The sequence below is a fragment of the Asterias amurensis genome, chromosome 9 (assembly GCF_032118995.1).
Source record: "Asterias amurensis chromosome 9, ASM3211899v1".
Taxonomy (NCBI): domain Eukaryota; kingdom Metazoa; phylum Echinodermata; class Asteroidea; order Forcipulatida; family Asteriidae; genus Asterias; species Asterias amurensis.
Window position 1 is genome coordinate 9,533,808 of NC_092656.1, and position 121,896 is coordinate 9,655,703.

A 121,896-nucleotide genomic window follows, 5' to 3' on the forward strand; every position below is an offset into this window, starting at 1 on the left:
CTTGGTTTCTACAAAGGTCGGTAAATAAAATGTTGGCTGTCAAATTTAAAGTAACTTCATTAACTCGACGAAGTGCACTGAGTCAGATGAATATAATTACTCCAATCTCTGTTCCTACCCGTGGCAACGAAACTTTGTTTCTCAAAGGTTCTGTTAATACAAATGGCAGCTCTTAAATTAACGTAACTTCATTAACTCGACGAAGTGCAGAGTCAAGATGAATAGAATAAACTCATGGTTGAACTACAAGAACACCTTTCCAATTCAATTCAATTATACACACCTAAATATTGCTATGATTTCATCACAGCTTACGGCTTTAAATTTAAATCAGTTGTCCCAATATTATACGCTTAGTATTTAAATTAAATTAAATGACACACTAAAAAGGGGGAATATAAATTATATTTATGTATGTATGAAAGATAAAAAGCATAAACAGAACACCAGCTTACGAAAGGGCAGTACACTTAACAATTATTGTTTTGTCCTTCAGGATTTGACGTTCAGCCGTAGGTCTCGTGTGGTGTGTAAAGCCACGTGAAACAACCCGGTCTACTTATCACTACCTAAAAAGGAAAATGGTTTCCCTACTGTCAGTGATAATAACATATTTTTGATCTTGAAAAGCAGAAAAAGCAAACACACGCTACACGCAACTCGTGAACCATTCCTCAACAATGCAGCACATTGTGAATCATTATAAACTCTCATACCATACCATATAATTTGTCTGTCATGTTTAAAATAACAGTTCAAAATAATACAATTTTCACAGAACTTACTTTTTAACTGCAGACAGGTCATAGAAATGACTTTTTTTGAAATCAGTGAAAAGGTAATAATATGAACAACTGTGTGAGGTTCCTTTTTTGTTCTGACTTTGTTTTTATGATTGGTAATGAGTTAAATCAAACTTGTTTTAGCATGCCTTTTGAACGACAAGCCTTATTAAGGCTTGTCGTTCACACACTGGACACTATAATTGGTTCAAAGACTATATATAGTATTCACAGTTGGTGTATCTCAACTATGCATGAATTAACAAACCTGTGAAAATTTGAGCTCAATCGGACGTCGTTGCGAGCTAATTTATTTTTATTTATTTTATTTTAAATCTTAAGACATAGACAATGGTTACAAGTTTTACAGGGGCTGTCAAGGTTAAAACAAAAGTATACAACTGTCGTCAAAAGATGTGTAAAACCAAACCCCTGCCAACGATACAAATATAATTATACAATATAAAAAGGTGATTGCACTGAAACATTTTAAAATCACACAAAAGAAATCATTAAAACACAAGCAAAACCAGACTATTGAAAACAAAAAAACTACACCCACAACAAAAGACCGCAGCGATAAGAGGAAGGGACAACAATTAAAAATTAACAAAAACATAAATGGACTAAAAACCCTAAAAAAAAATAAAAAAAATAAAAAATAAATAAACACAGATTCATGCCAAACCCACTGGGCCCAAGGACAATGATAGCAGAAAGCCTCCCAAAACACCACCCAAAACAGCACAAAGACCCCTGAGACAAATATTAAAGAAAACAACAATTAAAACCACTAGCACTATTAACATACTAAAAATTCCATACTAATAATGAACAAAAAAAAAACACCCTTCTCGCACGAAACTGTCTGCTTTCAGATGCATGATTTGAAAGCTCAAATTCTAAATCTGAGGTCACGAAATCAAATTCGTTGAAAATTACTTCTTTCACGAAAAGCACTTTTTTTTCAGAGGGAGCCGTTTCTCACACAATGTTTTATACTGTCAACCTCTCCCCATTACTCGTTACCAAGTACGGTGTTATGCTAATAATTATTTTGAGTAACTACCAATAGTGTCCACTGCCTTTAGAGAACACAAACAAAACAAAAACTTCTTTAAGAATTAATTTTGGCAGTAACTGCCTTCTCGCGAGCAATATTTAACCACATTCAAATCAATGTACTGCAGACTTTTAGACGCTTTGCATTTTTGAAAATGGAGTAATAAGAAGCCAAGACAGTCCGTTAAAGTGTACGACAAGCAGACCATAATTACATTATGATTTGATTTGTCTTTTAACCTAATTGGTTGTTAACATTTAAAATGGGTTAAAAGTGAAATTCATTTCTTCGTTCTCACACAATCAACGGAACTATGTTTTTAGTTTGATCAATAATTGTCCTGCAAAGCGAATGAAATCAGGTCAACTCAAAATAAATCAAAAATCATTAACCACTGTTAAAGATCGATAAAGGCGAGGAGTCACTGACTGGTTGGTGGAAAACATTTCTATTTTTGAAACTATTGAAGTTAACACGTAACTGTTGTATGCGCTTTTATCAAATCTTCAAGTTACAAACTCCTGGGTCGGAACCTGACCCGGATTAAGGGTCCTAAGGAACCTGATCCATGTTGGGGTCAGCCTAACAGATCGACTGGTATTAATGGTTGATGCAAACATGTCAACGTTTGAAACTATTCCAACGGCGCTTATTGTTGTTATGCGCTTGTATCAAATCTTTACTTTACAAACTATTATGTCGGAACTGACCTTGATTAAAGATCCCAAGGGACTTGATCAATTTTGGGGTCAGCCTGTGGGGTCAGTTCGATGGGAATCCCTGGTTGATGGAAAAATGTCTTCTTTTAAAAACTATTTCACTTTGTTTATTTTGGGCTTTTATCAAATCTTCACGCTAACAACACCTGACCTGGAACTGACCTGGATTAAAGGTCACTGGGGCTTGACCCATTTCCGGGTCAATTGAACCCTGATGATTCCTTTTTTTGTTGTGATTTAAACACGGATTGTACGTCATACTGACCCCAAAACGAGTCAACCTCCTGGTAATTTTTGAGTTTTTAGAGTGTGATGGTGCCTGCTTTGCTTTGTTAAAACCGGTGAAGGTTTTTTTTTCAATAAAGGTCGTGTCGTATATTATCTAACATCGAAAAAAATTATTTATTAACGTTCCGTCCTTGATATGGTGTACAATGGACTAAAATTTTTCTGGATAACTGCAGAAACTAAAAAACGTTCCTCCAATAAATGATGTGGATAGGTTGCTATGGGAACCTATATATATTTATTAAACAAAGCAATCGCAACCTCGTCAACATTGATCTTCTTCTTTTTCTTCACTGCTGGGCATTTTAGGTTACAGACATGATAGTGTGGCCTTGGCAAAAGAAATTGAACGTTTTCTTGAATACAAATTTAAGACTGACCTGTACTTGTGCTCATGTAGTAGAGTTTTCAGGCCTTAACTATTAATAACAATTTTTCAGATTAAATCCAATGGCAGACAACAGAACTATAGTACGACCAATATCATTCTCGAGCTTTGCAATATTATAGCAGTCCAGACTACGAGAAACAACACAATATGAACACCAAATTATAGGGATGTACATTATAGTGTTTCTTCAGACGCATAGCTCCAGGCGTAAAGTATTTTATTATTTGAGTGAGAAAATTACCTCACTCTCAAAAACTACGTTACCCCAGAGGGAGTCGTTTCTCGCAATGTTATATTTTATTGTCAACAGCTGTCGATTGCTTTTTGGCAAGTAAGTTTCTGTGCTTACAAATATTTTGAGTAATTACCAATAGTGTCCAGTGCTTTTAACAGTTTTTTTTTCAAAACGGGCAAATTAATTGTGTAATTAATTGTGTACGTCTTTAAAGGGAAGGTACACTATTGGTAATTGTCACAGACCAGTGTTCTTACTTGGTGTATCTCAACATATGTATAAAATAACAAACCTGTGAAAATTTGAGCTCAATTGGTCATACGAGTTGGGAGAAAAGGATGAAATAAACAACACCCTTGTTACACAAACTTGTGTGCTTTCAGATAGGAATAAGATAGACTTCTAGCTGTAAGTTTTTCATTATTTTAGTGAGAAATTACCTCTGTTTCAAAATCTATGCTTCTTCAGAGGGAGTCGTTTCTCACAATGTTTTATACTATCAACAGCTCTCCAATGCTCGCTACCAGGTCAGTTTTTAAGTTAATATTTGTTTTGAGTAATTACCAAACATGTACCTTCCCTTTAAACCCAAATAGCTCGTTTATCATTAATCTCCCTGGGCATCTCCTATGAAGTACCATCCCTCCGAAATATTTTCATTTGACAAGGAAATCCTCATTCTCTAGACCGTAACGACGTGATTGGTTGTAGGCATAACATAACATTAAAGAAAGAATGTATATAATGATAACATCGAGCTACCCTGGTGATGTTATCGTACGAGGTTAGCTGAGTCACAAACTAAATACGACGAGCTTTTGAGACCTAAAACAAAACAAAAAGATAAATAGTTGATCGGCTGTTGGTTGGGCGGGGTTTAATACACCATGCGTTTATATTGTTTATAACATCTTATTATCATTTATAGATTTTTGTTTGCGTGTTTGACACATTCAAACCAACCGTTTTTGATGCTCCTCTCTCAACAAAAAACACACAAAAACACAACAACAACATCAACAATATATACACCAAAAAATTATAATAAAAAATAAGTAAACAAACCAGTGTGTACAGGTCTCGAGGCTTTGTTCGTGTTTTGTGCACGTTATTAAGCGATCCCGTCAAAGCGATTTGTTTTCTTCATAAAAATATTGCCCTCCCGGCAGGAACTGTCCTAATAACGTAAAGAAAAACATGCTTAAATATCATGATAGTATGTAACCAGAGAAAATGTTTATCAATGCAGCTGTGGAATGCACTAAATAAAAAGCTTGCAATTTTCCTGAATCTGCGAAAGATATATATTACAACTTTCACTTAATGTTTTAGGGATCTAATCTGCCAAAAACACCAGATCTAACCGTCTTGAAGAACGAGTCAGCTGCTGTTGTTTCATGGACTTCTTAAATACGTCCGAAACCTCTTCCCTGGATTATCACTTAATTAACTTCACTGTCAGATCCACTTTTTGTCAACCTCGTACTTCGGGGGGGAAAGGTTTTCGTCAAAAGATGTTACACGGACACGTTCGTGCTGTTTGGACGTCGGCCTGGCACGGACCGCCGAAATGGCCGAAGAGGTGGATAACTGGCTTTTTTGTTCAACGTGTTGCCTGGTTATATTCAACTTCAACAAGGCGCCAATGTCGTGCGCTATCGTACCCTGCGGCTAATAAGGTATCTCGAGTCTATACGGCTCACCCGTCAAACCTGTTCCGGGGAAGGGAGAAGACGAACAAAATATCTTAACTCGAAGATCGAATTGCAAAATACGGTTAATCCAATATTGAAATTATGTCTACTGGTTAATTAGTTTACCATTTGGGTTTGTGCCCTCGAACCAAGTCAAGCTTGTCTGTAGATGGGTGTTATTTTTCGGCATTTAAAACCGTGGGCCTCTCTTTCCGGTAAAACAAACAGTGTAGCGTTACTGTTAAGGATACTTTTCAATTGCATATCTGGTTTGGACTGCCCTTTTATTCGATCGTCAAAACAATGGGGTAAACGGGTTAATTGTCTGTTCTCATGAGACGTACCTTAGCCACAATTTTTTATTTTTTTATTTTTTTTCAAAATAATATTTTCTCTGGCCTTCGTTCGTCATTAAAAATATATTGAATAACAAAATGTTTGTACCCGGTTCTTTATGTCGACTCGATTACACATTGTTTGAAAAGATATTGACATATTTACTAAACCATTGAAGGTTAAAATTATTTAAATGTATATAAATATTGTCAAACTTCATAAACAAAATCAGTAGCCGGTTTGAAGTCAAGTTGCACAGAGTGATGAAAAGTCTTCGTCTGGAAAGATACGATGAGGAAAGGTGCCGTCAAGGCAGAACGTCGAACAAAATAGTTTCTTTCTTGGTCACTACAACTCGGTAAGTGTTTACCTAGCAAGGCATAACCATTTTCGAGGTAGTTCACTATGTAATTTATTTAGCTCACTACACATCCGAAAGCACACAACATCAGGATGTTAAAGGCACTGGACACTATTGGTAATTACTCCAAATAGTTATTTCGAGACCTCAGAGTTTGATTTTGAGGTCTCGAAATCAAGCATCTGAAAGCACACATTTTCGTGTCACAATGATTGTTTTACCTCCATTATTATCTCACAACTTCGACGACCAATTTAGTTCAAATTTTGACAGGTTTGTTATTTTGTGCACATGTGGAGATACACAAAGTGACAAGACTGGTCTTTGACATTATTATCAAACGTGTCCAGTATCTTTAAATTTGAAAGAACAAGGTCCGGTTGTTAGATTTCGGAGGGAAAACCCGAATGAAAACCGAATCCGCACAATCTGTACCATGTTTTTTACGCTGAATGAAATTTCATTACACTTAACAGCGTTGTGTCCAAATGAATGAGTGTTTCGAATGAGTTAAAACCTGTCTGCATGTTTTCACTCGAGAGAGCAGCTATTGAGGGGTACGTGCTGAACTTGCATGGCCATGAAGTACATTAAAGTCACCTGGAAGTGGTATTTTGTCAATAAAAAGAAGCTTTTGTTACTAAAATAGGTTTTTTGATGAGTGGAATATGAATAAACAATTAACTAAGGTTTAAAAAAAATTGTTTCCGCGTTATTTACAAATTTGGAAATAAGCCCGACCCGAGGGGGCGCTTAGTTCGTGACGTCAACCGAGGCGCGATGAATCGCATGCAGTGCCAACACAAGATAGTGACGCTTGGCGCAAGCTAAAAACATGCCCTCAAAGTTGAAAAAATACCTGGTTTTGTTCACGTTAGGCAAATGCTCCTTTAGGTTCGTTACGTCTTTCAGGTACTTCTTCGACTTCCCCACTAGCTGGACAAATTGTTGGGATGGCGTCATGTTTTAGAAAAGAACTTTTCTCTTCATGTCAAAATGTGTAGTGTATTCCGGACACGACGGCTCGAAGTGTTAGCTGCACAGCGCTGTATAAGACTTGCAAACGGACCCCATCTTTAGTTGTTTTGCTGCATCCATCAGCAATACACCTGGTCGACATTGCCGGGAAAATGCAAGAAAAAAACTTGTTTGAAACGTACAAACTCACGACTAGGAATGGAATGTACTTGCACGTACGTGTGTTCGATGTTCGAACAACCCTTTTTTTTTTTTTTTTTTACATATAAATCGTTAAGAACAATTACTTAAAAAATCAGTTTATTGTTCAGAAACATTTATTCTAATGTTTGTAGAAAAGAAAAAAAAAATCTATTTCCAGGTGACTTTAAGCTGAAAACATGTTTGTGGAGCATACCTCCTTTGCGGTGAAGCAAATACTTATTACACTCTTTAAAAATCTACTTCTGAGTCGAAGACCCATCTCTGGATGAAAGTGACCCCTCAAGTGGTTACAGAAATGTGTATTTTGAACTCGTATTCCCGGTCATAATAACCCACAAATGGGTCAAGCGCCTTGACCCGGGCCTTTAAGAGTGCGTACGAGGCGTTCGTGCATTTGACACAACAAGCGTTAAGTTAATTATTGTGACTTATTTTCGATCCTATAATCACGTACTTGTTTAAGTAAACATTTGAGTTTGACCAGTGCGGGCATTTGGCAAGCCATTTTAGTTTACCGCTAAATGTCCGGTCTCGTACGAGACCATAACGATATTCGAAACCACGTGTTGCTTCGAGACCGATGTCAAGACTTATCCCGCCATCGGAGTGAGACCAAGATTAAGAACATGACCGGTTGAAAATGGTAACCCACAAAACTGCCATTCAATTTATTACCGAATCGTCTGAAAGGGGAAACAATTTAAATAATTATTTGTTGTAGGTTTCATTAGCGCAAACCTCGATATGTGTTTGATTAATATATTGAAAAATGACTTATTAGCTGTGTTTTCAGCATTGTACTTAAACTCATTATCAAATCTACACTCATAGACGCAAATTACATAACAACTTTTGCAGGCAAGTTTTGAAAAGTCTATGCAAATCCAGAGGTGCGAATCCCGTACAATTGACGATTATTGTTTTCTTCCCTTGAGCTGCATACAGATCGTGCATGCAGAAGTTCATGCTCCGTGGCTCTTCTGAACGCATGCTGGGCTTAATTGAACTAAACATTGAAGCCCGATTAGTTTTAACATTTTGCTCATAAAATAAGGTAAAAGCCACCGTGACGGTATATTATGGTTTTTTTTTTAAGGTGTGATGTCCTTAATTCACGATGGTTCCCCAAACCTCTCTGTCCCCCATTACCGACTTCAAATCTGCTGATTCCACCCGTGTCCATTTTAAAAATGTCAGTGTCCATTAATAGTTCAGGTCTTCCATGTTTCCTCCTCCCATGCTTAGGGGTCCACAGAACAGTATATTAATATATTTGTTGTTAAATTGGAATGCATAATCTTATGGACCTAATTTTGTTTATTTGTTTCTGGCCTGTGCAGAGTGCACACCAATGTTTTTCCCTTTTTAGTTCTGTTTTCCTCTTCATCATCTTCTTCTCAATCGTCTCGACGTCAATCTTCACCGAGCGAAATTTACAGAACAGTATATTAATATATTTGTTGTTAAATTGGAATGTATAATCTTATGGACCTAATTTTGTTTATTTGTTTCTGGCCTGTGCAGAGTGCACACCAATGTTTTTCCCTTTTTAGTTCTGTTTTCCTCTTCATCATCTTCTTCTCAATCGTCTCGACGTCAATCTTCACCGAGCGAAATTTACACTTTTAGACTCCGGGACTGAATTGATATTGTAATAATCACGACAATTCAATCACACAAGACGTAAAATAGAAATGGCAATCCCAGTTTTCAAACTGCCCGTAAGGCACGCGCAATATTTGTAGGTTAAATCAGTCAAACATTTTAAAGTGTAGGTTGTCAAAAAAATTGGGACGGTTTATCGCCCAAGGCTATTGTGCGAAATATGGAATTGGAACCGGTGTAATTAATTTTAAGATAAATCATTGTGTAAAGACGCAAAACTCACACAACTTAAATGTCACTTTTGAAATTTTTGAATTTTAATTGATAACAAAATTATATCAACAGCTCCCCCGGGCTCAATACGAATTAATCTTTTATCGTTCTTAAATTGTGGATTACTTACCAAAGGACCTTTTTAAATAATTCCAACTAAACTTATTCAAAAGATCTCTTTCCACGCACATTACACAATTTTCTCTCTTGCAGACGATACAAAAATGGGTTCACAGAGCTGTTTCAATGCCACTAAACCCCTTTTCACACTGCTATACACCCCGGGGTTACCCCTGGGAACAACGGTCAGCCTTTTCACACTATCGCTTAACCCCGGTCTGCCCTAGCAATTGGGCATACCCCTGGACAAAGCCTTCCCTGCTGTGGAGTGAGGGATAACGGTCAAACCCTGGGGGTAGTCTAAACATACAGCCGGTGTCGCATTCAATTATGTCCTCTATGCAATACTATCCGGAGGACAATATTGCATATGCAATCGTGTCCGCCCGGACACTGATGCATAATGCAGTTGTGTCCGCCCGGACACATTTGCATATGCAGTTGTGTCCGCCCCGTGCAAAACCGTCCTTGCAGTATATTAAACGCCCTCGGTCGACGGAATACGTTCGCCATTTTTTTTACAAGCTAAGTGCATGTCATGAACGACATGGGTATTCGCTGCAATTATAAATACGTGAATATTCATGCTGCATACGTATGTAGGTTCAGTGCACGCACGCTCGCTTACGCACGCACATACATGTACTGCCATGCACATGTCCGCCGGACGGTATTAGCATAGCCCCGGACGCGATTGCATGTGCGGAAGTGTCCGGAGCGGACAGTATTGCATGGCGGACACAATTGTATTTGAAACCGGAACCCCGTGGAAAAGGGATACAGTGTGAAAGTGCGCCGGGGTAAGCGGTAACAGTCCCGGGGCCTCCTCGGGGCACGGGGATAAGATATACAGTGCGAACAGTGCTTAAGAGTTGCCCATCACAAATTGACGACTCCTTTAATAAATACTAGGATGACGGACCTTTCCCAGTAGACAAAGGCAACCGCTCGGCCCAACACTGCTACAGGTGCTAACACACAAACGTTATGAGCGCTAAGAATTGATTTAGAGGTAATTCCAGAGTCAGTGAGGGATACAACTTAGACCCGTCAATACAATACGAGGAATAGTTATACAAGGCAAGCGTGCCTGGGTCTTTCCTTCACTTCAACTCCGTCACTCCCGTCCTATCTTTAGGTCGATTGGAGCTATTTTAGACACACGGAGGGGGTATTCGAATATGGAAGAAAAAAAGAGCGTTCTAGTTTAAATTGTGCATTCTGATGCACAGACACAGACGTATTCGTGCGTCTACCCCCTGACGACCGAGAGATACAACTATCCAGGGGTTGATACACTGATAAGTTCCCCCCGGGGATAAACACAATGTTGCCCCGTCCCGTCACGCATGAAACTAGAACAATTATAGATGCACGGGGGCGGCTGATATTATATTAGGCATGGTAGAAGTCGCAGACACTAACTCAGATTTCTATAGAAATATTGTATTGTTATTTCATTTCAAAGAGTTATGCTTGGTGCTATTTAAGGTTGGCTATATAGGGGTTACCCTTACTAGTGGTTGTTTAAAATGCAGACGCAGGGAATAATATACAGAAACATTATTGCATCTTTTTGTTTGGGAAAATTGGCATTGTATTTGGGACTTTGATACACGTTTTAACAACAGAGAAATCTCCGAATCAATAGCTGGCTTTGGTCCCTTTTTTTTTTTTTTTTTTTTTCTTTTTTTTTTTTTCTTCTTCTTCTTTTTAACGAATATATAGGCCTATTTTTAATAGTGAATTGTTTCTATGTACCGATCACATCAGTGCAGTTTCGTGTTTGTGATTTTCTGCAATTCAAACTCAGTGGTTCAAGTTCGTTTTAAAGCCATTATACACTTTCGGTAAACAGTATTGTCCAAGTCCCACACTTCGTGTATCACAACTTATAAAATAACAATCCTGAGGAAATTTAGGCTCAATCGGACATCGGAGCCGGGAGAAAATAACGGGAAAACCCACTCCTGTTTTCGCGCGTTTCGCCGTGTCATGACATGTGTTTATAACAAATCCGTAATTCTCGTTAACGAGAATTTATATTGTTTTACCGTTTTCTCAAAAAGTAAAGCATTTCATGGACTAATATTTCAAGAGAAGTCTTTCACCATTACCTTCTGTAAACCCTGTAAATTATTTGTAAATCTGTGAACCTTTTTTTTTTTTTCTGTACCGAAAGGGTCCAATGGCTTTAAGCTTTATGACGTCAAGTCTCGATTTCATAATCATGATTGATCTGCAAAGCAAAGGTTAAAATGACAACTCATTTATGTGAATTATTCAATGGAGTGTTACGGCGGTGGATTTTCCGCTTGTCACGGAAAATTACAATTTCAAGCTGTTACTGATGTCACCGCTGTGACTGCTGTCAACGGCTACAGGCGTTGCAGAAGTCGCTGACATTGGACTCCCGACACGGCTCCAGTTTCTGCGGTTGCTGGTAGTAAAAGCCTTTAGGTGTTAAAACAATGTCCATTAATTACAAACACCAAGCAACAAACCCCGATGTATAGCGTACATTGACCCCTAGCCTTAGCTGGGAGTGACGATTAGTTCAGAAGGTCGCTATAATGAAATCGTCGCCATTCAGTGAGGAGCCGCGGAGAGATGACGTCAGAGTGTTTTGAAGTCTACAACCACGCAAACTTAAAAGGTACTGGACACATTTGATAATAATATTGTCAAAGACCAGTATTATCACTTGGTGTATCCAAATATAATGCTTAAAGTATCAAATCTGTGAAAATGATGGCTACATTTGTCAATCGAGTTTGCGAGAGGATGATGACGGAAAAAACTTGTTACAACTGATTTGTGTGCTTTCAGATGCATTAAAAGGCTCCAGCTGAAGTATTTTGTTATTTGAGTGGGACATTTCTTCTCAAACACTATACGTTACTTCAGAGGGAGCCGTTTCTCACAATGTTTTATACCATCAACAGTTCTCCATTAATCGTTACCAGTGAGTTTTTATTGTAACAGTTGTTTGAGTCCAGTGCCTTTAAGGGCTGGCGTGTTTAAAACACCACGATGGTCGTTGATGGCGTTAGTTCGCAGACCTTCCCCAGCGTCGCTCCATACTGACACGAGCCGTGGCAAACCCAGCACCCGATGCGTGACGCAGCTAAAAGCGCTAGTAGCGGTAGTAGTGAGAGTTTTAACCTTGGACGGATCACTCGCGAAGATGCACTATCCTGCAGCAGAAGTAGCAGCAGCTCGAGAATTATTACTGGCAGCTTAACCAGGACCCTATAGCATCATAGAGCAAGGCTAGCATTAAATGTTATCTAGCCAATTCTGATTCCTATCGCAGGCATCCTTGACGGGGGAAGGGAAGGTTCCGAGGAGCTTGGAGATTATCAGGTAGGGTTCTTGTTTATATGTTTACCACAACAACAACAACAACAAATTAATCAATGAAATACACACTATGAAAGGCGCGTTTAAACAAAAGCATTGATGACACTGTAAGTTAAAAGACCAAAAGTAGAAAATCACAACAAAAGTTTGCTTTAATAGATTAAAGTTTGCGTCGGGGATAAATAAAATCATTTTTGTTTGTTTACTCATACACCGATGTGTTTTAGCACTGTATACTCAGAGCCTTCCCGAGCTCTGTAAAAAAAAAATCACAGGCATGTTACTCAGTTGAGATTCGAACCCACGACATTTGCTATTCTAGTGCAGTGTCATGCAAACTAGACACCATGTTTATCAGGGGAACAAAATCACCACCCAAATGCCGTTACAGATGTACCATCTGTGACCTGTGCCCTACTTTTTTGTTTCGAAAAGCAGAAAGCAAATGAGCAATATTTGCAGCTCCATCAAAGCAATCCTGTTTTGATAGGACTGTGTATGTAAAACTAATTAATGAGCGGCATTGCAGCACAGAGGGTGGTTTGCTTATAACCAAACATGCAAGTATAAGATGTGTCAACTTTGAGTCGTAGGCCGTGTCCGAAACGGCGACTTCGGCTACAGTTACGGCTAGATCGCCCGCGTCTGCCTATTCTTTAACACTGGTAGACGCGCTGATCTAGACGTAGCTGTAGCCGAAGTCGTCGTTTCGGACACGGCCTTAGTTTACCTGTAGTTGAACTAAGTGTACGTCCAGTTCAATACAAATACATGGGTAGCCGTTTACCGCGTCATTACGTACGATGGGGTAGTTTGCCTTTTGAAGTTTAATTTTCGTTGCTCTCTGCTTTTCGCGTCATCTCGATCTCGAAATTAGAAATGGAGTAGTCTTGACCGTTATGCGTGTATGATAGAAACTAAAACAGGCTTTAAGTAAAGTATTAAGTATACCAGCTTACCAAGGTTCCCGTTAAAAGCACTGGACTCCTTTGGTAATAATTGTCATATTCTCTCTTGGTTTATCCCAACATATGAAATCATACGTGAACAGTTTGACTCAGTTGGTCATCGAAGTTGCCAGTATTGACAGATGAATTAGAAAATACCCTGGTTGTTCAAATTTGTTTTGTTTCAGCTGCGTAATAAAATGCTTCAGCTAGGCCTTAAATATTGTATTTTTTGAGTGAAAAATTATCCCTTTCTGAAAAACTAAGTTACTTTAGAGGGAGTCGTTCCTCACTATGTTTTTATCAACAGCTATCCATTGATCGAAAACAATTTATATGCTTATTTTCAGTAATAACCAATAGCGTCCAGTGTCTGAAATGATAACATGGTTTAACTTGGGTGTTAATCACAAAAAACCAAGGTCTCTCTTAAACTAGTAATTTGTGTATACCAGCACAATTCCAATTCAAGTAGTTTGTATATGTTATTCAATCTGTAAAGTGTAATCCACCATATCAATTGAATTGGTGGTGTGTCTGTACTATTGTTTGTGCATATTTAATATTCCAGAACCCCCCCCCCCCCTAAAAAAAAAAAAAAAAAAAACAAGGGTTCAATTAAAAAAAAAATTGCTCAACTGAACACCAAAAAGAGCATGTTCGTACAGTTACAAACGAAGAGCTCAAAATAATTTCTTTAAGCACAATAAATACAAAACGTATACTATTATTATCTTTTTTTATAACAGAAACATGGTTACTAATGAACTAAATAATATTAGTGGTGTATAGTAGTGATTTAACTGGGCTGTTAAACTTGAAGCACAACTATGGCACAACGAAACCCAAGAAGGGTCCCACACAACCTTCAGAATAATTATTAGCATAAAACCTTACTTGGTAACGAGTAAAACTAATGAGGAGAAGTTGATAGTATAAAACATTATGTGAAACGGTTCCCTGTGAAGTAAAGTAGTTATTGAAAAGGGGTAATATTAACTGAAATCTGGGAACGACTTCAAGCCGAAGCTATTCTAAGGCACACAGTGTAATTTTATGCAACATGATTTTTTTCATTTTTTTTATAGCAATTTCAAAGAAAAATTTAGACCAAATTTTGTTAGTGTTTTGTATACGCTGAGACACACTATTAGGGATTACTGGTCTTTGACAGTTGCCGAACGTATCCAATGCATTTAAGTGGTAATAATATGACCAATATTTAGTGGAGCTACACCTATTATAGCAGCGAAGAAAATAGGATTGTCAAAAAATGTCCTCAGGGTAATTAATTTGGTTGATATTTTGTAATTCATTCCGGCAACATATGATTCAGCATTTAATACCAGTTTTGTTACGGGTTATTGCTATTAATGAGAAACATAATTATACGTCCATCAGCCAGCTGTATAAATCGCTTAATGATATACCTCTCAAAAAGAAGTTTACATTTTCATAAATTAAAACAAGCAGCTGGGCTGAAATGCCCTTGGTAAAATATGTTTATGTTTAAGTGAATATTTACAATTAATATTCAATTTTTATAGATATCGGAAGCTGTAGCAATTTTTAATATGCGTCATTTCTGTAAATAAAAATGCCCCAAAACATCCAATAAGTAGTTATTATTTTTTGTTCCGTGCTGAGCTCTTGGTGTCCATACTGCGTACCAAAAAACCATTGACAACTAAAACAGGAAGAAGTTCGTTGTCGACATTACCATTACAGATTCAAGTCTGATGATTCCTTGTCGACATAATAATGACGAAGTCAGTGGACATGTCCCCTACCAAAAGGTCTCAATGGAAATGTGTCACAGGAAAGAAAAACAACACGCGTAAAAGAAAACTGGACATCTCACGAAGGGTCACTACCTGTTCCTTACGAGCTGACAAAGAATTATATATTCTGATGGAACATAAATTACCTGTACTCTGAAAAGTCCAGGTTCAGAATAATTGATCCGGATCGTGTCTCCCCGGGCTTGACCCACTTCTGGGTCAATTTTCGGTCTGACCCGCATAAAAGTTTCAGGAGCAGCCTGACCCGTCAACGGGTCGTGCCCTCCTATACGACCCTGCCCTATCTGACACTGCACCCGGGTCTATTCTGACCCTGCACCCGGGTCAAATATGACCATTCACCCGGGTCAAATCTGACCCGGATTGTTGGTTTTGTTTATGTTTTTTGCGTAGGTTCGCTTCGGTGATGAGATTGCTGTGACAACGATCGATGATTAGCGACGGCCTTTGAGTTATTATACGAATCATGTGAGACAGCTGTAGTGTTTACACAAAAAACCTTGATGTGATGTACATTCTATACTCTGACTATCGCAGAGGAAATTAGCTTTGTCGTTGTTGTCCAACTGATGATTACGAGTGAAGTTGTTTGTACTTGGATGCGATCACGATAAGCCGGGGGCTGGCTGGAACCGTGGTAAAGTACGGGCACTGCAGTGCACTTCCCTCCGTTGGGGCTACGTTTCAATAATTATTGTAGAGCGAACAATTTGAAACAGTTTTTCCCTATTCCTTGTGTCTTTTCTCTCAAAGTGAAAGCCCACTCCTTTGTCCGCCAAACCAATCTTGCAAAGAGCCATATGGCGGATTTTCTGTCTAAAGTGAAAAGTGGGTACTTTCAAATCGATTTAAAGTGAAGCTCGTTCCAATTTCACTCAGAAAAGTGAAACAAATTGACTTTCACTCGAAAATGACACCACTAAGACAAGAGAGTGAATGTTTAATGTTACCCAAGTCAGTGTAGTTGCACATGCTCTGCGATACAAACATTAATGTACTCAAGATGTAAGATGTAGGTTACACTGATGAAGGGCCATCTTTGAATCCTTCAACACTTTTGCGAAGGGGTCCAGACCAAGCTATATATATTTATTTTCAGTGATGATACCTTGGATTTGTCAGAAAATAAAATCAAGATGGTGGTTTACCAGCAGTGCAAACGGCTGAGTTAATTTACAGTTATACAGTTAGCCATGACTGCAGTCAATAATGAATGATTCACAGTTGGTGAAATCTTTTCGGAGAATCCGACGTATCCTTGTGCCGTGTTTCTGCAATCAATCACCGGTGGGGTCTTCTCCCTCAGAGAGCCTGGTGAAATGGCCTTCTCTCCGGTAAACTATTCAGTCCACACGGTTGATAAATGGCATCAGATAAAATATAGGCCTTTAGTCCGGTGCTGAAAGACTTCATGGATGTAGATACTAAGGCATCCGTGGATTAGTTATGGGTCTGGTATACATGATCTGTAATCGGCCTGATACACTAGTCCACTACCGGTGAAAAGAAAGTGTAGTTGATTGAAAAGGAATGGCGGAAATTGCGTTCAATCTGTTCAAGAAGCAACTATGGTAACATTAAAGGGAGGGAGAGGGGCACAAATGGTGCAATTTCTATTCTTGGGTGCTCTGCTGGGCCATGTTTCCGTTTGCCTTTTTTTATTTGAAAATCTCCTTTCCAGCGCCTGTTTATGTAATTGTGATATTTTTCCCCGCTATCTAGCGATAGGGTAACATTTTCATTGTCTGCGTTTAAATGGAAAAGAAGGTTAGTTCAATGTCGTAAAAATAACATTAAGGTCCTGGAAAGTGTCAATCCAAAAATGGAAATACGTCTAATGGTGGGGGGGGGGGGGGGGGGGGGTATAAAGGGGCACGGACACTAAAATGGGGGGGGGGGGGCTTATGTAACGCCACTGGTTCCAGAGTTAGTAGTGTCACTCTCACTCTATTGATAAAGACAGTTAGTGTTATGTATTCTTTGTGAAATGAGAACGTGGAAGCAGGACAAATTGTTAAAATTAATATGACATGCCTGCATTGTAAAAGATGTAGAAAGTCAAAGCAGGAATACAACACAATCCATGAAATGGACTCCGTATTGTGTACCAGCGTACATGTCGGTTTACGAAAAGCAGTCTACTACGTCACTACAGAATAAATCATTGTTGCAGTTTTGTTTATTTATGTCTGTAATGTCCGAATCACCTCCCCTTCGAGGTTAACGACATATAAAATTGATTAAATAATAAATACACTGACAGAATTGTTACAGGCAAAGGGAAGCGTAAATTTCCTCTGAAGCACGGATACATAATATAGAGATTGAATGGCCCAATGAAAACAAATATAGGTTTGTGTTGTCTTGTTGTGTACTCGTCCGACAGTTCTTGCTTCAACTATTTTTTTTTTTTTGTTTTTTTTTTCATCTAACAATGGTTGTTCTGTACATTCCAATGTATTTTTCTAGGTTAATGTATTCTTATTTATTTGCCCGATATTGATAACGTTTTAGAATTTTGTTTCATTTGTTAATGCCGATTTTGCCCACAAGTAATTTTTTGAAGATGTTTGTCCTGGCCCCTTCTAACCAAGTCATTGACCCCTCTGGGACGTGTGGTATGGTCCATGTTAGGATATCGCTGGCATTGTGTGGACCTTGAGACAATGGGAGACTTTTTGGACGCTTGGTGGCAGCAGACGTACAAGGTAAAATCCATTGTTCTCGGTAATGTGCGCATGCTCAGAACTACGTAAACAATAGACATTTACCTGATAAGTCTGCTTCCACCTAGCGTCCTCCCGTTGAACAAGATCCAAGGAGCAAAGGGATTCTTGAAAATCAAATGGTTGAACAACTCTGCGTATACGGTGTGGTTTAAGCTTTTGAAATTATAGTATGTTCAGCATGTGCTGACAGATGTCCACACGAGTTTTAAGATTGAAGTGCGATCATGCACAATAATTATCAGGTTTCGGACTCCCACGTTCAACTTTACGTCGTATAGCTTGTTTGGTAACAAAATGTTGAAATATCGTGGCCGAGCGGTTAAGAACACCGAATGCAAGCTATTGAGTTTCTGATCAGGTGGGTTCGAGTCACAGTCTTAACACACGTGTCCTGAGCAAGATACTTAACCAACGATCTGTCCTTCGGATGGGACGTAAAGCCGTTGGTCCCGTGTCATGGGTCAAAAGAACCCAGTGCACTTATCGTAAAGAGAAGGGGTTCGCCCCGGTGTTCCTCGTTTCAATGGCCAGAATACCTTACAAACCATTACACGGTGATTTATAGGATCAGGTCCCATACTTATTACGAAGCTCCACGTACCTTGAAGGATATGATACTGAGCGCTTTGATACGCCCATAGGGATGGGTTAAAGACTCTGGACACTATTGGTAATTGTCGAAGACCAGTAACAAACCAGTAAATAAACAAATCTGTGAAAAATTGAGCTCAATCGGTCATCGAAGTTGCGAGATAAAAATGAAAGAAAAAACACTCTTGTCACACGAAGTTGTGTGCTTTTAGATAATTGATTTCGAGACCTCAAATTCTAAATCCGAGGTCTCGAAATCAAAATAATTTGTGGAAAATTACTTCTTTCGCGGAAACTACGTTACTTCAGGCGGAGCCGTTTCTCATACTATTTTTTACTATCGCGCATTTAGTTAAAGGTACTGGACACTATTGGTAACTATTCAAAATATTAGCATAATAACCCACTTGCAAACGGAGAGCTGATAGTATAAAACATTGTGAGAAACGGCTCAATCTGAAGTAATTTGAGAAAGAAGTAATTTCTCACTATTTTGAATCTAAGGAAGCCTTTTTAGGCATCTGAAAGCACACACACTACGTACAACAAGGGTGTTTTTCTGTCATTATTTTCTTGATGACCAATTGAGCCGGATTTTTCACAGGTTCGTTATTTTATTCATATGTTGGGATACACCTGCATATTACGCACGTTCACCCGGACAGCATGGCAGACCATGGGGCAGATGGCTGTGTGACGTAAGAACAAGAGCGAGAGCGGTAGAGACCCATACAATTTGACAGATTGATGATTATGGAGATGACCTTACAGACAATAATTACATATTGTGCAACGGTGCAAAGATGATTTATGTTGTTATTAAAGTTGGGTGTTTATCAAGCGTGTTGAACAATCATGTACATGTGAACACATTCGCAAACATAACATCAGTTGTTAGGACTAGTACCTAAGCCCCCACCCCCCTTATAAAACAACTAAAAGTTAATTTAGGAATACAGTGCAAAAAGTTCACAAACATGACATCAGTTGTTAGGAGCCATGCGTCAAAATATTACACTGTAAGTTACCTTACCCCCTTCCCCCATCCCCCACCCCCACCCACCTGCAACACAACTGGAAGTTAATTAGAAAGACAATGCACACAGTTTTGTGTTGAAAGAATCAAATCGGACGGGCGATGTTTTTTTTTAGACAGAACATCAGTTGTAAATTATTACACAGTAATTATCTCAGCCCCCCCTTTCCTCCCACACACCTGCAACACAACTGAGAGTTAATTAGGAAGACAATGCACACAGTTTTGTGTTGAAAAAATCTGAAATATTACACAGTAAAATATCTCAGCCCCTCCCCCCATCCCCACCCACCTGCAACCCAACTACAAAACATGAGAGAGGACTCGTGCGTTCAAATAATTATCACACAGTAAATCAACTTTAACTCAGCCTTCCCCCTCCCCCCCCCCCGCCCCATACACGCAACCCACACGGCTGCACCCTTTAACTATCTCCGAAAGATGAGTTTGAAAACAATATCTGGAGGTGTTACAGTTAATTTGTGAGTAGATAGAGTAGAGTGGACTCAGAAATGCCAATATTCACATCTGCGTTTTTCCTTGTTCTTTCAATCCCCACCTAAAGGTAGTAGTAGTAGTAGAAGTACACGCCAGTAGGCACCAGCACCCGCTGAGAGAGGAAGGAAGAGGTTCAACGACTGTGCGATCAGGTTGATCTGACATCGTCATCTCTCTCTCTCTCTAGTGTTTCACTTGAAAACGGGCGTCAGCTTGCAGTAACGTTCGCCTGTATGAGCTGAATGGGTTTTAAAGCAGAGAGCAGACGTCATTAGCTTTAGTATATACCCCGCCCGTAGCCTGAATCCCACGAGCTTAAAGCAAGCAGCACTCGTCGAACCAGTCCGGAGCAAGATTGGGGACACTTTACGGGTAAGTGCGATTAGTCAGGATTTCCTTTATGCCAGATGTTTGGACTATTTGTAATTCACAGATGTACAATTTGTAGATGTATTTATAATACGTGCCGGATGCAAGCGGAGGAAGGCCGACTTTACACATCTCCCTCTGGGTTATGTATAATATCTGACGTCATTTCCCTGTAAATCTGATACCATGGCAACGTACAACCTTCTCTCTTTTGTTAAGTTTCTTGGGTTTTGATAACATAATATTAATTTGATAGTTAGTTTCGCATCGAGGAAAAAACAAACATTATTTTGTATTTACCCTTACATTGGTGTGTTTTAAGGTACTGTATATACTTTGTACTTTACCGGGTTGTAAACATCCACAGGCAAAAAGCTCGGGTGGGATTGGAACCCACAACCTTTGTGTTGCTAGAGTGGATATCTTACCACCAAACCAACACCATAGCCCTGTGGTTCGAACCCACAACCTTTGCATTGCTAGAGCAGATATCTAACCAACAAATCAACACCATATCCCTGTGGTTCGAGCCAAAAACCTTTGCATTGCTAGAGTGGACAACGTACCACCAAATCAACACCATAGCCCTGTGGTTCGAACCCAGAACATTTGCATTGCTAGAGTGGATATCTTACCACCAAATCAACACCATAGCCCTGTGGTTCGAACCCACAACCTTTGCATTGCTAGAGCAGATATCTAACCACCAAATCAACACCATATCCCTGTGGTTCGAGCCAAAAACCTTTGCATTGCTAGAGTGGACAACGTACCACCAAATCAACACCATACCCCTGTGATTCGAACCCACAACCTTTGCATTGCTAGAGTGGATATCGTACCACCAAATCAACACCAAAGCCCTGTGGTTCGAACCCATAACCTTTGCATTGCTAGAGTGGATATCTTACCACCAAATCAACACCATATCCCTGTGGTTCGACCCCATAACCTTTGCATTGCTAGAGTGGATATCTTACCACCAAATCAACACCATATCCCTGTGGTTCGAACCCATAACCTTTGCATTGCTAGAGTGGATATCTTACCACCAAATCAACACCATACCCCTGTGGTTCGAACCCATAACCTTTGCATTGCTAGAGTGGATATCTTACCACCAACCAACACCATAGCCCTGTGGTTCGAACCCACAACCTTTGCATTGCTAGAGTGGATATCTTACCACCAAATCAACACCATAGCCCTGTGGTTCGAACCCACAACATTTACATTGCTAGAGCAGTATCGTACCACCAAATCAAGACCATAGCCTTGTGGTTCGAAACCACAACCTTTGCATCACCAAACCAACACCATAGCCCTGCGGGTACCGCAACGATTTGACATATGTTAGTTTTGCATCGGGGATATGGAGTCATAACGTTTTACACACATCCTCATATACAGGCCTAGTAGTCAAGACATTGTAACCTAAGAATAGTAAAACTCTTTACTGTCCCACTTTCGGTTAAAAGGCAGTGGACACTATTGGTAATTACGCAAAATGATTATTAGCATAAAACCTTACTTGGTAGCGAGTAATGGAGAGCTGCTGATAGTATAAAATAATATTGTGAGAAACGGTTCCCTTTGAAGTACCGTAGTTTACAAAAAAGAAGTAATTTTTCACGAATTCAATTTCGAGACTTCAGAATTAGATACTGAGGTCTCGAAATCAAGCATCTGAAAGCACACAACTTCGTGTGAAAAGGGTGTTGTTTTTTCTGTCATAATTATCTCGCAACTTTGTTATTTTATGCATGTCTTGCTTGAGATACACCAAGTGAGAAGACAGGTCTTTGACAATCACCGACAGTGTCCAGGGTCTTTAAATTGTGTTTTCTTAGTACCATGTTTAGCTTTAAAACAGAGTAAACTGCAACCTTTAAAATGTTTCAGAAAAACAAAGAAAGGCTGACTAAACTACGCACACTTCTTTCTTCGCGTTGAATCAACAAAATATTTAATATAAACTTCACTTTAGGGCATCCAGAGTGTCCAGCGTCAACAATAAGCGCAAATGGTCTCTAACCCATTACAACGCAAATATGATATTGTCACTTAGCTGGTATCACATCAAGATCAACACTGCGTAATAGTTTCTGACAGAAGTATGGACGCTGTAGAATTTTACGGGTATAGTCATGGTAACATCTCGGGGGGATTGGCGTTTCGTTCCATTCAATTTCGCTTCCAGCAAAACTCAACTTTGAAAAACGGCCGGGTGTGTTTTGTATCGTTATCAATCGCACAATGCATTTTGAACGGCTACTTTGTCCATTTCGGATAGATGCGAGAATTTCCCTGGCAAGAATCACTATTTAAGAGTCGTTGTATGAATTTTTCTTTAAGAATGGTTGTAAGTCGTTGTATGAACTTCTCTTTAAGATTGGTTCTGAGTTGTTGTATGAACTTCTCTTTAAGAATGGTTCTCAGACGTTACAGAACTTTTCTTTAAGATTGGTTCTGAGACGTTGTATGAACGTCTCTTTAATGATAATTTTCGGGGCTAGCCATCCTTACTCGCAGCTAAGAGCTGAATTGCGAAGGCCGCGGCTACAACGTGTTCGAGAAGCAGGCATGCAAGGGCGCCTCTGGCTGCCAGCCACATCAACCCATTATGACCACGGAGCACAGCCAAGATCGAAAGTGTTTGATTTTTCCTGAGGGAGGAAAACCAGATGGTCTGGAAAACCCTCGTGGCACAGCAGAGAACCAATGCACAACTCAACTCACATATATGGCCCCGGCCGGGAATCGAACCGGGTCACCTTGGTGAGAGGCGAGCGCTTTACGCACGCGCCAACCATGCTACCCTTAAGATTGGTTCTGAGACGTTGCGTGAACTTCTATTTAAGAATGGTTCTCAGACGTTGTTTGAACTTCTCTTTAAACTTGGTTCTGAGTCGTTGCACGAACTTCTTTTTAAGAATGGTTCTCAGACGTTACAGAACTTTTTTTTAAGATTGGTTCTAAGACGTTGTATGAACGTCTCTTTAAGATTTGTTCTGGGACGTTGTATGAATTTCTCTTTAAGATTGGTTCTGAGAGGTTATATGAACTTCTCTTTAAGATTTGGTCTGAGATGTTCTATGAGCTTCTCTTTAAGATTGGTGATGCGAAGTTGTATGAGCTTCTCTTCAAGATTGCTTTTGAGACGTTGTATGAACTTCGCTTTAAAATGGATTTAAGACGTGAACTTCTTTTTAAGGTTAATTCCTATAACTCAAAGCCTGTATAATTTGTCAGTACAACCAGAATCCGAAAACTTGAAACGTACAGTAAGGGTGGAGTATAGAAAAGTATCAGTGTTCCGAATGGCCTGAAGGTTGTGTATAGATAACGCCGTACCAATTTGCAGCCATGATAACGAAAGGGGAGAGAGCCGCACAAAAGGGAACCTCACAATTGTCAATCTGATTCGTTATTTTGATTAAAGTGTACGGCTTTCAAAAGGGGTCTAGCGATTACAAAGAAATGTTCTGATTGAAAAAAGGCTTTCCTTGAAATCGAGCATTTCAGTCTGGCTGCTGCGTGTGTTTATTATCTTTTAATTTGTAGACCGAATGTGTGTAAACATAACTTATATGGAGGTAATATACGTGTGTTAACTAATTGCTTCGTAATCTGATAATGGACGGCTCTCTGTGTGTGTTTTTCTTTCGTGGCATTTAGTCGATATTAGTGATGAAATTGGATTGGTAGTGATTTATTGGGGCGGGAATGTATAAACGGATCTGTGGGTACGTGGAAAGGTAACTTGATAATGCCGTCAGTGACCGTCAATTAAAGACTGAGTGTGGCTCTGTACTCTCTGGTGGCTCTGTACAAGTAGCCGACCTGCAAGGCAGTGACGTCACAGGTCCTATGTCGTTGTTGTTTCTGGTAATTGTTCAGTACATTTAGGTTCGACGTATGTTTGTTCGTGTTTGGGGTACGATGCTGCATTGCAATGAGTTTTGCTATGTGGATGCTGCTTTTGTCAGCTACTTATCGGCTGTGTTTTTGAGAGGTTGATGTACAAGTAGCCAACGTGTAGGGCATACCGTCACATGTCCCCCGCCGTGGTTGTAGTGTTCTGCTGACGATGGTTCTGTAGATGCTACATTGCAATGATTAATTGTACCGTTGCTTTATTGAAGCAAATTTTTTTTCAGCTTTTGTATCTTTGCTGGTTTTGATATTTGTGTGAGGTTGCTGTATCAAAATTCAATATGCATGTTACTTGTTATGATTATATTCAGACATTACACAATGATTACAATTTAAACAGGGGCTGTCAAGTAAATACAAAAGTTTAAAACTATCGTCTGAAGATGTGTAGCCTACAACCAGACCACTGTCAACGACAAAAATTTAACTATTTAATTAGAAAAAAGGAGAGATTGAACTCAAACGCTAACCGAGACCTTTGTGTGTACCTTTTGCAAAAACATAACGAGACAAACAAAAACAAAAAACTAGTACGGGCTTTGTAGCCTGTGATATGTTTACACAAGAGCCTGGACTTCATGTAGGCACGATTTGTTCAGAGCTCAGAAGATGATTGCATATAATCTTATTTTATGAAGGATTGTCTTATTTTATCAACCGTTGAAGTCAAGACAGGGGGCACATCTTTTAAACATGTTCGAGCTGTTAATTTCATATCTCTTGAATGGGTGCTGAAATTATGACACAATTTTAAGACTACACATAATTATGTTCGCAGTGCAATATTTTACATGTCGAGTGGCACTGGAATGCTCAAGGACACTCTGTTTGTAAACAAGACTACGAGCAGAGTGTCTTTTCGAAACGTGGAGACCACACCGCGGCTTTGTTCAAGCCAACACTCTTTCCAAAGTATATAACAATGTGCCTGCAAGTTATGTTTACTTCTTAAATTTTAAGAGAGGCACGTATTGCGGTGGTCTCAGCAGACCCTAGCTCCCTCAAAAAAATGAATTATTTACTCCGTCCTTCCAGATAATAAGCTCAATTAGAAGGAATGAAGTTTATAGGAGGGGGGGGGGGACTCCGGGTATGTATTAATATTTTAAAAACACGCAGTCAGGTAGGACTCAAACCAAATCCAAAGAGTGCCCTCGGCGTGTTTCGAACCAGGGACCTGGAAGTTGAAGGCGGAGAAAGATACCACTATGTGAAGTTATCACTTTAAAGGTCTGCACTCAAGAACCCATTATGTCTACTCCATTTACAACGAGGAGGAAGTATCCTATGCTGTCTGCCAAACTCATGTACCTGCCGAGCCAGTTAAGACACCCCTGTACGATTTACCCTTTTCTTCGCTTCACTTAACGTATTCAGAGATCTTTATATGATCATCACATTTGACGTTTCAGTGGGTTTATCAGCAGTTGGACGAACAAAAAACAAGGCATTGAGAGCCACATTGCCAAGCCATCGGGTTGAACTGACAGCTTGCTTTATATTGCGGGGACACAGAAATCAGTGCGTCTGTTTTGTCCCTCGGGCGTAGATGGGTATCATTGCTGATGATCTTTTTTGGTGCGGGAAGAAACGACCTTCGTTGGGGCTTAGCATATCTCTCACTGTCTCCACACGCACTGTCATATGAAGAGTACTTGACTGTTTTAAAGGCATGGACACTATTGGTAATTACTCAAAATAACTGTGAGCATAAAAACTTACTTTTGGTAACGAGCATTTGAGAGCTGTTGGTAGTATAAAACATAGTGGGGAATTGCTTCCTCTGAAGTAACGTAGTTATTGAGAAAGGAGTAATTTGCCACTAAACATATTTGAATATACGAGACCTCAGCTGCAGGTTTCGAAATCAGACATCTGAAAGCACACAACTTTTGTGTGACAAGGGTGTTTTTTTCTTTCGTTAGTCTCTTGCAACTTCAACGGCCACATGAGTCCAACTGTTCACACAGATTTGTTATTTTGTGCATAGAGATACACCGAGTGAAAATAGTCTTTGACGGTTACCAATTGCCCAGCGCCTTTAATCGGATAGTAGGGTTCTTTCTCTATATGCTTTAATACACTTTGTAACATGTACACGTCTTTTGATCTCCCTTTTCCCCCGATCTGTCAGATGATAACATTGAAGATTTGTATCGCCAATGCGATACACAACGAGGATTAGTAAAAGTCTTGGGGTCGTATATTATTAACCGATTCTTTACACAACATCGGAGGAAAACTTCTTGTTGTGTTGTGTCGTCAAGGACTAGAATCTGTTCGCGAAAGAGAACTTTTTCAATGGAGTTTTGACTTTTCTTTCACTTTTACGTGTTGACCAGGATGGCTACATTATGAGACAGTGGTCTGTGTAGTATTATTTGTTAGTGCCATTCCACTATTTTGATATGTTGTTTTGGTTGTGTTTATTAATGTATTATTCATTAACATCTATCATTTATTTGTAAGTTAAGTTTTTTTTCAAGTTTTTTTTAACAACTACATGGTTGGCACGAGGTCACTCACCCCCTGCCTAAAACAAACCTTGTTTAAAATTAAACATTCATTATTAGTTGAAAATAGCCAAACGATTTTCGGTTTTCCGTGCCATTTCGGCAATAAAGGGTTAGACTGTTCGACGTGTTGTATATGCATTCGGTTTGAATCAGGTCTACTTCTTCGATCAGTTGACACCGAGATTGTCCCCTCGGGACATATAAATTAAAAGGTTTTAGCATAACATACAAATCAACTTATAATGATAGGTTCAAATAAAACCTAACTACCCTTAAAGGGAAGGTACAAGTTTGGTAATTACTCAAAACAAATATTAACTTAAAAACTGACTTGGTAATGAGCATTTGAGAGCTGTTGAAATAATATAAAACATTGTGGGAAACGACTCCCTCTGAAGTAACGTAGTTTTTGAGAAAGACATAATTTCTCACTAAAATAATCGAGACTTTCTAGCTAGAAGTATTTTATTCTTATCTGAAAGCACACAAATTCGTCCAACAAGGGTATTTATTCTTTCATCATTTTCTCTCAACTTTGATGACCGATTGAGCACAAATTTTCACAGGCTTGTGATTTTTTGGTTATGATGGGATACAACAAGTGAGAAGACTGGTCTTTGACAATTACCAAACGTGTACCCTCCCTTTATTAAAGAACGACTCATTGTTTCGTCCTCGTGATACTTCAAAACTGCGTTAGAAAAGTTCAAAGTAGGGGCCTATGCAATAAATTCAACGAAATACGAGTTTATAACTTCATTTAAAGTTCACCTTTGACATTTTCTGCCAAGTTATGACCTCATAAGGAGATTTAATTGCCTTATTTGGGGTCTTATGGGGGATCTGTTGCAGCCCACAATCTAATATCAGACTAGCAAAATAGACTTGGCCAACTCGGCAATTGAATTGCCCGCCGGCGCACATTGCAATTGTGTACGAGACACGAGCATGATCTGGTTTATTGGCGGGAAATATATAGGGAGTCACTGTTTCACGTTCGCGCCCTTAATGCTCCAGGAGCATAGTCGCAACGTCTGCTTTCTTTATAAATGGAGATGTATTCCACTTCGTGTTTGGTTGCTTCGTTGTCTTATTTTCTCCTTTCTTTTTGTTTTCGCTTACTTCGCCGCGATCTCACAACCCTTTTGGCTTTTTAGAAGCACAAAAAGGACAACGAATTTTTCAGCGAGGATGGGTAAAGTCTAAATCCGTTTGAGCACAAAACAACAACCACTGTGAAAGGGGGATACCATTCTTGGTAATTTGCGGCGTCTTCTGTCCGCTCGTATCAAACTAGAAGACGTAGATGGTTTCACATTTGACAGCTAACAACTGCGAGTTCATGTCTGTTCGGGAATGGAATAAATAAAGATAATAAAACACAGAGGTGATTGAATACGGTTGACCAGAGCAGACGTTAAATTAGCAGCCGATTGGCGCTCGTGAAACATACCAAAATAAATAATCGGTTTAACAAATAAAATACAAAACAATTAAGAGCCAGCAAACTAAATCTTAAAAGATCAATCATTAATTTTTAATTTTTTTTAATCCTCGGGTTTCATATAGTCAGCAGAACTAATGTATTATAATAATAATACATGTTATAACTTTCTATAAGTGAGGATACCCTGTGTTGTCTTTCTAAACAGTGTGGTCATTACTCTTTTAAAGATCTCCAGTAACACAATGTTTCTATGTTCTTAACCAACGGCTCCGTATTAACTTTAATTCAGTTTTTGTGTAGTACTTAAAAGTAGAAAAATTTGTTTTTGAAGTTTGTGAAGATTGTTTTCTTTGGAAACTTTGCTATCTGCGACACCAATTGCATCTATTTTGATCATTGGCTCGATTCAATTATTATTTCATTTGCTTAATCAGATGTGTGTCTCGGTAAAAACATATTTTTTCGGATAAACGTTGCCCCTTACTTTCCAGTAATTTGCACTATTGATTGTTTCAATTAAGCTATAAAGAAAAACTAAGCTCAGGAATTCTTAAAACGCATTGGCTCTGCGGGGAATTAACAACACGGCTAACGCCATCTGTGCCGAGACGTAAACTAAACGCGACACTAAAGGGGGTGCGGAAAACCGTTAAATAATTAGGGCAAAAGTTAATCTTTGTTTTGCATTCACGCAAAATCTTTCAACATTTTGCGTCTTGCAACCAGGGAATTACTGGGAAGACTTCAAATGTTTGTTCATCAAAACTGTGGAAATATTGGTTTATTTACAGGGAATATTCTGCAGGGGGGGGGGAGGTCAATAGTTTTACGACACTATTGGAAGAAATACACATGAATGAAGGTGTGGACAATCTAATTAACTGATGTAATGTTTTTAATTACTTACTCTTACAAGGAACATTACAGGAGAGAAGATTTTGTTTTTGTTTTTCGTGAGCGTCTTTTCTAACCGTTTTATGCACCGTACTGTGCTGACAATGCATCACATACAAACAAAAATGATGTATACCACACCTTTAAGATATTTAAACTTATAAGATGAACTACACAGCGGCGTTGAGGGAGGAATGGAAGATATGTCAATGACATTTCAGATGTAACAGTTCTGTAAATAGATCTCCTTGTAACAAATGTATACAAAACATGTTGAGAATGTTCTTCCAGTCTGATTGAGATATGCAGTATGCAGATTTATGTTAATTATAGAGAGAGGAAATATAGAGTGACCATGCTTATGCAAATATGAAATATGGATGTGTGTATACATGAAGAAGGAAGCGGGGGGGGGGGGGGTAGGGCGTAAATGACAAAAAATGTGAATCCAGACGGATAAATAGAATGAAGCGGTCGTGGGGAAATTATTATATTTAGGCACTGTAATTGTCGAAGACCAGTCTTCTCACTCTGTGTATCCCAACATATTCATAAGACAACACATCTATGGAAATGTGGACTCAGTTGGTCACCGACGTTGCCTAATAAAAGGCTTTATACCAGAAGTCTTTGAATATTTGAGGGGGAACTACCTTTTTCTTAAACAAACAAAAAAACTACGTAACTTCAGAGGGAGCCATTTCTCACAATGTTTTATTCTATCAACAGCTCTTCCAACGAGGCCTTGCTTGTATTATATAGGGGTGGTATATTGTACGGCTAAAGTTCTCATTAAACTTTCATCAAGATTATGTCTAAAGACACAATCAAATATTTAAGTCATTTTAAAACATGTTCGGAGTCGTAGAGTCTAGCGACTGCTATATATGTTTCCGTAACGTGCATTACAATGGCCATGCTTCTTCAGGGCACTGTATACAGAGTTGGTAGACTGGTTAAGTGCTTCATATTCCTCTAATCAAGAGATCGCTATCTCAATAATTGCGCTTTGTCAGGGGCTCTTTGGGGCAAAGCCTGAGCCGTCACATCCACCCTCCGCACAGCCTAAGCTTCTCGCACGTTCGTCCCCCCTCGTTCAACCCCCGCAGTTTAAATGTTGATCGTTAACTACAGATCGGAATCTCCTATCATTAATGATTCAAATCCTAAGAAACAAAACAAAACATAATTATAGTAATCCAGAGGTTTTAGAATACAATGAATATTAAATGTACATCTTATTCTTATTTGTGTTATATATACAAACTTGTTTTATTATTATAATTTTTTTGTTCTGCTGTTGTCCGAAGTTGTTTTGAGGTATTGGGTACTACTTGTCTTGTTCATACATTTAAGTGAGGTCAATTAATAATTCGTAATCTGCTTTGGGCTGACCGTCAATGTAATGGTACCGCCAAATTATGATCACTGGTGGGTGCACCCGATACTCCACGTTTATGTTAGTAGTTATCCACAAAAAAAGCGTCACCGAGTGACAGTTCTTACCAACACCAATTACTACCATTTCTCCGAGGTACCATGAGTGTCAGTAACTAGTAGCAGTATTTAAACATCTGAAATGTCTATGCGAGCAATGTGGAGTATCGGGTGACTCATTAACCCTAATTGATTTTTTCGGTACATTCCAACGCACATCAACCGAAAGGCGTAGTCTATAACTAATAACATATTTAAAAACGACTGATAATGAAGCTACAACAGACAAAACTATACGAATTTGTGAAGGTGAAACGTCAGATCTTACGTAAAAAAGTTTTTTCCCTAAGGTCATTTACCCTAAAATAGGAGAGATGGGGTCGATTTCACAAAGAGTTAGGACCCGTCTTAGCATGAGTTAGGACGAGTAACTCGTCTTAACTTAGGATAGGCCCGCATGCTACAGTGCAGGGTTGGGACTCGTCCTAAGTCCTAAGATTAGTCTTAAGTTAGGAAGAGTTTTGTGAAATCGGCGGCTGGCCATATATTTCCTAAACCGAACCTTCGTTAAAGGCACACAAAAACGCATTGTCCATATATAGCAAAAGGAAGGCAAAGAATATTGGAAGGAATCCAGAAAAAAACGTGAAAGATATAGCCAATCAAAATGATGATTTCAGACTAATAGGGGAGATGGCCTTAAAGGGACAAAAGTTATCATAATGTCACGTAATACGCGAAAAATGATTAAAAACGGTAAAAAGGCCACCGTATACGAGGGGCCATATAACAAGATTGTTCACCATTGTTTACATTTTGTAGCGATAATTTGAATGCATGATCTTTTTCGTCAATTACTCGTTAATGATTTTTTATTTTATTTGGTTTGGTAAGTTACTTTTAGACGGCTGGAAGTAACTTCTCTAGCCCGGAAGGTCATGTGATTGTTTGTACCACTTTTTGGTTAGACCAATCACGCGACCTTCATTTTTGTTTTGAAATGCTCAAAAACGACTACATTTGATGATTTTTTGTTAAGGACTGTTCTTCTGTATTCCTGAAAGACCACTAAAGTCATATCCTAGTCTATTGTGTAGCCTAAATAGCCCAATTCGGCCGGTGTGTCCCTTTGGGATCCAAACAGGGCATTCACCATTCACTATAATTAAAAACAACATTGTTTTATTTTATTTTATTTTATTTATTTATTTATTTATTTATTTTTTATTTTTTTTATTTTATTTTTTTTTTTTGGGGGGGGGTTGTTATCGGAACCATTATGAAAGATAATTCTGAAATAATTGCAATGGAGGTGCTCATTATTTGAGGCCACATGTGGCCAATAAGAAGCTGTCTCCGTTTATTTCTCCATGGTTTAACACAAGCTCATTATACGAGGCCATTTGTGTAATTAGGACTAATGAATAGTGGAAGTTACACAACGTCATACATCCTGTGAATACCGCTAATTAAAAAGAAAGTGCAAGAAAAAAAAAACTTTGCAAGTTATAGAAAAAAAAAAACACGTTTAGGCTACTGACCGTGAAAACACAGTTTGCACTGTTTATGCTGCGCCTAGTCATACCTAACATTTCTAGAATGTAAACACCGTAGTACGTATGAGCATGGAGGAATAATTTTCTTCCTCCATGGTATGAGCCTAAAAGGAGCTCCAGGCCTAAACTCTTTTTGAATTTAGCGAGAATTTACCTGTTTCCCAGTATACGTAATATCAAACGGGAGCCGTTTCTCTCAATGTTTTACTATCAATAGTTCTCCGTTACTCGTTACCAAGTAGGTTAATACACTAACAATTATTTTGACTAACTTAAGTGTCCGGTGCCTTTACAGACATCATGATACTTCAACCCCCAAATCACGCATCTTTTTAATGATATAATATTCCAAGAATCAGACACACGTCTGCTACTAACATACGTGAAGTGACTTTTAGGGGTTGTTTTTTTTTTTTTGTATGAAGAGGGAGTGTTTCTCCGCATCTTGATGATCTGATCTTCGCGCGAGATCCCGCGATGTTTTGCCCCCGGGACACGTTTCATATACTCCCCTCCCCCCCCCTCTCTCATTCTTCAGTCGACTCTCGACGACTGAAATCCCCCGCCTGTTTGTCTTATGATGTCTCCATTATTGTGAGAATCCATGTCAGCCTGTTTCGTTTGAAAATGCCCCCAACCCTTTGAAAAGATAATCAGGTTTACAGCGATAGTGAGTCTGAAATTAAAGTGAGGTTACAGATAGTTGTTTTTTATTAAAAAAAAAATATTCAGTGTTGTTGAAATAGTAGTTAACCTGTAGTTAACCTGGTGAAAATGTCATAGAGGTGCTTAAAGCACAAACAGTAGCTAAACAGCAAAACTTGCTAACCGGAACAAGGGTCAGCCAAAATACCACTTCACGTGTACAATTTGTAGCTGATATCCGGCATAGTTTTCGTGTATCTTTCGATTGAACTTATAATAAGTAGATTTATAAAGTTCGTGCGCACTATCTTTCATGATGTGATCATTCAATCGTGTTGCCATCTCAACAAATATTCCTTCACATCAGGAATATATCTCAATAAATGGCGACCTCAAACAAAAACACGGTATTCTATACACTCGATTTTTCGATCGGTAAGCCTACCCGGGGGCACAGTTTCACAGCACTGCTTACCAGAGCATTGACCACGACTGACGGCGATGAAGTTGAGATGGAGGGGTCGTACTAGGGAAGGATTCTGCAGTATAAAGCAGACCCATCAAATTTGGATGCCTGGTCGTCCTCACTACAAAGCTGCTTTGCAGAGCAGACTGATCTTTTAACGTCAACTTTTGATAAAGGACCGCCGGCTATTTCCAGAAACACGTTTCAAGTCGTGCACCGCGAACCTGCCCAGGATATGTTTGTCAGGGGGTAGGCTAGACTATCAGATTCAGTGATCAAATTAGTCTTACAAATCATGCTCGATATAAGAGCCCACCCCCTCCCCTTAATTGTTGTCCTCTTGAACCATAGTTACCCCCTCCCCCAAACAGAAAACAAAACAAAAACAATAACAACAATACCTGCAAATAATTATTGGTATTCCGAAAGATGACCACCACGCCCCGCCCCTTATGAATCTCAAATTAATGATCAGTGTGTCGCTCAGATTGTTGTCTGGGTGGATTTCACAAAGGTAGTCCTAACTTAGGACTAGTCCTAGGCAATGCTAAGAGATAGGACCAGTCCTAAGTTAGAATGAGTTACTGGTCCTAACTTAGGACCAGTCCTATCTCTTAGCATTGCCTAGGACTAGTCCTAAGTTAGGACTACCTTTGTGAAATCCACCCCTGATTCCCCATAACGGTTAACGGTCACACCAAAGCAGCACACCTATACTATTTCAACCCAGCCACATTTTCGCAACGTTTACTTATTGTCTGACATTCACTGTATTTTCCAAGCATTTGGGGAAGCAAGTTTTACATCAAACTTTTAACCGGAGTTATGGTCAAGTTCACTAATTAGTCATTTATTATGAAACATGATTTTGACTATTCTCAAATCATGGCTTATTGTGACTAATTAGTGTTGTTTTGACTAATATAATTTAAGAGGGAACCATCATTAATTCGAAAGGAGTTTCCAATGCTTCGTACCAATGGAATTTCCATTGTCATTATTTTCTGGAGTATTTACAAATAGTTTAGAATTCTAATAGGCAAAGACGGGGACGGGGCTTTTGGCGGGACGACGTGGTTCTGTATTCCCCATCAGTCGAGGGACGCAGTCTTGAAGTATGCGTGCCGTTTGACAAATTCACAATTTCGTGTGCGAGATGCTTTATCCTTACTTATTAAAGGCACTGGCCACTATTGGTAATTACCCAAACTAATTAATGAAATAAACCTTACTTTGTAACGAGTAATAGAGAGAGCTGTTGATAGTGTAAAACATTGTGAGGAACGGCTCCCTCTGAAGTAATGTAGTTTTCGAGAAAGAAGTAATTGTCCACGAATTTTATTTCGATATCTCATAATTAGATTTTGAGGTCTCGAAATCAAGCAACCGAGAGAACACAACTTCGTGTGAGAAGTGTTTTTTTTTTCTTTCTTCATTATAATCTCGCAACCTCGACAAACAATTGAGCTCAAATGTTCACAGGTTTGTTGAGATACACTAAACGAGAAGACTGGTCTTTGACAATATTATCAATAGTGTCCAGTGTCTTTAAGCAAGCGTGCCGTTTGACAGATTCAACATCAATCTAGGGTGTAAGATGCTTATCAATCCTCACTTATTAATGGCATCAGTTTTATGACAGGATACTCGTATGCGCCTCGGGTGCGAAACATTATCAATTAAATAATACCATTGACCGTATCATGCACAGTGGTATGGCATTCATTAAAACAGTGTGCCAGTCAATTTTTGTAATGGTAGTCCTATAATGGATATACAGTATGGGAAAATGCCGAGTGCGTAGATTTGTCAATCTTTTGATTTGATTTTAGTGTGAACACTTTACCTAAATGACAGTGTATTCTAAAAACATTTATTGATTTGCTTTGATTTACCATAAATAGGGAGAGACATTAATGTGATTATGTATGGACAACAAAGGTTCCCACGTTGTCTTCTCTTTATTGGGTTTTTGGCTTGTGCAGCAATACAATTCGAGTTTCTTGGAACCCTTGGATGTGCAACCATAAGTATTGCAATGGAATGAAATGAAAGGAAACACGCAGCTTGATTTCATGTGGTTTTGAGGCATTGCATAAAGTGTAGTATAAAAATAAAAATAAAATGGCTCAAATGAAAGGTGAGAGTGACCCTCTGACATCTTGCGGCCAATGATGGCGCGCTAACCGGTGTATTTGAAAAGGTGAGTATGAATAAATTATGAGTATCCCGGATATGAATTATTCTTTTTGTCAAAGGCACCAGGGATTATCACAAGTCAAAACTAGCAAAAAAGGGAGAATAGTCCGCAATAACTTCAGTTTAGGTGTTATCCCATAGAAACAGCTTTCTCCAAAACTGTCATATACTTCTGACCCCTCTGTTTTTGTTTCCTGTGCATTAATGATAGCTGACATATTGCAGCAACATCATTACAGTATACCTTGACTGCCACTCAGTTCAACTTGTAAAGGGAACAAACTACCTGTTTGGTTTCTAATCAGATCGATACTTATAAATCCCTGATCCCAATCTGTGTCAATAAAATGAAGCTGGACGTGTTAAGGACAACATTTCCATATTACGCTAATCCGCTATAGGGTACGATGCTAGGCCACAAGTTTGTTTGTTTGTTGACGAAGGCCGATCAGAGGATTCATTTAAAGGCACTGTCGTAGATTTCACCGAGCTTTTCCAAACTTAGGGTTCATCTTAGGACTTATGTCGAGTTAAGTTAATAGTGAAAATAATAAGACGTTTAGTGTGCACGTTCCGTATCCATAGACGTTAGAACGCATTGAACCCATCCTAACTCGTCCTAACTCGAGGTGTGATTAATTCTATCGTTTCGTGACATCGGCTGCTGGACACTTTTGGTATTAAAGACCAGTCTTCTCACGTGGTATATCCCAACATATTATGCATGCACTAGCAAACTTGTGAAAACTTGGGCTCATTTGGTCACCAAAGTTGCAAGAGCATAATAAAAGAAAACAACATCCTTGTTGCACCAATTTGTGTGCCTTCGGAAGCCTGGCCTCTGGCTTCTGGCCTGAAGTCGTATAATGTTTAAGTTACGTGTAAAAACATAAATAAATACGTTATTCAGAGGGAGACGTTTCTTTAACAATGGTTTAAGCTTTATCAACAGCTCTCCTTTGCTCGCCATACCAAAGTTAGTGTTTATGCCATCAATTATTTTGAGTAATTACCAATAATGTCAATGCCTTTAAGCTGTCCACCAAGACAGGACTTCATTCCTGAGTTTTTGAAGGGTTTCTATTATTAGCTCTTCACTTCAGACCAGTGTCTGTATGTGTAATGTGAGGATTTGTTTGGGTGTCTGTGACTTGGTTTGTTTGTTTGTTTGTTTCCAGCTTTATTTAAAGTAGCAAAGAAACTGTTGATTACTTTATATGGCGTGTTTGCGTGCGAAGGCCGAGCGAAACATTGTGAGGGACGCTGTCACTATAAACGGGGTCGTTATGGTGTATCTGTCTCCTTAACTGAGGTGTTAAAATTGACACCAGTTGTCACATAAAGACAACAAAAGAAAGTTCGAAATTAACATCACGGTGTTAAAGAAACACCACATGTAATTGAGTGTTATACACATTCAAACCGGAGACCTTTAAACAGAGAGGGGCAGTAGGGCCGATGAAAGTGTGTTCTATCGTTTCACCCACCAAACTGCGTTCGGCACCAAACTGCGTTCGGCACCATGTCTAGCACCACAGCGTCCCAACCAGTACTCCAAGTGCGAGCCTGCAGCTGACTGTGCCGTGGTCGGGCACTGAAACTTGCTGAGTGTTAAGGTGTTTGTTGAGATCGCCGCTGAACAAAAAGCGTTTACAGGTGCAGCAGCTGCGCAGATGCTCATGGTCTTTAATTTCATCAACATGTTTAGTTCATGTTGAAGCATACAAATTGCTTATAACATGATTACGGGAAAAAACAAGTCGCGTGTCAGCTTAATTGATTTAAACTAAGCTGCATATTTTCCACTTTAGTCAAATCATTGAGTTGAGTAATAGCATTATTGCCGGAGGACGCAACAGGTCCGCACAGCATTACGAATATTGAAAACAATAACAGTTTGGTAAATTTGCGCATAAGTTGGCCTTGTACATGCAATGTGATACCTGATATGTTAAAAAAGTTGACTATTTTGTATAAACCTCGCAAGACCCAAAATCAATGTTCTAAAGACAATAACAACATGAGTTGTGTTTAAAAAGGAACCATTTTAAGACACCTCTGAAAGTTGTGCATAAAATAAAATAAAGAGAATGTGGACCCAATTGGTCATCAACGTAGAAAGGCAGAAAACAAAACTTGTTGCAAAAAAATTGCTTCAGGCATGAAGTATTTGAATTTTGAAGTGGGAAGTAACCTCTTTCTCAAAAACTACCTCAGTTCAGAGCATCGGTTCCTCACAATGTGTTATAGGCCTATCAACAACTTTACATTGCTCTTTACCAATTAAGTTTTTATGCTAACAACTATTTTGAGATTTTACCAATAATATCCAGTGCCTTTAAAAGAAATGAAAAGAAAAAATTCAAAGAGACAGCAACAAATCCCAGAAGATCAACAAAATCAACCTCATATTAAAAAGATAGGAAGTGGTGTTAAGCTCGAACTCTTATGGCAGTAGTTACTTCCTGTAGTAGCAGGTGCACAGGTGTTTTTTATTTTATTTCGTGCAAAGGTCATTACTAAGAATACCTTAATTGCTCATTAAAAGATTTACATAACAAAATTGTATCCGCCCCCTGCTTTTTGTATTCCCTTGGCGAATAGAGAGAACTATTGATACTTAATCAGTTATAAACAGACGTGGTACCACTTAATACATGTCCTCAAATCAGTAACCAATGCCATTGCAAAAAAAAAAAGTTAAAATTGGGAGGGGATTAGAAAGCAAGTGAATCCGGATTAAAGAAGACCATCAACGCTTGAGGGCTTTTGAGCATCGAAGCCCTCCAACTTCAAAACTAAACCGACACCAGACACAACACTTTAAGGGATCACGGCTTCCTTAATGTTTGCAGTCTGCCCACTCCAGTACCAAAGGAAATAATGAACACTCTCCTCCAACCAATCACAGAAACAAATCAGGCGTGTACTTCTCGAAGTATCTTCGCCACGCCGTCTTTTACCGCGAACAATGATATTTATGCCGTGTGATTTACTCAGGCTTCCGGGTGTCACTAAGACGAATCTTCAGGCATGCGCTAAGTGCACTCCAAGGACAAATCCAAAAAACTGTACCATATTTTTTTACTCTAGTTAAGTTGTTATGTAGATGATTTTCCCCCTTGGGTTCGATTTCTTAAAGATAGTCTAATAACTTATCACCTAGTCCCGTAACACTGTTTGGGATTAGTTCTTGTAAAGGTTAGGAAAAAAGTAAACGGTCCCCTTGCTCTATCTTCGTTCTAACTCAAGATAAGAATGGTCTCAGCTCTTTTTCAAAGATGGTCTTAAGAAGTCTTAAAAGACTCGTTAGGATTCAATCAAAACTGTAAGGCTAGTCATAAATAAGGACGAATAACTCGTGATAACTCGAGACGAGACTACTTTAAACTCTTTGTGAAATCCATTTTCTAAGCATCATTTTAAGTGAAATCTACTGGCTTTGGAGGTGGATTTAATGCATGTAAATGACACATGATCTAAAACTACCCATGGAAAGTAAGAATTGTCTTTGGGCATGTCGGTAGTACAAAACATTGTGATAAACAGCTCCGTCTTAAGTTACATATCTTTTTGAGAAAGAGGTAATTTCTCATTGAAGTAATAAACACTTCAGACCCGAAGCTTTTTGTATAGGCATCTGTTGAAAACACACACGTTGGTGCAACATGTTTTTCTTTCATTATTCTCTTGCTGTATCGATGACCAATAAGTCAAAATGTTCACAGATTTGTTATCATGCATGTCAGGATACACCGAGTGAGACTACTTGTCTTTGACAAACACTAAGGGTGTCCAGTGCCTTTAAAGATACTGGACACTATTTTTAATTGTCAAAATAATACCAGTCTTCTAACTTGGTGTATCTCAACATTTATGCACAAAATAACAAACTTGTGAATAATGTTTGAGCTCAATTGGTCGTCGTAGTTGCGAGATAATAATAAGAGAAAAAAAAACCATTGTCACACGAAGTTGTGTGCCTTACAGATGCCCGATTTCGACACCTCAAATTCTTAATCTGATGTTTCAAAATCCAATTCGTGGAAAATAACTTATTTCACGAAAACAACGTCACTTCAGAGGGAGCCGTTGTTCACAATGGCTCCTTCTGAATTAGAATTTTATTGAGAATTTGAATTTGAGGTCTCGAAATCAATCATCTGAAAGCACACAACTTCAAATTTTAACAGGTTTGTTATTTGATGCACATGTTGAGATACACCAAGTTAGAAGACTAGACTTTGACAATAACCAAAGGTGTCCATGTCTTTAAGACAAATGTGAGTCTTTATGACTTGGCGAAAAGCAGATAGAGTAACAGGTTGACCAATGGCAGTAGGTAGAATGCTCCGTTGTCATAAAATGCAGATAGAGTAACATATTATTCCCTAATGACAGTAAAGGGATAATGCTCCAATGAATCAGATCAGTATTCAACACAGTCAAATGGAGAAAGTTGATTTCGCCGATTTAGCATTCACGGGTCAAATAAGCGTCATTCAATTTCATCAAGTCTTCAAGATCATTCAATTTCGCAAAAGCCAAAAGCAAGAGACTGGCTTAAATGACCAACAATGACTGGAACGAATCTGGTTAATAACAAAAACATTAAGTCATGTACCTAGGAAAATGAAATAAATTAATTTTACAACAATAAGAGTGGAAATGCTTTAAAGGAACACGTTGCTTTCGAGTTGGTCTTCGAAAGGCGTTCAGTAACCGTTTGTTATAACACGCATACGGTTAGAAAGATGTTGTAAAAGTATAATACAATGATCTACACAATTATGCCTTTAAATTGCGTGGTTTTCTTTTTACCTCGTCGACTAACACGGTCGCCCATTTATGGGAGTCAGATTTTTTACTCTCATAAAATAATGGCCGACCGTGTTAGTTCGCGACATAAAAGGAAACCGTGCAATTTTGAATGATACTTGTGTAAATCATTATACTCTACTTTTAAAACATCTTTCTAACCATATGCATTTCATAACAAACGGTTTCAAACGCTTTTTATGGACCAACTCGTCCGATCCAAGACAACGTGTTCCTTTAAAGTTCAATGCGGGAAACCATAAAGGGGTGTTGAAAGTCTTATACTAAGGATTACCGTTTCATTTGGTTTCTCGCGGGTGAAAGCGTTGAACAGTTGTTTTCATTTTCTTGTTGTCATTCAACACGTGTTGTATTAACAAATGTTTATTTACATAATATGCCAGACACACCAATGCACGCAATGTTTGCACGCAATGTTGTCCCTGAAACAATTGTGATAATGTCATCTCAACAAACAATGTGGTTGTTGTGGTTATTTTTCTAATGATGGCGTTGTTGTTGCTGCCGTTGTTGTGTAAGTATCGGGTTTTTGGGTTTGTTTTGCTGTTGTTTTTGTGTCTGTGTTGTTGTTAATGTTATTGTGGTTGCCTGTGCTGACATCGTCGTCGTCATTGTCGCCTTTGCCGTTGTTGTTATTGTTGTTGTAGTTATTTGTGTTGTCGTCGTCGTCGTAGCCATCGTTGTTGTTGTTATCGTTATTATTTTCATCATTGTCGTTGGTGTTGTCGCTGTCGCTGCCGGTGTCGCTGCCTCTGTCGCTGTCGCTGTCGCTGTTGCTGTCGCTGTCGCTGTCGCTGTCGCTGTCGCTTTTGCTGTCGCTGTCGCTAGCTGGCGCTTGCGCTGTCGCTGTAGCTGTCGTTGTCGTTGTCGTTGTCGTTGTCGTTGTCGTCGTCAATGGCGTCTTATTCGTCGTCGTCGTCGTCGTCGTCGCTGTTGTTGATGTAAATCGTTAAAACGAACCTACTTCTAACTGTTAAACAGTTGTACAATTTGATCGTACTTGATACTACTCATTACAACATAATGGGCGCGGTAGAGTATACACAAACCCTCGTCTATGTTCCCATGGTAACACTAAGTGTATTAGGCCAGCTTAATAACTCCGCTCTTCGTTATACTCCGTCTGACCTACCAACTTCCCGTCCCGAAATTGACAACAAAAGAAATAGACGTGACAACCCGTCGAAGATGAAGACAATCCAAAATCCCCAGGCGAGGCCAGGGCATTATTCTGCCGTGAGCTACGGCGAGAAGAAACATCGGCTCTCGCTACAAATCTTTTGTACCGCGCCAATGGCCCACTTGTGTGTGGAACACGTCTTGCTACTTAATAGTGCCGTCCGGGAAATCCAAACTTAAGACTCAGGAATTTGAGGGAGTGAACCTTTGTAAGTCTCCGTTTCTCTTGTATATTTTTTGTTCTTTCGATATTTTGGGTTGATAGTATCAAACGTCACTTCAGGTATAGCATCACCAATGGGATATTTGAGTTTATCAATGCACAATTTCATTTGTCAAGTATTTACCAAATAATGTGCCTTCAAAGACACTGGACACTGTTGGTAATTGTCAAAGACTAGTCTTCACAGTTGGTGTATCACAACATATGCATAAAATAACAAACCTGTGAAAATTTGAGCTCAATCGGAGAGAGAGAGAGAGAGAGAGAGAGAGAGAGAGAGAGAGAGAGAGAGAGAGAGAGAGAGAGAGAGATGTTTCTCACAATGTTTTATACTTTCAACCTCTCCCCATTACTTGTTATCAATTATGTTTTATGATAATAATTATTTTGAGTAATTACCAATGGTGTCCACTGCCTTTAACGATGGTTATAACATGGTTATGAGAGCCAGTAACATGAAATCATGTTGGATGGGCCAAAGGTTGTATGTATACCCATCATGCTATATACGAGGATCTAGTCTCGCGAAACAACTGCTTGCTTATCTCATACCATTATTCCTTTATCATTCTGCCTCCAGTCGATGTTTCTCGTTTCGAATAAAAATTAATGCATGCTAATAGTAACAACCATTTTGCAAATAGGAACCAGACTATTTTGTCCTCCAGCCTCGGTTTGGTAAAATTGATATCAAGATAGCTGCACCATAATACAGGTCTAGACTGTTTGGTGCATTGCCTCAATTTGATAGACTCACCGTACTTAACCGAGTTACAACGCCACAGTCAAGTATGTGAGCAGAAAACAAGTTTCCCAAACCAACCTTCAGTGCCTGAACTATACAGACTCACCCCAAGACAACAACATGGAGCTTCTTCAATAATTTGTAAACTGTTTTGGCCTCAATCCCCTTTCGGACAAACAACATACTTATTTATTTTTTTCAAAGGCTATTGGTAATTACTCAAAATAATTATTAACATAAAACCCTTTCTTGGTGACGAGTAATGGGGAGAGGTTGATGGTATAAAACATTGTGAGAAACGGCACCCTCTGAAGCGCCATAGTTTTCTTTCGAGAAAGAAGTAATTTTCCACGAATTTGATTTCGAGGCATCAGAATTAGAACTTGAGGTCTCGAAATCAACCATCTAAACGAACACAACTTCGTGTGATAAGGGTGTTTTTTCTGTCATTATTATCTCGCAAGTTCGGTGACCGATTGAGCTCGAATTTTCACAGGTTTGTTATTTTATGCATATGTTGAGGCACACCAACTGTGAAGGCTAGTCTTTGACAATTACCAGTAGTGTCCAGGGTCTTTAACATCAAAAACGCTTAGCAACAATCACATGATATGTGTATACAAAAAAATTACGACAACATTAAAGACAAACCTAAATACAAAGGACAAACAGAAACCTAGGGATTGCCTAAAAGCGAACCAAATCACTACCCAAATAAGTAATCCTTTTAGGTTTAAAAATATAAAATTTAAACGAGCAATCAAAAGAGGGATTTTTTTTTTTGTAAATAAAAATGAACCATTATACGCTTTGCAAAGTCGTGACGTCACACTTTTTTTTTGGTGCAAATAAGAGTCTTAATTTGAGATTTTATAGTAAAAGCCCACGCATTGTGTGGAGCTCTCCTGTGGTTGGCTGCACAGGCGTTTTGAACATGTCAGTGTTAATGGGGTAGATAGATATGTAATTGAATCAGCCAGAACTTGATATAGCTTTCCTCTTTTAAATCCGGATCATGCTCGTCTATTGTATGTTAGTGTGGAGTAGGAATTTTAATCAATTCACCCAGGCTGAATGTTGAAATGGAGTAACCGAAGAAAAACAAATAGCGGGTAATGTCGAGTATTCGGTTTTGGAGGAAAGGTGATCTGGGATTGGTAAATAACTTCCGGGTCTTTTTGCACAATGTATGGTGAACCTGCCAATGGTTTCTTTTGGTATTTGTATTTGTTTACACTTTAGCCACTGGCTAAATTGCTAGAATTACAGCAATGATGTAAACAACATTACATTTTAGAAATTGTATAACAGAAGTAACATGCAAAACCATAAACTACGCAACAACTACCAATAAGATGGGGTATCAATTTTGTGATTCAGCCATAACTATTACAAAACCGATGGGGACGTTCATCCAAATTCATAAAACAATAAAACAACACTGCTTGAATTACATAACATTATGCACACGTGCCGCATGCAGACGGTCAAAAGAGTGCAAGCTAACACTACACCACCTCGATTCAATCATAACGCAGTCACAGAAGGCTTACGTCACAGCAAGTTTATCCAATGAATTCAAAGGACCCGTAAGACCAGTGCCTGTCATTCGGGGACCAGACTACGCCCCACACACATCAACGCTTCACACACCGATACCAACCATTTTAACTAATTATTACAACACGCAGCAACACGTCACTAAAAACAGACTAGACCAAACACTTAGGAGAAACAAAGAGAAGGGGGCGATGGGTACACATTCAAGCGTAGGGACCTATTACACAAAATAACAATCAACGGTTGGGCAAAGATCCCAAGTTGGAAAGTTTGTTCCAAACCAACAATTTGAAGCACTTACAAAAGAAGGGATTAATAGGAGGTCAACTCCTTTATATGAGGACCATCATTTTATCTCCGATAATTCAATACGGGTTCATTGTACTACTGTGAATCCTATAAACAATACACAGATGTCATCTTTCATTAAATTGTAACGACCTGATTAGTGTCATAATCTGTTTGCATAATTAAAACCAATAATATTGATATCCAGATACCAGCTAATAACTGCTGTTTTCAAAGATGTATATAACCCGGTCCGGCGACCATTGTCTGGCCAGACTACCAGGGCAATTACACGTTAGATGATCTTCGCTAATTAAACCCATTCATCGCTCATTATACTACTCTTTTTAACCTTCGTTTCAATATCTGTATAATGAACAAAAGGGAGACAGTATAACAGGGATATAGCACGGTTGGAAAATGACACTTTTCATTCGCAGTGAAAATACAACGACTGTAGAGTAGAAATAATGACAATATGTGGTCGATTATATGCGCCATGTCTGTCTTAAAGGCAGTGGACACTATTGGTAATTACTCAAAATAATTACTACCATAACACCTTATTTGGTAACGAGTAATGGGGAGAGGTTGATAGTATAAAACACTGTTAGAAAAGGCTCCCTCTGAAGTGATGTTGTTTTCGAGAAAGAAGTAAGTGTCACGAACTTGATTTCGAGACCTCAACTTTAGAATTTGAGGTCTCGAAATCAAGCATCTGAAAGCACACAACTTCGTGTGACATGGGTGTTTTTTCTTTCATTATTATCTCGCAAGTTTGATGACTGATTGAGCTCAAATTTTCACAGGTTTGTTTTGTTATGCATATGTTGAGATACACCAACTGTGAAGGCTAGTCTTTGACAATTACCAATAGTGTCCACTGCTTTTAAGACACTCCTGACGAAAGAGAGATGCAGATGCAAGTGGACCTTTACATCGTGTTACAAAGATGAACATTTCAGCACAAAAATAATTAAGTTTTTCAATGATTTTTTTTTAACAGTGCAAAATGCTACACAAAGTGTAGACCTATGACGTTTGTTTTGTTTGCTACGCAAAATTGATGGAAGAAAGCGCTCCGTACTTTTTTATTGTTGTTGTATATAAGTATTTAAGTATTTCAAGATCTTCAAACAATACAAATTAAAAAATGTAATATCACATTACATTACGGTCCTGCGTCTTAAAAATGGAAATAAGTAAAACGTTACTTAAAAATATATTAGTTGATACATGTTTTAATAACGGTTAATATATAGACGATGCATCTGGGTCTATAGGTAACCAGGGGTGGATTTCACAAAGAGTTAGGACTAGTCTTATCTCGAGTTAGGACCAGTTACTCGTCTTAACTTAGGACTATCCATGAAATTTGTATATCTCCTAGGACTAGTCCTAAGTTAGGACTAGTCCTAACTCTTTGTGAAATCCACCCCTGCTCTATAATAGCAGCACCAGAATAATTAAAAGGGTCTAATTATTTTGCCTTTACTTTAATGGCTGTTCATTTGAGGGTTTTCATTTAAACCTTTTGATGTAAATTTGGTGACGTTTCATTGTTTTGTTTTATTTTGTTTTTAATTACGTCCCTTGTTTTTTCCTTATTTCGTGAAAACGTCGCGCTAAATTGTTTTTATTTGTATCTGTGTTTATACTTGTATATTTATTTAATGTTTGTTTTTGCTATGTAATAGCAGTATTTATTATGCTTCTTTATTAATGTGGATTAAGTGATGTTTGTTGTCGTTTGTTGAATAAACGGAGTAGAATAACTGCACTCGAAAGAAAAAAAGAGAAAACAAGTTGCACATTCCATGTTTAGGCTTAGGGGGAATTGAAGACTATCGGTTATTTTAGTGTTGCTAGTATAGCACTATCAGATCGTTAACGTAGTAGAGCCTAAAGCCTTCAAAGCAGACATGTTATGTTCTTTTCCCAATCTCTCTGGCACTAAGTCAATAATCCCAACATTTTCCCATTATCATCCATCACCATTGCCTTTATGCTCCACATACCCCAGCCGTTGGGATTTTCCATTTGGACGTAATTGCGAGCAAGGACGAGTTGTGCAGCGCTCCCCATTGTTATTTAAAAAGTAATGTAGACATAATGATGTTATTGTATCCCAGCCGTCATCCTATACATAGGCTTGAAAAATAAATGCAAAATACAGTGATATTAAAAAATGTGATATTATTTACAAACCGCCAACTCCTCTCACTGCAGATACGTTTAAAGGTAGTGGGCACTGTTGGTAATTACTCAAAATAATTGTTTGCATAAAACCTTACTTGGTAACGAGTAATGGGGAGAGGTTGTTAGTATAAAACATTGTGAGAAACGGCGTCCTCTGAAGTGACGTAGTTTTCGAGAAAGAAGTAATTTTCCATGAATTTGATTTCGATACTCAGATTTAGAATAATTTGAGGTCTCGAAATCAAGCGACTGAAAGCACACAATTGTGTGACAAGGTGTTTTTTCTTTCATTAATATCTCGCAACGAGAAAGAAAACTCAAAATTAAAAAACGTCAGGCCTGAAACTTTGTATTGGGCTTCTGAAAGCACACATCATTATTGTGTAACAATGATTTTTTTCCTGTTACTATTCTATGACCAACTGAGTCCGAGTTTTCACAATTTTTGTTATTATTCATATTAACATAGATATCATTTGGAATGTTCGACCGGAACAAAAGACTGTAAAACGATACTCCAGAAGCATTCCGAGCATACTGATCGAAACGTCGGGTTGAAACCAACGGTTCTTTATCAGAACCACCCAAACTCATTAAGATACGGTCATTACATGGTGTTGCCCCAAACCTTTCCATATCGTATTTCCACCATCCAAAGTTTCAAGTTCTACTGATATTTCATATGCTTAAACCAGCATCCATAAGTTGTACAGATTACAACAACCCCCTTGGTCTCAGCGAACGGAAATCACTGAGTTCACTTATTTGATTTAAAAAGCACTGGCATTATAAGGTTACACGCCAAGGATCCAAAAGGCACCTGTAACACTTTGGATACAACAATTTCCCTGGTCGATTGTTTTGATATAGTGGGTTGACTTTTTTTCTTTTCTTTTTTTGTTCACGATTTAATCACGTTTTCACCTTCCGGTGGTGACTTTTTGCCCGATAATTCGATATCTTACATGGGCCTTCTGATTTGATAAGAGGAAATTTCCTCAAAATTATTACGGATGTTTCGCAATCGAACAATTCATGTTGATGACTTCTACACCTACCGTAACACCACCGCTGAACGCATGACGTGTGTACTACCAACGGCGTGGTAAACACATTACGTGTGTTGACACATTACGTGTGTTTACCATAAACACTTGAACATCGTGACGTGTTTATACGGGGTTTTTTATTTATGAAAGTTTGCAAAATTATAAGAACCTAGACATTAGGTTTTTGTGAATAAAAACAAAGCTGTTCCGGGTTGTTTTGCTCGGATACATGTCAGAGCAATGGGAAACAAAACGTCACGTGTATATTGAACGAATTGCTTTGACGAATCACTCATTACGTATATCACGTACAGACATGAACACTATGACGCGTTTAAAAACGGTATGTGTTTCTTTGCAAAAGTAGTTGACTAAAAATAAATAATATGCATTTTGTGTGTTTCAAAGCGAAGAGAAATAGAAAATTGCGTGTTTTTAAAAGAATCACTTTGGAAACAATTTATTATGTATACAATGTTGCACTCAAGAATCCGTTATGGTTCTTTCTGCTTTAATGCTTTTTTAATTTATTAAACAATACAAAAGCAAGTAAGTGACGCAATTGTGCCTTTGGTTGCTGAACATATGGAATTTGGCAGTCTGAGCATGACACAACAAAGATATTTGGCTATAATATGGGGTCATCGCATGTTTTTAAATGGGCATTAACTACGCTAGAAGATAGGGTAGCCACTTTGAAAAACAAAAAATATCACATCGGTTTATTACTTCTGATTACTGTTCCAACACCCATGGTGTAAAGTTTAACAACCCCCGCCAAGATGTCAAGACTTGGTGCCATGTTTGAACCCCAGCAGTAAATGGAATCGCAAATGAATCGGCATACAATCCTCTGTAGTAACGCCTCCATTTTAGGATTACGGGTATTTACTTTCCGCGCTGTAAAAATCTCTACCCATGCCAGACAGCTCCGGCTCCCTCATGCCGGTCTTGCAATTAAAATCCGTGTAATGGGAGACGCCTACTCATCTCACAGCGCATCCTCCAAAACGAGCCCGGGCAATCTCCAGCCAACTTCCACCGCCAAATAATAATTTGAACGCCTGGTCCCAGAGGAACACTCAACCACAAACCGACACGGTACACACCTCTTGTTAGTCGATGTTCGGACATTTTTTTTTTGTCTCGTTTTTTTTTTCCTACTGAAGCTCGAGTATTGACTGAGCGGCCGGTGTTTTCAAGGGGACAGTTCCTCCCCCGGGGAGGTCTTGCCAAGTTTACCCAGGCTTCGCAGATGGGCTTGGAAATCACCGGCCCGCTTCCTCACTCTTGTTGACCTCATCAGAGAGGAAACCGTACAGCCGGAAAATACCAATTATGTCTCGGTTTGTTTTAGAACTCACACAATCTCTCTTTTGATTATAATTGTATTTTTTTTTTTTTTTTTTTTTTTTAACCCTTACTTAGAAATTACTCAGGCTATTTATGCAGGCCTAATTAGATCACTTTGTAGAACCTGGGAGAATTGATGCTCTATAATAATCAAGAACACCTTCCTGGAAATGGAGATGAACAGAATAGGGAAACGGCAAGTTAACGCTAAAGATCTGTTTAAGTTTATAACAGTTATGGGTTGTCAGTTGGTGCCTATGTGAGCACGATTTAACACTGCGTGCCAGCATTTCGAACCCGTTCCGCTCCATTCTCACACATTAATGATACTTTACAGTTCGCTGTTAGTGCCAATGGGATACCTTCCCTGAATCATGTGCTCCTCTTTTTGCTAAAAATGCATTATGTTTTTGTTAGTATGTTTGTTTATGCCTCTGAAGACGGTCCGGTTTGGTTTGAAAGCTAAGGGCACCTATCCTACTCATTTTTGCATAATGTTTTCTGTATGACCTAGCTCTTTTGTCCATGCTTTCTTATTTTTTTGGAAAGACTTTTTTTTGTACGACCATCGAAGTAGTGATTAAAACCAGCAGAATCAGTAGCTGGGTGTTTTTAAATTAGGTTGAAGATTTTTACATCTTAGCGGCTTCGCTCGAATTTCAGGTCAACGCGACATGTCGATGGTCTTGCTAACAAAGTTGTAATTTAGCCGTGGCTCGGAGCACTTGGGTTATTACCACTCTTCGCCGCGTGTGCTACTGTACAGCCGGCTATAGGACGGTAGTATACTGTCACACAGCCTAGCAAAGATCTATTTACATATGCATTTTGTCTGATTCGGTATCCAGTTTTTATGAATCAAAGGGTAATGAAACGAGAATACGAGCTACTTTCATTAAGGATTTTTAGGGAACTCATTAAGGTGTATTGAAGCACCCATTGACAGGTGTCTGCTCATTGAACTAGTTTAAGGTCATAGTCATCAGTCTCATATAGACTCTGTTGAATAACACTGAAATGAGAGAAGAAAAAAAAACATAGCAGTTTAAGGCACTGGACACATTTCATAAATGTCAAAGACCAGTATTCTCACTCGGTGTATCCCAACATATGCCTACAATATCAAATCTGTGGTAAAATGTTGACTAATATTTGCCATCGAAGTTGCAAGAGAATAATACAAAAAAAAAACCTTGTTGCTTAAGTCTTTTAATATTGAAGTAAGAAAATTACCTCTTTCTCAAAAGCTACGTTGCTTCAGAGGGTATAACCACGTATAAAACTCTTCTGTTGTTTGAGCGTAGAACGGGTGTGCTCTCGACGTTTCGATTAGTGTACTATGCCCGTCTTCAGGAGAATGCATTCTCCTGAATACCAGCAGCGTTCGAAACGTCGAAATCACCACACCGGCTCTTCTCATAAAAAACGCTAACACTTCTCCCAAAAGAGTTGTATACATGGCTGTACTTGGAAGTACAGGTTTTTCTTAAGATCCAAGCAATTGCCTTCGCAAAGCTTCAGAAATCAGTCCTTGGACGTATACAAATGTAAGTCACATCTGCCCGAACATTATACGTTGACCTTTTTCAAACCGTTTCACACAAATTGGACACCGAGCTCTAGCATCCTTCTTGTTCGTGCATTATTCACCGACTAATGTAGTACACCTTTGTGGAAACAAAGACATTCTAGTGGATGCATTACACTCGTAAACAGTTCCGGCCAGAAATGGTCCGGAATCTCTTACAGACTGACCTAGAAATGGGTCAATCTGACGCAGAATTTGATGTACAAATACATGTGCTATCAACCGCTGCTCGTCTGCAGCCAGTAGACCAAAATACCATTTTACTTTTAAGTTAAGTTGATTTTTTTTGCAAAAGAAGGTACAATGGTTAACATTCTACCCTCAGACAAGCCTGATTGACATGTTCTATGACCTTTTGGAAATTCGCGGTCGGATCACACGTACATACACATTCATGTCGTTCATTCAGTCGATGCGGACCATCGGATAAGGCCCCTCCAAACACGTTGGTCATCCACTGCTGGTACGTAGCTCATCCCGTCTCAGGCCAGAGTCCCGACACAAGTGTACACAAAGGTGGTATGGGGCCCATAGCACCAGCCTGCTCACAGCCAGCTCAATCTGTCTGGGGCAGTGACCTGCTTATCTCATCATATGACACACAAACTAACCTACATACACTATCTACAAATTAGTAAATAAAACAACACTACTTCAATTACACAACATTAAGCACACGTGCCGCATGCCGACGGTCAAAAGAGTGCAAGCTGACACAACATCACCTCGATCCAATCATAACGCAGATACAGAAGGCTTACGTCACAGCAAGTTTATCCAATGAATTCAACGGACCTGTAAGACCAGTGCATGTCATTAGGGAACCAGACTACGCCTCACACACACCAACGCTTCACTCACCGATACCAATCATTTTAACTAATATTACAACACGCAGCAAGAGTTAAGGTTCACTCGAAACTGTGACATAATGTCAACATCAGATGCCGAACATGAGGATTTTTTGCAGGTGGTTTCAAAATGTTCATTCAACATCATACTTTAAAGCGTTAGGCCATTCGTGAACGCTCTCGTGGATGATTTGAAAAACATTACTGTCAGTGTGTTTCAGAAATGTTAAGGCCCCTGGATACGTCTTAAAGATTTGAGAAGATTCGAAGCGGGCGAAGGTTGGTGTGTTGGAGAGCATCTTATGCATCTCGACTCGTAAAAGACTTAACATAGTGGGTAGTGGTTTGACAGACCGAGGCTTCTCTTTGACTCTTTAAAGGCATGGACACTATCGATATTACTCAAAATAATTATTAGCATAAAACTTTACTTAGTGATGAGTAATGGGGAGAGGTTGATAGTATAAAACATTGTGAGAAACGGCTCCCTCTGTAGTGACATAGTTTTCGAGAAAGAAGTAATTTTCAATGAATTTGATTTAGAATGAAATTTGAGGTTTAGAATGAAATCCACCATCTAGAAGCACACAACTTCGTGTGACAAGGGTGAGGCTTTGTTTTCATTATTATTTTGCAACTTTGACGACCATTGAGCTCAAATTTTACGAGTATATGGGTTGATTTGTGTGCGGGGATGGGGATGCTGGGTAGATGTGGTAGATCACAGGTTATGAAACAACTTAACTTGTAACTTTTTTGTGATGGGGGCACTCTGTGCTCAATGTTTCCCCATCAGTAGAAATTCAATCTAGATGAGGATCTTTGAAGATGAATATCAACACAAACAGTTTGTCCTTCAGGGAGAGCAAATTGTGCTTGTATCATACGTTGTTTATCTTTGTGCTTGAGTCATTATGCAAAAGCAAAGCCTACAGGGTGAGTAACTAACGTCTGACAGTAATCCTCATATACTTGTAGACTGCACGTAGACCGATGATATATACATCACCCCCAACAGCAAAGTGTATCCAACCTTTCCAAAAAAATCCTCCTTTTAAGTCTTGAAGAGCTTCGAGGGCAAACTCTAAAGTACATGTACACGTTATGTGTCTACTCTTCGTTGGCCATTTTTTGTCCAAGGGCGCCGTGTGGGAAGTTCGGGTGTGTATATAACTCTACAGCGTATTGTCCAAGGGCAATGTGAGGGGAGATACCTCCTCAAATACAACAATTGTTGACACCCCCCCCCCCTGTCTCCCTCCTCCTTACCCCTGTCTCTGGCCCCCGTAAAGCCGTAGGCAAATCCCATTCGACGTTACCTGAAACTTATCAAAACACAAACGCACAAAATCACGGGTTAGAACGGGGCGAATTCACAGTGCACTTGAAAAACAGTAAAGAGACACTGCATTTCACAGAGTGAAAGGGCATTTCTTATCTCAAAGACTGCTTTGAGAAATAGCTGAATAAATATATATATATATTATTTTTTTTTGCAAAAAATGGTTAATGGCCTGACGGTTCGACCCTAGCAGGAGTCTTTCTTTGCTAGATTCATCAGGCGAAAAATAAGTCATCCGTCAAACGAACCGGCATCTTTTGCCCAGGTTTACTGCTGGATCATACAAACTACTTTACAATGTTATTATGTTCTTCATTGTGGCTCGGTAGACGGTAACGGTACGAATATCTATACTAGCAAAGTTTCGCACTAGGTTCAGCCATTAAGAAAGGACAACATGGTTTAGCTATCCGTAACCTATTCACGTGTAGCAAGCAGGATATCAGTGTCTTCTACACACAGCGGATAGCGACTAGCGTATGACGTCATAATGATGACGTATCCGTATCTGTTTGCCTGCGAAACCTCTCTAATGTTGGCTGTTTGCAGAGACAACACTCCGTCAAAACAGATTCACTCTTGGTTGCACCCGCAGGTTTTCTAATAGTTGCAGTTTTTAGTTATAGTTAGTTACGTTTCTTGTTACCAGTTACAGTTTAACATTTTCGGTTTTGTTTTCTTTGTTGTTTTGCCAGAATAAGATCACCAGCCAAATTACCGTGTTTACATTCACAATTTGTGACTGATATGCTGATCGTTATTGCTAAGTAGGTGTTCTTTTAAAAGCAGTATCTTCTGCTTAAGCATCTCTATGGAATTGTCTCCTGATTATGCCCTGCCGGTTAAGTCGCACACACTCACGTCACGTAGTGTTACTTTGTTCTTGCCGATCCACTCGCCATTGCCTCGCCTGACCTGTTGGAGGGGCGTGCCCGCCCTTGCCCCCGATCTCGCCACGCTGCATTGGTCACGGGGCTTCAAACCGAGTAAAGAACACAACTTGGCAATTACGTGGCCAACCTCAGCAAAATTCTCCAGCTCTCCTCCTACTAGAAGCCAGAGGCAGAACAATATTTATGGAGTATCGTTTGTTTGCCTTCTACCTGCCCCGCGGTAGACGGTTTGACTAAGAGGGTCTGCTTGATAACTATAGGAACAGTTTATATCCAAGGAAAACAAAATAGAGCACTTGATAACCTTTTTTAGAAGTAAACAATATAAATGCTCAAATTCCCCCTAAGATTTTTGAAACTCTTAAAAAACAGGTTGTTTTGTGAACAGTTTAAAAGAGCTAGGTCTTGCAAATATCATACATGCAGTACCCATTAAAGGAACTGGACACTATTATGCTAACACTCGAAATTGGTGTTCGTACTAAAACTTACTTGGTAAAGAGCTATGTATAGAGCTGTCTGTAGTGTAAAATAAATTTTGGAAAATGGCTCCCTATGGAGTTACAAAGTTTTTGTTCATAATATAGGTAATTTCTCACTCAAATATTAAAAGAATTCAGACCTGAAGCAATTTTAGGCATTTGAAAGCACACAAATTAATGTGTGCAACATAGTTTTTTTTTTTTTTTTAATGTCATTATTCTCTTGCAACTTCAATTAACAAATGCGTCCAAATAATGTACAGATGTGTTATTGCATGCATAAAATGAGTTGGGTATACCAAGTGAGAAAACTAGTCTTTGACAACCACCAAATGTGTCCCAGTGCTTTTAAAGAAACACATCACTCTCCTTCGTTTAATTGTGTTATAATTGCCTGCAGCCACCTTTTCTATTGTTGGTATTATTATTAGATCATTTAAAACAAATTGAGATTTGGGGCTGACCTTTTCCTTCGTGCTTATTAGTACTTGAACCAAAGTGGATTTTTTTTTTCAATAAATCTTAAATTTCATTTCCCTTTCAAATAACCATTTTTAAACTCAATCTAGATCCTTATTCATGCTAATGTCACCTTTTGAGTTCACTGTGTCTTCGCAATCATCGAACAGAGAAGGGATTGCCTTTCAGACGAGCCCAGCGTACATTGCCTGCTAGCTTGTAAACACCACTTCACAACATGCCCTGTGGGCTACTAATTTGTGCAACCTACTTGTTTAAACAAAACTGGCACAGACTTACTATAGGTTGCAGTCACGCCAGTTTTCCTGACGGAGTGCTCATCATTCTTCCATTTCAGATGTGAATATCGAAACATGTGGATTTGTTTTTTTAGTGTGTAAATGGTTTCCCTGTTAAGACGATCACAGCATACTAAACGAAATGTTGAGTAGTTGTATAACCATAAGATTTTACCTGAAACTCTTGAGTAAATTTATCTGTGATCTTTGTCACTGAAATGTAGTTTTTTGTCTGTGTTTTCTTGAGTGAGTTGTGCCGAGTGGGTTGTCATTACTCCAGATAATTATGAGCATAAATCCTTACTTTGTAACGAGTGATGGGGAGAGGTTGATAGTATCAAACATTGTGAGAAACGGCTCCCTCTGAAGTATTACAAACATAGTTTTCGAGAAAGAAGTAATTTTCCACGAATTTGATTTTGAAACCTCAGAATAAGATTTTGAAATCAAGCCTCTGAAAGCACACAACTTACTGTGACAAGAGTGTGTTTTTGTTCTCTTTCTTTCATATTATCTAGTAACTTCGACGACCAATTGAGCTAAAAATTTTCACATGGTTTGTTATTTTATGCATAAATATTGAGATACACCAAGTGGGAAGACTGGTCTTTCACCATTACCAAATGTGTCCAGTGACTTTAATGAGTATTTTTATTTAAGATACTGTTCACACCGTTCGCACTTAATTCGCACACTATGATGACGTTGAAATGCTGCCTTTGTCACTTAATTGCACTTGATGTTCGTCCGTGTTTTCTCGAGTGAGATGTGTTTTTCTATACGAGAAGACTGCTGTCTCCATATCTAAATCAGTAGTCACTGTAAGACCTAATTGATGGTGTAGTCTGAACCCTATAAAGACGTCTGAGTGGGGCAGGGGAAAGGAGGTAGGTCCGGAGTCATGAGTTGTTATAGCCCAGTGGTTAAGAGCAACGTGTCCGAGTGGTTAAGAGCATCGGATTACAGTTATGTCGGTTAAAAACACTGGACACCTTCGGTAATTGTCAAAGAATAGTCTTCTAACTTGGTGAATCTCAACATATGCATAAAATAACAAACCTGTGAAATGTTGAGCTCAATCGGTCGTCGAAGTTGCGAGATATTGATGAAAGGAAAAAACACCCTTCTTGCACCATGGTCACCCGAAGTTGTATGTTTTCAGTGGGTTGATTACGATACCCTCAAAATAATTATAAATCTGAGGTCTCGAAATCAAATTCGTGGAAAATTACTTTTTTTCTCGAAAACTACAGAGGGAGCTGTTTCACACAATGTTTTATAATATCAACCTATTCTCATTACTCGTTATCAGGAAAGGTTCTATGATAATAATTATTTTGAGTAATTACCAATAGTGTCCACTGCCTTTAAGTCAATGGGGTGTGGGTTTCGAGTCCGGGCCCCGGTCGTGAGACTTGTGTCATTGAGCAAGATACGTTTGCCTCTCTTCACCCAGAGGTATAAATGGATGATCGTGTGTATGAAAAAGCCTTTGGAGTGCTACGGTTTCCCAGTGATTTGAGAAAGATTAAAGAGATGTTATTGGCTCAACGACCAGGGCACTAATGTGAACCGCATTGAGACGGTCATTGTGAAATGCGCTATATACACAAAACTTGCTAGTATTATTAGTATTACAAACTTGTTATTGTCCCATGAGAAAGCCCACTTAAAATTGTTATGGTCAGAGTTGATCTAGATCACGAACTCTTGAAGCGTGACCCATTTCTGGGTCAGTATTAAACGGAATATATGTCAAAGTGGCACCGAAATGGGTCGAACTGACATAATCCGATTATGCCTCTTGGGACACATAACTTCCCGTTTATACCCTGGCCCGGTAATGGGTTATGGATCAACCGACGGATACAATGAATCCAGATTAATTCTGACCCTGCAAAGGATCAGCCCTTTGAGATAATGGAATTCGGGTCAAATCTGATCCGTTAATGCCCCCCCCCCCCCCCCTCTCTGGGGACACAGAACTTCCAGGTCTATTTTGACCCGGTCGTGGGTCAAGCCCCTGGAAAACACGGACTCCGGGTCAGGGAATTGTTGTTGTTGAGTGTGCAAGGAATGTTCAGTCAGAGCTTACCGGTTGAAACATCGACAAGTAACCGTACAATATAGATCCCATCCTAGAGCTTAACAAAAACAGCAATCTATTATTGGAGATATCATTTGGAATACGCATAATGTGTGTTAAGCATTTGCACATGTTGGCAAGTCATCAGCGCATACCTTCTTCCCATGGCTGCTGGATTAAACAACCTCCAACAGATGTTCACGCTCAAATATAATGCGGGGTGAGCATCGGTGACAACTTAATTTCCAAATTGTCGAATCAACTTGACTTGATTTAGAGTTCATGCGGCTGCCAATCTCGTTGGATGTGGGTTTGGTTGAAACAAGTGCATTTTGTTTAAAGGCATGGGCACCTTTGGTAATTATTTTTAAAGAACAGTTTTCTCAGTTTGTATATCCCTGGGTGGGATGTTTGTAACATAACAAACCTCTGAAAATTTGGGCTCAATTGGTCATCAAAATTGCAAGAGAATAATGAAAGAAAAACACCCTTGTTGCATTACTTGGAGTGATTTCATAATTATGTTTAATGAGAGGCTTCAGCTGAAGTATTTTATTATTTGAGTGGCACTTTAATTACCTTCTTTAAAAAGCTACTTAACTTCAGAGGGAGCAGTTTCTTAAAATGTGTTATACTATCAACAGCTATACATTGCTCGTTGCGTTGCCAGGTAAGCTGTTATGCTAAGTGTTATTTTGAGTGATTACCATTAGTGTCATTGTCTTTAGAGACCAGGGTTAATAGCACATACCAACGTTGTCCCCAACTGAGACATTTATTTTATGCTCCGTTATACAGCCGTGTGCGTTAATTTTAGTGATTTGTTTGTCAGTAAAGTGTTTCTGACCCGGGAGATTTAAGAGTACACGGGGGAGGGGTGGCAATGGTCAATTGGTACTATCCCGTGTGTAATTTATTTTCTTTTTCTGTAGACTCCTTTTAGATTTTTACGACACAGGACCATTATGCAAAACAGCCGTTGTGCTGATATCTGTATCATGTTTATAAATTTTGAAATAAATAGGTAAATAAATGATTAAATAAACAAATAAAAAAAAAAATAATTGCTACTGTCGTAGTGCCTTTCGGTTGAAAAAAATAAAACAAGTTATAAATAATTTCAAAAAAAAGGAATCCTTAAAAAAAATCGGGAACACCTTTGAGGAGCAGTTCTATACTACAAAAACGTGCACACGCGTCCCTCATTTGAAGGCAACCCGGGACGGATACACGACCCAAGCCAATTAAAACTATCCTATTGGTATCTATATGCACATGTGAACAGCCAGTGACAATTACACTAATTGGTTGTGTAGTATAAATTCTCAGGACGATTGTTGTAAAACTAGTTTACGTGTAACCGCGGTTCGAATGTTGCGCCTTTAACTACTCGCATGGACAGCCGTACATATCGATCTCAATTTCTCTTTCCATTTTTAGTTTCATGGTATTGACATACAGTAAGACGTGGCTATATAATATTAAAAAAATCCCTCTACTGGGATGGGAAATGCACATTGCAGTGATTCTCGTTCCAAATAATACACACGCCTGTTTGAGTTTCGAAATCTGGTCAACGCCCCCTCGACCTCCCATTGGGCGAGTCTGAAAAAAAGGGGAGTCGGTGGCTCGACTGAGCCAGGCGTATAAAATACACGCTCTGAACCACACACACGTAGACGGTCGGTTTTCGGTTTAAGTTATAACACTAGCCTCAGACCAACCGTCGCCAGTCGCTCCAATGTGCTTGCGCTGGATTAATTTCATTACTTAAATACTGATGTGTCTGCGAACGATTTGCGCAGAGAGCCCCACGGGGGAAAAAAAAATCTGCGCTGCGCCCCGAGCGGAGCCTAAGAGCTAGGACGGCGGGGAGGGGGAACTGTTTTATGAGTGATGTACATGGAAACTGTCCCAAAGTCAAAAGGTGCGTTGTGTATTGGGGCTCGGAGGTGACAGTGTGTGGAATATGAATATTCCTGTATGACTGTAGACGGTTTATATGTTCGTGTTGTTCTATTGCAGGTTGCAGTTTAACGCACGACGGTAGCTTGTTAGATATTGCTACACGCAGGAGGAAGCAAGGTTTAGCGGGGACGAAGTGCCACAACCACCCCGCGGCTACTACTGATCAACGATCACTCTGCCCAAACTGAGATTACTCGTGAGAGTAAGGCTACTGTTACTCTCCAAACAGGACCTCGACTTTCTGAAGCACAGATTAATTGAGGTAGGTTGGATGTGCTTACATCTCTAATATATGTGTTTTACACTTTTAACTGGTTCAAGTCGATGGACTTCTCGAACATTTAATGGTTCGCATTTTTTGAGTGTCTGTAAAGGCATGCACTGGACACAAATTACCCAAAAGATTTGTTAGCAAAAGAGAAACGTACTTGGTACGAGCAATGGAGAGCTGATGATAGTAAAACATCCTGTTATAAACGGCTTCCTCTGAAGTAACTTAGTTTTGGAGCAATAAGTAAATTCTCATTGAAATATTTAAATTGATTGCGAGAATTAGCTGTGATGAGGTCTCGAAATCAAGCATCTGAAAGCGCACAACTCTGTGCGACAAGGGTGTTTTTCCAGTATTCTCTCGCAACATCGACGACCAATATTGAGTGTAAATTGTCACTGTTTTGCCATTTTATGCATATATGTTGAGATATACCAGGCGAGAAGACTGGTCTTTGGCTATTATTATCATCAAAAGGTGTCCAGTGCCTTTAAAAAGCGATAAATGATTACTGATAACCCCAATTAAATCGCAACGTCACGAGAGTATTTCGTTCTTTCACGCATTGTATGCGTGAATTCAGGGAGCTGCGCTCTTTCAGTATTGCGCTTGCTCAATTCACGTTAATTTAGTTAAATGCGTTTTAATCATACCTCAACGAGATGATGGACGAATACTAATTATAGCCAGCATATGAAAGTGCTCACCCACTTCTAAGTCTTCTAAGACTGTTACAAACTGTTGTTGTGTGGTCCTTTTTTCCTATGGTTACAACAACCAACTGGTACAAGTTTTAGACTGATGGTTACTGGATGTGAAGTATTTCTCAAAATGAAACTTGGAAGATGTATTTGAAGTGTTTCCATTTCAGACAGGTTTTCAGGTTTGTTTAACTACAGATTGTATAGTGTGTTAATAATATAAGCTTTAAAATAAATGTTTAATGTTTTCTTGTTGTTGTTGTTGTTGTTGTTGTTGTTGTTGTTTTTGTTGTTGTTGTTGTTTGGTGTGTTTTTTGTGTGTGTTTTTTTGGGGGTGGTTGTTTGCCTGCGTTTTGTTTGTTTGTTTGTTTGTTTGTTTGTTTGTTTGTTTAACTGTTTTGTACTTGAGTGTTGTTGCTGTTACTGTAACTGCTGTTTGTGGAGTTTTTGGTGTGTTTCTGTTTGTTTTGGTGGTGTGTGTTTTTGTTTATGGAGGGAGGGGGTGGTGTATATGAAGTGGGCCACATTTGCAATGTTTCATTACAAATGAAAGTTTGGGTACAGTGAGTAATCAACGCCTAATGGAATTATCTGAACTTAAATGCTGACAAATTTTCTGAGGGCTGGACAATTACATTCAATCTTCAAATTGAAACATAACCTTGATTTGATTCCGGGCACGGTGTCCAATTAGATAGGCACTTCAATGACGATGTCGACAGTGGCTTTAGAATATTATCTCGTTTGACATTATTTGGCTGTTTGTCACTGCACGTTGTTCCAACTATTTTAATGTGACACGGCAGTTGTTTAAAGCAATCACACAACGTCGGTAAACAACTTATATATAAAATAAAAAACCTGTGAAAATTTAGGCTCAATAAGTCATCAGAGTCGGGAGAAAATAACGGCAAAAACCACTCTTGTTTCCTCACGTTTCACCGTGTCATGAATAAATCCGTTATTCTCGATATCGATAATTGATAATTGTTTAATGTTTTCTCAAAAAGTAAAGCATTTCATTGAATAATATTTAAAGGGAAGTCTTTCACCATTACCTTCTGTAAACACTGAAAGTTATTTGTAAATCTGTGATGTTTTGACTTTAGTTCTGTTCATAAAGTGTCCAATGGCTTTAACAATGTGCCAATTTGGTAATTGAGTACACTTTACGATACTATAGACACTATTGGTAAATACTCGACATAAATGTTATGAAAACTTACTTAATAACGAATAATCGGGGATTGTTGGTTGTTCAAAAAGAAATTAAGAAACGGCTCCCTTTGAAGTAAATTAGTGTTGAGAAATAGGTAATATCTCACTTGAATATTAAAATATTTCAGGCTTGACGCCTGAATGAAGTGCAACAATTCTCTTGCATTTGTATGGCAAATTGAGTCAAAATGTTCATAGTTTTGTTATTCTATGCTGTGTTTTGATAAACAAAGTGAGAATATCGTGGTATTTAACATGTACCCAAGGTGTCCAGTGTCTTTAACTTCGTGCACTTCGATACTAAACGAAAGTAAATAAAAGAAAAGATGTACGTTGTTCGGTGATCACTCCTAAAATTAGAGGCAAAGCCAAAGTACTTCAATAATACATGTTTTTTTTTAAAGGTTCGGCGAGTCAATTTAAATAATAAAGATGGCGACTCAGCAGGAGTCATCAGTCAATAAAAGTATTTAGTTAGCCCCGATGTCGGTATGAATCGGAGTAATTGTATTATTTTTATCCTAGTAGAAGGTGCCGACCCTCTCAGTGCTTTGTTTTTATTGTATTATGATGGTCCTAATGGTTTAGAGCAAATACCGTATAGTGTCGTATAATTTACTTTTTTGTAACACAAAACACAATACCGACAGATTTACATTAAACTTGCACAGTTTGAAGATAATGACAGTAGAAAGCTTCCCTGAAAATATTACTTGCTGAGGTGCTGTTATAGTTTTTGAGAAATGAGTGAAACAGTGTCATGAAAAACACGTTTTTACATGCTAAAATAATTTTCGTCTAATGATCACTGAGACAAATTTTTTTTTCATGACATTGTTTTACTCATTTCTCAAAAACTACAGCACCTCAAGCAAGTAATATTTTCAGGGAAGCTTTATACTACCATGATCTTAAAACTGTGTAAGTTTAATGTAAATATAATATGGAAAAAAAGTACATAAACCATTGAAGTGTAAATAAACAGAGGAAAAAACATCTTCCAAAAGGAAGACAATAGATGAAAAAAAGTCTTGAAATATTTAATAAAAATAATAATAATCAGCATTAATACATAAATAATAACCAAACAGTAATTTTTTTAAGGAGCATAATTGTATTTAAACTAGTCAAACCATTGTTAACAAAAGAAAAAAACAATTTGGTGAGTTCAGTGGATTGCAAAAAAAAAAAAAAAAAAAACAAAAAACATTTGTTAGCCACATTGTTATTAATTTTCTCCTGTCCCAGCAAAACAAATAAAACAAAAATCACGTAGCTACACTACAAAACAAAATGAGCACACACGGCAAAAACTATAGTGATAAAATTGACACTATGGAAGTTTTCTACACATAGATACCGAGAAGGGAATAAAGGGTGTTAAAATAACTGTAATATAATTGGTCTAGCAGAAGTTAAGTTTTATTTTAGCAGGCTATGTCGGCTGTGAGTTGCGTCTATAGTGACAACAACTATGGTGTCAGTTTTAGCACACAAAAATTGTGTGCAGATGGCAAGAGATATTAACGATAGTTATTTTGCTGTCAAGCCCCGTATGATCACTTACACCAAGGCACTACTGCTAAGTCAGACAGAGTAGTGTACCGTGAACGGTTGCTGTGTGGGAAGCGACCTTCACGCCGCAGCAGTTTACCAAATTAATAACCCATTAAACGCACTGGACACTACATGTATATTGGTAATTATTACACGAAATAATGTTTAGGACATAAAGCTTACTTAGTAACGAGCAATAGAGAGCTGTTGGAGTAACGTAGTTTTTTTTCTTGGAAAAAGAGGTAATTTCTCACTCAAATAATGATAGACTTCAACTGAACCCTTTTATTAGGCACTAGAAGAAAGCACACACATTACTGTGAAACAAGGGTCGTTTTCATTCATTATTCTCTTGCAAATTCGATGAACAATTGAACCCAAATGATCACAGGTTGGTTATTGTATGCATGGATACACCAAGTTATACCTGTCTTTGACAATTACCAAAGGTGTCCCTTGCCTTTAAGGTAACCCACAACAAGATAATCACAGCCAAGTCAGCAGCGTGTTTTAGTTGACACGAATGTCACCGTCTAATTTTCAAAAAATACAGAACAAAATCCAATATGAATTCATTTTCTTTATACACAGATGTTTAAAGTCACGGTGCCTCTGTTAATGAAAACGCTGCTATTATCTTTTCCACATCGGATCATATTGATTTGTAATAGTTTTTCCATCCATTTAATTTTGCTCCGGTGGTGACGGAAACCCACGAAATGGAAGCGATCTGCCTTTTCGCACACAGTGATGCGGAAAGATAGCTATAGAAAAAGAGATTAAGTATGTAGATTAAAACTTTATTATCCCCTCATTGAGGGATATTAACAATGGCCTTGACAAAGAACTGTATACAAATACAGTACAGCTTTGGTAGACAAGGTCATGGATATCCATCAAAGGGGGTATATTATAACTTATACCCTGATTTGTTTCCCTATGCAAATAATAAGGCCGTGTATAAGCATTTCAAGAGCACGTTCAGACTCGGTGCAATGTCGGTTAAACTCATGGTTCAACCCGATCGAGTTCAACTCAGTTATCCCAATCACATTATGCATACATGCCCATCTTGAGATTTAAATTATTGTCTATTCTCAGAGTAAGATGTACTAGTTCAAACAGTTGAGTTCCAGCTGTCAAGTCACCATTGCAATACTGTAGTCACGTTAGGTGACACACATTGCATGTTCGCCTAAGTTCAATTACAGTTCTGTTCCAAATACTTTCAGCATTTCATTATAAATATAATTATACCAATTGCACAACGCGCAGCGTAATTGAAATGATTTCGTCCCCTCGAAATGTTGTTTCGTTCTCTCAAAATACTGTTGCGTTCCCTTTAAAATTGTCTGGATTCAGACAACAGAATTGAGTTTCTTATCAATGAGGATGGGGACAACGTTTTATTAGGTTTTAGATGGTTGATTAAATAAAACAAAGGGGGGTATACACATGCTGTCCGAAGGATGAGAGTACAAACCCAATGCATGCAAGACCCCGGTTTGAGTTGGGATTCGAATTTGGGGTTACATCATTGAAAATCTCCCCGGGTTTCAAACAACAAACAAGAACATACCAGAATCCCCAGTACAATCACCGCAGTGAATACGCATAAAAAGGGTTGGGTCCAACCCAATCCTTCTTAAAAAACAAAGGTAACACAGTGAGGCGAAACCATTTTTTTCAATTTTGTAAAAACAATTCTTCAAAGAAACACACACAATATTTCGTAGCTTACTACTTCTTCAAAAACAGAACTACCATTTAAGTCTCCCAGACCGTGAAAGTGTTGACGTAGTTGTTCCTAAGGAGACAAGTAAACTTGGGCCTATTCAGGGAAGAACGGTTTCTCGCATTTTTTATTTTATTTTTGCAAGCTTTTGCAATTTCAATTTAGTACCATCTAAAGCATGCGCTTCGTTGAGTTTATCACTGATTCGCACGAACATACTCTCACATTTCAGAAAAAGTATCTTATTTAATTTGAACACAGTGTGCTACGGACTGTGTGGACGGTTTATTTGCATGAACCATCCCATATGTGAAACTGTTTTTCCGTGTATAATTCATCCGCAATAAAACACAGCAGATTTTCACTGGCCTACCTTTTGGAAACCTCCATATCTAGGGTTCGGAAAATGAATTGTTTTTGATTGATTGCTTTTTGCGAGCAAGGGCAAGGTCGTATATACCGTTATCCTGTTAGGGATGCTGGCCATAATAATAAATAATATAAACTTTCATATACTTGATAAAAGGGAATTGATGTATAAGACATGTTAAATTTGCATCGGGGAAAACAAAAATATTCATTTTGTTTTTTATCCATACACCGATGTGTGTTAGCACTGGTAGTGCTTTCCCGAGTCATGTGAAAAGTGATCATAGGCATATTGCTCGGGTGGGCTTCGAACCCCGATTGATGTGTTTTACATTGTATTCTTCAAATCCCATCAATCGATTGATGTCAGTGTATAAACGTATGACACGATAACCATATACAATGTGTTGCTCTGAAATGTAATATGTTCTACATATAAGGTCCTTCTTAATACCCTCGCTCAAAAGAAGAGGGGAAAAACACTCCATCGCAACCAGTGCCGGGTATTAACAAGTAAAACCTGTGGGAGTCACATCCCTCGGAGGAACTTCGGGGGATCATCGACGGGATCCACGGCGAGATCATCGGAGATACTCGGCGAGATTCTCTGGCGATATATACCCGGAGGGATCCCGGTGTATATATCACTCCTTCATAATGAAGACTCTCCATCGTTACCATAATGTTGACGGATCAAATTGTGTTCCATCGTATTGACTGAAAGAAACCTGATAGAAGAGCTTTTCTCTGTGATTTTTTTTTTTGTTAAAGGCACATGGACACTATATAAAATTACTTGAAATTAATGTTACCATAATAGGCCTAAAACACTTGGTAACGAGCAGTAGAGATCTTTTGATTGTGTAAAACATTATGAGAAACGGCTCCCTCTGAAGTAAAGTAGGTTTTGAGAAAGAGGTAATATCACACTCAAATATGTAAAGACTTCAGAACTGAAGTCTTTTTCATGCATCTGAAAGCACACAAACTTGTGCAACAAGAGTGTTAGTTTTACTTCATTGCTGGTCTCTTGCAACTTGCATGACGATAGTCAAAATTGTCACATTTTTGTTATTTTATGCAAACGTTTGGATACACCAATAAGAAAAACTTATTTTATGTGTCCAGTGCCTTTAAAGCAATCGCACAACATCAGTAAACAGTGTTGTCTAAAGGCCCACACTTCGTTTATCATAACTTATATATAAAATAACAAACCTGTGAAAATTTAAGCTCAATCGGTCATCGGAGTCGGGAGAAAATAACGGGAAAACCCACCCTTGTTTCCGCACGTTTCGCCGTGTCATTGGTTTAAAATAAATCCGTTATTCTCGATATCGAGAATTGATAATTGTTTTAATGTATTCTCAAAAAGAAAATGTTTTATTGGAAGAATATTTCAAGGGAAGTCTTTCACCATAACCTTCTTTAAACCCTGTAAGTTATTTGTAAATCTGTGAACTTTTAACTTGTGTTCTGTTCAGAAAGTGTCCAATGTCTTTAACCAAGGCCCAATTTCATAGAGCTGCTAAGCACAAAAATGTGCTTAGCATAAAATGTATTCCTTGATAAAAACATGATTACCAACATAATTTCCATTTGATGCATATTGCCCGTTACTGGTATTCAGCTGTTGTTTGCTTATCCTGAAAATCACGTTGAAATTTGGTTGGAAATCTTGTCTTTATGAAGGCCAAAATGTCATGCTAAGCAGATTTTTGTGCTTAGCAGCTCTATCGGTTCACACCGGCTCGTATTTTATGCATATGTTGGGATACACCAAGTGGAATTACTGTTTTGTTAACAGTTACCAGAAGGTGGCCAGTGCCTTTAAGTTTAATATTTTCTCAAAAAAAAAAGAAGATATTTCTGATCAATCAACAGTACGCTTGTTTATTTTTTACGGAAATAGAAAAACACCTACCCAAAATTTGATTTCCTCTTACAACAAGTGCCGCATTCCAAGTCCAAATATTGATACAACAAATTAGGAGATCCTAATAGAATTATTATATCAGGCCCAATTATGAAGAGCGCAAATCTTCTTCTTTACGAAAGTGCCGGAGCTCTGGCGATTTCCAGCCGTATAACGCAATAATAAAGCTCCAACTCGCCTGTTACCTACTTAATCCCCCCCCCCTAGTTAGGTGCGAAAAGAACGTCAACAATTTACCAGGTATCAGACAAATTGCCACCACGACCCCCCCCACCCCACCCACCCCCTCCCGCCTCCTTCTTATGAAATGAAGAAATAATCTGAATAAAAGTGCGGAGGCCCCGGCAATGGAGAGAAAATTAAGTCTATATTTCATTTGCGGTTAATACTGTGGAGCAATACGTCCAAGTCGCCAGGATGTTTACCCTGTTGCGTGAACTCGCACATCATGATGCACTTTGAAAGATTGCTTCCCAATAGTTCGAGGACACATATCATTGTAAACCATCTTTGTAATTAATGATTTGTGTTGTTTAGTTGTGCATGTTTTAAGTTTAATTACTTTGATTAGTTATATATATAATTCTTTACCGAATATGATTAGGAATAAGATTTTAGTATTTCATAAAATAAGAAAATTGTCTTGTTCTGGTTGTTTTCTCAAGTTCAATACACGCGCATTATTGTCTGTTATTTATTTCCAATATGTAGGCAAAAGAGTTGACTCAAAACAAAAAACGTGTACATTTCATACAACTTATCTATGATCAAGAATGACATTACCTTGTATTGTCCCATGATACCGAATTGACCGATGTTTTATTGGTGGCGAGCCGTGCACAATGTGTACCCTAAACTGTTAAATTTCAATCAAGAAGGAGGGAGATAAGCATTAACCGGGCCCCAAGTATCCACCCCTGCGTAAGAAGAAGAGCTTACACAGTTTGAAGATAATGATGGTAGAAGGCTTACCTTAGAATATTTCCTGATGCGGTGCTTTATTTTTTGAACAGTAAGTAAAACAGTGTCATGAAATAAATAAATTTTCGTCTCAGTTTTATCATGTAAAACGTGTTGACCCGTTTTGGTATTTTGGGGTAAAATAATGTTCATGCATTGTTTGACTCATTTCTCAAAAACCAGAAGGAAAAATAAGTAGAATTTTAAGGTAAGCTTTCTTCTATCAGTATCTCGAAACTGTGTAAGTTTAATGTAAATCTGTGGACATGGTGTTTTGTGTTACGAAAAGTGTAACCCTTAAAGGGACACATGCAGTTACAAACGATTGTCATAGACCAACTCGGCCAATACAAAGGCAACGTGTCCCTTTAGGGTGAAACGTAGACACGTTTGATGAAGTCAAGCATTGACTGTAAGAGCACAGGATGTCGGTGCCTTACGGACACGTTTAGAATGTGTTGATCAGAAACGATATACCACTTTGCCTTTTCCACTCGCCTTTCAATCTTCAATCAGCGCGACCTGACACACAAAAGCCAAATCTCGGTCTCTGTCACTTTACCTGCAAAATAGAGTGATAAAACCCCATTGATCGCTCAGCAATTAGCGCCGCACTATTGTGTGGAAGACACTGTTTTCAACACTAAGAGATTAATGGGCCCTACCTTCTGTATTTTGACGGGAACTGTGGCATAATATTTGGAGTAGAAACTTGTCCACTATATACAATGGCTTCTGAGCGACAAAGAAAACACTTACAATATATACAGTGTTTTTTAAGATTAAAATGTGACGCATTTAGAATTGGGGCCGCAACATGAGATCAAAAAACAGGAATGATTCAAAACTCGATGTCTTGTACACAATTAATTTACAAACAAACTTTAATGTATATAAGCTATCTTCTTATTAGACACTGGACACTATTTGTAATTGTCAAAGACCAGTCTTCTGAACTTGGTGTAACTCAACATATGCATAACATAACAAACCTGTAAAAATTTGAGGTGGTCGTCGAAGTTGCGAAATAATAATACAAGAAAAAACACCCTTGTCACACGAAGTTGTGTGCTTTCAGATGCTTGATTTCGAGACGTCAAATTCTAAAATTCGTGTAAAATTACTTCTTTTTCAAAAACTACATCACTCAGTGTATTTTACTATCAACAGCTCCCCATTACTCGTTACCAAGTAAGGTTTTATGCTAATTCTATTTCTGAGGTCTCTAAATCAAATTCATAGAAAATTACTTCTTTCTCGAAAACTACGTTACTTCAGAGGGAGTCATGTCTCACAGTGTTGTATACTATCAACAGCTCCCCATTACTCGTTACAAAATAAGATTTTATGCCAAAAAATATTTTGAGTAATTACCAATAGTGTCCACTGCCTTTAAGGCAGTGTGTGGGGTTAATTTTGGTAATTACATACAATTTTATTTGACAAAGAACACTAAAGAGATGTCTGTATTGAAAAACTGTAAGTAACGACACCCTTTCAAGTATAATGTAATTTTAAAAGAAAGGGGCATTTTTTTCACACACAAACTTATCTAAAAAGGTTTTAGGCATGAAGCCTTTCTCGTGAATCTAAAAGCACATAATATATTTTCCATAAACGGGGGTGTTTTTTCTTCTTCCTTTCTTTTTGTTTCTCGCAATTTCGATGACCAATTGAGCCCACATTTGCACAGGTTTGTTATTATAATACATATAATATATAATGGGGTACACCTTGTGGGGTACCTAACCTTTAAAATGAGCCACCGTAGTTGAATACCGCTACTATTTTGAAAGAACGTTGTCATAATATTTGATGTAAAACCGTCTCACTAATGTATACAAGGGTTTCTGGACGAAAACAAAACACTTCAAGACGTTGTTTTGGATGAAGTAAGGCATTTCAAAAATGTCCACATTTCGAATGCTCTCAAAAGGAAGACTCAAGATTCGATGTATTATGAAAACAAAATAGTTAAAGACGGTGGACACTATTGGTAATTATCAAAGACCAGTCTTTTCACTTGGTGTAACTCAACATGTACATAAAATAACAAAACTGTGAAAATTTGAGCTCAATCGGTCTTCGAAGTTGCGAGATAATTATAATGAAAGAAGAAAAAAAAACGCACACGAAGTGTGCTTTCAGATTCTTTACTTCGAGCCCTCAAATTCTAAAATTCGTGTAAAATTACTTCTTTCTCGAAAACTACTTTACTTCAGAGGGAGCCGTTTCTCACAGTGTATTTTACTATAAACAGCTCCCCATTACTCGTTACCAAGTAAGGTTTTATGCTAATAGCTATTTTTAGTAATTACCAAAAGTGTCCACTCTCTTTAACGTCTAAAATGACACTCTCATATATAGGCACAGGATATAATTGGTAATTACTCCAAAGTCAATGACAAGAAAAACTACTCGGTAAAGTGTACTGAATATTAGGCATCAAACAACACCCTTTGAAGTAGGCCTAAGAGAAAAGAGTTTTTTACTGAAATATTTTAATCTGAAAAAGATTCTGACATGGCCTTTCCAAGGCGTCTGCAGGCACACAATAATCATACAGAAAGAGTGTTTTCTTGCAACTTCGATAACCAATTGAAAAAAAAACCACAATAATGTAATGCATTATGTTTAAGGATGCACAAAGTGAGGATATTGTTTTGTTTTTTTTGTGTGTGTTTTTTTACAATTACCAAAAGTCTGCCTTTAAAGCGACTGATACGGTCAGCCAATGATTTACATATTAATGTACAACTTCCGAAAGTAATTTATAAACAGACGAACTCGCCCAAAAGCGATAGTTTCGGCAGAACATGACTACGCAATAATGAGCCTCGCTCTATGTGAAGTGGGGTGACGAATGAAAAACAATTATTGTTTGTTAATACATTAGCGGTTTATGGGTTGAATAATAGTATTGTCCATAATGAGAGAGACACAAGTATGCCTAAAACTGTTTTAAAGCCATTATACAATTTCGGAACATACCCCCCAAAAAAGTTCACAGATTTACAAATAACTTACAGGGTTTACAGAGGGTAAATGGTGAAAGACTTCTCTTGAAATATTATTCCATGAAATGCTTTATGTTTTTGAGAACACATTAAAACAATTATCAATTCTCGATATTGATAGCTACGGATTTATTTTAAACACATGTCATGACACGGCAAAACGTGCGGAAACAAGAGTGGGTTTTCCTGTTATTTTCTCCCGACTTCGACGACCGATTGAGCCTTAATTTTCACAGGTTTGTTATTTTATATATAAGTTGTGATACACTAAGTGTAGGCCTTTGGACAATACTGTTAACCGAGAGTGTCCAATGGCTTTAATGAGTGACAATCACAACATGGGACTGATCATCAGAGTGGAACAATAATGGACATCGATGATGCATTAGTAATAATAGAAAAATAATAGCGGATTCGTATGTAGTGCTCAAATCTGCCACGTTGAGCCAACATACATAGTCACCTTCAGGCTTCAAGTCATTTCACATTGTTTTCATGGTTGTGGAGATTCGCCGCTAAATCCGACATTAATGCCAATAAGAAAGCCAATACCTGTGTATAACGTTACAAAAAAAGAGAGACAGGGGACCAGTCTATCGCCAATATCGCAACACAAATTACATAAGAAGAGATATCTGTTAAAATGTACCCGTTTTGATCCAAGTTCGTAGACTTGCCCAGTCCCTCCCAAGCCAGTTGATGTTGCGCCCTCTATCGGCGATTAACATTTAAAAAAAAAAGTCGCAAATCAAGACTATGACTACTCCTGGTCAGTGCTCATTTCTTAAATGATCTCGGCTCCCTTGGGAGTATACAGCCTTTATTGCACGATACGCAGCGCATCAATCTAAATCCATCACAAGAACCATTTCTGCCCTCAAAGTACACCTGGTGGGTGAAGAGACAAGTGTTTGATTTAAGAAGTGCCTTGACCGGGATTCGAACCCTTACCCTGATGACTCAGTATTCAGAGTCCGTGCTCTAAACTAAATTTTGATGTGTTGATGTTGTAAAAGTATATCGACATATGGTGTGGTGTAAGTCGATGATCTTCCCCGATCCAGCGTAGTACTATAGATTGAGGAATAGATTACAATACACCAGGGGAGACAGTTGGTCAGCAGATGGACTGATAACATTAAACCAAGTTCTTATGGCATTAAACTGGATGACGATGTGCTTAAAGGGTGTTTATACCTTTTGCAGTTCAGGTCCGTGGCCATGACATGAATCCCTACTCACTGTGAATGAAGATATTTGTATACATGTACATGTAGAAGTTTCAGCTTCCCGAGTTATTTTACAAGTGAAAATCACAAAGCGATGTTTTTTTAGGAGAGTCGCATAATAGCAGTACCGGTTGTACAGTCGTGCTGTTAATCATTTCCGTGACATTTTTTAACTCATTATTCACAAAAAGTACAGCACTTCTAAGCAAGTAATGTTTTAAGGGAACTTTTCGCCATTAGTTTCTTCAACAAAATATGTGGACATTGTGTTTTGTATGTCATACAACAAGAAGCCAAACCCTTTAAGGGTGGAGCTTGAGTTCCACACCGTGGAATGATAGAGCAAAAGGAGGTCGAGACCTCCACCTCAGAGTTGGAATAAGACCTTCACCTTATTAAGCCACTTTCACACGGGAGCAATTTAGCAAGGGTCGCTTGTTATTGTAGCATGGTTTTAAAAACAATTTATTTCGTATGAAGGGACAACAATTTCCTTTTACTGCTCGAGTTCTCTTGCAAAATCTTGTCCAATATTGATGTATCATTTTTCAACCATGTTAAAATTTAAGCAAGGGACCATAGTTGAATTGCTGTCGTGTGAATAGCACCTTTAAGAGGTGGTATTGAATTTAGACCTTCACCTTAAAGACGCACAAATCGAGACCTTCACCTAGCTTCTTGTAGGTTGTGGTGATGGGGTGTTAATAATGCTGGCGATTATCTCTCAGAAACGGGAAACAGTGACACACTTTGGGGACATGATAGTTTAATGCTCCAATACAGAGATTGTGTGATTAGAAAGATAAGTTGCTATAGTTTACGGACCAGTCTCTGGAAATGAAGTTTTCGGATAAGCAGCTCTTCTTTTCTGGTATATATGGCGAATCTCACCCAGTGACACAGTTCCGGGTCTGTAATGACGCCGGTGACCGGGTACCGTCTTACGGGCAGATGGGACTGCACAATGGGCTATGTAGCCTGAACATCTGACGTCACTCTTCGAGGTTCGTGAGTTGCGCCAGATACCAGCTCTGCACCTCTGACCTTGAATTCATTCCTTATGGAGATTCTCAGTCAAATCAAACGTAGGGCCTACATGTATATAAAACAACATTGCATGCAACCCAAACACTGTACACGCTGCTCAGATGACCAACAATTGCAGCTGCCAATCATCACCTCGGACCAATCAAAAGACATTGAAAGCTTGCGTCACTGTACGTTTATCCAATGATCGTTGAGACTGTAAAACCACTGCATGTCTTTATTATTGTGTGCTTCATTTTAGACGGAAAATGACGTCAACTGAACCACTTGACCAACGAAAACTAATGCCTCGATGTCGCAAAAAGTTTCTCTCAATACAAGGCGATATATCGACCCTTTATCACGACGTGGCATCTGAATCACTTTTTGTTTGTTTCACTCACAGTATAAAGAGTAAGGAAATTTTCAATATTGGTTATGACAATAACATATTCATTCTTTCATTCGGTCAAACCATCTCGTGTTAAAGTATTTTTGAAGACGAACCGATTAATTTTCTCCATGTTTCCGAGCTCGCATTTTGTGACATCATTTGTGTTGCGTTGTTACCCAAAACAACAATAAGACCCTTATTATAGATTATAATTCCAGCTATAAACACACACGATGGAGCAGCTGAGACCATACCCTCATGTTGCTTTTCTTCTTCAGATGCTTCTTAAAGCTATCATTACTTTAAGACCCAAAATGACAGAGCCTGAAACAATATTACACATTATTGGAATAATCTGATCGATGGTGGTATAGTTAACACACAAGCATCTTCCAGATTCCACTGGTCAAATTAATGAACTGTGTTTCCCCCTAAAAGCATAGCTTCGATCAATAGAACAATTGGAGCGAACAAGCTTTTGGATTAAGGCATAAACATTGGATATGATATGATTATATTTTTTACCCCTTACACAACGATGTGTTATATAGGCTACATATACCCCTGGAGTGTATACACTCGGTGCTTTTCAATGAGCGTTTCCGTCTATACTTGGCAAAAAAGGACCGTACTATAGTTTTCAGTCTAAAGCCCGGTTCATACTTCCTGCGAATGCGAATGCGAAGCGAATGTTGACGTCACAAATTCGCAACGAACAATTCGCAGCAGTTGCCCTCTGCTCGACTCACTCGCAAATAATTATCGCAAACACTTTGTACGTTCAAGTGACGCGTAAATAGAGCGTCTCTAATTTACAAGCATGTTAACAACGGGTAGGTACGGGAGTTCGTTGTTGCAAAACGGATACTGTTTTGCAGAATTCCATATTGTACCTTTGCCATGGATTAAGTTAATAGCGAATATACAGTTAAGAGTGCAGATTCGTAACGAATCTAAAATGTCGATTCATACGAATCTACAGTTAAGTGTAGATTCGTAACGAATCTAGAGTTTGAATCATACGAATATACAGTTAAGTGTAGATTCGTAAATATAATACGAATATACAGTTTAGTGTAGATTCGTAATATACACGTCCTTCAATCAACAGAATGACGTCACAGCAACAGTTTTAAAACATGTGTTACTACAATGTTGGTATATTCAATTGTTCATATGCATGGGGTGGATGAAAAAACGTAAAGGGTTACGTTTACCGTATCGTATGTAACAAAAGCTAACGTGTTTTCAACGTGATTGATTACGGTCGTCGTAATTATCCGTAACTGAATCCGTATCCGTGGACTTGCCAAACCTTTGTATTGTGTCATAAGTGAATACAATATAAACTATGATCGAATCACGACTAAAGATAATACACAGAGAAAAGTGGGTTATCGTTTATATCAGATAAAAATCACTTGTTAAATATTTACAATTTATAGGGCATTGAATAAAAGACGTGACTGTTTTATCATGAAAACGGCATCAAGAACGTGTAATTGCTATAATATCGAAGCAACAATATTATCATTGCTTCGTTGCCATACTCTGATCATCTTAACGCACGCAGGCAAATCGTGTGATTAATTACACAAAGTGATCTTTCATAAAGCTTTATGTTTTCCCCCTCAAAAGTTTGGTTTTGGCGCGCCTTCTGCCATCGTGCTACTGGGTCACTATACGCTTCGGGTTGCGTGTGTGCGTTCTATATATTGTGTTATTCGGTGAAACCAATTAATTGTGCAAGCAACAGTGACTATCTGATATAGGAACGTGATCCATACGTGTCTTCGGATAATAATGTGCCAGCTCAAAACTCCGGAAAATTGAAGACGGACGGCCTGAAGTCGTCATCACAATTCTATTCATTAAACCGAAGACGGTGACAGAAGGGGGATTTTCAGGCAGGTTTCCGGCTCTCGCGTCATGCTCATAAATGGAATGAGGTCCCTGGTTCATAACGCAATTTTGAGGTAGGGGTTTCTGAAGCATCTGTTTCTGATGTAGGTGATGACGTTGGTTAGATGAAGACTATGTTGGCCTATTAGAGGCACTTTCACTAATGGTAATTACTCAAAACATTTACTATAGCATATACACACATTTGTAGCAAGCAATGGAGAGCTATTGATAGTACATTATGACATTATGAGAAACGTATCCCTCTGAAGTAACTTGGGAAAGAGGTAAGCCTCACTCAATAAAGGTTTCATGCCCATGGTATTTTTTATATATATATTTTTTACGCACCTGAAAGCACACAAATTTTGGCAAAAATTGTATTTTATCTTTCACTATTGCAACTTCGATAACCAATTAAGTTAAGATTTGTTTTGTTTTATTGTATGCATTTGTTGGGATACATCAAGTGAGAATAATATTTGGCAATAATATTACCAAATGTGTCTATATATGCCTTCAAACCAGGAATGTTTTTACTGGGACATTGCAATGAGCTGTTGTATTTTCTGAAACAACAAGCTTGTTATGTGCTTTAGAAACAAGTACTAAAGTGTAATGGTTCGAAGCTTTTAGTTCGGAAAACCGGCCGATATATTTTCAAGCTTTGCAGTGATGACATCGGACCTATTCCGATTATTTGTGTGTCATCGTTGGATGGCGATACCCCCTTGCAACATTTTGTTGGAGCAATTGTTTCAAAAATAATAAGAACAATACTAATTTGATACATGGAAGACTGCATCGGGGATAAAGAATATTAATTTTGTTTCTACCCATAAATATAGCACGGTATACTCAGTACCGCGGGCCTCTAGCTACCTGGCAATCTCGGTGGTCTATAATGGGTAAAACACTGCTCTATAATTGCAAAGGTCGTGGGCTCGACTCCCACCCACGTAATGCCTGTGATTTGTTCACAGAGCTCGGGAAAGTACTAGGGAGTATATACAGTGCTAACAGACATCAGTTTATTGAAGAAACCACAATAATTGAAGAACTTACTATAAGCTAAAGCTAGGCATAAATTCGTCGAGGACAGAGATATATTAAGATTATTAATTTTGGTTTGTACCCATACACCAGGTGGGATTCGAACCCACGACCCTTGCAATTCTAGAGCTACCGAGATTGCCCGGTAGCTAGAGGCAGTTCCAATCCTATGTTTTGGCAGCGGGTGCCGCAACAATAAGAAGAGATGTTTGAAAGAGTAGACTATACATAATTTGTTATACATGGGGGAATGTGGGGGAGGGATAGCTCTATGATTAGAATGAAATAAAAAAAAAGTAGACAATTGAATTTTTGAGGACTAGTTCATTGATGCTTATGAGTCGGTTCACGAGACTCTGCAAAAATCATTAGCGAGACAAATCGATGGTTTGTGTGGGGGACGCAAACCAGTCGAGATAAGAAGGGGGTCACCGGTCGGTGACAAGGGGTTTACTACCTGCCGACCCCATTGTGACTCTGTGAAAGCACTAATTTCATTAAGTGCTCTAACTGTAATTCCAAATTGGACCTTTGCGACAATGTTATAGATTTGTACATGATTCACATTTCAAGGGAGGGCTCGTCCTGCAATTAATGATTAAAACTAAACTCTTGGGTGCATGTTGCAATTAATAGTCTACTTTGGAGACAAGTAATTTCCGACTGTCGGCGAGTACTCGACCCAATTAAAGTTTTTACGGAAAAAAACAACAACAATAATTTGTAATAACCAAGTATCTTTCAAGGCTGTTTTTTCCTGGCTTCAATTATTTTGTTATGTGTTCGTGTGTTTGTTGTCGTCGTCGTCGCTTTTGCGTGCTGTTGTTGTGATTTTTTTTTTTGCAGCAGCAGCAGCAGCAGCTGCTGTTGCCGCTGCAACTGTAATTGTTTGAGTTATTGTCACTGTCGTTGCCGCTACCATAGCCGTTGTCGCAGTCGTTGCAATTGTCAATGTCGTGGTCGTTGTCATTGTCGTTGTCGTTTTCGTTGTCAATGTCGTTGTCATTGTCGTTGTAGGTGTCGCTGTCTTTAATTAGTTGTCCTTGATGTTTTTTTGTCTTGTGTTTTTCCCCGTCTTTCTTTGAGGTTTGTATACACTACGCAAGAACTACAGATAATACCATCTCAATGCCTACCTCCCATGATGGAATTGATGATAGATAACGCCATCGGGAATGTTTCACTGAAACAACCTCTTTGCGATATCATCCACACCATAATATACCTTACCAAAGTATAAAGGATCTCCGATATCAAAGAAAATATAACTTGATTAGAATACTATAATGATTTCTTTCTTTAAAGACAGTAGACACTATTGGTAATTGTCAAAGACTAGTCTTCTCACTTGGTGTATCCCAATATATACATAAAATAACAAACCTGTGAACATTGAGCTCAATCGGTCGTCGAAGTTGCGAGATAATAATGAAAGAAAAAACACCATTGTCACACGAAGTTGTGTGCTTTCATATGCTTGATTCGAGACCTCAATTCTAAATCTGAGGTCTCGAAATCAAATTCGTAGAAAATACTTAACTTTCTCGAAAACTATGTTACTTCAGAAGGAACCATTTCTCACTGTGTTTTGTGCTATCAACAGCTCCCTTACTCGTTACCAAGTAAGGTTTTATGCTGATAATTATTTTGAGTAATTACCAATAGTGTCCACTGCCTTTAAGCCTTTAAATCCACCTATAGGTCTGTGCCTGTTCGCAAAAATCTGTGTCCCCCAATCTGATGTTTCGTTGCAAGGTTCTCCGCAAGGAGCTTTTTTAAGAAACAAAAAAAAAACGGCGCAAAAAACATAATCCCGAAAGTCAGGAATTCGCACTGTGTAATTTCGTGGATTCTTCACAGTCGTCATGAATTACACTAAAATATTGCATTTATATACTGACGAATGTGGGTTAATATCAAGCCATAGAGTCGATCGTATTTCACGGGGCATTACTTTAATGGTGGTCACTGACAGTGTTCAATCTCGCTGATGAGTTTGTTGTTGTTTTTGGTTCTTTTTTTGTTTGTTTGACGTTCTCTTGACGTGGTGCCTAAGCCAGACCCGGCGAGGGCTTAGCTAAGTACCCCCACTTCACCCCTCCACCGTAAATGTCTGTAGTCCTTGTTATGGCTCGACGCTATATACAGAGTAAATCACCACACTACAAAGTAATCACAAAAGTGGTGTACTTCCTCAGATGTAGGACACTATAAAAAAAAAAAAATTTACTGAGTACTATCTCCCGACTTGCCCGGTTTTAATTTGAGAAGGATGGAGTATCCTTCTCTTTGGTATCTAAATTGTTACTCGGTGCAGACAAAAACAGCGTGCTTTGATAAACGGAAAATGAGGTTAATATCAAATTATTGGCACAACGCCGTGGGTAACAATCCACAGTCAAACATTCCCACTGTCCTGTTTATCGTACTACTGGATACACGTGGAGATGATCGTGTCTTCTAATAATTATTTTCAGGAGTTAGGGGGTTTGTTGTGTCTTCTCTCTCGCCTTCCACCGTCAGCCTTTTGCTTGAAATTGAGCGCCGTGGCCCCCTTTTGTCAGTGGCAGACCTTAATTTCCTGTTCCATGTGGCAGGACTCATTCAAGTCATTTCTTGCTGAGTATAAGTGAATGCTAACCGAATGTGAAGTACAAACCATGAAGATTGGGATCTTGTTCAGGTTTTTCTTTTGATATGATATCGAAATTTTTCGTCGTTCCCGGAGACAAGGGATCAATGAGAAGGTAAATTGAGAGTTCTCTCCTGGAGAGTAAGAGTCAGAAGGTGTAGGGAAAAAAGTGTCAGGTTTGTCCAATGTGCTCAGTAATTTTCACTGGTCGAGACTTTGTGGTAGCTAGGCATACTTCAGCAGAGGAGGCTGGACTATATGAAAGGCAGCTGGTTAAAGGGGAGGTATCTCGGTCGTGACACTTCACCCAGGTGTATAAATGGGTACCTGCGAGGGTAGAGGTTGATATTGTGAATGAAAAAGCCTTTGGAGCGATATAAACTGTTGCCCAGGTTGTATACTGAAAAACATTAAAATGGATGTTATCGGCCCTATGACCAGGGCACTAAATGTTAAGCGCATTGATACGGTTATTGTGAAATGCGCTATGTAAGAGTTATTATTATTTATTTGTATCTATAGATAAAAATAAATAACCTCTCTCTCTCTCTCTCTTGTCGATCGAGGTCGGAATCACGTTCAGATTTGCCCATCCTGGCCAATCCCTCATTAAAGTTGGGAAGATCAGCTGTGGAAACATCGCGATGTCCCTGTTGGCAACTTCATATGTATAACTGAGTTTTTGCCTTCCCCTATTTCTCCTACCACGTTTTGGCGACCAGGTGATAAGCTGATAGACAACGTGTTCTTTGATGTTTCTGTAAGAGTGCCCTGCGAGTCTATGGTAATGCTGTTGTGTTTTAGTACACAGTTTTTGGTTCATTTACATACAGTTATTATGTTGGTACATTGAAGCATTTTCGCAGAAGTTTTGTGTATCACCCATCCGTTTTATCTTCTTTCTGAGCCATACATTACGAGGGAAGGTATACGTTTGGTCACCACTCTTAAAAATTGCAATAAACATTTGCTAGGTTAGAAGTGTCATGGCCGAGCGGTTCAGAGCACCGATAAACTCTGGTGTTTCTGATCAGCAGAGTGTGGGCTCGAATCCCCAGCCATGACACTTGTGTCCTTAAGCTATACAGTACTTAACCATTGCATCATCCTTCGGATGTGACGTAAAGCCGTTGGTCACATGTGTTGTGTAACGCATGTAAAAGAACCAAGTGCACTTATCGAAAAGAACATTATTGTTCGTTTCGGTGTTCCTGGCTGTGGCTGTTAAATCGCCGTAGTACTGTGTAAACCCTTACAAGGTTCTACATGGAATGCATAGCTTTCAAAAGAAATAATTTCAGCATTTGTTTTTAATATTTCAAAATTAGTTGGTGGTACCGACTTGGGCTCCGTATAGACCTTTTTATAGCAACTGTCACAGCCCGGAAAGCCATAAATGCAACGCAAAAACAGATAGCAATAGTTTGTAGAAAATGTTACACAAATGAATAGTAAAAATTGTTTTGAACCAAATCATTGTTTTATACAATTGATTGTTTTGATAGAGTTCGGCTGGCCATGCCAACCGGGCGTATAAGTAGATCTGAAGAAACATCCCCCTTTAATACTCAATCGGGATGTTAAATCGGATAATTTAACTGGTCGAGTTGTCCTAATAGGATCAGGATTAATAGTGGCGGTCTTTTAGATGTCAATTTAATACCCGGTCCCAGGTTAATCAGAACTATTAGTTAAGGTCAACTAATCCATTCAGCTTTATTGACTCTAATACCCTCACTAATGAGAGTCTGTTATTTAACTCATGACCCTGCTCGCCCAATTTCATTACACAAAACTGCTATAAAGCAGCAATATGGCGTTGGACACATTGGTAAGCCAGACATCAATGGTTTGCGGAACACCATGTGTGTGTCTACTTGCCAGAGTTTGTTCTATAAAGAACTGTCTTGCCACTCTAAAAATCTACTGCCGCGGATTTGATAGTTGAGAATATCGGGAGAGTTCTCGGTTCTGGAGAAGAAGAAAAATGCCCTGCTTTTTATCATTGCTAAGCTAAGTTGGGTGGGGAACTTAAAAGTCACGTTTAATGGTTGCCTTTGCTGATATCCTAACGGCTCTTCGTTGATTTTCGACACTAAGTAAAATCAGTTATTCGAGATTGAAAATCACTTAAAGTCACCTGGAAATAGAATCTTTTTTCTTTCAAACATAAGCGTATATTATGCTTACGAACAATAAAACAATTTTTTTAGTAATTGTTTGTCACGATTTATATGTTAAAAAAATATATAAAGTTGTTTGGGGGGCTGACTCCGCCTACCCCTTTTGTGACGTCAATCGAGGCAGACTTTGCCTGCAATGCGTATAGTAAACACACGTGCAAAGTACTTGTGCGTCCAAGTCGTGAGTTGGTACATTTCAAAAAGTGTTTTTCTGCATTCAGCATCAATACACCTGGTCGGCATTGCCGGAAAAAAACAATATTTTTTTTTTGAAACGTACAAACACGACTTGGTTTTTTTTTTTGAAACGTACAAACACGACTTGGTCCTTACATGTACTTTGCAATTGTGTTTACTCTACGCTTTACAGGCAAAGTCTGCCTCGTCACGAACAGCGCCCTCTCGGGTCGGGGTCTACTCTTAAATTTGTAAATAACATAAGAACTGATTTTTAAAAACCTTAGTTAACTGTTTATTCACATTCTACTCATCAAAACACATTATTAGTGACAAAAGCTTTATTTTGAAAAAATACCACTTCCAGGTGACTTTAATAATGTACAGTGCACTGGGACGATTCAAGTTGAGATGTGCTATAAATGGGTGATTATGTACATAAACCCCACTCTGAACATTCCTAAGGGTGTGTGACTGGGGTTTTAAATCGGATTATGCGTCAGTTTGACCCATTTCTTGACCCAGAAATGGGTCAGACCCCTCGGGACCCGGGATGCGGGTAAATGTTGACACGAGAGCAGCAGATTGTGCAAGGAGAGCATGCATAGAGGCATCTTCAGAACGAAATCAGACAACACTTGATTTATCCCCACTTGAATTGGAAAAAAATACTTCGAAAGGGAGATAAAATTTGTGACGTCTTATTATGAGATTTCGCTTGTGGTTGTGTTTGGCATAATATAAGCCTTTTACCTTCTTTGGGGTGTTACACTTTGTAAACCCACAGAGACTAGCCAAGAGACTTGTTTGTTTTGGGGTGTTTTTTTTTTTTTTTTTTTTATTTTGTGTCAGTTTGATGCATCGGGTCATATCTTACCAAGAAATGGGGTCAGGCCCCACGAGACCCGTAATAATGTTAAGAGGGATTGCTATCTGTTTGCCCGTCAATGGGTTGAACTGCGGATCTATTTTTATAACTTGTACATTGTATAATTTTAACATGTCTATCTTGTTCTTTTTAATCTTCAGCAAGGACTACCAACTTGAGGACTACCACTTGGATCTAATGTCTGCCGATCTATGATACCTCACGGAGCCATCCACCAACTCAACATGACTGAAGTTGGGTACGCGCTTGAGAGCTCTAACCTGACAACAGATGGCGCTATACTCAGAACAACACCAGCAATTGTGCCCACGTCGAAAAACGTTCACCACGCTGGGACGCGTATCATAGTCCTTTTCGTGCTTTTCTTCATGGGTGTCATCGGAAACTGTCTTGCTCTCCTTTGGATTTGGAACAATCGCAAAAGGAGATCACGGGTCAACAGGATCGTGCTGGGATTGGCCACAGCAGACTTCTGTGTCTGTATTTTCAACATTTTGGTATCCGTTATATACGAACTGCAGGAATACCGCTGGTATGCGGGTAACGTTGGGTGCAAGACCATCATGGCTATGCAGACTGCATCACTGATCGCCTCCAGCTTCATGCTGGTGATCATGGCCATAGACAGGCACCAGGCTATTCGTGCACCCCTCAAGGAGGGGTTCTCAGTCAAGAAGATGATGATTCTCGGCTGGGGGCTGGCCGCCCTATTCTCCGTACCCCAGTTCTTCGTGTGGGAACTCCAACACCGGGGGTTCGATACATGCCGAACCAACCTGAATCAGACGCCGGACAAACGGCTGATTTACATCACCTTTGGTGCCCTGATAACGTTTTTCTTCCCGTTCGGCATCATCACCGTAGCCTACATCCGACTCTCCAAGAAGATATGGGACAAGGCTCGTGAGACTTCGGGCAAACCGCGAAGCGTGAATAAGAAGAAGAAGATGCACCTTCAGAGCACCGGCTCGTCCTCGCTCAACAGAGCCAAGATAAAGACACTCAAAATGAGCGCCGTTATAATCATCATGTTTGTCCTTTGCGGGCTACCGTACTTCGCCGTGGAAATGATACGCAGCTATAATCTTGACAAGGGCACGATAAACCCCGAGATTTACGGAATCTTCGGGATCTTCGCCGTGTCCAACTCGGCCGTTAATCCGTACGTGTTCCTGTGGTTCAACAAGCGCACCAAATGTTTGAAGCTGATGAGGCTAGGGCCGCCGGATGACAAGAACCCGAAGAAGCGACGCGTGGGATCGCGAGGTGCGTCCACGTCCAGTTACTCACCGGACGACACCACCAAGACCATGATCGATACTAAAGTATGGGCCGCCAAATCGGACAATAACCACGCAGAGGTCCGTAACAACCACGTTAACCATACTACTGACATTCGAATGGATCCAATTCGTGAAGACTGCAGTACGGAGTGCACGACGGCTAACGTTACACGCTTTGATCTGAACAGTAACGTGTAACTGCATCATGCCGTCGGTTTCACCAAACTCTTCCTAACTTAGGATTAATCTTAGGATCTATGACGAGTTCAGTTCCGTATTCGAAAGCGTAGGAAGCATTAACCCATTCTTTAAGTTAGGACGGGTTACTCGTCCTAACTTGTGAAAGGATTAATCCTATAGCGTTTCATTAAATCGGCTGAAGGGTGGATCTAAGAAATAATATTACAAACCTAAAGTCACCTGGAAGTGGTATTTTTTTTTTAAATAAAGCTTTTGTCACTAGTATATGTGTTTTGATGAGTGGAATGTGAATAAACAGTTAACTAAGGTTTTAAAAAATCAGTCCTTATGTTATTTACAATTTTAAGAATAGACCCCGACCCGAGAGGGCGCTGTTCGTGACGTCAATCGAGGCAGACTTTTTTTTCCGGCAATGCCGACCAGGTGTATTGCTGCTAAATGCAGAAAAACACTTTCTGAAATGTACCAACTCACGACTTGGACGTACATGTACTTTGCACGTGTGTTTACTATACGCATTGCAGGCAAAGTCTGCCTCGATTGACGTCACAAAAGGGGTAGGCGGAGTCAGCCCCCCAAACAACTTTATATATTTACTAATTACAATTACTAAAAAAATTGTTTTATTGTTCGTAAGCATATACTATTATATTTGAAAGGAAAAAAAATTATATTTCCAGGTGACTTTAAGGCTAGTCCTAAGTTAGGACGAGTATAATACCGCTAGAAAAAAAAAACCAATGTACATAAGAATTGATAAAATAACAACAGGGTATTATAACTAAGGTCACTTAGTGTGTGCTTTCCATTGATGGCACGCAATGGCCTTTCCTAAATCTTTCCGTCGGAAAAAAAAAATCGAGACAGAGAAAAAAACACTGGCCAACTTTACACGAGAGGAACAATTAATGTTTTTTTTTTTTTTTTTTTTTTTTAACTTACTTGAAAGGATTTTAATTACAAGTAAAAGTTGCTGCTGTCACGTTTTGATTTGCACTGCTGCATGCACGGACAGATCTCCCTGCAGATTTTCAGCGATATCACAAAAAACGCAACATCCATTTGCACTGACATTGTTGCACATAGTTAGGTTAAAAAAATGTTGAACGGCTCACAGACAAAACAAATACATTTATACGTTGTCTTTAAAGGCACCTGACAACATGGGTACGTACTCAAAATTATTATTAGCAACAAACAACTTATTTCGCTCGTAACGAGCAATTGAGAGAGGTTGTTAGTGTAAAACATTGTGAGAAACGGTTCCCTCTGAATTAAATGTTTGCTTTTTGAGAAAGAGGCAACTTTTTACTCAATTTTAGGCAGGACGCTATTGGTAGTTACTCAAAATTAATAGCATAAAACTTACTTGGTAACAAACAATGGAGAGCTGTTGATAGTATAAAACATTGTGAGAAACGGCTTCCTCTGTGAAGTAACGTAGTTTTCGAGAAAGAAGTAGTTTTCCACGAACTTGATTTCGAGACCTCAGAATTAAATTTTGAGATCCCGAAATCAAGCATCTGAAAGCAAACACCTTCACCAAAAGAGTTCAAATTCATTAGGTTTATTTTATGCGTATGTTGAGATAAACCAAGTGAGAAGACTGCCGTCGATTTCACAAAACTCTTCCCAAACTAAAGACTAATCTTAGGACTTAGGACGAGTCACAACCCTACACTGTAGCATGCAGAACTTAAGATTCATCCTAAGTTAGGACGAGTTCCTCGTCCTAACTCGAGATAAGACAAGTCCTAACTCTTTGTGAAATCGACCCCTGGTCTTTGACAATATTACCAAAAGTGTCACAGAACTCTTCCTAACTTAGGATTAAACTTATGACTTAAGAAGAGTCCAACCCTGCACTGTAGCCTGCAGACATTAAGACTAATTCTAAGTAAGGACGAGTTACTCGTCCTAACTCGAGATAAGACGAGTCCTAACTCTTTGTGAAATCGACGGCTGTGTCTTTACAGGAACTCATGTAGGCAGCCTTTTTATGCATACAAGGGCGCTGTACCATTTCAATTCACATTTTCCGAATTAATCTGAACCAAGTCAAGTCGTATGCTGATTCGCCTTAAATCTAGAAGAGTGAATAAGTCAAATAATGCAAGACTCGAACCTGTCAAGCCTATAGTCAGATTAGCGGTTTTTGTGATATATTTTTTTTTTAGTGTATCTCCAACACAATAAAAGTAGGCTTGAATCTAAGGGTGAATGTGATGCGCTTGTTATTGGTGGTGAGCTGTAGCATCGAGTTACTGGACGGTGTAATCGATGCTTTGTCTGGTACGGGAGGAGGCTGTGACGAGGGTCGAGTTAATGGTTATTGTTGGGTTTTTTTTCATGAGAGCGGCAACAACTGGTTGCTTAGTCTGTATTCAAGTGTGGCGTAAATACCTTGGTTTATCAATTATCTTACAATGCAAACAATTGCGGACATTTGGAACGCTAGGTGACAGCAGACTGATCAGCGAAATGTGCGTTCGTTTAGCTTCCCTCGGTCGACCCCGGTGTGTGGTGGTTTTTTTTTTTCCAGGACGAAAGTGTGCAGATAATTACCCACATTTTTCCAGGACGAACGTGGGTAATTATATGCACACTTTTGTCCTGGAAAAAAAACCGCCACACACCGGGGGTCGACCCGGTGTGGCGGTTTCAACTTTCCGCCGTGTTCAGTTTTCCGAATGACCAAATACGGTAACATTACGTCATGCGATGCCTGCGCACAGCAAGCGAAACTAGTCAATTTTTAGTGCCGTATTGAGTCATCCGTGTTACTGTCCGGTAGCTGTCATGGCGGCGTCCACGAGTACAACGAGCGGCGAACGCGTGGATCGTATGAGAGAATTTGGTGTGAAGACCAAGCAAATTATCCTGTATTTAACCAGTTGTACATATACCGAAGGAGCGTCAGAGAATCAGAAGATTTTTTTGTATTATTCTGGTTTAGTTTATTAAATTTATGTATTACCGTTTTTCATTTTATTTATTTAGTTAGTTAGTTATTTTTATTTTACTGAACTACAGTACTCGCCAGGTACTCGCGGCGGTATTTTTGTCTGACTACGTCACCCGGAAAACTGAACACGCCGGAAAGCTAAAACCGTTCGAACAACGTGCTGAAATGTCCGGCTACGTCACCCGGAAAAATAAACACGGCGGAAGACTGAAACCGCCACACCGGGGAAGCTAAACGAACGCACCCTATGTTTTTTCTAAATAATGTGCACATGCTCAGTACAACGTAAACACGTTCACCTGGTATGTCTTCTGCCACCTAGCGTTTCAGAATCTCCCAGTGTAGTGTCAAACATCTCGGTCATAAGATTGTTTATTAATTTAGGTTGGTTTTTAAATAATTGTTAGTGTTGATTAATTATGTCGAGACGCACTCCGTTGTGTTTTCAAAAGGGTATGGCCTATTATTAGATTTTTCTATTTCAGTACAGTGTTTAAAGGCAGTGGACAGTGGACACTATTGGTAATTGTCAAAGACTAGCCTTCACAGTTTGTGTATCTCAACATATGCATAAATTAACAAACCTGTGAAAATTTGAGCTCAATCGGTCGTCGAAGTTGCAAGATAACAATGAAAGAAAAAACACCCTTGTCAAAGGAAGTTGTGTGCGATTAGATAGTTGATTTCGAGACCTCAAGTTCTAAACTTGAGGTCTCGAAATCAAATTTGTGGAAAATTACTTCTCTCTCGAAAAGTATGGCACTTCAGTGGGAGCCATTTCTTACAATGTTTTATACCATCAACCTCTCCCCATTACTCGTTACCAAGAAAGGTTTCACGCTAATAATTATTTTTAGTAATTACCAAGAGTGTCCACTACCTTTAAAGTATATAACAATTGTTTATTTGTACTTCTTATTCAGGGATTCTTAGATTATATTGATCATTTTGTGTATTTATTCACTTAGTTAAACAAAACTATTTTTGTTGACAGTCGTTTTATTTAATATAATTTTGTTTTATATATTTTATTAATGTAATAGCTGTATTACTATTATTAATATTTTGGGGTGTTCTATTAACTTTTGTTATCGTTTTTCACATTTTTTATGCGTATCATTTCATTCCTAAACTTGTGAGTGTACTCAAACAAAATAGTTAAAGGGGTGGGGGTGTGAGGCGAGAGGAACTGCCTTTATTAATTAGTATTTTTAATATTAGATAAGTATGTTCCGTTGCTTTCATTGCTCAATTTTACTTGTACATTTCTAAAATCCAGTTTTTAAAATATTGTGTAAATATTAACAACCTATATCGAAAGTAATAGCATTTGTGTATAAAAACAATTAAAATAAAGTAGGCCCTAGTTAAAACTGTTAATTATGTACATGATGTTTCAAAGAAGTGTTTACAACTATTCAAAATTATTAACAATTTATTTCATGCAGTTGAACAATTTCTTATTGTAAACTTTTTTGAAGTTGTAACGAATTCGTTGAACTTTATTTTACGCTATTGTGTGCACAGCAAAGTCTATTTTGAATAAAATCAGCGTGGAAATCACAGAGACATCGTTGCGGTATTTGATTTTTTATTTAATGTGTATTCATTGTGACAAAATGTGCCAGATAACGAGACCGTAAAAAAGACCGTCCAGCAATTACACACAAAATATCTTGCGCGGCAAGACAAGTTCTAAGAACACTTAACACAACAGTTATCACAAGGTCCAAAAACTAAATAAGTTAAACGATAAAGCAACCCAACAACGAAATCAACAACAAACAACAACCAACAGCAACAACAAAAGAACAAGACACGATATGCAACATGGCGTTACCGCAAACATCTCTTAGTTATACTTCCACTATGCAGAGTGTTAAATTGTTCTACAAGAAAAGAAAACAGAAGAGGAAATAAAACATGGCACCACCCCCTCCGAGGAACAGCAGGACAACTAGGTTTTACTCGAAATTTTATAGTCTCCCAGCTTTCCGAGTCTTTTCCGTGTAGAAAAAAACAAAGGACAAGTTCTTGTTAAAAACTAAGTTTTTGAAGTCTATGTACACTTCCAATACTTAATTCTTCCTTGATCAGTACAGACCAGTGACGTACTACGTAACTGCGTGCGCCATGTGATTGCATGGTGCAGGAAAAACAGCGGGCAGCTAACGTATCTGGAAGAACTGCATCTGCCGTCTGAGCGGCACCATAAGGTGCATGTTTGGGGCCACATTTAGGTCCGGGCTACATTTAGGGCATGTTTGGGGCTACATTTAGGTCCGGGCTACATGTAGGGCTCGGGCTACATTATGGTGCCGCACAGCCGTCTGAAACAGTCCGGGGGGGGGGGGGGGGGGGGTGCTGTCGACAAGTGGCCGAGACAGCGTTCCAGGGCCTAATACCATCTGGGAAAAGAGGTTATTTGGTACATTTGCGTTCTGACGAACGGAACCATGTATTTATGAGACTCCCGACGACAGCAGAAAGAACAACACGACACATTCTTGTTTGGAACTCTCTCTTGAACTTTTGTTTGTATGCCGCACGGCAATTAAAGTTCCCATAAAACAATGCTCAAAGAAAGTTTTTAAAAATGTCACACGAAAAACATAGAGACATTACGCCATATCAACAGTGGCGTGACTAAGGTGAAGTATTGGGGGGGGGGGGTACTTCGGAAAAACGGCGGATCCAGACCAAGTATTGCAAGCGCAGAGTGCGAAACCTCTACGGCGTCCGGGCCCGCTTAAGAGCCCGGAAAATGTTGCATTTTTGATGCTCTGTGGTGCAATCTAACACCATTTAGTGATACATAATTGCTGCAGGAAACGAAAAACCTTCAAAATTTGAGCTTTAAGATGTGGGCTTTTTAGAGTGTGGGCAATACTTAATTTCCATTACAAGACATAGCTCAGCTATATCAGTTTCTTTAAAAATGCATGCATTAAACACGGACGAAAAGGTTGGGTTTACTGCCATATCACCAAAAGAATGAAGGGTTGGTCGGTTTGGAACTCCCAAACTATAAGAACTACACAAATCCTGAGTCAGTTTCCCAATCGTGGTTTATTCTGACATCTTAAAATCGTTTCCTATTGTGGCGCTTTACACTTTACATTTTGAAGAGGCCCTATGTATGTGAAAATTTCACAAAGGGTAACCAAACATAGACGTGTTGTTCTTTGTTTGTTTTGGTTCACTCAATCAATTTAAAAAATAACGTAAGAATAATATTACGAAAAAAAGGAGCTAGGCGGCAATAAGTCAGCAAGAAGATAAAATGACAACATAGTTATCTAACATGCTTTAGCAAAAGTTACAGACATTTGAAATCCAACTGAAATGCGCTGGTCTATTGTGAAATGAAAACAAACCTAAATAACAAACAGCAACAACAATACAAAAATAAAATAAATGAGCTTGTTTTTATCAATTATTCTAGTAGACATCGGGGCCCAATTACATAGAGCGGCTTAAGCACAAAAAGTTGCTAAGCACAAAGCAATATATGCTTACCAGAGTAAGGTTACCAGCCTAACTGCTGTGTCACATGCACACAACTTTGTGCAACAATGGTGTTTTTTCTTTCAGTATTCTCTTGCAATGACCAATTGAGTTTACATCTTACAGATTTGTTATTGTGTCCATATGTTGGGATACACCAAGTGAGAATACAATACATGTCTTTGACATTATTACCACAAAGATGTCCAGTGCCTCTCCAACTGGTGAAAATTCCTATAGGTAGCCACTGTACATGTACTCGGTTTTCAAATAGGGAACCGTACAGGGCCATCCAAATTGTCAGCCGAAAATACAGGGAAGAAATTGAGCACATTATCGTTGATCACAACAGAAACTTCAAGATCGCTAGATTTCTACGATGATTTCTGATTAGAAAAGTATCAACAGCTTGAAGAATTTACAATAATCGAGTGTTATTTACAGACGGCAACCTGTACAACTTATAAAAACCTGGTCAAAATAGTTTGATATTAAATAACCAGTGTATAATAAGCACACACGCCTAGATGTACACGCCTAGTTCGATACATGTATATTTTTGGTATAAAAAAAATGAGTTGGAATTTATATTCACATCTTTTGTACCACTACTTCTGACAATAACATTTAGTCTTTCTCTGTTTTTTTTTAAAAGGTACCACAGTGCCATGCTCTACTCCCTGTTCCTTGAGGTCATTCATGGCAATACTGAAACCATGATCTGAACTCCTTAGGAGTATGCAGCACCGGCAGCCGCATTGGCACACATTGATGATCATTCACATCAACAATCCCTACTCACAGGTACTCATTTACTCATGAGTGATGAGAAGCAATTGTAGTGTCAGCAGTGTCATGACTGGACCGGGACTCGAACCCACACTCTGATTCAGAAGTAGTGTCACAACTGGACCGGGATTCAAACCCCCCCCCCACTCTGATTTCTCAGCCATCAGAACTCAAGTTTCATGCCCTAGACCACTTCTACACAACACGTTACTTTTTCCTATCTGTAGACCCTGCACAGAAATTGTGCACCTATAGCATTATACAGACGTGATTCTCCACAGTTCTTGAAAATGAAATTAAGTCACAGTTCCACAAGACTTCTTTCCCATATTTACCGTTTTTAATTCAGGTTAGCATGAAAATAATAATTACAAAACATAAATATTAGTAATATTACAAATCAACACATTTCAATCAGCTCTCAAGCGTGCACAATCCAAGCAGACTCATTTCATGGCGTTTATAAAATATTGTTGACACTTTCCAGAACAAAAAAAGTAAAATTTGGGTGTAGATAAAAAATTATAAACTACAATGTCTTTTGTTTTTTACTCTTAGAACATTCTGGGGCTGTTGGCACTTTTTGAAAACAACCTCCTATCCGAGTATGTGAGATGCTTGATATCTACAGAGCATGGGTGACTAGTATTGCTAGTATCAAAGTTGACTAATGATTGCTTAGTTGAGTCGCAACTAATAGTTTTTTTTATCAACTCGGTTAATTGGCAAAGTCATGACTACTACAAAAATAGTCCTGCATACCTGCTCACGACAATATTATTTGCTTACGAAACACAATCCGACATCAGTGTGACACAATCCTGCAGAGTGAATTTTTTCACTTTTTTTAGCCTGCGGCAAACAATATGCCGCAAAGTATCTTGGGAATTGAAAAATTTGTTGTGACCTATTTGAGGCACAACTAGTAAATTTCACTAGTCACCCAGGCCTACCTAACTGGTATCTACAGAGCGTAGCGTTGACTTTTCCACCGAAGTGAGATGCAGACACTCGAGAAGGAACCCCCCACGATGAGGAACGCCCAGGAGGACAGAACGAGGAGAACGAGGAATGCTACCGGCAGGGTCACTGCGTACAGCTGCTGCTCATTCAGAAGGGTCTGTGGTGAAACAAGAAATAAGGCAAGGAAAAAAAGGAAAAATAATTTGTTGTTTATTTAGTGTGTTTAGTTATTATAAACTTGTTTTCCGGTAAGAATAATGAATGTTCAGCGCTTTACTTGTAAAGAGCATTTATGACGAGATTGTGCTTATAAAAAACACTGTAATGAAGATGTTCTGCTAATAAAGAGCACTGTTATAAACAGTATTAAAGAGGTTCTGCTTATTAAGAGCACTGTTATAAAGAGGTTATGCTTATAAAGAGCACTGTTATAAAGAGGTTCTGCTTATAAAGAGCACTGTTATAAACTGTGTTAAAGAGGTTCTGCTTATTAAGAGCACTGTTATCAAGAGGTTATGCTTATAAGAGCACTGTTATAAACAGTGTTAAAGAGGTTCTGCTTTATTAAGAGCACTGTTATAAACTGTTATAAAGAGGTCCTGCTTATAAAGAGCACTGTTATAAACAGTGTTAAAGAGGTTCTGCTTTATTAAGAGCACTGCTATAAAGAGGTTCTGCTTTTAAAGAACACTGTTATAAACAGTGTTAAAGAGGTTCTGCTTATTAAGAGCACTGTTATCAAGAGGTTATGCTTATAAAGAACACTGTTATAAAGAGGTTCTGCTTATAAAGAACACTGTTATAAAGAGGTTCTGCTTATAAAGAACACTGTTATAAAGAGGTTCTGCTTATAAAGAACACTGTTATAAAGAGGTTCTGCTTATAAAGAACACTGTTATAAAGAGGTTCTGCTTATAAAGAACACTGTTATAAAGAGGTTCTGCTCATAAAGAACACTGTTATAAAGAGGTTCTGCTTATAAAGAACACTGTTATAAAGAGGTTCTGCTTATAAAGAACACTGTTATAAAGAGGTTCTGCTTATAAAGACCACTGTTATAAAGAGGTTCTGCTTATAAAGACCACTGTTATAAAGAGGTTCTGCTTATAAAGAACACTGTTATAAAGAGGTTCTGCTTATAAAGAGCACTGTTATAAAGAGGTTCTGCTTATAAAGAACATTGTTATAAAGAGGTTCTGCTTATAAAGAACACTGTTTTAAAGAGGTTCTGCTTATAAAGAGCACTGTCATAAAGAGGTTCTTCTTTATAAAAAGCACTGTTATAAAGAGGTTCTTCTTTATAAAAAGCACTATACAAAAAGGTGTTGCTTATAAATATCACAGTTAAGAGTACATTCCTCTCCTTATACAAAGTATATCGATATCTATTTCTGTCACTGACAACAAGAAAGACTGGTAAAAGAAACAGAATGGAGACTTGAGACCCAAGCAAGTGTTAGAAGCACTGAAAGGGTTGGGGAAGGTTGACACGCACTGTGAACAAGTGTTAGAAGCACTGAAAGGGTGTGGGAAGGTTGACACGCACTGTGAACAAGTGTTAGAAGCACTGAAAGGGTTGGGGAAGGTTGACACGCACTGTGAACAAGTGTTAGAAGCACTGAAAGGGTTGGGGAAGGTTGACACGCACTGTGAACATGCTGTGTTGCGGCGCCAACTAACCCCCCAAAGTCTCTCCAGCATATCATGGCAGATTTTTATCCTTTCTGACAATAGGTCCTTGGTGTGCTTTTACTGATGGATATCTTCAAGGCACTAGACACCTTTGGCAATTGTCAAAGACCAGTATTCTCACTTAGTGTACCGGCACATGCAAATTAACAAATCTGTGCAAATGTGGACTCAATTGGTCATCGAAGTTGCGAAAAAATAACGGAATTTGTGTGCTTTCAGATGCATAATAAACGGCTTTCCAGCTGAATTATTTTATTATTTGAGGGAGAAATTACCTCTTTCTCGTAAACTACGTTACTTCAGAGGGAGCTGTTTCTCACAATGTTTTTATACTAACAACAGCTCTCTATTGCTCGTTACCAAGTAAGTTTTTATGTTAGCATTTATGTTTAGTAATTACCAATAGTGTTCAGTGCCTTTAACAAACACAAAAAAAAAACAGGGTCACCAGTGGATCCCATGAGCATTCGTTTTTTAGCCTGCTCATCGCAACTAACTGTAATCTTTCTGGGTCAGCCAGTCAGCCTGGGGCGGGTAGTGACAACCGATAAGAAGATAACAAGGTTAATCTCCCCTCCACTGTCAACGACGAGTTTGATCGATGAAACTCATCTTTCAAAGGTTTGATTGTACCAAACGAAAATATAATAATAATAAAATTCATATTGGTTTTAAAGGCAGTGGACACTATTGGTAATTGTCTAAGACTAGCCTTCACAGTTGGTATATCTCAACATATGCATAAAATAACAAACCTGTGAAAATTTGAGCCCAATCGGTCATCGAAGTTGCGAGATAATAATGAAAGAAAAAATAACCCTTGTCACACAAAGTTGTGTGCGTTTAGATGGTTGATTTCGAGACCTCAAGTTCTAAATCTGAGGTCCCGAAATCAAATTTGTGGAAAATTACTTTCTCACAACGTTTTATACCATCAATCTCTCCCCATTACTCGTCACCAAGAAAGGTTTTATGCCAATATTTATTTTGAGTAATTACCAATAGTGTCCACTGCCTTTAACCCATTGTACACCGATGTGTGTTATACTCAGTGCTTTCCAGAGTTCTGTGAAAAAAATCACAAGTACAGGTTTACTGAATCCCCGATCCCCTGAACTCTCTAAAAAAAAAATAAAAAAATAAAGAGTCAATTGACCTACCAATTCGGATATCAGGAAATGCGAGGCGACCACAATGGCGTTAATGTAATACTTCTTGGTCTCACAGCCGTGGAAGAATAAGACATTCCAGATGATGTGCAGAAGGACCATGGCCATGGTCAGAAAAGCTACAAATGGAAGGTGAGAAAATGGAGCATGTTACAGTAATTTATCTACTGCCCTCTTGTGTTCAATTACTACCTAGGCAGTTGCTTCATATTTCCGCTCAGCCCTAGACTGGACCCCTGTCTTTATACACTTTATACGCAAGGTTAAAGACAGGTCCCCGACTGGCACATCCAGTGATTCCATTGGATACAGTGATATTGGATAAACATGCACCCATTATGCCCAAACAGTACACTGCTAGTCGCATCCGCCATAGAATTGGACCGCGTATCTCTATGTGAAATGGTTGAGGTCAAAGGTTAAAATACACGCCAGTTTTGGAGGCAGGTCTCTGACCTTATTAACGAGCCTCGAAGTGTGACATCAGCAGGCTAGCTCATCCCCAGCGCCTTGTCTTAACCAAAGGCGCTGGGATGGGCAAACGTATCAAGCTTGCCCATTGGTCTAATCAGAAAATGCTCAGTCCCATTAGCATCACACTCACACTGCACGCATTGATCTCCATTGTGTATTCTTCAGTAATATGGAGATCAATGACTGCCCATAGAAATACACTGCATGCAGGACACACTTCCAGGGCAAGAATCTGACCACAAGCTGATTAGCCCATCCCAGTGGTCCTGGATAGGTAGCTGGAGCTGAGCGAATTGCTACATGTAGGTGGGCAACCTTTGGTACATGAATGTAGTTGTCAAGAACCAGTATTCTCGTTTGGTGTATCCCAACACGCATAAATGCAACAACTTGTGAACATTTTAAAAATAAAAACCAACCTCGTTGCATAATATTGTCTGTTTTTTTAGATTACTGAAAAAGGCTTCAATCCCGAGGTCTTTCTCAAATTACTATTTTTGTGTGAAAATTTAACTCTTTCTCTCATACTTCAAAGGGTGTAACAAAATTTGATAATATAAACATCTCTCCAGCGATCTATTAAAGGAACACGTTGTCTTGGATCGATCAAGTTGGTCTTTGAAAAGTAAAGCGTTCTGTAAAACCGTTTGTTATAAAATGCATGTGGGTAGAAAGATGTTTTAAAGTAGAATATAATGATCCACACAAGTATCAGTAGTATTCAGTACAGTACACTCCCTTCCAACCATCATTAAAATAAATACACTAACACAAAATGCAAAAAAGAGAAAAGTACACAGAATGAGTGTACTACTTCCGCAAACTTCACACAAAATAATCATGAACTGAATCCATCTGAACTAACCTGAGGTAATAAGGAAATCCGGAGGTCCACCGTTGATGCCCACGGTCCCAGGTCCCTTGGAGTCTGCCACGATGTTAACCAGCTGGAAAATACCGCTCATTGTTCCAAAACCGAGACCCGCAACTGCAATGGTCAAAATCTGTATTATTAGCTTTATAGCAGGTGCCATTACTCATTGAACTAACTTTATAGGCCTACGACAATGTTCGACGCTGACACATCTATTTGCCAGGCTAGCAAAATGTGAATTTATGTGTTTTTTTTATCCCCTTGAGGGTTTTGTTTAACTTAATACTCTAGGCCTACTGTTTCTACTTCTGGATTCCATGAATGACGATATAACTGTTCAGACCTAACTAGGCCTAAGGCATAAATTTCATAAACATTATTATTATTATTATTGATGGTTCATTAAAATTGAACTTGTATTGTATGTAGCCAATGGCTTAATTGCATCAATACATTAAAATATTACAAAGACATTAGGCAATGAACAATAGATGGAACACAACAAAGATTTTTGTGTTGACTTCAACACAGATTTTAAGATAATTATGATTTACATGTAATATCCGTTGTTTATTTGAATTAGTCACCGTCCGAGGGTGAGGGGTGTGTCAATTAATGCCAGTGCCCCCCCCCCAAGCATTAGATGGACACACCCCTCTGTATAGTACCAAGAAATGCTAAAAGCACTCCTCAGGATAATAGCTAGTCCGTTCCTACTGTCCAAACAAAACTAAAGTTAAACCTTTCATTCCAATTTTAATAAATTAAATATCTAAGCCTAAGAAAGAATAATAGGAATAATAATAAGCCTTTATATAGCGCCATCTATCTAGAACACTAAACCGAGTCGCTGGAGAGGAAAAGAAATCAAAAAAAAAAAAATTTGATACAAAGATAAGAACAATAGTAACAATTGTTATCAAACATCGCTTAAACACCATCAGGAGAAAGCAAATATAAACTGCATGTATGATGACCTGAACAGAAATGTTTTCAGAATACAATTTAACAAGAGCAAATACATGTAGAGGCATGAAGCAATATAAGCACACCCCAATCATTAACGTTGTTTATATTATGACCGAAGCAAATATCACACAAAAAATTTGAGGAAGAAAACAATATCATACAAAAGAAAATCAATGTGAACGGCAAACTTATCAGTGACAACAAATATCATGCAGATAAAACACAAAAAATACAATATGGAAAGGTTTGTGGTAACACCATGTAATGAGTTGGGGTGTTTCAGAAAAGAACCGCTGGTTTCAACTCGACGTTTCGATCAGTATGCACTGATCGTCTTCTGGAGAAAACCAAAAATACAGTGACATATCAGTGACAAAAAGCATCACCAATAAAACACTAACAATACAGAGTTGGAGAGGGGGTACAATATTAAGAGACTACAAAATCAATGTACAATTGAAAGCAAACAATTTCAACTAGAACAGGATATTAAAAAACAAATTATTATACATGTCAGGGGGCTGCAAAAGTATAATGAAATAATAATAGTAGTAATAACAAAGAACAATTTATAAAGCACAAAACAATTGCAGATCAACTCCGCCTTTGCTGCAAGGACCAGACAAAAATTTATAAAGTAAAGTTCATGTACACATATGCATTGCACAGTTAAAAATAATTATAGAAAATAGATAAAATATACACAGAGCGGGCTTAAGAGTTGGGGGCAGAGGGCAGAATGACTAACTCATGCCATGAAGCCATAGTCTGGGCGTTTAGTGACAAACAAACCCTCCACTGTGCTTATGGCACACAGAGGGCACACAGAGCCAGAGAATTCTGGGAGCTGGTCAGGGGTGGGGGGGGGGGAGGGGGAGGAACCAAAGCCATTGAGCCTTGATCTGTACATTTCATGGATGACACAGTTTTTTTAGCACACAGGGGCCATCACCAAAGTAAGGGAAGGATTGTAGGAGAGGGCAGCCAAATGCCATTAAGCCTAGGTCCGGGTAGGTTTAAGAACCATACAAAAGCGTGCCTAGGGGTAGGCGGGGGGACCAAACCCATGTCATAAGTCTTGGTCTAGGCGTTTCATGACAAACACACCCACCAACGCCGGCCTAGAAGTTGGGAGAGAGGGGTAAAGTGGGACCAAACCCATATCATTAAGCCTGTGCGTTTTATGACAATGGCACCCGTTACTGCGATATGACACACAGGACCTGCGATTGCTCACCATATGCATAGACATGTCGTGCACTGTCTGATGTTCCATTGGAATCTGCTGATGTTGTCGTTGATGGTCCCGTCTGGTTGAACTGCTGCAAACCATCCTCAGCTTTCCTATAATAAAGCAAGCGAAACAAGCCGTTCAACCTCAAGCTACAAACCTGCGCTTTTGTGGCTGGATAATAATAACAACATAACATTTATAAGGCGCACAGTATCTGGAATAGTTCCATTCAAAGGCGCTGGATGTAATTTAATTCTGATACAGAGCTGAATACTGATATCTTAAATATCGTGGCAAAATGTGTCAATTACATTATATCCTGCACCAGAGTCCCCGCAGGTATCTATTTATACCCCTCGATGGAAAGAAGCAATTATAGTGAAACAATTTGCTCAAAAACACAAGTGTCAAGACCGGGTTTAGAACCCACACTCCGATGACTTAACCACCAGAACTTGAACTTGATGCTCAAAACAACTCTATAATAATATTGAAATCATATATAATGCACGTATCTACCAAACAAAGTACTGAAGGCGCTGAGTAATAATAATAATAATAATAATACAAAACATTTATAGGGCGCTATACAAAGAACAGAGCGCCTAACATTAACAAAGGGAGGGCAACATAAGAACAAAAACAAAACCAGACCAACGACAGGCTAATAGAGAAACAAAAGGAGGAGCAAATTAGGATGGTTCTGGAAATAAAAATGTCTTGAGGAGGCATTTAAACACAGCCAACGACGCAGCTTCTCTCAGACTTGGTGGTAGCGCATTCCACAAGCGCGGTGCAGCAACTGCAAAGGCTGTGTCCCCGGCTTTTATATATACAAACTTTCAGAAAGATAGGTTATTGCAGTGATGGATTCTGAGACCCAATTATGTAGCACTTACAGGGGTTTACAAGGTGCTACGGCGCATGAAGCAGCCACAACCAGGAACACCGGGGCGAACCCCTTCTCATTTCAATAAGTGTACTGGGTTCTTTTACATGCGTTACACAACACATGGGACCAACGGCTTTACATCCCATCCCAAGGACGAAGCAATGGTAAAGTGTCTTGCTTTTAAAGGACACAAGTGTCACGGCTGGGGATTTGAACCCACACTCTGCTGATCAGAAACACCAGAGTTTGAATTTGATGCTCTTAACCGCTCGGCCACGACACTTCCACCATGACACCCTACAGGCATAGTTAGGTCTTGATTATTAATTACACACAGACTTCCTCCCTAAACTGGGGGGAAGTTTCTACACTGCCCTACAGCTGGGTGTTCCCCAAGCCTGTGACTTTACCTCAGCAGTTTGAAGTATGCAAAACGAAGCAGCTCTTGGAAGAGCACGGAGAAGGTGAGAGCAAAGGCTAGCTCCTCCCGGAGTGGCACGATGGCAAACCACCAGATGGAGGACAGCAGCAACGCTATCAACCAGAAAAACATCCTGCAAAAAACATTTAGTAAAAGTTATGTTACAGATACGTTGTTCTTGTAAGACTAGAGCAAGGCAGTTTCCCTTTGTAAGAGCTGCAACTATTGGGAGTGCGTATAGACCTCATCCAGCCACCATCTTAGTGGTAAAACGGTGACCAAACAATAACAATGCACAGATTTGTACGAGAGGCGCACAGGATTGGCCAATGAACAACCGCCTTTTGACCTCTAGGTGAGGAGGCCCTACTGAAATGACAACCCAACTAGAAACATGTTTGAATTTTGGACACTGGTTTTCCTGTGTTTGGTTAAACCGTGGTCATGAGGCTGTTCCGACCAAACAGTAACCAACTTGTTGGCTTAGTTAGGCTTGGTTTCAAGATGCAGTCCTGGAATTTAATCTTTGTAAGGGCAAGGCCATTTTCATTTTGCAAAGGGCACTTCCATTGTCCATTGGGAAATCATTAAGTCAATGGGAAATTTTGAAAGGGCACCAAGGCCATACCCAGGGGCAACGGAGGCCATGGACTCTGTTGTCTTTGTGTAATATCAGGCCGCATCATGGCCAGTTCATGGAAAATGAGGTTTCAAGAATAAAATTGCAGGACCTTTCAATCTCAACTACCGGTAGTGCTTAACATGGTTTTAAACAAAAATAACATAAAACGGTTCAAATTACAAATGTAAAGTGCACTACAAACATTTGCATATTTGATTAAATTTGAATTAATTTGCATAAATTATACATACCCAGCCATCATGACGATAACCCTGAGGGGGTTGTGGGCGATGGTAAAGATGAAGAGCGACATGGGTGGTCCATAGGCGACAAACAGTGCCCCGAATAACTGCATCAACGTCATCTTGAATTTTAAAGTTGTCTCTCTGGATGTTCAGCACTAAAAACTAAAAGGAAATATTCATAATGGTCAGATAGGTTGCAAACTTTTTTTATTGTTAATTGAATATTCAATATTTTAAAGATGAAAAACAAAACAACTAATGATATCACAATTCACAATAAATAAAATAAAATCAGAGAAATTTGTTATTGTATTCTCAGCAAGTACATACAAAAAATATTGATATGAGCTGTACTCAAATGACACTTCATGTTCATAATTTTTACTTAAATACACAGACAAACATCAATAGTATTAATCACGTATAACAAAGTAATTCAAGTGTAAGAAGCTTGACCTGCTGGGACTGGAAGGAATCAGAAAGACGGAATAAATAAATGCACCAAGTTCAAACCCTTTCTTAACAAAATAAAATGCTATACAATTCAATTCAAGACAATGCAATAAAACAGCAAATAATTTCAATGCAATACAAACAACAATATAAATGCACAAGTACAAGTAAAGAAGTTCAGAAGTCTGGAAGAAACAAATTTGTGAAGAAACAATGGCAAATACAAATTCAATTGAATAAACAAATCAATCAATAAAATACAAGTCACAAATTGAGCAGAATATGGGTATAGGATAGCCCTGTGGTAGGACGTCAGTCAGTGCCACTGCAACGGAGGAGTCCAACCTGGGCTAGGTATAGGATACAAAATTAAAAAATGCACACTGGATTTAAAATCGACAAATTTAAACCTCACAATCACAACTTACGGTGACAAATAATATAAAAACAAATATTAATAATTTATTGTTGATTAAAATTGGGAGACAAACAAAAGTTGTGCGACACAAATAACGCAGAAAGATGTTCGTATCCTGCCAGTCTGACACCACTTGTTCACTCACCACTCCATTTTTAACCAAAACTGTTCTTCAATTTTGTTGAAATTTGAATAAAATATTAAAAGTATTATTTTATTTATTTATTTGATTTTGAACATTTCATTACAACGAATAATTAAAAAGTGCTGGCACTACTAGTAGGGCAGGATACAGACATTTTTCCAAAATTAATTCACAATATTCAACTTGAAGTTGTACATAGATATGTAGAAACAAGAACCGCAGACCGAATTTCAGTCATTTAGAGCATGGAGGTAAGAAGAAGACATGGTTTGGAGGCTGCACTATTCCTGTGTACCTACCAAGTTGTGTAGAAACGTCGAGTCGACCCGAGTCGAGTGCTAGTGTGTGATGTACAATACAAACACAAACACGGTGGTTATAAAAGACACCGTCCTTCCCAATTTCAGTGAGTGAAGAACCCAATAAATTATCAATACATTCGAAATATTCACGCCAATTTGGAAACTGGGGACCACCTAACTGTTACCCACAATACACACACAAACAAAATCAAGAATTCGGCAGCATATTAGCGATTTTCTAACACAGGAAGTAAGCGCATACGAAAATTACTGGACACAGTTCTTTCTTCACGAAGCATCTGACTGAAAGGGCGCCACCAACGTTACATTCACGGCTTTGGAGTACTGCCACCGCTTGGTGGCGCCACAACTCTTGTTCTTTTTTTACATATTCAGCAGACGACAACAAGTAAGCATGTCATTTTTAATGTGTTATGAATTTCAATTTTGTATTTTGTATTAAATAATTATAATCTTTATTTCTGTTAAAACAAATTGTCAGAACGTATCTGCATCCAAGCGTAGAGCAAGGACAGCCTGAGTGGGCGTATTTTGTAAACAAACACTCGCTCGAGGAGTGTGGAGACTCGGCTGACTCCTCAGTCAGTGACTGTCTGCCTTGACCATATTGACTGACCATGCTGATTGCTGAGTGACTTGTTTTCGTTCACCACACACACATGACACATAGCAAGCATGTGTTAGGCTATGATGAGTTCGTGATGATTATTTAGCAGTTTGTTTTTGACATTGTCGTTAACTCATGTCAGTAATGATTAAATTTGTACAACAAAATTTTGTCCACTAAACATGAACCGATACATTTGTGTAGGCTGTTGTGATCTACATTCTAACCAAAGGATAAAGTTGGGTCTAGATGAGGTAGGGCTAGTTTACTAGGATCAGAAACATGCATTAGGGTCATGAGGGTTGTCAAAACATGGGTTCTAAATACTCCTAGAACTATTTCGGTTTCGTCCGGCTATCGTCTTACGGGAGACGATAGCCGGACGAAACCGAAATAAATCTAGGAGAAGGTTCTAAGAACATGGGTGTGTAACCATTTCAATGTTTCATTCTTTTTATATGCATAATGTTTGTTTTTATATTTCTTATCAGCAAGATGGCTTCCTTGATATGTTCAGAGAGTACCCTTAAACAAGTTCAGCGGTATGCAGACCAACTCCATACTTTGGTGTCTACATACAGCTGGATCACTGAATCATACGTTGTGGTAAGATTTTACAAGACAACTTTGTAACAAGTTTTACCAAAGTGACAGAAATTCGATTTGTTCCAATGCTTGTTTCAAGTCCTAGGTTTGCAGTTCATTGGTGTTGACTCTTGATCCATTTATAGGCAAACAAACATCAGTCCAAATGTCGATCATCATTCTGTTTTTATTTTGATCAGGAATTCTTTGTGAAAGACCACTGGGGCCATCTTCCCGTTTCTTGGCAGACAAGCTTGGAGTCCCTGACCCCGACTGATATTTCAGAGACTCTTATGAGTAACCCCTATGCTGGAGAAAGTGTCAGGTAAATAAATGATTTCAAACAACTTTGGTTAAAACGATGCGAAATCATGATTTTTAAACTTGTGTTACCTCTGAATGATCAAGAGTACTTTGTTTACTCCAGTAAGCAAAGTTGATCGTTCAAAAGTAACAAAAGTTTACAAATCATTATTTGTGAATTGTTTTTCTTTCAACAGAAGTAATCGCACTTCTGTATGGCCGCTGTCACTCCTAGCATTCCGTGCTGCAACTCACGCCTTGTCTCTCTGTCGCTCAGTGGCCCAGCCAGCCAAGTTACATCCACAGAGCGGCCGCAATCCAGATTTATCTCACTGCTATCGAGCGCATGTTAAGCCCAAGAAACAACACGAGATAGAGCGCCTGGCCGAGGTGAGTAGATACCAAACTCCTAGAGGATTTAGTTATTTTATTTGTTTTGGGGGCTGGGGGCTGAAAAGCCTTTTCGTTAAACTAGGTCATCACTCGTACTCAATTTCAAACACTTCCATAGTATGAAATCCATACATGTACAAAGGCAAAATTTCATAGATGTTTTAAAAAAACTATTTGGCCACAATCAGTCTCAAAAAGTGTCCAGGTGTCGATATAAGTGAGGGCGAGTAACTTGTTCTTACTCGAGATAAAACTAGTCTTCACTTGTTGTGTAAACCACCCCAAGTCTTGAACTACCTAAAGGCTGCTGAAGGAATGACCTCTCTGTTGCCCCTGATTTTGACTTTTGTGCCCCTTCGAACTCACCATAAACTTTGACCTCTCAAAGAGGAAATTCCAGGCATGAGTGTCCATTCAAAATGTCTTCACCAATTGTTCCTAAGTTCTTGCTGATAATGCTACCACATTCAATTTATTTAGAGAAATTTTGAATTAGCTGGTGCAAACTGCTGACCAACCTACAGGACCTTTGGTAAAATGCAAACAAAAATTAATTGCTTGACATTTTGACCCTAGCAGAGTCTTTCTCAAAGACTAAATTTTAACTAAAGACAAAGATCAAAGCCCTTTTATTTGATACCGACCACCAGGTGATCCACCTGACATGCAATCAGGCCGGTTGTCATCATGTGGTGGACATCGGTTCCGGTCAGGGTCATCTCTCTCGTCTTCTGTCATTCGGCTACGGTCATCAGGTGACCAGTATCGAGGCAGTTGGCTGCCACATCACAGGAGCAGCCAAGTTTGATCAAGAGGTCAAGCTGTATTTTGAAAGGGTGAGTAAAGAACAGTCGTTAAAACTCATCGAACCATTTAGTGTTCACAAATCATCCATTCTGACTGTTTGAGAGGAGATCACAGAGTCATGTTGTGAGATACAAACACAGGGAGACGTGTTTTAACTTGGCCTGACCCTGACGGAATTGAGTTGGAAGAGGGCACTATCAGATGATTTCAAGGAGCACTAAGATTTAACAGCCCAAATTAAGTTGGTAGATATTTTATTTAATATTTGGCTCGCGCAAGTTTGAAACTTGGGAGTAGTGAATTATTTGACTTAACTTAGCCAAGCCAACCAGGCTTGACAATGACATTAACCAAGGCAAGCCATTATCAAATTCAAACGGTTTGGACAATATTAAAAAATGCTGATAGTTAGACATATGAAGTAGAAAAAGTAGTGGCAAAAGGATCAGGGTAAATGTACCTGTACGGTTGAAACACCTTAAGTTAGAACCTCCTTCACATTCCCTAGTATAGCATGTGCACTTACAATAAATGCCTCTAACTACCAATTTTATACATCCATTATATCCTAGAAAGCCAAAGGCAATGATGACACTGTTGCAGTCACGTCCCCTCATCACGTCATATGTACCGTCCACCCCTACATCACAGTAGAAGAGTTTCTCTCAGCAATCAGTGCCCATACATCCAAACAAGACAATGGAACGTCTCATCCACTTGACGGGGGAGATCACATCGAGAGCTCTTCAGAAAAATCCACCCACCAAGATACATGTAAGAAACGGAAAATTGAATCCACAAGACAAATATCGCACCAGGATACTGTTGGCTCATGCTGCGATGACCAGAAATCATCTTGTAAACAATCTAGCTGTAAATATCCTCCTGTAAACCTAGAACCTACTTTGACAAAGGCCTCAACGTCAGATTTTCGTACACCAACTCCTTCCACAACCAGCACGTCCGATCAGACTCGGCTAGAGAGCTGTTCATCTCAAGTCATAGGAGGGCACCTTGAGATCAACCCCGGCCAGGACTTCTTAATCGCAGGACTTCACACCTGTGGGGATCTTGGACCGACCATGCTGAGGACATTTGCCGAGTGCCCCTCGTCTGTCGCCCTGGCTTCAGTTGCCTGTTGCTACATGAGAATGTCCTTCTGTGATAAATCAGTGGATATGAACCAAGAACCTATAAAAAATGATCGAGTATCGCCACAATCTGAACAACTACAGGAACTATCTTTTTCGGATGTACAGCTACAGCATCCAGGCCATGAGAGACTCGCCACCCCTTCAAGCTGTCAAACTGCTGCGCCTAAAACCGTGCCACGGTTAGATGTCGGCTTTCCCATGAGCAGCCATGTTAGAACACTCTGCAAGAGTGCTGGGACATCTTTGATCTTTGAATCCTTGGAGCTTGCCTGTCACTTTTACGATGGTTACCGCAAAAAGTTAGAAGGTGTGTATCCTTAACGACTATTTGTAATCTCCTATTTGCAATTTCATTATTTTCTCGCAACTTTGATAACCAATTGATCATGCCAAATGTTCACAGGATGTCGTAATAGACCAAGTGAGGACTGCACACTGGTCTTTGACAATTACCTAAACAGATACACAAAATGTAACTTCGTTCCCATACCTTTTTTTTGATCCTCTAGTTTTAGCAAAGATGTATCAATTTTTGTGCCATTTGCGGCCGCTGTGGGCATTTTGGTACTAGCCGCTTGTGGCTGAAATGGTCTCTACTTGGTTAATAACGATTCAGCTGTCTTTAAACTGTTCCAACGATGTATGTCAAATAATTCCAAGATTCTCTTGTTTCCCCCAGGTAACGATCCCAGCCTACTTATCCAAGGGTACCGAGCAATTCTGGAAGTCTTGATCCAGGAAGAGGGTATTGAGTTGACCCAGAGCCAAGACGGGGCACGACGAATAAGGAAAGCAGTCAGTAGTGTCAAACGAGCCCATCAAATGAAATTCGAAGAGTAAGTAATTAAATAAGTAATAAAGCTCCTAGTTCTTATAATGGGTGCTCTCGTCTAACTTCCCTGGGTCGACCCCCGGTCTACCCTCGGTGCGTTCGAATAACTTTGACGTCTCACCCGAATCATCCCCCAGTTTTCTGCTTGTGGAGTGGGTCACTTAGGGGCTGGCCCCATGTGCATGACGTCACTACGAGAACGGTGGGTGATCGTTCGTTTAGCTCTTGTCAGGGGCTCACCCGAGTGAGCACAGCGGGGCAGACCCAGGGAAACGTACATCCATAAAACAAACACGAATTACGACAAAATTGATGCTCAACATCTGAACATGGCGCCACATTTGACATGTTTTACAATTATTGTTGTATCAGTGCGCTTTACATTAGTGCCCTGGGGGTAGATTTCACTAAGAATTAGAACTAGTCTTATCTCGAGTAGGAACGAGTTACTTGTCCTAGGCTAGGACCAGACATAATAAGTAAGGACAAGCCTATTTAGGAGGTATTTTGAAATGATGGCTTTTCCACCTTTTGGTAGCCCCTGGGGTTTAGATTTCACAGGGCTTTTTAGGGGACAGTGTCCCAGGCATAGATCAAAGAGCATTTTTACCGATGATTTGTATTGTGACATCACACTTTACTTGGCAACTAAGATTGATTTGCAGTCAAGGTCCAAGTTTAGCTCTTTGTGAAATCATCCCATGGCAGACTTCCAAGTCTGAATAAAGAGAAAAGGCTGAAATATCTCACCCCTGGTTTCTACACCTTTTCTACCACACAGCTATGCCTCGGCTATTCTCAGCAAGCTCGACCTGCAAAGTGACCCTGTGAGGATTCGTACCCTGTGTAAAGAGTGCCTGCCAAGCTGGCACAACCTCCTTGTGTACAACACCATTAGGCAGCTGCTTGCCCCGATTGTGGAGAGTCTGGTGCTCGTGGATCGGGCACTGTTCCTTGCTGAAAGAGGTAAGTTTCTAGACTTCAATTCTAGGTCCATGGCTTAACCCACATTTTTGACTATTTGCAGAGCTGCCAAAATTTGCATTTTGTAATCGGGGAGGTTTTGTACAACTATCAGGAAGATATTTAGAATTATCAACATATTAATAGAGAATAAGGTTCCATAACCAGGAGATTTTCAAATTTGTCTGTCAGAATACGGAAAGATTGACTCACTTTCAGGGGAATTTCAGAAGACTTCAATCCTCCTCTCCTACATGTAGGTCACTCCACACCAAGTTGTTTGGACTTGGTTATGATAAGTCACCGTGGTCAAGTGGTTAGACTGCAGAACTTACAATCACACGGTTGTGGATTTGAATCCCACAGCTAATCGCTGATTTAACAATGACTAGATTAAATATTGTCGTCTAGTTACTGAATCACAATTTCTTGATTTGTGTAATTTATAATCATAGCTGTTAAAAACGAATGTTTGTATGAGAGAGATTGGCTGTTGCTAGCTTGGTGTTTATATCTCCTTGTGGGTGTTTGCTTAGTTCCCTTGATGGGAAGATCCCCTTATGAAACAATCAAACAAATATGGTAGTCTCAGAACTGTCACACTATCTGTACTTATAATTTTACTTTCTCTTTTTTACTTTGAAGGTATAGAGAGTCGTCTGGTGCCCATTTTCGACCCTGTCATCTCACCAAGAAACCTCGTTCTGCTAGCGGTTAAAAAACCACGATGACATGACAAGACAACTCCCAAGTCATTCATCATCAATCATGAAGTCATTCCTAGGATCAAAATGGAAGCTTCCGTCCACAATATACACAACCAATTATGTTACTATGATAACACATTAAAGGCAGTGGACACTATTGGTAGTTACTCAAAATTATTATCATCATAAAACATTTCTTGATTATGAGTAATGGGGAGAGGTTGATGGTATAAAACATTGTGAGAAACAGCTCCCTCTGAAGTGACGTAGTTTTCGAGAAAGAAGTAATTTTCCACGAATTTGATTTCGAGACCTCAAGTTTAGAATTTGAGGTCCCGAAATCAAGCATCAGAAAGCACACAACTTCGTGTGACAAGGGTGTTTTTTTCTTCCATTATTATCTCACAAATTCGAAGACCGATAGAGCTCAAATTTGTTATTTTATGCATATGATGAGATACACCAACTGTGAAGACTAGTCTTTGACAATTACCAATAGTGTCCACTGTCTTTAAAAGCAAAATTATCAAGAAAAGATATGATAAAAGTGAAAGTTTCAGCTGTCTACATGCTGGGAAAACGGCAAAAAAACATAACGCGAGTTGACAGGGAGTACCAACTGCATTATTTGCCATAGCAATCACGAACCTGTCATAGATTGGATAAACGTTAATGTTTTCAGTTGTTTGATGGAAGCCACAAATTCAGTGCAATTTGCACCATCTTTCATGGACCACATTTAGCCAATAAAAATTCAAGATTTAAATGCTGTTTTGTTAAATAAAAACAGATCGCACTGCGTTGATCGTTGTATAAGAACAAGTTTATTACCTTTCGCAATTGCATTTCATTCATTGTTGATTTAGTCATAAACGATTTGTTGTAGAACTGTTTTTGAAGATATTATACAGAAACTGCCAGGATAGAACTTTACAAACTGTAACTCGCATAATGTATTACTTGTGAATAAATTATGAAATTTTAAGTATTGAAAAAAACGACAGATGAACATTAAAATTCAGTTTACCAAATGTAATATGCAAGTGTCTTTGACATGTTGAAGAAGTTACCATTGGTGAAAAAAATACCTCTGACTTCAAAGCATGTAAAGACTCCCCTGCCCCCCCCACCCCGCCCCCATCCCAAAGGCGAGGACGAATGTAACACTTCCAAATCTACTGAGCCATTTGAAGCCCCGACAAACATGTACATTTGGTCACTGTACAAATGCTGTCCAAAAATCTTCATAAGCAAAACCTCTTTTTAACAGTCTCTTTAGAACAATAAGGCTTAGCTGTACAATACTTGAGCTCTCAGTTGCCACTTGAACACACGGTGTACGGTCGTCACATTTTTAATCTCTAGTTCGTGCTACTCTGAACTTTGCTTGCTACCAATAAACAAGCGTAGCATTTTTTTATTTTTTTGCTGTCATTCAAAGCAATGCGAGACTTTTGGACAGTCCTTTCACACAGTTCTCGCCAGTAGTGCACAGACCTACTTGTTGTAAGCAAGTAATTTTTAGCATGTGCTTGTACGCTCAGAGCCGCAAAACAGAACCATTATGTCTTCTGCCGCCAACATTTTAAACGTCTCCTTCAACACAAAAAAGATAAACCTGTCACAGAGTTGTAACAGCGGAGTGTGGAGAAAGCCGTTATGTCCCATACCAAAAGTAAATCCCACACTTCCGATTCTAAAAAAGATTTCCCCCCCCCCTAGTTGTGACTACGCCTCCATTGCGATTGGAGTGCTACTATTCACCGTCACTTCGGTAGGAATGTCCGTCAGGGCTTCAGGTTCATCCTCCTGGGTCATGTCATCGGTCTGCGACACGGCCAGCACGGTGTCCAGCATTCCCTTGATCTCCAGTAACGTACTGTGGTACTGCAGCTCCTGCATGAGGGTTATTTGGAGTCTCTTGAAGTGACTGACGAGCTCGTCTGAATCGCCGATGACGGGGGTGTAAATATCTGCAGCAGGGTGGAGGAATGAAAGATGGTAATTTTAAGGAGAGTGGACGAGAAAGTGTAAATTTGTGAATATACATGTAATGTACGAGCCAAAGGCAAGTACATTGTAGTCACCAATCTACACTTTAACTTAAACTATTTCCCCATTGGTAGTATTACGGTTTCAATAAATCGGATTGCTCAGAATAACACTATATAGTTTTGTATATGTTGTAGGCTTACTCTGGTGCTTGCAACATCAAGTAAAATGTCAGTTTGCTCAGCTAACAATTAAACGTGATTTTTCTAAACTGGAAAATGTTTTTGTAAATTGGATGATAACATAGTTTTCAGCTGTATTTTGTTGCATCTTCATGCTATCTGTCTGTTTGTTAAGACATAAATTTTCAAGTTGAACTATATTTACTTGAGTTTGCAATGAATCTACACTCAACCGTAGATTATGAATACAAATTCGTAAAAATAATCCACATTTTTAAAAATAGTTACATCACAGAAATAGTTTAGTTTAAATACAAATAATATTCATCATGTAATAATAAAAATGCTGGGTTCTCCAATATCAATTTATCAGTATTTTTTCCGGCAAGGCATGTTGACAATCTGAGACCTACGAAAATATGTAGATCCAATCCTTGATAGCAATATGAAATGGTTTACAAGGCGCACTATGCAGCCATCCAAACCAGCCGCTACTCCGGAGTGAGCCCTTACTCTTGATCATAAAGGCACTGGGTTATTTTTGTTGCATTCCACAACACACCGCACCTACTGCGCTTACACGAAAAGCGGAGAATGGTGATCATGACCGCAGATTTTGCCATTAAATTAGACCCCGGACGGGTTAACTAGACTAAATAAAATCAAAAACAAATAGTAATGTAATATTGAACACCCATCATCCACTTACCTAATAACATATTTGTAATGTCGATTATGATGGACGAAAAATTTGAATTTGTGATGTGCTTCTTCAGGAAGGCTATCATGTTCCGCAGCCACTTCTCATCTCGTCCAGCGAGGGCGCTCTTTATGACGCCACGTCGTACCAGCTCTTGTAAGACACTCACAGTGACCTCTGGTGTTTTGATTCGCACGTTGCTCTAGAAAAACGATATAAATTTTTTTTTTTTAATTTTATTCTATTTTTATGAGGAATGCCTAACATCACATGGCCATGGCAGCCACTTCAAGGTGAGTGCTACAAATTGAGCCATCGACCCCCAAATCAATTTGCCACCAGGCCACGTTGCCACCTACTCCTGGGGCTGAAACAGGTTAATCCCAGGGTGAGTCATTACTAACGAAAAAGTATGAAACTTGGATACAAGGTACAATGTATGTTGAAATGTTGGCATTTCTACCACATGATACATTAACCCCTGGGGTTATAGATTCCAAGGAGCTTTTGGAAACAGTGTCCAAAGCACCAGAGAAGTAGACAAATGAGCAGGATTTCTTTATTTGTGGAAAAAAATATTGCCTGATTTTCTACACCAGGCCGACATCAAAAGTCTGAATTCAGCCGAAATTCTGAACAATCTCATCCATGTAACCCCCTTCACAGCCCGTAAGGATGTAGGCATGGGTATCATCCACTAGGAGCCTGGCTAGTAGAGCAAAATGCACTAACCCCCTTTTTTTTAGGAAGTAATCATGGAATTAGTGCCTTGCTCAAGTGCCATGAACGAGATTCAAACCCACACTCTGCTGCTAACAACACCAGAGCTTGGATCCAGTGAATTAGACTGCTCGCCATGACACGCCACTAAGTCAATGGAAAGTTGTGCAGTGGCACACAGGTTTTCTCAACCATACTGTTGTTTCAAAGAAAAACAAGCAACAAAAGTGATGGAAATTATCAACAGATATCTTTTTCGAAATGATGACAAGTGTCTCTGTTACCGACAAATAACTTCAGCAACAAAACCCTGTTTTAAAAACCCCTTTCAAATCACAGTAATCAAATTGTAAAAACACCAATAAGTTTTATCAAGAAATGAGCGAATGAGGGTCGTTACCTTTAGGGCAGCATCCAGTGCCTTGGAGTGCTCAAACTGCTTCAGCATGACGTCATACTTCTGCAGAAACTCCCTCTTCTGTTTTTGTACCACAAGATCCCCCTGTTAACATTCAGAGAGAAAGCAAATATTTTAATGACATAGGGGGAAAAAGTTGAAGGGTTTGGGTACTAATTGTATGAAACAAAACACATGTCCACAGATTTATATTAAACTTACCAATTTGAAGATAATGATGTGCTGTAGTTTTCAAGAAATTAGTAAAACGATGTCACAAAAAACTCTTGTTTCAGCATGTACTACATATTACGAGACTCTCCTGAAACATTGCTCTGTGATTTTCACCTTTTTTTTTCTTCTTAAAAATCTTGCCAACTAAGGAAGCTGAACCTTCGTAAGGTAAATTGTATTACATGTACATACATCTTCATTCTCAGTGAGTAGGAATTCATGTCAAGGCCAAAATCCTGATTTACAAAAGGTATCAACACCCTTTAAAGGCAGTGGACACTATTGGTAATTACTCAAAATAATTGTTAGCATTATAACTTACTTGGTAACAAGCAATGAAGAGCTGTTGATAGTATAAAACATTGTGAGGAACAGCTCCCTCTGAAGTAACATAGTTTTTGAGTAAGTAATTTTCTATTTGATTTTGAGACCTCAGAATTAGATTTTGAAGTCTCAAAATTAAGCATCTGAAAGCACACAACTTCGAGTGACAAGGGTGTTTTTTCTTGCATTGTTATCTCTCAACTTTGAAGATCAATTGATTTCAAATTTTCACAGGCTTGTTATTTTGTGCATATGTTGAGATACACCAAGTGAAAAGACTGGTCTTTGACAGTTACCAATAGAGTCCAGTGTCTTTAAGTTAAATTGTTTATGTTGATGAAAGCGTATTGGCTTTCTGGCTTTATTGGTACGGCCCTCATGTTCAGCAACCTACCTCTTTGGCAGTGTAGACCTTATGGCCTTTGTCGTAAGACCGGTGTGACACCCGACTGTGTTTACTCCGTCTTACTGTCTCGACCTTTGTCTCCTCTTTCTTTCTGTGTCTGATGGACAGAAGTCCTGAGGACATTCCAACAACGATCTTGTCATCTGTGGGCTAAAAAAGAGAAAACAATTGTTTAAGATAGTGTTATTACTTTTTCGACATAATAATAATACCATCAAGTTCTTATGTATAGCACATTTCACAATTATCGTCTCAATGCGCATCACATTTAATAAGTGCCCTGGTCATTGGGCCAAGAACCTTCCTTTATTCTTGCTCAGCTCCCTGGGGAGTAAACAATCTGGACAACGAGTAGCGCTCCAGCGGCTTTTTCATTTATAATATCAACCTCTCCACTCGCAGGTACCCTTTTATACCCCTGGTTGAAGAGAAGCAATTACAGAAAATCATCTTGCTCAAGAAGGACACAAGTGTCATGATCAGGATTCGAACCCATACTCCAATGACTTAACCACAAACACTTGAATTTGAATTTGGTGCTCTCAACCTCTCGGCCATGACACCAAATTAGAGCCCCAACAGCTGTTGGGATAGTACACTGATGCAAGATGCAAGATTACCTGCATTGAATCACAATCACAACTCCACCATGGAGAGAACCTGAACCAGTGTGGCAAGAGATTCTGTGTGTCCCCCCCCCCCACCCCCCCCCCCCCCACCCCTACAGCAAACTCTACACAAACTTCTTCTGATAGTGCCCTCTTTTGAATCCTCCTTTCAGTCCATGTTAATTTCCCCTATGGGAGGACAGAATCTCCTGGGGACAGATTTCCATGGGGCACTGGTCAATAAATGAGACTTACCGAGACTCCCATGGATAGAATGGGTACTGGGTAGTCCATGGTAGCCACTAGTTTGTAGCTTGCAACATCGTACACCTTGACGTGCCTGTACAAACAAATAAAAAGTATTCATGTAGCAAAACAGCACTGTCTAAAGTAACTGAACTATAATTTAAGGCAAAGAAAATTTATAGAGCACAAAATGCTGGAATTTTTGTAAGTACATCAACCTCAAAGTTAGGGTCAAAGAAAAGTCTCATTTTAAAGTTTCAGCTGAATAGAATTTATACACGCATGATATTTCATTCACGCAAAAAAATCATGACAATTTTATTGAGTACAACATGTACATGTACAAAGGATGACCTACATGTGTAATGTACTTGTACATGTGATGTACTATAAGCCTTAATTCTATGAACAGACTTTGCCGGCTACTTTATCATAGTTGCTCTGATTTTCCTTTTTGGCAAAACAATCGGAAATCAGACTAAAGTAGGAAGATTGCCTGTTTATACTTGATGAGAAAACAGCAAACAAACCATCACAGTACTTTCACAAGAACATCAAATCCATCCACACAAGGTGACAGCCATTAACTACCACTGCCAAATTTCACAGAACTGTGAAATTGGGCAGAGCTTTGTAAAGCGCAAAAAGTAGCTAAGCACAACAATATAACGCTTCCCAGAATAAGGTTACCAGTCAAACTACTATGTCACATGTACAATTTGTGACTGGTACACTGCTTATATCTGCTAAGCAGACAATTGTTTTAGGCGTAATTGTCTGCTTTTAGCAGCTCTATGGAATTGGATCCACATCTCCATCTGCAGCATTCACAAACAGATACCAACTCTCAGAAATCTGAGAAACAATTGATACATAATAATTATAATAACAATTTGGGGGGCTAATCATCCTTACTTGCAGCTAACAGCTGAATTTCGAAGGACGCAGCTACAACGTGTTCGAGAAGCAGGCATGCAAGGGCACTTTCAGCTGCCAGCCACATCAACCCATTATGACCACGGAGCACAGCCAAGATCGAAAGTGTTTGATTTTTCCCGAGGGAGGAAAACCGGATGTTCTGAAAAAACCCTCGTGGCACAGCAGAGAACCAACGCACAACTCAACTCACATAAAGAGGCGAGCGCTTTACGCACACGCCAACCATGCCACCCTTAAGATTGGTTCTGAGACGTTGCGTGAACTTCTATTTAAGAATGGTTCTCAGACGTTGTATGAACTTCTCTTTAAACTTGGTTCTGAGTCGTTGTACGAACTTCTCTTTAACTTTGCTTTGCGCACACGCCAACCATGTCACCCATGAATCGTTTATCATCTTACCTGTCGATGGATCCCGTCAGCAGCCTATTCTTGGCTCCATTGAAACACATACAGGTTATGGTCTTATGGTGATTGCTGACAGCTGCAAGTAGTTTCCCACCAGCAAGAGCATCCCAAACCTTCACGTAGTTCCCACCTTGATTAGGAAATAAACGAGTGACAAAGAGTAATTAAGCGACTGCTTTAAAACCAGCAGGTCGAAGCCTTGTGATAAAGGCCTTTAGATTCACAGGTTCAAATCATGTTCCACTTAATTTTAGCACTGTTTTTTTTTTTTGCTTAAAGGCAGTGGACACTATTGGTAATTACTCAAAATAATTATTAGCATAAAACCTTTCTTGGTTACGAGTAATGGGGAGAGGTTGATAGAATAAAACATTGTGAGAAACAGCTCCCTCTGAAGAGACGTAGTTTTTGAGAAAGAAGTTACTTTCCACGAATTTGACTTCAAGACTTCAAGACCTCAAATCCTGTATTGAAATCAAGCATCTGAAAGCACACAACTTTGTGTGACCATGGTGCGACAAGGGTGTTTTTTCCTTTCATTAATATCTCGCAACTTCGACGACTGATTGAGCTCAAATTTTCACAGATTGGTTATTTTATGCATTTGAGATACACCAACTTTGAAGACTAGTCTTTGACAATTACCAATAGTGTCCAGTGTCTTTAAGCACCTCAACAACAACAACAACAACATTCCATAGATTTCCTACCTGAGGACAGGAACATTCCTCCTCCAGGGAACATCAAGACGCTCTCGACGGGATGGCCGTGGTCTAAGGTCATCACGCTGGCCTTTGACCTCAGGTCAAACAGTTTCACTTTGTGGTCATAGGAACCTGCGATAAGAAAGAGATAAATGACAGTTAATTGAATGCTAGGAATTATTTTTCCCGCATGGACATATTCACTCCGGATTTCGGCGATATCTCAATACAAGACCACTACAATTTTCACATGTTAGTTTTATTGTACATTTACACAGGATTAACACAATCAAACAGTTCCAAACACCCAAAGTATACTTTCTCTTTATACTTTGACTTCAGAGGAAGTGTTGTGGCAAGGCAGAATAAGAGCACCGTATTCAAACTCTAGTGTTTCTGATCAGCCGAGCGTGGGTTCGAATCCCCAGCCATGACACTGTGTCCTTGAGCAAGACACTTAACCATTGCTTCGTCCTTCGGATGGCACGTAAAGCCGTTGGTCCCATGTGCTGTGTAACACATGTTAAAGAACCCAGTGCACTTATCAAAGAGAAGGGGTTCGCCCCGGTGTTCCTGGATGTGGCTGGTTCATGCGTCATAGCACCTTGTAAACCCTTAGAAGGTGCTAAATAATTGGGTCTCAGAATTCATCACTGCAATAACATATCTTTCTGAAAGTTTGTATATACTCAGCGCCTTGAGTACCTTGTTTGGTAGATACGTGCACTATATAAGACTTTGATATTATATTATTATCTGATCAGAAGAGTGTGGGTTCGGATCTCGGTCATGACACTTGTGTCCTATAGCAAGACACTTTACACTTGCTTCGTTCTTTGGATGGGATATAAAGCTAAGCGTCCCGTTATAAAAAATATCAACACACGTAAAAGACCCCAGTACAGACTTGTCGCAAGTGTATAAGGGGTTCGCCGCAGTGTGTCTGGCAGTGGGACTATCTTCAATCATGAAGATTGCACTGAAAAGGAAGAAAGATAGAAAAGAGGGAAGGCAAGTAGTTCACCTGTGAGCCAGATATCCTTGCTGGCAGCACTGACTACACCACACCTGACGTAATCAGTATGCTCATCGTATTGCTTCACTGCCTTCTCGCTCGGAATGTCCCAGCATCGCACAGATTTGTCGTCCGAGCAAGACATGATGTGAAAATTATCTGTGCCGAAACGGGTAACGTGTACGGGTCTGTAAAACAGGAAGAAATAAATCAAATTTAGAGAGAATATTCCATGCAGGGAAGCTGAAGCAGGATGCTCTCTAGCGGGTGAGTTTAGTTCTCCCCAGGATTTGTGAAGCATTTATATGTAAATCAAATTTTTTTAAGTTTGGCCAAAGCGTATTGAACTGAAGTAAGATCCTCGGAATGTTTTTCCTTTGTTTCAAAAGCCCTTCTATGCAGGCCCCAAGCTTGGTAGGCCCTCCTAATTGGTTTCGTTATGAATTTGTGAATTTGAGCTTGTTAATTTTGACTGAAGTTCCTAATCTAAAAAATAAATATTATACAAAATTAGTTGGGGCTTTGGTCAGAGCAATATGAACAAGTACAATCGTATAACCATACCCAATACAGCAAAAAGAGGAGCATTGGATTGAGGGAAGGTATCCAGGAAAAAAAAACAGGAAAATTATACCCAATAACAGTTATTCATCTACAAAAAGTGGGGTAGTTGGAACCAATGAGAGTAAAGTTGTTAGGACAGGCCATGCCCCCTTTGCTGCTGGTCATTGCCTTGGTGCCCTTGAAATGCTCTAGTAGAAATGTACAATTTCCTATGTAGGTGCCCTGTACCAAGGTAAAATTGTCTAAGTGCCCTTGCTCTTCCAAAAATGAAGCAACCAGGATAGTGAGGACAAAGGATAGTCAGTTTAAATGGGTGGATTACTGGTGGATTATGTCTTAAATAGAAATGGTTACATGTACATGTATACCAAACATTTTCTGGGTTACTAATCTACTAGCTTTAAAGGTAGTGGACGACCTCAAGTTTCGAATTTGAGGTCTCGAAATCAAGCATCACAAAAAGCCTTCAATTTCGTGTGACAATGGTGTTTTTTCTTTCATTAGTATCTCGCAACTTCGACGACCGATTGAGCTCAAATTTTCACAGGTTTGTTATTTTATGCATATGTTGAGATACACCTGTGAAGACTAGTCTTTGACAGTTACTAATAGTGTCCACTGTCTTTAAACAGAAATGGTCACACGACACCAAACCTTTTCTGGGTTACTAATCTACTAGCTTTAAAAAAACATTCCGAGTCCCTTTATTAATGTTCCGACAAATGAGGACCGGAGGTTACTTACCCATCGTGACCTTTGAATATTCTCAGAATCGCTCGACTGTTGAGGTCAAACAGTCTGATGTAGCGCTCCTCTCCACCGGCCACCATGAGCTTACCATCGCTCCGGTACGTTCCGCTGTACGCAACATCTTGAAATCTTGAGATGGCCCTATCGACTTGGTTTGTCTCGGGGTTAAATATCTGCACCTAGGTTCAACAATTCAATTCAATATTATTGACATTTAGTTCCATCATAAACAGTACTCAAGCAGAATGCATAAGCCAATTGAGGCACAATCCTAATAAAAGGTTTGTACAGTGCTGGGTTTGTATTGGGGTGCCTTTAGAAGAAAAAGAAAACAAATAATAAGAACAAAAATACTTTAATAATTAATTAAACATTTAAAGGCAGTGGACACTATTGGTATTTACTCCAAATAATTATCAGCAAAAAAACTTCACTTGGTAATGAGTAATGGGGAGAGGTTGATAGTGTGAAACATTGTGAGAAACGGCTCCCTCTGAACTGACGTACTGTAGTTTTGATTTCGAGACCTCAAGTTTAGAATTTGAGGTCTCGAAATCAAGCATCTGAAAGCACACAACTTCGTGTGACAAGGGTGTTTTTTTCTTTCATATTTATCTCGCAACTCCTACGACCAATCCAGCTCAAATTTTCACAGGTTTGTTATTTTATGACTATGTTGAGATACACCAGTGTCCATTGTCTTTAAAGGATTTGGGTACCTTTTCAAAATGTCCATAGATTTACATTAAACTTACAGGGTTTGAAGATAGTGATAGTGGAAAGCTTCCCTTCAAATATTACTTACTGAGGTTTTGTAGTTTTATGAGTAAAACAATGTCATGAAAATACGTTTGTAAATGATTCAAATAATTTTTGTCTCATGAGACAAAAATTATTTTCATTACATTATTTTAATCATTTCCCCAAAACTACAGCAGCACCTCAGCGTAATATTTTCAGGGAAGCTTTCTACTATCATTATCTTCAAACTGTGTAAGTTTAGAATCTGTGGACATTTTGTTTTTTTTCCCTACAAAAGTTACATAGACCCTTTAAGTTAACGAAAGATAATTAATAATGACTTGACAAAAATATACATGTATGTATACAGGGAAATTGATCTGACACCCCCTCCACCTGAAGAAGTTTCAGCCTTGGCTACTTACCCTTGTAGAGCTTGTGACGGCAAACTGATGTGGCTTCTTTGGGTTAAAATCAATACTAGAAATTGCACCAAACTCTTTAACTGTTACTGGAAACTGGAAGAACACAAAAAGAAACAAGTTACAATCAGGCTGAGTACAATAATTATGTATTTTTTATATGATGGAAAATAATTTAAGTAGGCCTACACTTTTTCTACCATTTATAACGACTATAGCAATGTTTCAGTATTCGTTGTGACTTTGCTGTAATGTAACGTACCCTACATGTAAGTACTAGACCCAGTATCTGGGATGCTGTACTCCTTTTTTTCGAAATTTTAAAAACGAAATCTTAAAACGTAGCATGGCTTTAGCTGGGGTGGTAGTATGACCTTTTGAGAACAAAATTTATAGGAAAAAAAAGTGTTTTGTCATTCAAATGACATTCGTGCAGATTTAACCTCACTTAGTATAAATTAGAGTATGAAACATTTTGCAGTCCTACTAAAAGCCAACAAAAAGCCGACAACAAGTCCAGAGTGCCGAGTTTTAAGTACCTCAAAAATGGCAACTAAACCATAGATTTATCAGAACTATGTGTGCTTTGTAATAAAAACAAAAATTTAATGGAAAAACTTTTCGAAAAGTGTAAACTTTTAAACAGAATTCTTTTTTTTTACTTGCACGGAAAGCGGTCGGACGCCATCTTTGCTTTTAGTAGGACCCACATTTTGACATTTTAACTAAACAATTAAAAAAAGGGAAGCTGGGCTCTAAGGGGGACAAACCCAAAGATGAGGGTGCATGGAGATTTATGTGAGGCGTCAGCTGACAATGAATGGATTAGGCCAGGCCATTCACACAATCTCTGACTCTGAGGACAGGTTTTCATACGCCAGCAATTTTTTAATTTGTTTGCAAAGTCAAAGATGGAAAGATGCGACTCATACTCATACTGTAAATGTACTAGACCTTTTTATTTAGTAACATTATTGTTATTATTATTATTAATATAAAAGCATGTTTTGTGCGATTCAAATTGCCAATTGGTTATATTTTGAAGGTTATTTAATAATAATATTTATCCCTATATTTTTATATTATTATATTTTTATTTACCATGGATTTTTCTTGTTGTGTATACAGTATAGTTGAAGTGTTGCGCCGAAAAAAAAAAACAAGGAAAAAGTGGTGCTGGTGGCGCCATAGTCCTAAAACTATTTAGGTTTCGTCCGCTATCGTCTCCCGGTAGCAGACGAAACCGAATTAGTTCTAGGAATAGTGGCGTCATAGGCCTACTGATTTTTGAAAGTTTTCTTTTAAAAAAAGCTAAATAGGCCTATTTAATAATAATACAAATATAAATAAATAAGGCAAGATGAAGAAATCAATTACACTACAGTCAGTAAGCTGATCAATGAGTGATATGAGTGACGATGGATGGAATGGAGATCACTGAACTGATCACTCAGATTCTGAACCTGATCAGCCGCTCATTCACCCATCGATGACCGACTTGTCTTGTGTGTTGTTGTTGCTGCAGTTGCACCCAGTCGAGTTGTCTCACTTCACTAACACTGCTGGACTGGCGACATGTCAATATTTTTCAGAACCACCCCAACTCATTTAGAGATTGTTATTACATGGTGTTACCGCAAACTCTTCTATATCTTATCTCCACCATGCAAAGTTTCAAATCCTACTAATATTCAAAATGTTGATTTGTCTGACCATGGATGACCATGGATGGAAGGAACCCATGGTCTGACTGTCTTTCGAGTTGTCTGATCCGTCGGATGAGTTGTCCAAACTCCATCCGCCACTCCAGCAGTCCATTTCATGGATGCAGTGCGGATTCCAGTGCGGTGCCACGGCACTGCCATGACTGCCACTGCACTGCCAGCATGGCCAGTGCAGTGGACGTGGTGCACACTCTCGCCGACGCAGAACGCACGTTCGTAGACACACAATGTCTTGGGTAATGAGAACCCTACAGTATCAAAGTAAACCGTACTAATATTATTATATTATTCGCATTTATACCAACCTCAAAATTCTTCCAGTACTGTGTTTCTTTGGTAACCTCAGCGTCTCCACGTGGGAAAGTTTTGATCACTGTTTTCTTGTAATCGGAAGCCATTTTAGCAATACAAGATCATACCCAGGGCAATTGCTTGTGCAGTGGGCTGTATGCGGCGAACGGGTTTTTCGTGCAATCAAGCGCTTAGACTATTGCGGGTACGATCGAAAAGCAATGGGTGAGATGTTATGTCAAACGAGGTTGGAGAGTTATGGATTGCGTGCGCCCTCATCGGCAGGGGACAGGACTCATGGGCGTGTTGGGGCCATTCAACTGCACTTACCACAGGGCGCAATTTCATAGCTCTGCTAAGCACGAAAGTTTACTAAGCATGAAATTTCTTCCTTGAAAAAAAAAAAAAAA

At 39.0% G+C, this 121,896-nt stretch overlaps 4 protein-coding genes across 4 annotated transcripts; 2 read left to right on the forward strand and 2 right to left on the reverse strand.

The window, feature by feature from the left end:
- Window positions 1-20,297: 20,297 nt before the first annotated feature.
- Window positions 20,298-83,848, forward strand: LOC139942224 (isotocin receptor-like). The gene is made up of 3 exons (XM_071939010.1): window positions 20,298-20,387; window positions 58,941-59,145; window positions 82,273-83,848. The coding sequence occupies exon 3, from the start codon at window positions 82,324-82,326 to the stop codon at window positions 83,611-83,613; it is 1,290 nt and encodes a 429-aa protein (XP_071795111.1). The 5' UTR covers window positions 20,298-20,387; window positions 58,941-59,145; window positions 82,273-82,323; the 3' UTR covers window positions 83,614-83,848.
- Window positions 83,849-89,610: 5,762 nt separating this feature from the next.
- LOC139942110 (gamma-secretase subunit Aph-1-like) lies at window positions 89,611-102,045 on the reverse strand. Its single transcript, XM_071938811.1, has 7 exons — window positions 101,748-102,045; window positions 100,439-100,594; window positions 99,555-99,698; window positions 98,256-98,362; window positions 96,041-96,163; window positions 94,693-94,820; window positions 89,611-91,997 (listed from the first exon to the last, which is right to left on the reverse strand). Exons 2-7 carry the CDS (start codon window positions 100,549-100,551, stop codon window positions 91,842-91,844), a joined length of 771 nt encoding a protein of 256 aa, XP_071794912.1. The 5' UTR covers window positions 100,552-100,594; window positions 101,748-102,045; the 3' UTR covers window positions 89,611-91,841.
- A 101-nt stretch (window positions 102,046-102,146) lies between these two features.
- On the forward strand, window positions 102,147-109,234 carry LOC139942075 (methyltransferase-like protein 25B). The gene is made up of 9 exons (XM_071938761.1): window positions 102,147-102,159; window positions 102,870-102,984; window positions 103,164-103,288; window positions 103,464-103,656; window positions 104,310-104,495; window positions 105,039-105,927; window positions 106,300-106,456; window positions 107,234-107,418; window positions 108,061-109,234. Exons 2-9 carry the CDS (start codon window positions 102,874-102,876, stop codon window positions 108,144-108,146), a joined length of 1,932 nt encoding a protein of 643 aa, XP_071794862.1. The 5' UTR covers window positions 102,147-102,159; window positions 102,870-102,873; the 3' UTR covers window positions 108,147-109,234.
- A 23-nt stretch (window positions 109,235-109,257) lies between these two features.
- LOC139942076 (U3 small nucleolar RNA-associated protein 15 homolog) lies at window positions 109,258-121,601 on the reverse strand. Its single transcript, XM_071938762.1, has 11 exons — window positions 121,501-121,601; window positions 119,475-119,567; window positions 118,303-118,487; window positions 117,004-117,182; window positions 115,986-116,111; window positions 115,270-115,405; window positions 113,941-114,025; window positions 113,066-113,227; window positions 112,117-112,218; window positions 111,006-111,198; window positions 109,258-110,095 (listed from the first exon to the last, which is right to left on the reverse strand). Exons 1-11 carry the CDS (start codon window positions 121,591-121,593, stop codon window positions 109,851-109,853), a joined length of 1,599 nt encoding a protein of 532 aa, XP_071794863.1. The 5' UTR covers window positions 121,594-121,601; the 3' UTR covers window positions 109,258-109,850.
- Between the last annotated feature and the right edge of the window lie 295 nt (window positions 121,602-121,896).

Coding starts and splice junctions, on each gene's coding strand:
- LOC139942224 (XM_071939010.1), top strand. CDS start 82,324: ATGATACCTCACGGAGCCATCCACCAACTCAACATGACTGAAGTTGGG.
- LOC139942110 (XM_071938811.1), bottom strand. CDS start 100,551: ATGACGTTGATGCAGTTATTCGGGGCACTGTTTGTCGCCTATGGACCA. Junction 99,699..100,438: donor GTTATCGTCATGATGGCTGG/GTATGTATAATT, acceptor TGTTTTTTGCAG/GATGTTTTTCTGGTTGATAG. Junction 91,998..94,692: donor ATTTCCTGATATCCGAATTG/GTAGGTCAATTG, acceptor GTTTCACCACAG/ACCCTTCTGAATGAGCAGCA.
- LOC139942076 (XM_071938762.1), bottom strand. CDS start 121,593: ATGGCTTCCGATTACAAGAAAACAGTGATCAAAACTTTCCCACGTGGA. Junction 114,026..115,269: donor CTGACGGGATCCATCGACAG/GTAAGATGATAA, acceptor TTGTTTGTACAG/GCACGTCAAGGTGTACGATG. Junction 111,199..112,116: donor CACTGGATGCTGCCCTAAAG/GTAACGACCCTC, acceptor TCGTTTTTCTAG/AGCAACGTGCGAATCAAAAC.
- LOC139942075 (XM_071938761.1), top strand. CDS start 102,874: ATGGCTTCCTTGATATGTTCAGAGAGTACCCTTAAACAAGTTCAGCGG. Junction 103,289..103,463: donor TATGCTGGAGAAAGTGTCAG/GTAAATAAATGA, acceptor TTCTTTCAACAG/AAGTAATCGCACTTCTGTAT. Junction 105,928..106,299: donor TTACCGCAAAAAGTTAGAAG/GTGTGTATCCTT, acceptor TGTTTCCCCCAG/GTAACGATCCCAGCCTACTT.